General features: G+C 49.1%; 1 protein-coding gene across 2 annotated transcripts; it reads right to left on the reverse strand.

Annotated features, from left to right (window-relative positions):
- Positions 1-1,448: 1,448 nt before the first annotated feature.
- On the reverse strand, positions 1,449-115,364 carry CHRDL2 (chordin like 2). 2 transcript variants are annotated; one of them, XM_077299882.1, is made up of 11 exons: positions 115,226-115,364; positions 58,425-58,537; positions 45,746-45,839; positions 45,210-45,352; positions 43,596-43,689; positions 34,549-34,604; positions 24,004-24,175; positions 23,335-23,529; positions 18,254-18,436; positions 16,586-16,678; positions 1,449-2,549 (listed from the first exon to the last, which is right to left on the reverse strand). In XM_077299882.1, exons 1-11 carry the CDS (start codon positions 115,314-115,316, stop codon positions 2,470-2,472), a joined length of 1,314 nt encoding a protein of 437 aa, XP_077155997.1. In that variant the 5' UTR covers positions 115,317-115,364; the 3' UTR covers positions 1,449-2,469. The 2 variants fall into 2 exon arrangements, with proteins under 2 accessions (XP_077155997.1, XP_077155996.1); XM_077299881.1 differs by having other exon boundaries at positions 45,746-45,842.
- Positions 115,365-144,179: the final 28,815 nt, after the last annotated feature.

The raw sequence follows: 144,179 nt of genomic DNA on the forward strand, positions 1-144,179 counted from the left end.
TGCTCTGACCTGGAGAGTGCAGTGAGTAAGCTCTGTCACCTGGAGAGTGGAGTGAGAATGCTCTGTCACCTGGAGAATCTCTAGTGATTATGCTCTGTGACCTGGAGATTCTAGTAAGTATGCTGTGACCTGGAAGGTCTAGTGAGTATGGTTTGTGACCTGGAGAGTACAGTGAGTATGCTTTGTGACCAGGAGAGTATAGTGAGTGTGCTCTGTGACCTGGAGAGTGCAGTGAGGATGCTCTGTGACCTGGAGAGTGCAGTTAGTATGCTCTGTGACCTGGAGAGTGCAGTGAGAATGCTCTGTGACCTGGAGAGTCTCTAGTGAGTATGCTCTGTGACCTGGAGATTCTAGTAAGTATGCTGTGACCTGGAGAGTCTAGTGAGTATGCTCTGTGACCTGGAGAATCTCTAGTGAGTATGCTCTGTGACCTGGAGATTCTAGTATGTATGCTCTGTGACCTGGAGAGTCTAGTGAGTATGCTTTGTGACCTGGAGAGTGCAGTGAGTATGCTGTGACCTGGAGAGTGCAGTGAGTATGGTCTGTGACCTGGAGAGTCTAGTGAGTATGCTCTGACACCTGGAGAGTGGAGTCAGTATGCTCTGTCACCTGGAGAGTATAGTGAGTATGCTCTGTCACCTGGAGAGTCTAGTGAGTATGCTCTGTGACCTGGAGAATCTCTAGTGAGTATGCTCTGTGACCTGGAGATTCTAGTAAGTATGCTCTGTGACATGGAGAGTCTAGTGAGTATGCTTTGTGACCTGGAGAGTCTAGTGATTATGCTCTGTGACCTGGAGAGTATAGTGAGTATGCTTTGTGACTTGGAGAGTCTAGTGAGTATGCTCTGTGACCTGGAGAGTGCAGTTAGTAAGCTCTGTGACCTGGAGAGTGCAGTGAGTATGCTCTGTGATCTGGAGAGTGCAGTGAGTATGCTCTGTGATCTCGAGAGTCTAGTAAGTATGCTCTGTGACCTGGAGAATTGAGTATGCTCTGTGACCTGGAGAGTGCAGTGAGTATGCTCTGTGACCTGGAAAGTGCAGTGAGTATGCTCTGTGACCTGGAGAGTCTAGTGAGTATGCTGTGACTTGGAGAGTGCAGTGAGAATGCTCTGTGACCTGTGCAGGACGAGGGAGGGTGTCCTTGAGTTGCCACCTTTAAAGAGAACATGTCCAACATTTTAGGAATGCAACATTCATTGCACAGATGTCCGTATGTTTATCCTTTTGTAAATTAGGCTTCTAGTGCTCTGAGCATTTTTACTGCACTTGCAGACCATGACTCCTCTTCAGTTCTCTCCACTCAATGGTTCATCGAGTTAGTTTTTATTTGTAATTTTTTATTTATTTTTTCTCTTTAAGGGATCAGGTGAGACCCCATCGTTGACTCCTCTACCTCTTCCTTCTTGGTCGATTTGTGAATAATTAAAATAAATGTGTGGAGAGAGCGTACAATAGAATAATACTTTATTATAAATTTTATAAACACAAAATAAACAAGAAAAAAAAATAATTCAGAAAATATTTTAATTAGATTTTTTTTTCTCTGAGACAGAAATATATATCAAAATAAATAGATGTGCTCCGTCACGGTCAGCTTCACGGCGACATCTGCTAAGAGATTGATAATCCAGCACACTGACCAGCTCCACGCTAGACCTCTCCTATACTTGCCTGCAAGAACCTCCAGCCTCCCTCAGGACACTCGCCTCCATCCACAAGTATAATACAGTAGATAATGTATAGGATACGTATACATCTGAGCTCCATAAACACTCTCAAGGTGTCGGGTATCCTCCAGGAAGGACCGACAAAAGAAAATATGAACCTGACACTGAACCAGCAGAGACTGCAAGAAGATGCGAGCTGAGAGCCAAGTGAAAGCCAGCAGAATCCTCAGAGCAGACCCGCTGAAGGATCAGAGATGTACGTCTTATTTTTGTAAGTGATTGGAGTCAGAAAAGGTGATGAGGACTCTTGAAGTTGCTGAACAAGCAGCAACAAAAATTGTAACTATTTGCATTTTCTTGTGTTTCATCGAGTTTGAATATTCTGGAATTTCAGGATTGAGCAATCCTGTAACGTTCTAGGCAGCAAACAAGTCAAGAAGAAGAACATGAATGTGGCAAAGCATCAAAATCTCCCAGTTCTAGTCAGCAGGAATTATGAAAGACGCAAAGTTCCTTCCACCCCACAGAAGGGGGCAGACCTGAAGATGGGGCAATGGCGGTATGAGGCAACACTTGCCATAAGTCCATCCTCTTCCTCACAGAGAAGCAGACATGACCACAGGCTCTGATCAGGCTGATCCGGTGCCAGGACAGATACAAGACTCCCTTGGAGCTGAGGTCTTCTTCTCTAAGGTCCCACCACCTTGAAGATCAGGTTGGGAAATGTTTTTGGCATGAATGTTTTTGTTTTTATTCGTCTCTATATATTCAGACTGCTCGGCATCGGTGGAGATCAATTGTCACTACGAGGCCCCCGTCTGCAGCTCAACGACCTCGGTCATGTTCAGGTCCGGAGGCTGAGGTCTAAAGATGTTCCACTGACCTGAAGAAGAAGAAGAAGACACAAGTTAGGGGCTTCTGAAGACAAACCCACCTGGTGGTGATGACATCACTGATTGTTGCCAGCTCTGACCCCTTGTGATGACATTACTGATTGTTGCCAGCTCTGCCCCTTGTGATGACATCACTGATTGTTGCCAGCTCTGCCCCATGATGATGACATCACTGATTTATTGTAATGATATGTGATCAGAGGTGAGACCATACACCTTGTAGGATCATAGAATGTTAGTACTGGAAGGTCATTGTGTCCAACCCCCTGCTCAATAAACCATCTAAGACAGATGTCTGTCCAGCCGCTGTTTGAAGACTTCCATTGAAGCAGAACTCACCACCTCTCTCGTGGAAGCCTGTTCAACTGATTGATCACCCTCACTGTCAAAAAGTTTTTTCTAATATCTAATCTGTACCTTCTCCCTTCCAGTTTCATCCCATTGCTTCTCATGTTTCCATGTGGAAATGACAATATTGATGATCCCTGTACACTGTGACAGCCCTTCAGATATTTGTAGACAGCTATTAAGTCTCCTCTTAGACGTCTTTCTTACAAGCTAAACATTCCCAGATCCTTTGACCTTTCCTCGTAGGACACACTCTGCAGTCCGATCACCATCCTGGCTGTACTACAAGATAATCTCATCATTGATTACTGCTGACAACCAGCCGGAATAACATGAGCAAAAGGTTGTCAGCTCAGCCCCATAATTGCACCCACAGATAGAATGACAAATGAGCGCCACTGCAGTGTTTAACTATCTACCCACTGGAGCGGCACGTTTCCTCCCAAGCACATGCTCACAGTTGTCTCGCTTTCCTCTGCCAGCGCTGGCACAGAACCGCCTGATTTTTGTAATTTTTGGCTGCTAATTTTTTTTTTACAAGTCGTGTCGTGAAATTCTCACTCTGTGTAGCGACGACGCCAGTAAAAAAAACACAGAGTCTGATTTATGGGATCCAGCAGAGACTACTCCACACTTAGTCCAGACTTCCTTACACTCCAAGAGGGACCAATAAAGACCTGAGAAGAGGACTGCGGTTACCCCATCATAAATCAGCGGTCTGCAGCCAGAATGATGTCAGTCACAATCACAAACATCCCCCTGAGCCAGCGAGAGCAGGGGAACCACACGTACCCCACTGTCCTCCCAACAAGGTGCACGGCCACACTATCCCACACCTGGGAACTTTAACCCCTTAATGACTTAGCTTGATGATGACCGACACAGCAATTCTTTTCTTTGTTTTATCTACGAATGTAATTTTATTTCCATTGACAGAAAACAGTTGAAATAATTGGTTTTATGACTCAGTATAATAGTAGTTATATTCTTTTACAGTATTATAGTAGTTGTATTCTAGTACATAGGAGCAGTATTATAGTAGTTATATTCTTGTACATAGGGGGCAGTATTATAGTAGTTATATTCTTGTACATAGGGGGCAGTATTATAGTAGTTATATTCTTGTACATAGGGGCAGTATTATAGTAGTTATATTCTTGTACATAGGGGCAGTATTATAGTAGTTATATTCTTGTACATAGGGGCAGTATTATAGAAGTTATATTCTTGTACATAGGGGCAGTATTATAGTAGTTATATTCTTGTACATTGGAGCAGTATTATAGTAGTTATATTCTTGTACATTGGAGCAGTATTATAGTAGTTATATTCTTGTACATAGGGGCAGTATTATAGTAGTTATATTCTTGTACATAGGGAGCAGTATTATAGTAGTTATATTCTTGTACATAGGAGCAGTATTATAGTAGTTATATTCTTGTACATAGGAGCAGTATTATAGTAGTTATATTCTTGTACATAGGGAGCAGTATTATAGTAGTTATATTCTTGTACATAGGAGCAGTATTATAGTAGTTATATTCTTGTACATAGGAGGCAGTATTATAGTAGCTATATTCTTGTATATAGGAGCAGTATTATAATAGTTATATTCCTGTACATAGGGGCAGTATTATAGTAGTTATATTCTTGTATATAGGAGCAGTAATATAGTAGTTATATTCTTGTACATAGGGGCAGTATTATAGTAGTTATATTCTTGTAGATAGGAGCAGTATTATAGCAGTTATATTCTTGTAGATAGGAGCAGTATTATAGTAGTTATATCCTTGTATGTAGGGGGCAGTATTATAGTAGTTATATTCTTGTACATAGAGGCAGTATTATAGTACTTATATTCTTGTAGATAGGAGCAGTATTATAGCAGTTATATTCTTGTAGATAGGAGCAGTATTATAGTAGTTATATCCTTGTATGTAGGGGGCAGTATTATAGTAGTTATATTCTTGTACATAGAGGCAGTATTATAGTAGTTATATTCTTGTACATAGGGGCAGTATTATAGTAGTTATATTCTTGTACATAGGAGCAGTATTATAGTAGTTATATTCTTGTACATAGGAGCAGTATTATAGTAGTTATATTCTTGTACATAGGAGCAGTATTATAGTAGTTATATTCTGGTACATAAGAGCAGTATTATAGTAGTTATATTCTTGTACATAGGGGCAGTATTATAGTAGTTATATTCTTGTACATAGGGGCAGTATTATAGTAGCTATATTCTTGTACATAGGAGCAGTATTATAGTAGTTATATTCTTGTACATAGGGGCAGTATTATAGCAGTTATATTCTTGTACACAGGGGGTAGTATTATAGTAGTTATATTCTTGTACATAGGGAGCAGTACTATAGTAGTTATATTCTTGTACATAGGGGCAGTATTATAGTAGTTATATTCTTGTACATAGGGGCAGTATTATAGTAGTTATATTCTTGTATATAGGAGCAGTATTATAATAGTTATATTCCTGTACATAGGGGCAGTATTATAGCAGTTATATTCTTGTACATAGGGGGCAGTATTTTATGATCATGTTATAATGATTAATGTCTGGAGCTCCCTTATATTATGGGGTAACTCAGGGTCTCTACGCTCCCCCACAGTAGAGAACAGGTTAAATTATTTTTTTTATCCTTTAATAAAATCATTTGATAAATTCCAGGAAACATTTTTTCTCGTTTCACAAGTGTTACTTACGTAAGGGAGTGAATATATATTTATTTCTAAAAGGGCAAATAACAAGATGACGGAACACGAGTAGGAATCTCCATTCCTGGGAGGTCTGGTTTCACCGCACCACCATAAACTTTACAAGAGGAGGACTTATCCACCACCGTGAAGGTCAGGACACAAGATGTGGCTGAGTCAGATGTGCTGTACACTGGCCCTTTAATGGACCATTTCATAGAGCTGGATGACCACTGGTTACATCACTTTCCCCGGCCCGGTGGCAGTGGGCATTCTGCTCTCTACTCTCCAGTCACTGATTTCCAGCTGTGGAGTTTCCAGTGCCCACCGGCCTTTCCTACCACATGTTTGTGGCCCGGGGTCTCAAGCATTTCATACCCTGGTGCCCTTTAATGCCTTAATATTCCTTCAGCTCTGTATACGACTGACGCCTCATCAGAAGACAGAAGTGAAATGTTATTATCTAAACAGACATAAAATCTCCATTTTACAGGCATTCTTAAAGGGCCAGTGCACGCTTATGCATTACCTTTAAAGGGGTTGTTCACATTTGGGGTCTCTATATATATATATTTTACTTTATTATATGTATTTTGGCCTAAAAATCATTTTTGCTATTCGGTTTCAGAAAGTCTTGCACTGTTTGCCTTTTATGTGTTCTTGTTTTGTCAAAGGGCACAAGAACGCTGACGGAGCAGAGAGACAAAGAGTCTGTGAAAGCCAAACGGCGCAAAATGTTTAATGAAACCCAACTATAAAAATTGTTTTTAGGCCAAATTATATTGAATTGTGCTTCTAAATCATATTGCGCTTTGTGTTATTGCGCTTTGTGTTATTGCGCTTTGTCTTATTGCGCTTTATGTTTTCACTCCCCGACATTTTCACTTTAGTGTATGAGTGCAGCAGTCTCCCGAGCTAGATCTTTCCTACATTGCACTGGGTTATGGGGCCAAAGGAGAAGCCGGATTATGGGGATCGCTTTGTATTGCCTTGCTTGGATGATAGGCGGAGACCGAAAAACAGCAATTTTTACTTTTTTATTGTATTTTTCATTACGGTGTTTACCTTATGAGTTAAATAATTTTATACTTTGAAGCTTAATATGTTTATTTTATTTATTTATTTTATTATTTTGGTTTAGAAAAAGGGTGGAATGTGGTACAAATTGTTATGTTTTTTCTTTTTATTAAATTTTCAATAAATTTTATCTGTAGCATGTCAATTCTTTTTGCGTTTCTGTAGCGTTTCCGCACTCATTGACTTCAATTGAGTCAGTCAAATCCGCAGCAAAAACGCAGGTATAAAAATGTTTGCGGATTTGCTGAGTTTTTGTATTGCGTTTTGCCGTCTTTCTATGGTGTTTCCCAAGCTGTCATCTGTGTGACAGCGTGGGAAACACCGGCGCGCTGGTTCTTATAGGCAGTAACGCTACCGCCGGGAAGACCATCGATGGCTCAGAGCGCTGCGGGATCATGGTGGCAGATGTCAGAGTGACCCCGCAGCTGCGACTGTCACCCGTGGTAATGTTACCCGAGACTGTTGGTCAGAGCGCTGCGGGATCATGCTGGCAGATGTCAGAGTGATCCTGCAGCTGTGACTGTCACCCGCGGTAATGTTACCCGAGACTGTCGGTCAGAGCGCTGCGGGATCATGCTGGCAGATGTCAGAGTGATCCCGCAGCTCACTGTGACCCGCAGCGGTGACCTCCAGTAAAAAGCTGGTGTGGGCCGATGAGACTACTGCTCCCATCGGGCTGTGTCTGCTGTCACTGATAACAGTGACAGCAGGTGCCACTGATCGGAGAAGTAGTCTCATCGGCCGACACCTGTGCTCACAGTTAAAAAAGTAAAATTACATACATATTCACATAAAACTAAAAAAAAATTAATCACCCAACACCAAATCCCCGATGCCCTCGTCTCCTAGAAATAACTAGAAATAATGTAAAATAATAAACCAACATATATTCACCTGTCCGCCGTAGTCCATGTAATCCAGATTGTCCCACGGCGATCTCACGTGTAGAACAGTCACATTGGGAGATACACTGACTGCTCTACTCAGCTGCCAGCGATACACTGACAGGAGGTAATCGCTCCCGCAGTGTATGGCTGAGCTGCAGTGAGAGTTCATCGGAGTTCATCAGCTGATCAGCTCCGGGGCTCTCACTTACAGCACCGCTGCGTGAGAACTTTCACGCAGCAGTAGTGCCATAAGGGAGATCACCGGAGCTGATCACCTGATGAACTCTGATGAACTTTCACTGCAGCTCAGCCATACACTGCGTGAGCAATTACCTCCTGTCAGTGTATCGCTGGCTGTCTTTGAGAGCAGTCACATCACTGATGTGACTGCTCTCAAAGTGATCAGGATCGTAGTGGGACATTATGGATTATCTTCTCTGCGGACAGGCAGAGGTGTATCTAGGGTTTCTGGCACCCGGGGCAAGAATTAATTTTGGCGCCCCCCCCAAGGACATATGCTCCCCGTCAGTCCCCATCATTGCCTTCTCCCCCACCATCCCCATCATTGCCCTCTCCCCGTCAGCCCCATCATTGCCCTCTCCTCCTCCTCCACCATCCCCATCATTGCTCTCTCCCCATCAGCCCCATCATTGCCCTCTCCTCCTCCACCATCCCCATCATTGCTCTCTCCCTGTCAGCCCCATCATTGCCCTCTCCTCCACCCCCACACACACACACACACACACAGCATTCACTTCTCTGCACATTCCCCTGCAGTGCGATACACACACACACACACACACACACACACACACCCAATACTGAGCCGCACATACACCTCAACTTTATGGGGATTTTTATTGTTTATACAAATGGCATGTTCATATTTGTCACCTTGTATGTACTGATATGAGAGGACACAGACACTGGACTGATAGGACCCTGACCCTGGCTACAGGACGACATTGCAAGAGATAGACAGAGATGCTGAGAGAGGCAGAGAGAAAGACACAGAGAGCTCGAGACAGACAGACTGAGAGAGACTGAGAGTGAGACAGAGAGAGCGACAGAGAGACACAGAGACAGACTGAGACAGAGATAGAGAGACAGAGTGAGACACTGAGAGACACAGACTGAGAGACACAGAGAGAGACAGACAGAGAGACACAGATAGATAGAGACAGACAGACTGAGACAGAGAAAGACGGAGAGAGAGAGACAGAGACTGACAGAGAGAGCAAGACAGAGCGAGACAGAGAGACAGAGCGCGACTGAGAGACAGAGACTGAGAGACAGACACAGAGAGACAGAGAGCAAGACAGACTGAGACAGAGAGTGCGAGATAGAGAAAGCACGACTGACAGAGAGACTGACAGAGACAGGGAGAGACTGACAGACAGAGAGACACAGAGACAGAGCGGGCGTGACTGAAAGAGACAGACAGAGAGACAGACAGAGCGAGACAGAGAGCAAGACTGAGCGAGACTGAGAGACAGAGAGAGAGACTGACAGAGAGTCTGAGAGAGACAGAGGGTGCAACTGAGACAGAGAGAGACTGACAGAGACAGAGGGAGCGAGACAGAGAGAAAGAGACTGACAGAGAGTCTGAGAGAGACAGAGACTGACAGAGAGACAGACAGAGACACAGAGAGAGAGACTGACAGAGAAAGACTGAGAGAGACAGACTGAGAGACACTGACATACTGGGAGAGACAGAGACTGAGAGACAGTGAGACTGACAGATTGAGAGAGACAGAGACTGTAAGAGATAGAGACTGAGAGACAGAAACACTGACAGAGAGACTGAGAGAGACAGACTGTAAGAGACAGAAAGACTGACAGAGAGATTGAGAGAGACAGAGAGCAAAACGGATGCAAGAATCTTAGGACTTGTCAGCAGGGGCACAGTGTCCTGCCTCCTTCTCACTGCACAGTGCGGATACAGCCACCTGCAGCCTGAGCTCCTACTCCGTCCTGTCTCCTGTCCTGCTCCTCTGTGCAGGGCTCAGGGAAGAAGCAGCGTCCTGAAGTCTCTTCAGCAGACACCGCACAGCCGGCAATGTGTGCGTGTCTGCAGTATGCTGAAGGCAGCAGGTACACTGCCAGCACCCAGCGTCCCACACATGCTCCTCTACAGAACAGACCGTGGTAGTGCAGGGAGATTGTCTCCATGCACTACCGCAGAGGTTAACTATATTTGCGTGCACAGCAGGCAAATAAAGTTAAGAGCAGCTTAGCTCTAGGGGGCCCCTCTGAGCACAGGGCCCGGGGTGACCGCACCCTCTGCCCCCCTGGTAGCTACGCTAACACACACACACACCTCTCACCTCTCCTCACGCTCTGCCACACACACACACATTCACATACACACACATTCACATACACACACATTCACACACACCTCTCACCTCTCCTCGCGCTCTGCCACACACACATTCACATACACACACATTCACACACACCTCTCACCTCTCCTCGCGCTCTGCCACACACACATTCACATACACACACACTCACACACACACCTCTCACCTCTCCTCGCGCTCTGCCACACACATTCACATACACACACACATACACACACACCTCTCACCTCTCCTCACGCTCTGCCACACACACACACATTCACATACACACACATTCACATACACACACATTCACACACACCTCTCACCTCTCCTCGCGCTCTGCCACACACACATTCACATACACACACACTCACACACACCTCTCACCTCTCCTCGCGCTCTGCCACACACACATTCACATACACACACACTCACACACACCTCTCACCTCTCCTCGCGCTCTGCCGCAGCATCTCATGCCTTCCTCTGACACAGCCGGCCGCTGAATGATGGCGTCATCCAGCGGCGCGTCTGTGTGAGAGGATGCAGGAAGAAGACAGATCGCTGGGCAGCGGAGCTGCAGGGATTTCTCCCTGCCCGCCGCAGCCACCCAGCAGGGCCCCCCCTCCACCTCTGCACACTTTGGGAGCCAGCACGCTGCAGCTTCTCTCTGCCGGCTGTCAGCTTGACAGTCGGCACAGAGAACAGCTGACTCCCAGATCGGGGGCGGCAGAATGCAGCCGCCGGGGGAGACACTGCGGACCGCCGAATTAGGTGGCCCGACTGCGCCCCCCTGCCGGCTGCGCCCGGGGCACAAGCCCCGGCTGCCCCCCCCCTAGATACGCCACTGCAGACAGGTGAGGAATATTGTAGTTTATTATTTTATTTTTGTTGCAGGAGACGTTGGCTTCGGTGGATTAGGCATTCGGTAAGTAAGATTCATTAACCCCTTCACCCCCGGAGCTTTTTCCGTTTTTCCGTTTTCGTTTTTCGCTCCCCTCCTTCCCAGAGCCATAACTTTTTTATTTTTCCGTCAATTTGGCCATGTGAGGGCTTATTTTTTGCGGGACGAGTTGTACTTTTGAACGACATCATTGGTTTTACCATGGCGTGTACTAGAAAACGGGAAAAAAATTCCAAGTGCAGTGAAATTGCAAAAAAAGTGCAATCCCACACTTGTTTTTTGTTTGGCTTTTTTGCTAGGTTCACTAAATGCTAAACCTAACCTGCCATTATGATTCTCCAGGTCACTACGAGTTCATAGACACCTAACATGACTAGGTTATTTTTCACCTAAGTGGTGAAAAAAAATTCCAAACTTTGCAAAAAACGAAACAAAACAAAATTGCGCCATTTTCCGATACTCGTAGCGTCTCCATTTTTCGTGATCTGGGGTCAGGTGAGGGCTTATTTTTTGCGTGCCGAGCTGGCATTTTTAATGATAGCATTTTGGTGCAGATACGTTCTTTTGATCGCCCGTTATTGCATTTTAATGCAATGTCGTGGCGACCAAAAAAACGTAAATCTGGCGTTTCGATTTTTTTTCTCATTACGCCGTTTAGCGATCAGGTTAATGCTTTTTTTTTATTGATAGATCGGGCGATTCTGAACGCGGCGATACCAAATACACTATGTTCCAAATTATTATGCAAATTACATTTTTATCAGATTTTCCTAAATGGTCAGTGCAAATGACAGTCAGTCTAATAAAAGTCATCACCCGTTAGATTATACATCGAATTTTATTGAAGAAACCTCCCAATGATAACAGTATAATCTCCAAAATGAATAAAAACTCAAAATGCACTGTTCCAAATTATTATGCACAGTAGAATTTCTAAACATTTGATATGTTTTAAAGAACTGAAAATGCTCATTTGTGGAATTTGCAGCATTAGGAGGTCACATTCACTGAACAAAAAAGCTATTTAACGCCAAAACATCCCAACAGGCCAAGTTACATGTTAACATAGGACCCTTCTTTGATGTCACCTTCACAATTCTTGCATCCATTGAACTTGTGAGTTTTTGGAGAGTTTCTGCTTGTATTTCTTTGCATGAAGTTGGAATAGCTTCCCAGAGCTGCTGTTTGGATGTGAACTGCCTCCCACCCTCATAGATCTTTTTGCTTGATGATCCTCTAAAGGTTCTCTATAGGGTTGAGGTCAGGGGAAGATGGTGGCCACACCATGAGTTTATCTCCTTTTCTGTCCATAGCAGCCATTGACTCAGAGGTATTCTTTGCAGCATGAGATGGGGCATTGTCAGCATGAAGATGATTTTGCTCCTGAAGGCACGTTTCTGCTTTTTAGACCATAGAAGAAAGTTGTCAGTCAGAAACTCTATATACAGTATACTTTGTAGAGGTCATTTTCACACCTTCAGGAGCCTTAAAGGGCCTTACCAGCTGTTTCCCATGATTCCGGCCCAAAACATGACTCCTCCACCTCCTCGCTGACGTTGCAGCCTTGTTGGGACATGGTGGCCATCCACTACTCCATCCATCTGGACCATCCAGGGTTGCTCAACACTTATCAGTAAACAAGACTGTTTGGAAATTAGTCTTCATGTATGTGTGGGCCCAATACAACCATTTCTGCTTGTGAACACTGTTTAAGGGTGGCCGAATAGTAGGTTTACGCACCACAGCAAGCCTTTGAAGGATCCTACACCTTGAGGTTTGAGGGACTCCAGAGGCACCAGCAGCTTCAAATATCTGTTTGCTGCTTTGTAATGGCTTTTTAGCAGCTGCTCTCTTAATCCGATGAACTTGCCTGGCAGAAATCTTCCTCATTATGCCTTTATCAGCACAAACACATTTGTGCTCAGATACAGCCACAAATCTCTTAACAGTATGATGATCACGCTTATGTTTTTGGAAAATTTCTAATGTTTTCATCCCTTCACCAAGGCATTGCACTATTTGATGCTTTTCAGCAGCAGAGAGATCCTGTTTCTTTCCCATGTTACTTGAAAACTGTGACCTGCTTAATAATGTGGAACATCATTTTTAAGTAGTTTTCCTTTAATTAGAATCACCTGGAAAACCAATTATCACACGTGTTTAAGATTGATTTCAGTGATCCATTGAGCCCTGAGACACAATACCATCCACGAGTTTATTTGAAAAACAAAACAATTAAATCTTTATGACACTTAAATCCAATTTGCATAATAATTTGGAACACAGTGTATGTGTAGGTTGGGGTTTTTTTTTATTGATTTATTTTGATTGGGGCGAAAGGGGGGTGATTTAAACTTTTATATTTTTTTTATTTTTTTCACATTTTTTTTACTTTTGCCATGCTTCTATAGCCTCCATGGGAGGCTAGAAGCAGGCACAACTCGATCGCCTCTGCTATGCAGCAGCGATCATAAGATCGCTGCTACACAGCAGATTTGCAGGTGTGCTGTGAGCGCCGACCACAGGGGGGCGCTCACAGCCACCGGCGATCAGTAACCATAGAGGTCTCCAGGACCTCTATGGTTACAATGCACAAGCATCGCCGACCCCCGATCATGTGACGGGGGTCGGCGATGCGCTCATATCCGGCGCACGGCCGGATGCGGTAGTTAAATGCCGCTGTCTGTGTTTGACAGCGGCATTTAACTAGTTAATAGCGGCGGGTGATCGCGATTTCACCCGCCGCTATTGCGCGCACATGTCAGCTGTAAAAAACAGCTGACATGTCGCGACTTTGATGTGCGCTCACCGCCGGAGCGCACATCAAAGCGGGGGTCCCGACATGTGACGTACTATTCCGTCACATGTCGGGAAGGGGTTAAAGGGGTCAAATAAAGGACTTTTTTCTGGGTGTCTGCGTTTTAATACAATTTCACTATAAGGTTACTAATGGATAGCTGTCTTATAGACGCCTGTGAGCTTGATGTCACCTGACAATACAAAGGCGACATCAACCCCACAAATATGAACCCCACTTGCCACCGTTACAGGGCAAGTGGGAAGAGTGAGGTTAAGCGCCAGATTTGGCGCATCTTATAGATGCGCCTTTTCTGGGGTGGCTGAGAGCTGATGTTTTTAGTCTGGGAAGGGTCAATATCCATGGCCCCTTCCTATGCTATTAATATCAGGCCGTAGCTGTCTGCATAGCCTTTGCTGGTTATTAATTATAGGGGAACCCCACGTCATTTTTTTGGGAGGTCCCCCATTTTAATAGTCAGTAAAGGCTAAGTATACAGCTGTGAGCTGATATTAATAGCCTGGGAAGCTCCATGGGTATTACCCCCTTCCCAGGCTATAAACATCTGCCCCCAGCCGTAGGCTTTTCCACTGCTGGTTATTAAAATTACGCGGGAGCCCACGCAATTTTTTTTTTCTTTAAAATTAACAGTTGCTGTCTGGTTACAGCCTATGTACGTTCCTACTCTTAATGCTCCTACATAGGCTGGTGACAATGTGTGTGTAGGTATATGTGTGTTTGCGTTTACTTATCGGCTTAGTAATGAGGGTGTCGGGTTGACACCTTTTCATTACTAAGCCTAGGGCTAGGTGTCAATGACAGCTGCCAACACCAAGCCCTAATTCCATTACCCTCATGACACACTGCTTCAGCATGAAAAAGGTGATGTTGAGCCAAGAAATTACATCACAAAACTTTTTTTTCAAATATCTATTTAGCTCAAAAAAGCCTTCATTGCTGTACAAAAATGCATGCAAAAACGCATATAAAAACGTGGCAAAAACGCGCATTTTTGCCGCAGCGTTTTTCCTGCCAAGGGATGCAGAAACCTTGCAGAAATTTTTGCAAGCAAATACTCAACGTGCGCACTTATCCTAAATGGGTGCAGAGAATCTGCAACATCAAAAACTCATCGAAAACTCATGGTGGGAACGTAGCCTATAACAGCTGCACACAATACTCTCCCCACTACACTCCCTGACATAAGTTATGTCGCTTATCCATGTTATGTAAATAAAAGCTTATAACCTGACGTTAAATTCATCCATTGGTTGTATAAATTATTCTTTTGAAAGCTGAAACCCTCCGAAATGTGGTTTAGGTTAAGAAAATAAATTGGAATCAGTGCAGAAATATTGATCAGTTAATGGACACAGAATGGTCAGATTTTGGCAAGACAAAAGTTTTGTCGCCCACAGAAAGTAATGTGATATTCAAACAAATAATTTAATTAAAATACAAATATATGTTGCATAACATTGGTGAATGAAGTTGTGGTGCTATTAGAGTCATATTTAATATTTTGTGTGACTTCCATGAGCTTGAAGGACTGCATCCATGCAGTTCAACAATGATTCATACAATTTATTAATGAAGTCATCAGGAATAGCAAAGAATGTAGTCCTACATGCCTCACAGAGTTCATCTAGATTCTTTGGTTTTGTCTTCCAAGCTTCCTCTTTCATCCCACCCCAACAAGCTCAATGACGTTCGTGTCTGGTGACTGGGCTGGCCAGTCCTTGAGCACCTTGATCTTTTTTGCCTCGAGGAACTTTGTTGTAGAGATGGATGTATGAGATGGAGCACCATCCTGCTGCAGAATGTGACCCCTTTTATGAGTTGGAATATAAGAGGTGGCTAATACTTCTTGATATTTTAGGCTATTGATATTGCCTAACACCTTGCAAATGTTTCGCACACCGCCATACTGAATGTAACCTCAGACCATGATCTTTCCACCACCAAATGTAACTGTTTTCTGGGTGTATTTTGGATCCATAAGGGCTCCAGTAGGTCTCCTGCAGTATTTGCGGCGGCTGTGGTGTAATTCTACTGAATATTCATCAGAGAAATCCACCTTCTGCCACTTTTCCAGCGTCCATCTGTTTAGCAGGCTGTGGGACTTTGCAAATGCCACACGGTTTTTATTTGCCTTTTGTTTAGTGCTGGCTTCTGGGCACTGATTCGACCATGGAGGCCATTTTGAGATAGAATCCTACAAACTGTTCTAGTTGACACAGGGACTTGAGGTGACCAGGCCTGTTGGAGCTCTGCTGCAGTGGAATAGGTGCTTGCTTTGGATTTTCTAACCAACAAACGTTCCTCCTGAGCAGTTGTCTTGCGGGGTCTGCCGGACCTGGGCTTGTCAAACACATCTCCAGTCTCTTCAAATCTTTTTTTAATTCTTTATACTTGACGCTGAGACACATTAAAGGTGCCAGCCACCTCTGCAGTGGATCTGGTCTTCAGCCTCTTGATAATCCAGGCTTTGGTCGCAGGGTGGATTTTTGGCATGTTGTCAGAGCTCAAGTTGCAGTTCAAGTGAAGGTCTGGGGTGCTGGGATTCTTTTTATACACATGCACTAATTAACCGATCATTTACTGAGCTCTGGTGGAGATGTAAACTAGGATTGGGTGCATTATATGACCAGGTGACAAAACTTTTGTCTTGCCAAAATCTGACCATTCTGTGTCCATTAACTGATCAATATTTCTGCACTGATGCCAATTTATTTTCTTAACCTAAACCACATTTTGGAGGGTTTCAGCTTTCAAAACAATAATGTATACAACCAATGGATGAATTTAATGTCAAGTTATAAGCTTTTATTTACATAACATGGATAAGCGACAACTTCTGTCAGGGAGTGTACACAGACACCCATTTCAGGAGAGCTAGGGTGGTTTTCCAGGAACCCCCACATCCTAATGCTGTGATCATTGGTTTTACCTTCGCTCGTCCGGGTCACCAGCCGGAAATGTTCTGCATCTTGCTTAAAGTCCTGTTTTGCCACTTTTTTAATCTGGATTAAGTGGAAAATTCCTGCAGGAAAAAAAAAAAATTAACAGGAAAATTAAATCTAATTGTTGCACATAAGTCACAAATCACGTTCCATCCCAAAGGAAAATACGGTTTCGGCAAACTCCTCAAACACTTTCACCATCTTCAATATCTCTGGTTGCTGTCAGTGAAAGAGGACATTTGTTACATAGGCTAAAAATAATCATATAAACTTTATACAGTCATGGCCGAAAGTGAAATTGCTCCAGAAAGTTCAGTATTTCTCCCAGAACATTATCACAATTCCCCATGTTTTGTTATACACAGGTTTGTTCCCTTTGTGTTTATTGGAACAATAATGCAAAAAAAAAACAGAAAAAAGGCAAACTGGACATAATTTACACAAAACCCCAAAAGTGGGCCAGACAAAATTGTTGGCACCCTCCTTAATATTTGGTTGCACCCTTTGGAATAAATAACTGCAATTGATCGCTTCCTATAACCATCCACAAGCTTCTTCCTCCTCTCAGCCGGGATCTTGGATGACTCTTCTTACAATCTGCTCCCGGTCTCAGATTTCGCCTTCTCCCAACAACAATTGTAAGATCTCTCCACCGGTGATCAATGGGATTTAGATCCGAACCCATTGCTGCCACTTCAGAGTTCTCCAGCACTTTGTTTCTTTCCATTTCTGGGTGATTCTTGAAGTATGTCTGGGGTCATTGTCCTGCTGGAAGACCCATGACCTAGGACACAAGCCCAGCTTTCTGACACTGGGAACTACATTGCCACCCAAAATCCTTAGGTAATCTTCAGACTTCATGATGTCTCGCACACAAAGCACCTAGTGCCAGAGGCAGCAAAACAACTGCAAAACATCTGTGACCTCCACCATATCTGACTGTAGGTACTGTGATTTTTTCTTTGTAGACCTCATTCCATTTTCGGTAAACAGTTGATTGATGTGCTTTACCAGAAAGCTCTATCTTGGTCTCATCTGTCCACAAGACTCTTTCCCAGAAGGATTTTGGCTTACTCACGAACATTTTAGCAAACTACAGTCTAGCTTTTTATGTCTCTGTGTCAGCAGTGGGGTCCTCCGGGGTCTCCTGCCATAGTTTTTAATTTCATTCGCATGTGGATGGATAGTTCGCGCTGACACTGATGCGCCCTGAGCCTGCAGGACAACTTGAATTTCTTTGGAACTTGATTGGGGCTGCATATTTAAGAGAAATTCTGGAAAAAATATTTCATTTTCTGGAACAATTTCAAGGGTGCCAACACTTCCGGTCATGACTGTATATCTCACAGCTGAGGGTCTGCTACAATTGTATCCAGTCTGGACAATTCTCTGTGAGCTAAACACAGCAGCAGTACAAATCTCTCCTCCTTACAGATTGTTACAATTTATCAGGCCCCTGACACAGCTGGAAACATCTGTAACAGAAGCTCAGCTGTGGGAAGCATGTAATGGAGTCAGGTTTTCAGCTTCTATACACGAATAACTTTGGCTTTCATTCACTGACAGCAAGCAGGGATCTTGGAATTGAGACATACAATATTTTGGAAAGCTGCAGAACTTTTCGTACTGCTTTAATTTCCCATTGGGGGATTCACCTTTCACCATCTTCCAGACGTAAATCTCCACATCCTCCGACGCTTCCTTCTCGATGGCGATTTTCCGGAGGTTTTCCTTCTGGGTGGCAGAGTTGGGGGACATGTACATGTAGACCAGGATCTTATTGGGGTTCTTCATGCATCTGGTGGAGACGACCTCGGCCGTGGGCTGCACTTTATCATCTGGAGGGGGGAGGAGAGGGCACATATGAGACGCCAGGTTACTGTAATGTTACCGCATGAATCATATAGAACCCACATATTTAACCCCTAAAGAACCAATTGTCATTATTGCGCTTTCATTACGGCGTTTATTGTGCTGATATGATGAAGGTCGGTATGACTGTGGCAAGGTCCAGTACAACCCCTCTTAGTGGCGGTGGTCCAGTACAACCCCTCTTAGTGGTGGTGTTCCAGTACAACACCTTTTAGTGGCGGTGGACCAGTACAACACCTCTTAGTTGCGGTGGTCCAGTACAACCCCTCTTAGTGGCGGTGTTCCAGTACAACACCTTTTAGTGGCGGTGGACCAGTACAACACCTCTTAGTTGCGGTGGTCCAGTACAACCCCTCCTAGTAGTTGTGGACCAGTACAACCCCTCTTAGTGGCGGTGATCCAGTACAATCCCTCTTAGTGGCGGTGGTCCAGTACAATCCCTCTTAGTGGCGGTGGTCCAGTACAACCCCTCTTAGTGGCGGTGGACCAGTACAACCCCTCTTAGTGGTGGTGGACCAGTACAACCCCTCTTAGTGGCGGTGGTCCAGTACAGCCCCCCTTAGTGGCGGTGGTCCACTACAACCCCTCTTAGTGGCGGTGGAGCAGTACAACCCCTCCTAGTAGTTGTGGACCAGTACAACCCCTCTTAGTAGCGGTGGTCCAGTACAACCACTCTTAGTGGCGATGGTCCAGTACAACCCCTCTTAGTGGTGCTGTTCCAGTACAACCCCTCTTAATGGCGGTGGTCCAATACAACCCCTCTTAGTGGCGGTGGACCAGTACAACCCCTCTTAGTGGCGGTGGACCAGTACAACCCCTCTTAGTGGTGGTGGTCCAGTACAATCCCTCTTAGTAGTGGTGGACCAGTACAAACCCTCTTAGTGGCAGTGGTCCAGTACAACCGCTCTTAGTGGCGGTGTTTCAGTACAACCCCTCTTAGTAGCGGTGGTCCAGTACAACCCCTCTTAGTGGCGGTGGACCAGTACAGCCCCTCTAAGTAGCGGTGGACCAGTACAACTCCTCTTAGTGGCGGTAGACCAGTACAACCCCTCTTAGTGGCGGTGGTCCAGTACAGCCCCTCTTAGTGGTGGTGGTCCAGTACAACCCCTCTTAGTGGCGGTGGTCCAGTACAACCCCTCTTACTGGCGGTGGTCCAGTACAACCCCTCTTAGTAGCGGTGGTCCAGTACAACCCCTCTTAGTAGCGGTGGTCCAGTACAACCCCTCTTAGTAGCGGTGGTCCAGTACAACCCCTCTTAGTGGCGGTGGAGCAGTACAACCCCTCTTAGTAGCGGTGGTCCAGTACAACCCCTCTTAGTGGCGATGGTCCAGTACAACCCCTCTTAGTGGTGCTGTTCCAGTACAACCCCTCTTAATGGCGGTGGTCCAATACAACCCCTCTTAGTGGCGGTGGACCAGTACAACCCCTCTTAGTGGCGGTGGACCAGTACAACCCCTCTTAGTGGTGGTGGTCCAGTACAATCCCTCTTAGTAGTGGTGGACCAGTACAAACCCTCTTAGTGGCAGTGGTCCAGTACAACCGCTCTTAGTGGCGGTGTTTCAGTACAACCCCTCTTAGTAGCGGTGGTCCAGTACAACCCCTCTTAGTGGCGGTGGACCAGTACAGCCCCTCTAAGTAGCGGTGGACCAGTACAACTCCTCTTAGTGGCGGTAGACCAGTACAACCCCTCTTAGTGGCGGTGGTCCAGTACAGCCCCTCTTAGTGGTGGTGGTCCAGTACAACCCCTCTTAGTGGCGGTGGTCCAGTACAACCCCTCTTACTGGCGGTGGTCCAGTACAACCCCTCTTAGTAGCGGTGGTCCAGTACAACCCCTCTTAGTAGCGGTGGTCCAGTACAACCCCTCTTAGTAGCGGTGGTCCAGTACAACCCCTCTTAGTGGCGGTGGAGCAGTACAACCCCTCTTAGTAGCGGTGGTCCAGTACAACCCCTCTTAGTGGCGATGGTCCAGTACAACCCCTCTTAGTGGTGCTGTTCCAGTACAACCCCTCTTAATGGCGGTGGTCCAATACAACCCCTCTTAGTGGCGGTGGACCAGTACAACCCCTCTTAGTGGCGGTGGACCAGTACAGCCCCTCTTAGTAGCGGTGGACCAGTACAACCCCTCTTAGTGGCGGTGGTCCAGTACAGCCCCTCTTAGTAGCGGTGGTCCAGTACAACCCCTCTTAGTAGCGGTGGTCCAGTACAACCCCTCTTAGTGGCGGTGGTCCAGTACAACCCCTCTTACTGGCGGTGGTCCAGTACAACCCCTCTTAGTAGCGGTGGTCCAGTACAACCCCTCTTAGTAGCGGTGGACCAGTACAGCCCCTCTTAGTGGCGGTGGACCAGCACAACCCCTCTTAGTGGCGGTGGTCCAGTACAACCCCTCTTAGTGGCAGTGGTCCAATACAATCCCTCTTAGTGGCGGTGGTCCAGTACAACCCCTCTTAGTGGCGGTGGACCAGTACAACCCCTCTTAGTGGCGGTGGACCAGTACAACCCCTCTTAGTGGCGGTGGACCAGTACAACTCCTCTTAGTGGCGGTGGACCAGTACAACCCCTCTTAGTGGCGGTGGACCAGTACAACCCCTCTTAGTGGCAGTGGTCCAGTACAACCCCTCTTAGTGGCGGTGTTCCAGTACAACCCCTCTTAGTGGCGGTGGTCCAGTACAACCCCTCTTAGTGGCGGTGTTCCAGTACAACCCCTCTTAGTGGCGGTGGTCCAGTACAACACCTCTTAGTGGCAGTGGTCCAATACAACCCCTCTTAGTGGCGGTGGTCCAGTACAACCCCTCTTAGTGGCAGTGGTCCAATACAATCCCTCTTAGTGGCGGTGGTCCAGTACAACCCCTCTTAGTGGCGGTGGACCAGTACAACCCCTATTAGTGGCGGTGGACCAGTACAACCCCTATTAGTGGCGGTGGACCAGTACAACCCCTCTTAGTGGCGGTGGACCAGTACAACCCCTCTTAGTGGCGGTGGTCCAGTACAGCCCCCCCTTAGTGGCGGTGGTCCACTACAACCCCTCTTAGTGGAGGTGGACCAGTACAACCCCTCTTAGTAGCGGTGGTCCAGTACAACCCCTCTTAGTGGCGGTGGTCCAGTACAACCCCTCTTAGTGGTGCTGTTCCAGTACAACCCCTATTAGTGGCAGCGGTCCAGTACAACCCTCTTAGTGGCGGTGGTCCAGTACAACCCCTCTTAGTGGCGGTGGTCCAGTACAACCCCTCTTAGTGGCAGTGGTCCAGTACAACCCCTCCTAGTGGCGGTGGTCCAGTACAACCCCTCTTAGTAGCGGTGGTCCAGTACAACCCCTCTTAGTAGCGGTGGTCCAGTACAACCCCTCTTAGTGGCGGTGGTCCAGTACAACCCCCCTTAGTAGCGGTGGTCCAGTACCACCCCTCTTAATGGCGGTGGTCCAATACAACCCCTCTTAGTGGCGGTGGACCAGTACAACCCCTCTTAGTGGCGGTGGACCAGTACAACCCCTCTTAGTGGCGGTGTTCCAGTACAACACCTTTTAGTGGCGGTGGACCAGTACAACACCTCTTAGTTGCGGTGGTCCAGTACAACCCCTCTTAGTGGCGGTGTTCCAGTACAACACCTTTTAGTGGCGGTGGACCAGTACAACACCTCTTAGTTGCGGTGGTCCAGTACAACCCCTCCTAGTAGTTGTGGACCAGTACAACCCCTCTTAGTGGCGGTGATCCAGTACAATCCCTCTTAGTGGCGGTGGTCCAGTACAATCCCTCTTAGTGGCGGTGGTCCAGTACAACCCCTCTTAGTAGCGGTGGTCCAGTACAACCCCTCTTAGTGGCGGTGGACCAGTACAACCCCTCTTAGTGGTGGTGGACCAGTACAACCCCTCTTAGTGGTGGTGGACCAGTACAACCCCTCTTAGTGGCGGTGGTCCAGTACAGCCCCCCTTAGTGGCGGTGGACCACTACAACCCCTCTTAGTGGCGGTGGAGCAGTACAACCCCTCTTAGTAGCGGTGGTCCAGTACAACCCCTCTTAGTGGCGATGGTCCAGTACAACCCCTCTTAGTGGTGCTGTTCCAGTACAACCCCTCTTAATGGCGGTGGTCCAATACAACCCCTCTTAGTGGCGGTGGACCAGTACAACCCCTCTTAGTGGCGGTGGACCAGTACAACCCCTCTTAGTGGTGGTGGTCCAGTGGTCCAGTACAATCCCTCTTAGTAGTGGTGGACCAGTACAAACCCTCTTAGTGGCAGTGGTCCAGTACAACCGCTCTTAGTGGCGGTGTTCCAGTACAACCCCTCTTAGTAGCGGTGGTCCAGTACAACCCCTCTTAGTGGCGGTGGACCAGTACAGCCCCTCTTAGTGGCGGTGGACCAGTACAACTCCTCTTAGTGGCGGTGGACCAGTACAGCCCCTCTTAGTGGCGGTGGACCAGCACAACCCCTCTTAGTGGCGGTGGACCAGTACAACCCCTCTTAGTGGCGGTGGTCCAGTACAACCCCTCTTAGTGGCGGTGGTCCAGTACAACCCCTCTTAGTGGCGGTGGTCCAGTACAACCCCTCTTAGTGGCGGTGGTCCAGTACAACCCCTCTTAGTGGCGGTGGTCCAGTACAACCCCTCTTAGTGGCGGTGGACCAGTACAACCCCTCTTAGTGGCGGTGGTCCAGTACAACCCCTCTTAGTGGCGGTGGACCAGTACAACCCCTCTTAGTGGTGGTGGACCAGTACAACCCCTCTTAGTGGCGGTGGACCAGTACAACCCCTCTTAGTGGCGGTGGTCCAGTACAACCCTTCTTAGTGGTGGTGGTCCAGTACAACCCCTCTTAGTGGCGGTGGTCCAGTGTGCCCTCACACCCGCAGTCCTCGCGGCCTCTGGCAGCCCTTACCCGGGCAGACCTTGCAGCACTTCCCCTCCACCTTCTCCGGATAGTCGCAGGGATATTCCTCCGGGCAGGTGACCCGCTGACAGTCCTGGGCCCCATCTTTACACGTGCACACGATACAGGGGATCGCTCCGAAGTTCCGGAAGACGGGATGCCAGACCTCACCGTGGGAATACGTCTTCCCATTATACACGCAGGCTGGGGGGAGACAATCAGGAAGGATTACACAGGGGGCGCAGAGGTCACATGTGGGCCCTGGAGAGTGAAGGGTCCCGATGGCTCCTGCCACATGAGAGGCCCCCAGTGTTATACACATGGCAGCCGGGAGGACGGTTATAGATTTTGCCTCCAGTTACGGCAGTTTCTGGCTGAGCTCTAGGAAGCAACCACTACAAATAAGCAGAGATGCAGTGTAAAGCAAGGGGGAATTTTCGGTTGGTTCACAGTCCAACAGTTGATGCAGCCAAGATGGCATCGCTGACAGAGCAGTGTGGCAGTGTAAAGTATGGGGAGGTGAGGCGTGAAGCAGCCGGAAACCCATTAAGGTGTCATTTTAAGACATCAGGAGACGATGCCGCTAATTTTCTTTGGGTGATCGTAGCGGAATATGAATGGATCAGAGCTGCAGTATAAAGTATGCGGAATGGTAAAACAGCACGCTAAGCCTCTCACCTTTCTTGTGCTTCTCCTTCATCAGAATCTTCACCGTCGTCCCCCCGCCCCCTCCTTTCTGCTTGAAGCTGCGGGGGTTAAACCCCAGGGAGGAGCTGACCATGGTGGATTCTGTGGCCCCCAGGTTCTTCTTACTGAGCAGCTCGCTCAGACACTGGTCCTGGGAATGTCTCTGCATTGGGACACAACACGCAGCACTTCACAAACTACACAACCAGGAGCCCTGTATAAGCCCTTATCCATCAGTGTGAGGGATCCTACATGTCATCCACTTTGCTAGAACATTAAGACGCTGCTTTTTTTTTGTGCAGCAAAAACTTTTCATGTGAACTTAGCCCAAGCCTTCTGCTGGTCGGCCACCAGTTACCAATGGAGCAGATCACAGGAGACTAACCCCATGTCCGCCACAGGATTCCTATAGGGCCGACTGTTTTAGGGTCATGCAGAAAATGCAGCAAACAACTATACTCCTTCATCATGTCTAAGTTTAGTTTTCCTTCAAGGAGTTTTTATGTACAGATCTTTGGACAGGTGTCATAGACATCGGGCACATATTGTGGCTGATATCACCTTAAAAAAGTAATAACACAGTTAATGCAAGAAGCAGCATGTGTTGTATGTGCGTGTGTGTGTATGTGCGTGCCTATATGTGTGTGTGTGTACGTGCCTATATGTGTGTGTGTGTACGTGCCTATATGTGTATGTGCGTGTGTGTGTATGTGCGTGCCTATATGTGTGTACAGTTGTGCTCAAAAGTTTACATACCCTGGCAGAATTTTTGTTTTCTTGGCCTTTTTTCAGAGAATATGAATGATAACACCAAAACTTTTCCTCCACTCATGGTCAGTGTTTGGGTGAAGCCATTTATTGTCAGACTACTGTGTTTTAGCTTTATAAATCATAATGACAACACAAAACATCCACATGACCCTGATCTAAAGTTCACATACCTCATTTCTTAATATCGTGTGTTGCCCCCTCTAACATCAATGACAGCTTGAAGTCTTTTGTGGTAGCTGTGGATGAGGTTCTTTATTTTCTCAGATGGTAAAGCTGCCCACTCTTCTTGGCATAAAGCCTCCAGTTCCTGTAAATTCCTGGGCTGTCTAGCATGAACTGCGCGCTTGAGATTTCCCCAGAGTGGGTCAATGATATTGAGGTCAGGAGACTGAGATGGCCACTCCAGAACCTTCACTTTGTTCTGCTGTAGCCAATGACAGGTCCACTTGGCCTTGTGTTTTGGATCGTTGTCATGTTGGAATGTCCAAGTACGTCCCATGTGCAGCTTCCGGGCTGATGAGTGCACATTTTCCTCCAGTGTTTGCTGATAACTTGCTGCATTCATCTTTCCTTCAACTTTGACCAAGTTTCCTGAGCCTTTGTAGCTCACACATCCCAAAACATCAGCGATCCACCTCCGTGCTTTACAGTAGGAATGGTGTTCCTTTCATCATAGGCCTTGTTGACCTCTCTCCAAATGTAATGTTTATGGTTGTGGCCAAAAAGTTCAATTTTGGTCTCATCACTCCAGATTACCTTGTTCCAGAAGTTTTGAGGCTTGTCTCTGTGCTGTTTTGCATATTGTAGGTGAGATACTTTGTGGCATTTGAGCAGTAATGGCTTTCTTCTGGCGACTCGACCATGCAGCCCATTTTTCTTCAAGTGCCTCCTTATTGTGCATCTTGAAACAACCACACAGCTAGTTTTCAGATAGTCCAGTATTTCAGCTGATGTTATTTGTGGGTTTTTCTTTGCATCCCGTACAATTTTCCTGGCAGTTGTGGATGACATTTTTGTCGGTCTACTGTTGTGATTTTGCTTTTTGCTCCCTCTAGTGGTCATTAGTGATTTGACTCTGGAGCGTCTGTCTTTTCCTATATCCTCACCTGGGCCGTTAGTTCAGGGGCGTTGCTATATAAGCTCCCTGGACCTTCAGTTCAATGCCTGGCATCGTTGAAATCAGAGCTAATCTGTTGTGCTCTTGTCCTCTGATCCTGGTTCCTGTTTTTCAAGCTAAGTCTGCTTCTTTGCTTTTTGCTTTTGTTTTGTTTGGTATTTTTGTCCAGCTTGTTCCTATCTGTATCCTGACCTTTGCTGGAAGCTCTAGGGGGCTGGTGTTCTCCCCCCGGACCGTTAGACGGTTCGGGGGTTCTTGAATCTCCAGCGTGGATTTTTATAGGGTTTTTGTTGACCAGATAAGTTATCTTGCTTTATTCTGCTATTAGTAAGCTGGCCTCTCTTTGCTGAACCTGGTTCATTTCTGTGTTTGTCATTTCCTCTTACCTCACCGTTATTATTTGTGGGGGGCTTGTATCTTGCTTTGGGGTCCCTTTCTCTGGAGGCAAGAGAGGTCTTTGTTTTCTTCTCCTAGGGGTAGTTAGATTCTCCGGCTGGCGCGAGTCATCTAGCGATCACCGTAGGCATGATCCCCGGCTACTTCTAGTGTTGGCGTTAGGAGTAGCTATTTGGTCAACCCAGTTACCACAGCCCTATGAGCTGGATTTTTGTATCTTGCAGACTTACACGTTCCTCTGAGACCCTGTCCACTGGGGTCATAACAGTCTACCTGATCGTGGTTTTGTTTTTACAGAGCCCGATTTTCCATTTCTTAATCACAGTGTGAACGCTGCTGACTGGCGTTATCAATTCCTTGGATATCTTTTTGTATCCCTTTCCTGTTTTATACAGTTCCACTACCTTTTCCCGTAGATCCGTTGACAATTCTTTTGCTTTCCCTGTGACTCACAATCCAGAAACGTTAGTGGCTGGATGAAAGATGCAAGAGTCTGTCTGGATCCCAGAAACTCACTCAGATTTTATGCACACACTGATTACAAGCAAACAGGTCACACGTGAGGATGTTCCCTTTAGTAGCCATTCACACCCATTTGTGTCAACTTCTGTGCGTGTTATCAGGCCAAAATCACCAGGGGATGTGAACTTACCATCAGGGTCATTTGGATGTTTTGGGTTGTCATTATGATTTAAAAAGAGAAAACACAGTAGTGACAATAAATGCTTCACCCAACCACTAACCATGAGTGGAGAAAAAGTTTTGGTGTTGTCATTCATATTCTCTGAAAGAAAGGCCAAAAAAGCAAAAATTCTGCCAGGGTATGTAAACTTTTGAGCACAACTGTATATGTGTGTGTCTGTATGTGTGTGCCTGTATGTGTGTATATGTGTGTGCCTGTATGTGTGTATATGTACGTGCCTGTATGTGTGTATATGTGCATGCCTGTATGTGTGTGTATGTGCGTGCCTGTATGTGCGTGCCTGTATGTGTGTATATGTGTGTGCCTGTATGTGTGTATATGTACGTGCCTGTATGTGTGTATATGTACGTGCCTGTATGTGTGTATATGTGCATGCCTGTATGTGTGTGTATGTGTGTGCCTGTATGTGTGTATATGTACGTGCCTGTATGTGTGTATATGTGCATGCCTGTATGTGTGTATATGTACGTGCCTGTATGTGTGTATATGTGCATGCCTGTATGTGTGTATATGTGTGTGCCTGTATGTGTGTATATGTACGTGCCTGTATGTGTGTATATGTGCATGCCTGTATGTGTGTATATGTGCGTGCCTGTATGTGTGTATATGTTTGTGCCTGTATGTGTGTATATGTACGTGCCTGTATGTGTGTATATGTGCATGCCTGTATGTGTGTGTATGTGCGTGCCTGTATGTGCGTGCCTGTATGTGTGTATATGTGTGTGCCTGTATGTGTGTATATGTACGTGCCTGTATGTGTGTATATGTACGTGCCTGTATGTGTGTATATGTGCATGCCTGTATGTGTGTGTATGTGCGTGCCTGTATGTGCGTGCCTGTATGTGTGTATATGTGTGTGCCTGTATGTGTGTATATGTACGTGCCTGTATGTGTGTATATGTACGTGCCTGTATGTGTGTATATGTGCATGCCTGTATGTGTGTGTATGTGTGTGCCTGTATGTGTGTATATGTACGTGCCTGTATGTGTGTATATGTGCATGCCTGTATGTGTGTATATGTGCGTGCCTGTATGTGTGTATATGTACGTGCCTGTATGTGTGTATATGTACGTGCCTGTATGTGTGTATATGTGCATGCCTGTATGTGTGCATATGTGCGTGCCTGTATGTGTGTATATGTGCGTGCCTGTATGTGTGTATATGTGCGTGCCTGTATGTGTGTATATGTGCATGCCTGTATGTGTGTATATGTGCGTGCCTGTATGTGTGTATATGTGCGTGCCTGTATGTGTGTATATGTGCGTGCCTGTATGTGTGTATATGTGCGTGCCTGTATGTGTGTATATGTGCGTGCCTGTATGTGCGTATATGTACGTGCCTGTATGTGCATGCCTGTATGTGTGTATATGTGCATGCCTGTATGTGCGTATATGTACGTGCCTGTATGTGCATGCCTGTATGTGTGTATATGTGCATGCCTGTATGTGTGTATATGTACGTGCCTGTATGTGTGTATATGTGCATGCCTGTATGTGTGTATATGTACGTGCCTGTATGTGTGTATATGTGCATGCCTGTATGTGTGCATATGTGCGTGCCTGTATGTGTGTATATGTACGTGCCTGTATGTGTGTATATGTACGTGCCTGTATGTGTGTATATGTACGTGCCTGTATGTGTATATATGTACGTGCCTGTATGTGTGTATATGTACATGCCTGTATGTGTGTATCTGTGTGTGTGCCTACATGTGTGGGTATGTGCGTGCCTGTACGTGTGTGATACATTGGCATGTAAAAATTTGTGAACAGTTAAGCAAGTTGAAGATGAAATTATCTCTAAAAGGTCTAATGTTACAGATGACACATTTAATTTGTATTTTAGGCAAAAATATATACGGTATATATTTTCATCTTTTCCATTTTAAAAATTTTAAAAAAAGAAAATGAGCAGATGCAAAAGTTTGGGCACCCTGCATGGTTAGTACCTAGTAGCGCCCCCTCCTACAAGTATCAGTATCTTGTTTGAGGGATTCTCCCCCATTGTTCCTTGGAGAATTCCTCCAGTTCTGTGAGATTCCTGTGTCTTCTTGCTTCCTCTGCTATTTTGAGCTGTAGACACAGATTTTCAATGATGTTCAGATCAGTGGACTGTGAGGGCCATTGTAAAACCTTCAGCTTGCACCTTTTGAGGTTGTCTGTTGTGGAATGTGACATGTTTAGGATCATTCTCCATTTGTAGCAGCCATCCTCTTCCTCTTCTTCTCTTCACCTTCAGCTTTTTTACAGATGCTGTTATGTTTGCATTAAGAATTTGTTGAAACTTCATTGAATCCATTCTTCCTTTTACCCGTGAAGTGTTCCTCGTGCCATTGGCTGCAACACAACCCCAAAGCATGATTGCGCCACCCCCATGCTTAATGGCTGGCGAGATGTTTTTTTTTCCTGAAATTCTGTGCCCTCTTTTAGCCACACATACTGTACCTTTGATCATTGTGGCCACAGATTTCTATTTAACCTCATCGGTCCACAGGACTTGTTTCCAAAAGGCATCAGGTTTGTTTAGATGTTCTTTTGCATATTTCTGATGCTGAGTTTTATGGTGAGGATGCAGGAGAAGGTTTCTTCTGATGACTCTTCCATGCAAGTGTCTCTGAACAGTAGAACAATGTACCACAACTCCAGAGTCTGCTAAATCTTTCTGAACGTCTTTTGCAGTCAAGAGAGGAATCTGATTTTCCTCATTAGCAATCCTACAAGCAGCTCTCACTGAAATTTTTCTTGGTCTTTCAAACCTTATCTTGATCTCCACTGTTCCTGGTAATGGCCATTTCTTAATTAACTGAGGTAAGGACAACGTTGCTCTCTTCTTATAGCCTTCTCCTGCTTTGTGGCCTCCACCATTCTCATTTTCAGAGTGCTCGGCAGCTGCTTAGAAGATCCCATGGCTGCTGTTTTTGGTACAAGGTTAGAGGCGGATGTTTTTTTATAAAGCTGAAAATTTGCATCTTCTGACCTTTCCTAACGATGATAGTGAACAAGTCATAACCCTAACAGGCTAATTAACCCCTTTCTGACATCTGACGTACTATCCCGTCGAGGTGGGGTGGGCCCGTATGACCACCGACGGGATAGTACGTCATACGCGATCGGCCGTGCTCACGGGGGGAGCGCGGCCGATCGCGGCCGGGTGTCAGCTGCATATCGCAGCTGACATCCGGCACTATGTGCCAGGAGCGGTCACGGACCGCCCCCGGCACATTAACCCCCGGCACACCGCGATCAAACATGATCGCTTGATCGCGGTGTACCGGCGGTATAGGGAAGCATCGCGCAGGGAGGGGGCTCCCTGCGGGCTTCTCTGAGACCCCCGCCTGCAGTCCTGTACAGCAGATCGCAGATCTGACAGAGTGCTGTGCACACTGTCAGATCAACGATCTGTGATGTCCCCCCCTGGGACAAAGTAAAAATGTAAAAAAAAAATTTTTCCACATGTGTAAAAAAATAAATAAAAAATAAATTCCTAAATAAAGAAAAAAAAAAAAATATTATTCCCATAAATACATTTCTTTATCTAAATAAAAAAAAAAACAACAATAAAAGTACACATATTTAGTATCGCCCCGTCCGTAACGACCCAACCTATAAAACGGTCCCACTAGTTAACCCCTTCAGTAAACACCGTGAGAAAAAAAAAAACGAGGCAAAAAACAACGCTTTATTACCATACCGCCGAACAAAAAGTGGAATAACACGCGATCAAAAAGACAGATATAAATAACCATGGTACCGCTGAAAACGTCATCTTGTCCCGCAAAAAACGAGCCGCCATACAGCATCATCAGCAAAAAAATAAAAAAGTTATAGTCCTGAGAATAAAGCGATACCAAAATAATTATTTTTTGTATAAAAGCGCCAAAACATAAAAAAATGATATAAATGAGGTATCGCTGTAATCGTACTGACCCGAAGAATAAAACTGCTTTATCAATTTTACCAAACGCGGAACGGTATAAACGCCTCCCCCAAAAGAAATTCATGAATAGCTGGTTTTTGGTCATTCTGCCTCACAAAAATCGGAATAAAAAGCGATCAAAAAATGTGACGTGCCCAAAAATGTTACCAATAAAAACGTCAACTCGTCCCGCAAAAAACAAGACCTCACATGACTCTGTGGACTCAAATATGGAAAAATTATAGCTTTCAAAATGTGGTAACGCAAAAAATATTTTTTGCAATAAAAAGCGTCTTTCAGTGTGTGACGGCTGCCAATCATAAAAATCCGCTAAATAACCCGCTATAAAAGTAAATCAAAGCCCCCTTCATCACCCCCTTAGTTAGGGAAAAATAAAAAAATAAAAAAAATGTATTTATTTCCATTTTCCCATTAGGGTTAGGGTTAGGGTTAGGGCTAGGGTTATTGCTAGGGTTAGGGTCATTGCTAGGGTTAGGGCTAGGGTTATTGCTAGGGTTAGGGCTAGGGTTAGGGCTAGGGTTATTGCTAGGGTTAGGGCTAGGGTTATTGCTAGGGTTAGGGCTAGGGTTAAGGCTACAGTTAGGGTTGGGGCTAAAGTTAGGGTTAGGGTTTGGATTACATTTACGGTTGGGAATAGGGTTAGGGGTGTGTCAGGGTTAGAGGAGTGGTTAGGGTTACTGTTGGGATTAGGGTAAGGGGTGTGTTTGGATTAGGGTTTCAGTTATAATTGGGGGGTTTCCACTGTTCAGGCACATCAGGGGCTCTCCAAACGGGACATGGCATCCGATCTCAATTCCAGACAATTCTGCGTTGAAAAAGTAAAACAGTGCTCCTTCCCTTCAGAGCTCTCCCGTGTACCCAAACAGGGGTTTACCCCAACATATGGGGTATCGGCGTACTCAGGACAAATTGGACAACATCATTTGGGGTCCAATTTCTCCTGTTACCCTTGGGAAAATACAAAACTGGGGGCTAAAAAATAAGTTTTGTGGGAAAAAAAAGATTTTTTATTTTCACGGCTCTGCGTTGTAAACTGTAGTGAAACACTTGGGGGTTCAAAGTTTTCACAACACATCTAGATAAGTTCCTTGGGGGGTCTAATTTCCAATATGGGGTCACTTGTGGGGGGTTTCTACTGTTCAGGTACATCAGGGGCTCTGCAAATGCAACGTGACGCCTGCAGACCAATCCATTTAAGTCTGCATTCCAAATGGCGCTCCTTCCCTTCCGAGCTCTGTCATGCGCCCAAACAGTGCTTCCCCCCCACATATGGAGTATCAGCGTACTCAGGACAAATTGGACAACAACTTTTGGGGTCCAATTTATTATGTTACCTTTGTAAAAATACAAAGCTGGGGGCTAAAAAATCATTTCTGTGAAAAAAAAGAGGAATTTTTATTTTCACGGCTCTGCGTTATAAACTGTAGTGAAACACTTGGGGGTTCAAAGCTCTCAAAACACATCTAGATAAGTTCCTTAGGGGGTCTACTTTCCAAAATGGTGTCACTTGTGGGGGTTTTTAATGTTTAGGCACATCAGGGGCTCTCCAAACGCAACATGGCATCCCATCTTAATTCCAGTCAATTTTGCATTGAAAAGTAAAATAGCGCTCCTTCCCTTCCGAGCTCTGCTTTGCGCCCAAACAGTGGTTTACCCCCACATATGGGGTATCGTCGTACTCAGGACAAATTGCACAACAACTTTTGTGGTCTAATTTCTTTTCTTACCATTGGGAAAATAAAAAAATGGGGGCGAAAAGATCATTTTTGTGAACAAATATGATTTTTTATTTTTACGGCTCTGACCCAACAAGTGCTTCACAGAAGTTTATAATACAAAGTGCTCAACACACATCTAGATAAGTTCCTTAAGGGGTCTGCTTTCCAAAATGGTGTCACTTGTGGGGGGTTTCAATGTTTCGGCACATCAGGGGCTCTCCAAACGCAACATGGCGTCCCATCTCAATTCCAGTCAATTTTGCATTGAAAAGTCAAATGGCGCTCCTTCCATTCCGAGCTCTGCCCTGCGCCCAAACAATGGTTTACACCCACATATGGGGTATCGTTGTACTCAGGACAAATTGCACAACAGCTTTTGTGGTCTAATTTCTTCTCTTACCCTTGGAAAAATAAAAAAATGGGGGCGAAAAGATCATTTTTGTGAAAAAATATGATTTTTTATTTTTACGGCTCTGCATTATAAACTTCTGTGAAGCACTTGTTGGGTCAAAGTGCTCACCACACATCTAGATAAGTTCCTTAGGGGGTCTACTTTCCAAAATGGTGTCAGTTGTGGGGGATTTCAATGTTTAGGCACATCAGGGGCTCTCCAAAGGCAACATGGCGTTCCATATAAATTCCTGTCAATTTTGCATTGAAAAGTCAAATGGCGCTCCTTTCCTTCCGAGCTCTGCCATGCGCCCAAACAGTGGTTTACCCCCACATATGGGGTATCAGCATACTCAGGACAAATTGTGCAACAACGTTTGGGGTCCATTTTCTTCTGTTACCCTTGGTAAAATAAAACAAATTGGAGCTGAAATAAATTTTGTGTAAATAAAAATGAACATTTAACTTTTTTTCAAACATTCCAAAAATTCAAGTGAAACACCTGAAGGGTTAATAAATTTCTTGAATGTGGTTTTGAGCACCTTGAGGGGTGCAGTTTTTAGAATGGTGTCACACTTGGGTATTTTCTATCATATAGACCCCTCAAAATGACTTCAAATGAGATGTGGTCCCTGAAAAAAAATGGTGTAAAAATGAGAAATTGCTGGTCAATTTTTAACCCTTATAACTCAATAACAAAAAAAAAATTTGGTTCCAAAATTGTGCTGATGTAAAGTAGACATGTGGGAAATGTTACTTATTAAGAATTTTGCGTGACATATGTCTGTGATTTAAGGGCATAAAAATTCAAAGTTGGAAAATTGCGAAATTTTCAAAATTTTCGCCAAATATCCGTTTCTTTAACAAATAAACGCAAGTTATATCGAAGAAATTTTACCACTAACATGAAGTACAATATGTCACGAGAAAACAATGTCTGAATCGCCAAGATCCGTTGAAGCGTTCCAGAGTTATAACCTCATAAAGGGACAGTGGTCAGAATTGTAAAAATTGGCCCGGTCATTAACATGCAAACCACCCTTGGGGGTGAAGGGGTTAAGGGCTGAAACCGCGGTCAAAGTTATCTGAGCACACAAATCTCCAAGGGTGCCCAAACTTTTGCACTGGCCCATTTTCATTTTTGTAATTATTAAAATATATATATATATTTTTTTTTTATTCTGTATATATATATATATATATATATATATATATATATATATATATATATATATATATATATATATATATATATATATATATATATATATAAATGAAATGTGTCATCTGTAACTTTAGGCCTTTTATAGATCATGTCACATTCACCTTGCTTAACTGTTCACAATAACAGTAATTTTGACCAGGGGTGCACAAACTTTTACATGTCACTGTATGTGCCTGCCTGTATGTGTGTACATATGTGTGTCTGCGTCTTGCGGAGCACTTCAGGACTTGGCAGTAAATGTATGGAGATATACAGAGAAAAGAGCAGAATGTCACGTACAACACCTCTGTTTAGCTGCAGCGGCTCTTCCTCCACCGAACGATCGAATGACCCGTCTGAAAAACACAAGTCACAGTGAGAGCTGCACCGTCGTATGTAGCCAAACCATAGTGGTAAAATGTGGAAGTCAGCAAGTTTAGAATGTATGCTGCGTATTATGAGGTTCTGCAGCAGCAGAGGTGTACTATGAGGTTCTGCAGCAGCAGAGGTGTACTATGAGGTTCTGCAGCATCTTAGGTTTACTATGAGGTTCTGCAGCAGCTGAGGTGTATTATGAGGTTCTGCAGCAGCTGAGGTGTATTATGAGGTTCTGCAGCAGCTGAGGTATATTATAATGTTCAGCAGCAGCTGAAGTGTACTATGAGGTTCTGCAGCAGCTGAGATGTATTATGAGGTTCTGCAGCAGCTGAGGTGTATTATGAGATTCTGCAGGAGCTGAGGTGTATTATGAGATTCTGCAGCAGCTGAGGTGTATTATGAGGTTCCGCAGCAGCTGAGGTGTATTATGAGATTCTGCAGGAGCTGAGGTGTATTATGAGATTCTGCAGCAGCTGAGGTGTATTATGAGGTTCTGCAACAGCTGAGGTGTATTATGAGATTCTGCAGCAGCTGAGGTGTATTATGAGGTTCTGCAACAGCTGAGGTGTATTACGAGGTTCTGCGGCAGCTGAGGTGTATTATGAGGTTCTGCAACAGCTGAGGTGTATTATGAGGTTTTGCAGCAGCTGAGGTGTATTATGAGGTTCTGCAGCAGCTGAGGTGTATTATGAGGTTCTGCAGCAGCTGAGGTATATTATAATGTTCAGCAGCAGCTGAAGTGTACTATGAGGTTCTGCAGCAGCTGAAGTGTATTATGAGGTTCTGCAGCAGCTGAGGTGTATTATGAGATTCTGCAGCAGCTGAGGTGTATTATGAGGTTCTGCAGCAGCTGAGGTATATTATAATGTTCAGCAGCAGCTGAAGTGTACTATGAGGTTCTGCAGCAGCTGAAGTGTATTATGAGGTTCTGCAGCAGCTGAGGTGTATTATCAGATTCTGCAGGAGCTGAGGTGTATTATGAGATTCTGCAGCAGCTGAGGTGTATTATGAGGTTCTGCAGCAGCTGAGGTATATTATAATGTTCAGCAGCAGCTGAAGTGTACTATGAGGTTCTGCAGCAGCTGAAGTGTATTATGAGGTTCTGCAGCAGCTGAGGTGTATTATGAGATTCTGCAACAGCTGAGGTGTATTATGAGGTTCTGCAACAGCTGAGGTGTATTATGAGATTCTGCACCAGCTGAGGTGTATTATGAAGTTCTGCAACAGCTGAGATGTATTACGAGGTTCTGCAGCAGCTGAGGTGTATTATGAGGTTCTGCGGCAGCTGAGGTGTATTATGAGGTTCTGCAGCAGCTGAGGTGTATTATGAGGTTCTGCAGCAGCTGAGGCATGGCCAAAGTTTTCAGACTTACACATATTTTGTTTTTCACAGTTCATTGTTCAGTTCTTATACTGGTTATTTGCATTAACTCCAGATTGTCTTGAAGAACGATTAGATAAACTGCAGTCGTTTCTTGCCATGAAAATGAACTTAATCACAAATCCCCATCATCACTGAATTTCAGCCCTGATATACCATCACCTGCTCACACCATTTCAGTGATCTTGTTAGCTCAGAGAAAGTGTTATCAAGGACAAGGACAACTTTATAATGATGCTGGTGCTTGAAACCATTGTCTTCTGTAAACCTTGCCCTGCATGAAAAGGGCTTTACAGGCCAGGTCATTGCTACTTGTAAGATTGCCCCTAAACCAACCATGTATTGGATCATCAAGAACCTTAAAGAGAGAAGATAAAATGCTGTTAAGAAGCTTCAGGATGCCCAAGAAATTCCAGCAAGTGCCAGGACCATCTCTTAAAGTAGATTCAGCTAAGAGATCACTGCAACACCAGTGCAGAGCTTGCTCAGGAATGGCAGCAGGCAGGTGTCAGTGCATATGAATGCGCAGCAAGGCAAAAGCTGATGGAGACTGCCTGGTGTCAAGAAGAGCAGCAAAGAAGTCACTTCTCTTCAAGAAAACATCATAGGCTACGTTCACATTTGCGTTGTGCGGCGCAGCGTCGGCGACGCAACGCACAACGCATGCAAAACGCAGCTTTTTGTGACGCGTGCGTCCAATTTTGGCATGATTTTCGGCGCAAAAAAAATGCAACATGCAGCGTCCTGTGCGCCCTGATGCTTGCGCCAAAAATGACGCATACGTCACAAAACGCAAGACAACGCATGTCCATGCGCCCCCATGTTAAATATAGGCGCAACGCAAATGTGAACGTAGCCATAGAAACACGGACATTCTGCAGTAAGTGCAAGGATTGGACTGCAGAGGCCTAGAAGCAGATATCCAAATGCTGAGGAGAAGAACAGAAGTCTGGAGAATAAGGGGCAGGAGTCTGGAGAATAAGGGGCAGGAGTGTGGAGAATAAGGGGCAGGAGTGTGGAGAATAAGGGGCAGGAGTGTGGAGAATAAGGGGCAGGAGTGTGGAGAATAAGGGGCAGGATTGTGGAGAATAAGGGGCAGGAGTCTGGAGAATAAGGGGCAGGAGTCTGGAGAATAAGGGGCAGGAGTGTGGAGAATAAGGGGCAGGAGTGTGGAGAATAAGGGGCAGAAGTCTGGGGAATAAGGGGCCGGAGTGTGGAGAATAAGGGGCAGGAGTGTGGGGAATAAGGGGCAGGAGCGTGGAGAATAAGGGGCAGGAGTCTGGAGAATAAGGGACAGGAGTGTGGAGAATAAGGGGCAGGAGTGTGGGGAATAAGGGGCAGGAGCGTGAAGAATAAGGGGCAGAAGTCTGGAGAATAAGGGACAGGAGTGTGGAGAATAAGGGGCAGGAGTCTGGAGAATAAGGGGCAGGAGTGTGGAGAATAAGGGGCAGGAGTCTGGAGAATAAGGGGCAGGAGTGTGGAGAATAAGGGGCGGGAGTGTGGAGAATAAGGGGCGGGAGTGTGGAGAATAAGGGGCGGGAGTGTGGAGAATAAGGGGCGGGAGTGTGGAGAATAAGGGGCAGAAGTCTGGAGAATAAGGGGCAGGAGTGTGGAGAATAAGGGGCAGGAGTGTGGAGAATAAGGGGCGGGAGTGTGGAGAATAAGGGGCGGGAGTGTGGAGAATAAAGGGCAGGAGTGTGGAGAATAAGGGGCAGGAGTGTGGAGAATAAGGGGCAGAAGTCTAGAGAATAAGGGGCGGGAGTGTGGAGAATAAGGGGTGGGAGTGTGGAGAATAAGGGGCGGGAGTGTGGAGAATAAGGGGCGGGAGTGTGGAGAATAAGGGGCGGGAGTGTGGAGAATAAGGGGCGGGAGTGTGGAGAATAAAGGGCAGGAGTGTGGAGAATAAGGGGCAGGAGTCTAGAGAATAAGGGGCAGAAGTCTAGAGAATAAGGGGCAGGAGTGTGGAGAATAAGGGGCGGGAGTGTGGAGAATAAGGGGCGGGAGTGTGGAGAATAAGGGGCGGGAGTGTGGAGAATAAGGGGCGGGAGTGTGGAGAATAAGGGGCGGGAGTGTGGAGAATAAGGGGCGGGAGTGTGGAGAATAAGGGGCAGAAGTCTGGAGAATAAGGGGCAGAAGTCTAGAGAATAAGGGGCGGGAGTGTGGAGAATAAGGGGCGGGAGTGTGGAGAATAAGGGGCGGGAGTGTGGAGAATAAAGGGCAGGAGTCTGGAGAATAAGGGGCAGGAGTGTGGAGAATAAGGGGCAGGAGTCTGGAGAATAAGGGACAGAAGTGTGGAGACTAAGGGGCAGGAGTGTGGAGAATAAGGGGCGGGAGTGTGGAGAATAAGGGGCAGGAGTGTGGAGAATAAGGGGCGGGAGTGTGGGGAATAAGGGGCAGAAGTCTGGAGAATAAGGGGCGGGAGTGTGGAGAATAAGGGGCGGGAGTGTGGAGAATAAGGGGCGGGAGTGTGGAGAATAAGGGGCGGGAGTGTGGAGAATAAGGGGCGGGAGTGTGGAGAATAAAGGGCAGGAGTGTGGAGAATAAGGGGCAGGAGTGTGGAGAATAAGGGGCAGAAGTCTAGAGAATAAGGGGCGGGAGTGTGGAGAATAAGGGGCGGGAGTGTGGAGAATAAGGGGCGGGAGTGTGGAGAATAAGGGGCGGGAGTGTGGAGAATAAGGGGCGGGAGTGTGGAGAATAAAGGGCAGGAGTGTGGAGAATAAGGGGCAGGAGTCTGGAGAATAAGGGGCAGAAGTCTAGAGAATAAGGGGCAGGAGTGTGGAGAATAAGGGGCAGGAGTGTGGAGAATAAGGGGCGGGAGTGTGGAGAATAAGGGGCGGGAGTGTGGAGAATAAGGGGCGGGAGTGTGGAGAATAAGGGGCGGGAGTGTGGAGAATAAGGGGCGGGAGTGTGGAGAATAAAGGGCAGGAGTGTGGAGAATAAGGGGCAGAAGTCTAGAGAATAAGGGGCAGAAGTCTAGAGAATAAGGGGCGGGAGTGTGGAGAATAAGGGGCGGGAGTGTGGAGAATAAGGGGCGGGAGTGTGGAGAATTAGGGGCAGAAGTCTGGAGAATAAGGGGCAGAAGTCTGGAGAATAAGGGGCAGAAGTCTGGAGAATAAGGGACAGGAGTCTGGAGAATAAGGGGCAAGAGTGAGGAGAGTAATGGGAAGGAGTGTGGAGAATAAGGGGCAGGAGTGTGGAGAATAAGGGGCAGGAGTGTGGAGAATAAGGGGCAGGAGTGTGGAGAATAAGGGACAGGAGTCTGGAGAATAAGGAACAGGAGTGTGGAGAATAAGGGGCAGGAGTCTGGAGAAAAGGGGCAGAAGTCTGGAGAATAAGGGGCAGGAGTGTAGAGAATAAGGGGCAGGAGTGTGGAGAATAAGGGGCAGAAGTGTGGAGAATAAGGGGCAGGAGTCTGGAGAATAAGGGACAGAAGTCTGGAGAATAGGGGGCAGGAGTCTGGAGAATAGGGGGCAGGAGTCTGGAGAATAGGGGGCAGGAGTCTGGAGAATAGGGGGCAGGAGTCTGGAGAATAAGGGGCAGGAGTGTGTAGAATAAGGGGCAGGAGTGTGTAGAATAAGGGGCAGGAGTGTGGAGAATAAGGGGCAGGAGTGTGGAGAATAAGGGGCAGGAGTGTGGAGAATAAGGGGCAGGAGTGTGGAGAATAAGGGGCAGGAGTGTGGAGAATAAGGGGCAGGAGTCTGGAGAATAAGGGACAGAAGTGTGGAGACTAAGGGGCAGGAGTGTGGAGAATAAGGGGCGGGAGTGTGGAGAATAAGGGGCGGGAGTGTGGAGAATAAGGGGCGGGAGTGTGGGGAATAAGGGGCAGAAGTCTGGAGAATAAGGGGCAGGAGTGTGGAGAATAAGGGGCGGGAGTGTGGAGAATAAGGGGCGGGAGTGTGGAGAATAAGGGGCGGGAGTGTGGAGAATAAGGGGCGGGAGTGTGGAGAATAAAGGGCAGGAGTGTGGAGAATAAGGGGCAGGAGTGTGGAGAATAAGGGGCAGAAGTCTAGAGAATAAGGGGCGGGAGTGTGGAGAATAAGGGGCGGGAGTGTGGAGAATAAGGGGCGGGAGTGTGGAGAATAAGGGGCGGGAGTGTGGAGAATAAGGGGCGGGAGTGTGGAGAATAAAGGGCAGGAGTGTGGAGAATAAGGGGCAGGAGTCTGGAGAATAAGGGGCAGAAGTCTAGAGAATAAGGGGCAGGAGTGTGGAGAATAAGGGGCAGGAGTGTGGAGAATAAGGGGCGGGAGTGTGGAGAATAAGGGGCGGGAGTGTGGAGAATAAGGGGCGGGAGTGTGGAGAATAAGGGGCGGGAGTGTGGAGAATAAGGGGCGGGAGTGTGGAGAATAAAGGGCAGGAGTGTGGAGAATAAGGGGCAGAAGTCTAGAGAATAAGGGGCAGAAGTCTAGAGAATAAGGGGCGGGAGTGTGGAGAATAAGGGGCGGGAGTGTGGAGAATAAGGGGCGGGAGTGTGGAGAATTAGGGGCAGAAGTCTGGAGAATAAGGGGCAGAAGTCTGGAGAATAAGGGGCAGAAGTCTGGAGAATAAGGGACAGGAGTCTGGAGAATAAGGGGCAAGAGTGAGGAGAGTAATGGGAAGGAGTGTGGAGAATAAGGGGCAGGAGTGTGGAGAATAAGGGGCAGGAGTGTGGAGAATAAGGGACAGGAGTCTGGAGAATAAGGAACAGGAGTGTGGAGAATAAGGGGCAGGAGTCTGGAGAAAAGGGGCAGAAGTCTGGAGAATAAGGGGCAGGAGTGTAGAGAATAAGGGGCAGGAGTGTGGAGAATAAGGGGCAGAAGTGTGGAGAATAAGGGGCAGGAGTCTGGAGAATAAGGGACAGAAGTCTGGAGAATAGGGGGCAGGAGTCTGGAGAATAGGGGGCAGGAGTCTGGAGAATAGGGGGCAGGAGTCTGGAGAATAGGGGGCAGGAGTCTGGAGAATAGGGGGCAGGAGTCTGGAGAATAGGGGGCAGGAGTCTGGAGAATAGGGGGCAGGAGTCTGGAGAATAAGGGGCAGGAGTGTGTAGAATAAGGGGCAGGAGTGTGTAGAATAAGGGGCAGGAGTGTGGAGAATAAGGGGCAGGAGTGTGGAGAATAAGGGGCAGAAGTGTGGAGAATAAGGGGCAGAAGTGTGTAGAATAAGGGGCAGGAGTGTGGAGAATAAGGGGCAGGAGTGTGTAGAATAAGGGGCAGGAGTCTGGAGAATAAGGGGCAGGAGTCTGGAGAATAAGGGGCAGGAGTCTGGAGAATAAGGGGCAGGAGTCTGGAGAATAAGGGGCAGGAGTCTGGAGAATAAGGGGCAGGAGTCTGGAGAATAAGGGGCAGGAGTCTGGAGAATAAGGGGCAGGAGTGTGGAGAATAAGGGGCAGGAGTGTGGAGAATAAGGGGCGGGAGTGTGGAGAATTAGGGGCAGAAGTCTGGAGAATAAGGGGCAGAAGTCTGGAGAATAAGGGGCAGAAGTCTGGAGAATAAGGGACAGGAGTCTGGAGAATAAGGGGCAGAAGTCTGGAGAATAAGGGGCAGAAGTCTGGAGAATAAGGGACAGGACTGTGGAGAATAAGGGGCAGGAGTGTGGAGAATAAGGGGCAGGAGTGTGGAGAATAAGGGGCAGGAGTGTGGAGAATAAGGGGCAGGAGTGTGGAGAATAAGGGGCAGGAGTGTGGGGAATAAGGGGCAGGAGTGTGGGGAATAAGGGGCAGGAGTGTGGAGAATAAGGGGCAGGAGTGTGGAGAATAAGGGGCAGGAGTCTGGAGAATAAGGGACAGGAGTCTGGAGAATAAGGAGCAGGAGCCTAGAGAATAAGGGGCAGGAATCTGGAGAATAAGGGGCAAGAGTGAGGAGAGTAATGGGAAGGAGTGTGGAGAATAAGGGGCAGGAGTGTGGAGAATAAGGGGCAGGAGTGTGGAGAATAAGGGGCAGGAGTGTGGAGAATAAGGGGCAGGAGTCTGGAGAATAAGGGACAGGAGTCTGGACAATAAGGGACAGAAGTCTGGAGAATAGGGGGCAGGAGTCTGGAGAATAGGGGGCAGGAGTGTGTAGAATAAGGGGCAGGAGTGTGTACAATAAGGGGCAGGAGTGTAGAGAATAAGGGGCAGGAGTGTGGAGAATAAGGGGCAGAAGTGTGGAGAATAAGGGGCAGGAGTGTGTAGAATAAGGGGCAGGAGTGTAGAGAATAAGGGGCAGGAGTGTGGAGAATAAGGGGCAGAAGTGTGGAGAATAAGGGGCAGGAGTGTGGAGAATAAGGGGCAGGAGTGTGGAGAATAAGGGGCAGGAGTGTGGAGAATAAGGGGCAGGAGTGTGGAGAATAAGGGGCAGGAGTGTGGAGAATAAGGGGCAGGAGTCTGGAGAATAAGGGGCAGGAGTGTGGAGAATAAGGGGCAGGAGTGTGGAGAATAAGGGGCAGGAGTGTGGAGAATAAGGGGCAGGAGTGTGGAGAATAAGGGGCAGGAGTGTGGAGAATAAGGGGCAGGAGTGTGGAGAATAAGGGGCAGGAGTCTGGAGAAAAAGGGGCAGGAGTCTGGAGAAAAAGGGGCAGGAGTCTGGAGAATAAGGGGCAGGAGTCTGGAGAATAAGGGGCAGGAGTCTGGAGAATAAGGGGCAGGAGTCTGGAGAATAAGGGGCAGGAGTCTGGAGAATAAGGGGCAGGAGTCTGGAGAATAAGGGGGAGGAGTCTGGAGAATAAGGGGCAGGAGTCTGGAGAATAAGGGGCAGGAGTGTGGAGAATAAGGGGCAGGAGTCTGGAGAATAAGGGGGAGGAGTCTGGAGAATAAGGGGGAGGAGTCTGGAGAATAAGGGGCAGGAGTGTGGAGAATAAGGGGCAGGAGTGTAGAGAATAAGGGGCAGGAGTCTGGAGAACAAGGGGCAGGAGTCTGGAGAATAACAAAATTTGTGTCAGTTTCAAAACATTTGCCACAACTGTATTATGAGGTTCTGCAGCAGCTGAGCTGTGTAGTATGAGGTTCTACAGCAGCTGAGGTGTAGTAGAAGGTTCTGCAGCAGCTGAGGTGTCTTATGAGGTTCTGCAGCAGGTGAGGTGTGCAGTATGAGGTTCTGCAGAAGCTGAGGTGTGTAATATTTGGTTGTATAGCAGCTGAGGTGTATTATGGGGTTCTGTAGCAGCTGAGGCGTGCGGTATGAGGTTCTGCAGCGGCTGAGGTGTGCAGTATGAGGTTCTGTAGCAGCTGAGGTGTGCAGGGGGTTCTACAGCAACTGAGGTGTCTTGTGAGGTTCTGCAGCAGCTGAGGTGTCTTATGAGGTTCTGCAGCAGCTGAGGTGTCTCATGAGGTTCTGCAGCAGCTGAGATGTCTTATGAGGTTCTGCAGCAGCTGAGGTGTATTATGAGGTTCTGCAGCAGCTGAGGTGTATTATGAGGTTCTGCAGCAGCTGAGGTGTATTATGAGGTTCTGCAGCAGCTGAGGTGTCTCATGAGGTTCTGCAGCAGCTGAGATGTCTCATGAGGTTCTGCAGTAGCTGAGGTGTATTATGAGGTTCTGCAGCAGCTGAGGTGTGCAGTATGAGGTTCTGCTGCACCTGCGGTGTCTCATGAGGTTCTGCAGCAGCTGAGGTGTGCACTGCGAGCGGCAGCCTCTTACCTCTGCACACTGGGCAGCAGGAGTCCGGTACGGTCAGTGGGGAGGCGCAGACCAGCTCAGGACAGGTCACCAGGCCGCAGTAGATCTGCCCGTCCTGAAATAACAGCCAATCACAGGAGATCTCATTATAATTTTACAACGATGGTTTCCAGACCTCTGCTGCTGCCAGTGAATGGGAGCATTGCCGACAGGTCAGACTTCTCACAGAGGAGGACTTGGTACATTTGTATCATGACCCCGGACTCCAGACTGATACATTGTAACAGACTATCAGGACGTGGGGGGGATTTGTTCTCAGCGAGGAAACATTGCAACAAACCCTCAGCTATGAAAAGTACAAGATCTAAGCCTGTAAATGTCAATATTGAATGTTCACAGTAACGACAGCAAGCAGAGATCCTAGAACAGCGAGTAATGAAAGCACTGAATACACTGGCAGCTGAATACGGGTGTCAGCAGCGCAGAGACCCCACAGACACATTGGAGGGGTGACGTGAGCCATCCCTCGGGTCCCCACTCCGCACCTCTGGGGCCCCTCATATTATTCTTCCCCTCCCATATGCAGTAAAGATCACATCAAATCTCCCACAAAATCCACCGAGAGCTGAAAAAAGTGAAGCAGAACATAAAAGCTGAGGCTTTCCTGGAACAGACTGACATCGGCTGCTGCCAGGATGCCCCCACCACCTCAGACAGGGGGTCGAGTCAGGATCATGGCCGCTGGGGAACTACAACTCCCAGCAAATTCCTTTAAGGCCATTTCTGGAGGATGATAGTGGTTGTAGTATGAATGTAAGAAGACCTCAGCTTTCTGTTCACATTCAGGGGCTGTATGGCCCTGATACTTGTCACAGCTGAGGGTTTGTTACAGTTGTATCCGATGTAGACAGTAAACTAAACACTGAAGCACATATTGTGTCCTGATGGTTTGTTACAATGTTTGTCTAGTCTGGATACAATGCAACAAACCCTCAGCTGTGAGTAGGATTAGAAAACCATGGTGGCTTTCTTTCAGAAACAGCGCCACCCCTGACTATGGGTTGCACGTGGTATAGCAGCTCAGTGCCAAATGCAACCCATGGTCAGGGGGGACGCTATTTGTTTTGGGAAAAAAAACGCAGCTATGTTTCTCTAAAAGTTTATAACCCCTTTAATAGGAAGGTTTCTGTTCACTGACAGCAAGATTTCTATAAATGTATTACAGCAATCAAAGGGGACAACAATGCAATGGTAGTAGGCCCCTCTCAGAGGGGACAGGAGGGCTCCTCTCTGGGACGGCTGATTTTGGGATCTGCTCCCTATGGGGGGTCCGCAGCTGACCCCGCACTATGGGGGTCTGCACTATGGGGGTCTGCACTATGGGGGTCTGCACTATGGGTGGTCTGCACTATGGGGGGTCCGCACTAAAGGGGTCTGCACTATGGGGGTCCGCACTATGGGGGTCTGCACTATGGGGGTCTGCACTATGGGGTCCGCACTATGGGTGGTCTGCACTATGGGGGGTCTGCACTATGGGGGGTCCGCACTATGGGGGTCCGCACTATGGGGGGTCCGCACTATGGGGGGTCCGCACTATGGGGGTCCGCACTATGGGGGTCCGCGGCTGGCACTCACCGAGCAGCTGCACTGCACGCACTGGTTGGACTGTCTGGACGGGAACAGCTCCTGGGTGGTGAACATCTCGCCCTGCTGGTACGTCGTCCCATTGTGCTGGCAGACCTTCGGAGCGGCCCGCAGACCGGAGGGGGAGTGCGGCTCTGCAGGAAAGAGCACACGGCCTGAGCAGCAGCGTATCACAACCTCTCACAGCTGAAGGTTTGCTACAATTGTATCTCGTCTAGACAGAAGATCCAGACAGATCAGACTGATACATTGCAACAATCTGAGGATAGGAAGATGTCTACACTGGATACAATTGTCACAAAACCTCAGTCTGAGGAGCATTAGGCCAAGAAGAGCTCCGCAGCTCCGTCACTATTCACTGACAGCAAGCCACGCTCTCTCCTGTGCCTCAATGCGTCGTGGTCCTTCATTTTGGAACCAAAAATAAGTTGTTAGGGGGCAATTTAATAAAAACTTGAGCTCCCTGAATGCAGCAGTCTGACAATATGCATGGGTGGGGTTGCATCCTCCTTCCGGGGGCCACTTACCTACACATCTGGGGCAGCACTGCTGAGGGTCCGTGACAGTGTGGACGCAGTGCAGGACAGGACACTTTATTCTGTAGCAGCTGACGCTGCCGCCCTGCTGGACACACAGAAGAAACACAGAGGATTATTTGCTGCCTTCTCACAGAGGATTGTCTAGACCGGATACAATTGTAGCAAACCCTCATCATCAGGTTTCACCCTCTAAATGTTTCCATTCACTGACAGCAAGGTCAAGCGAATACTGGATTTCCCCTGATGACGGGACGGGATTGTCATCCGCTCACAGTAAATTCTCCTTCAAACGTTCTGCAGCTTTGTATCCTTATGTCCAGGTCCCTGCTTGCTGTCATTGAATGGAAACATTCTTGGTTACTTTAGAGACTTGTCAGGCTTTTCCCTCTCGGTGCGCTGCAGACAATAGCGCCATGTCTGCCGAGAATACAGAGAATTATTATGAGGCGGCTGTAATAAATCTGTGATGTCAGTGCCATGTCTGGGGGGTGCAGAGGTGGTCAGTGCCATGTCTGGGGGCTGCAGGGGTGGTCAGTGCCATGTCTGGGGGCTGCAGGGGTGGTCAGTGCCATGTCTGGGGGTGCAGAGGTGGTCAGTGCCATGTCTGGGGGTGCAGGAGTGGTCAGTGCCATGTCTGGGGGTGCAGGAGTGGTCAGTGCCATGTCTGGGGGATGCAGGGGTGGTCAGTGCCATGTCTGGGGGGTGCAGAGGTGGTCAGTGCCATGTCTGGGGGCTGCAGGGGTGGTCAGTGCCATGTCTGGGGGGTGCAAGGGTGGTCAGTGCCATGTCTGGGGGGTGCAGGGGTGGTCAGTGCCATGTCTGGGGGGTGCAAGGGTGGTCAGTGCCATGTCTGGGGGGTGCAGGAGTGGTCAGTGCCATGTCTGGGGGATGCAGGGGTGGTCAGTGCCATGTCTGGGGGGTGCAAGGGTGGTCAGTGCCATGTCTGGGGGTGCAGGAGTGGTCAGTGCCATGTCTGGGGGGTGCAAGGGTGGTCAGTGCCATGTCTGGGGGTGCAGGGGTGGTCAGTGCCATGTCTGGGGGGTGCAGGAGTGGTCAATGCCATGTCTGGGGGTGCAGGAGTGGTCAGTGCCATGTCTGGGGGATGCAGGGGTGGTCAGTGCCATGTCTGGGGGGTGCAAGGGTGGTCAGTGCCATGTCTGGGGGTGCAGGAGTGGTCAGTACCATGTCTGGGGGGTGCAGGGGTGGTCAGTGCCACGTCTGGGGGATGCAGGGGTGGTCAGTGCCATGTCTGGGGGGTGCAGGGGTGGTCAGTGCCATGTCTGGGGGGTGCAGGAGTGGTCAGTGCCATGTCTGGGGGGTGCAGGGGTGGTCAGTGCCATGTCTGGGGGGTGCAGGAGTGGTCAGTGCCATGTCTGGGGGGTGCAGAGGTGGTCAGTGCCATGTCTGGGGGGTGCAAGGGTGGTCAGTGCCATGTCTGGGGGGTGCAGGAGTGGTCAGTGCCATGTCTGGGGGTGCAGGGGTGGTCAATGCCATGTCTGGGGGTGCAGGGGTGGTCAATGCCATGTCTGGGGGTGCAGGGGTGGTCAGTGCCATGTCTGGGGGGTGCAGGAGTGGTCAGTGCCATGTCTGGGGGTGCAGAGGTGGTCAGTGCCATGTCTGGGGGGTGCAGGGGTGGTCAGTGCCATGTCTGGGGGTGCAGGGGTGGTCAGTGCCATGTCTGGCGGTGCAGGAGTGGTCAGTGCCATGTCTGGGGGTGCAGGGGTGGTCAGTGCCATGTCTGGGGGGTGCAGGGGTGGTCAGTGCCATGTCTGGGGGTGCAGGGGTGGTCAGTGCCATGTCTGGGGGGTGCAGGGGTGGTCAGTGCCATGTCTGGGGGTGCAGGAGTGGTCAGTGCCATGTCTGGGGGTGCAGGAGTGGTCAGTGCCATGTCTGGGGGGTGCAGGGGTGGTCAGTGCCATGTCTGGGGGTGCAGGAGTGGTCAGTGCCATGTCTGGGGGGTGCAGAAGTGGTCAGTGCCATGTCTGGGGGGTGCAGGGGTGGTCAGTGCCATGGTTGGGGGTGCAGGAGTGGTCAGTGCCACGTCTGGGGGGTGCAGGGGTGGTCAGTGCCATGTCTGGGGGGTGCAGGGGTGGTCAGTGCCATGTCTGGGGGTGCAGGGGTGGTCAGTGCCATGTCTGGGGGGTGCAGGGGAGGTCAGTGCCATGTCTGGGGGGTGCAGGGGTGGTCAGTGCCATGTCTGGGGGTGCAGGGGTGGTCAGTGCCATGTCTGGGGGGTGCAGGGGTGGTCAGTGCCATGTCTGGGGGTGCAGGAGTGGTCAGTGCCATGTCTGGGGGATGCAGGAGTGGTCAGTGCCATGTCTGGGGGGTGCAGGAGTGGTCAGTGCCACGTCTGGCGGGGTGCAGGAGTGGTCAGTGCCATGTCTGGGGGGTGCAGGGGTGGTCACTGCAATGTCTGGGGGTGCAGGAGTGGTCAGTGCCATGTCTGGGGGGTGCAGGGGTGGTCAGTGCCATGTCTGGGGGTGCAGGGGTGGTCAATGCCATGTCTGGGGGGTGCAGGGGTGGTCAGTGCCATGTCTGGAGGGTGCAGGGGTGGTCAGTGCCATGTCTGGGGGTGCAGGAGTGGTCAGTGCCATGTCTGGGGGTGCAGGGGTGGTCAATGCCATGTCTGGGGGGTGCAGGGGTGGTCAGTGCCATGTCTGGGGGCTGCAGGGGTGGTCAGTGCCATGTCTGGGGGGTGCAGGAGTGGTCAGTGCCATGTCTGGGGGTGCAGGAGTGGTCAGTGCCATGTCTGGGGGGTGCAGGGGTGGTCAGTGCCATGTCTGGGGGTGCAGGGGTGGTCAGTGCCATGTCTGGGGGGTGCAGGGGTGGTCAGTGCCATGTCTGGGGGTGCAGGAGTGGTCAGTGCCATGTCTGGGGGGTGCAGGAGTGGTCAGTGCCATGTCTGGGGGGTGCAGGGGTGGTCAGTGCCATGTCTGGGGGTGCAGGGGTGGTCAATGCCATGTCTGGGGGGTGCAGGGGTGGTCAGTGCCATGTCTGGGGGGTGCAGGAGTGGTCAGTGCCACGTCTGGCGGGGTGCAGGAGTGGTCAGTGCCATGTCTGGGGGGTGCAGGGGTGGTCAGTGCCATGTCTGGGGGTGCAGGGGTGGTCAATGCCATGTCTGGGGGGTGCAGGGGTGGTCAGTGCCATGTCTGGGGGGTGCAGGAGTGGTCAGTGCCACGTCTGGCGGGGTGCAGGAGTGGTCAGTGCCACGTCTGGGGGGTGCAGGGGTGGTCACTGCAATGTCTGGGGGTGCAGGAGTGGTCAGTGCCACGTCTGGGGGGTGCAGGGGTGGTCAGTGCCATGTCTGGGGGGTGCAGGGGTGGTCAGTGCCATGTCTGGGGGATGCAGGGGTCGTCAGTGCCATGTCTGGGGGTGCAGGGGTGGTCAGTGCCATGTCTGGGGGGTGCAGGGGAGGTCAGTGCCATGTCTGGGGGGTGCAGGGGTGGTCAGTGCCATGTCTGGGGGTGCAGGGGTGGTCAGTGCCATGTCTGGGGGGTGCAGGGGTGGTCAGTGCCATGTCTGGGGGTGCAGGAGTGGTCAGTGCCATGTCTGGGGGATGCAGGAGTGGTCAGTGCCATGTCTGGGGGGTGCAGGAGTGGTCAGTGCCACGTCTGGCGGGGTGCAGGAGTGGTCAGTGCCATGTCTGGGGGGTGCAGGGGTGGTCACTGCAATGTCTGGGGGTGCAGGAGTGGTCAGTGCCATGTCTGGGGGTGCAGGGGTGGTCAGTGCCATGTCTGGGGGTGCAGGGGTGGTCAGTGCCACGTCTGGCGGGGTGCAGGAGTGGTCAGTGCCATGTCTGGGGGGTGCAGGGGTGGTCACTGCAATGTCTGGGGGTGCAGGAGTGGTCAGTGCCATGTCTGGGGGGTGCAGGAGTGGTGAGTGCCATGTCTGGGGGGTGCAGGAGTGGTCAGTGCCATGTCTGGGGGTGCAGGAGTGGTCAGTGCCATGTCTGGGGGTGCAGGGGTGGTCAGTGACATGTCTGGGGGTGCAGGGGTGGTCAGTGCCATGTCTGGCGGGGTGCAGGGGTGGTCAGTGCCATGTGTGGGGGGTGCAGGGGTGGTCAGTGCCATGTCTGGGGGTGCAGTGGTGGTCAGTGCCATGTCTGGGGGTGCAGGGGTGGTCAGTGCCATGTCTGGGGGTGCAGGAGTGGTCAGTGCCATGTCTGGGGGTGCAGGGGTGGTCAGTGACATGTCTGGGGGGTGCAGGGGTGGTCAGTGCCATGTCTGGGGGTGCAGGGGTGGTCAGTGCCATGTCTGGGGGTGCAGGAGTGGTCAGTGCCATGTCTGGGGGGTGCAGGGGTGGTCAGTGCCATGTCTGGGGGGTGCAGGGGTGGTCAGTGCCACGTCTGGCGGGGTGCATGGGTGGTCAGTGCCATGTCTGGGGGGTGCAGGAGTGGTCAGTGCCATGTCTGGCGGGGTGCAGGAGTGGTCAGTGCCACGTCTGGCGGGGTGCAGGGGTGGTCAGTGCCATGTCTGGGGGTGCAGGGGTTGTCAGTGCCATGTCTGGGGGTGCAGGAGTGGTCAGTGACATGTCTGGGGGGTGCAGGAGTGGTCAGTGCCACGTCTGGCGGGGTGCAGGGGTGGTCAGTGCCATGTCTGGGGGGTGCAGGAGTGGTCAGTACCATGTCTGGGGGGTGCAGGGGTGGTCAGTGCCATGTCTGGGGGGTGCAGGGGTGGTCAGTGCCATGTCTGAGGGGTGCAGGAGTGGTCAGTGCCATGTCTGGGGGGTGCAGGGGTGGTCAGTGCCATGTCTGGGGGGTGCAGGAGTGGTCAGTGCCATGTCTGGGGGGTGCAGGGGTGGTCAGTGCCATGTCTGGGGGTGCAGGAGTGGTCAGTGCCATGTCTGGGGGGTGCAGGGGTGGTCAGTGCCATGTCTGGGGGGTGCAGGGGTGGTCAGTGCCATGTCTGGGGGGTGCAGGAGTGGTCAGTGCCATGTCTGGGGGGTGCAGGGGTGGTCAGTGCCATGTCTGGGGGGTGCAGGAGTGGTCAGTGCCATGTCTGGGGGGTGCAGGGGTGGTCAGTGCCATGTCTGGGGGGTGCAGGAGTGTCCCCGTTGATCCCAGGGGACAGGTGGCCGCTCCGGTGTCATCGGCATGTGTGACGTTGTGTCTTTCTCTATCATGGAGCCAGTGAGACACCGCTCTGCAGCTTATGAATGAGGCCTTGTTCGGTCACTGCTCCGGAGCAGCGCTCAATGGGATTAGGAACAAAAATCTTGTGGCTTGTAAAGGGACCGCGCCGCAAAACCCTCCACTGCAGACAAAGAATAGGGCAGTGTTAGTGTGCGCAGCCCCCCGGGGGGTTAACGCCATCACTGCCGGAAATAATTCCCAGCATAACAAGGATTCAATTACATATATGTTCATTTTAGTCATTTATTAAGGACTGCAGACAGTAAAAGCCGGGTCTGCCCCTCTGAGGTGACCACACTGCGTTCCCAGGGGCGCCCAGGATTAAAAAACAGGGTCTGTACACAGGTGCAGAGAACTACAACCCTCATCATTCTGGTCCTGTGGCTTCTATCTATGGGGCCAGTGGCTGTTGGTTTCCGGGCGCAGCGTTGGGGCGGGCGCAGGAGCAGTGTCCTGGGTGCAAAATTCAAAGGGGAACAATATGGGAAAAGAAAAGAAAATAGCAGAAGCATCGCTGGTGGTGAGGATCCGGAGCAGAGCACATGCCCAGGACTTCTAGCCGTGTGTCCCCGATCTTCGAGCGTGCGCCACTTTAAAGTGTTTCACTGTCAGCATTACACCAATGTAGTTGGACACAATGGCAGAGCAGGAGCCATGGACCATTCTCCATCCAAGGACCTCACTGCACTACGACATCTGTGCAGAGCCATGGACCATTCTCCATCCAAGGACCTCACTGCACTACGACATCTGTGCAGAGCCATGGACCATTCTCCATCCAAGGACCTCACTGCACTGTGACATCTGTGCAGGAGCCATGGACCATTCTCCATCCAAGGACCTCACTGCACCATGACATCTGTGCTGAAATCATGGACCATTGTCCATCCAAGGACCTCACTGCACTACGACATCTGTGCAGAGCCATGGACCATTCTCCATCCAAGGACCTCACTGCACTACGACATCTGTGCAGAGCCATGGACCATTCTCCATCCAAGGACCTCACTGCACTACGACATCTGTGCAGAGCCATGGACCATTCTCAATCCAAGGAAGTCACTGCACCACGACATCTGTGCAGAGCCACGGATCATTCTCCATCCAAGGACCTCACTGCACTACAACATCTGTGCAGAGCCACGGATCATTCTCCATCCAAGGACCTCACTGCACCACGACATCTGTGCAGGAGCCATGGACCATTCTCCATCCAAAGCTGTCACTGCACTACGACATCTTTGCAGGAGCCATGGACCATTCTCCATCCATGGACGTCAATGCACCACGACATCTGTGCAGGAGCCAAACACCATTCTCCATCCAAGGACCTCACTGCACTGTGACATCTGTGCAGGAGCCATGGACCATTCTCCATCCAAGGACCTCACTGCACCATGACATCTGTGCTGAAATCATGGACCATTCTCCATCCAAGGACCTCACTGCACCATGACATCTGTGCTGAAATCATGGACCATTGTCCATCCAAGGACCTCACTGCACTGTGACATCTGTGCAGGAGCCATGGACCATTCTTCATCCAAGGACGTCACTGCACTACGACATCTTTGCAGGAGCCATGGACCATTCTCCATCCAAGGACCTCACTGCACTACGACATCTGTGCAGGAGCCATGGACCATTCTCCATCCAATGACCTCACTGCACCGCGACATCTGTGCTGGAGTCATGGACCATTCTCCATCCAAGGACCTTACTGCACCGTGACATCTGTGCTGGAGTCATGGACCATTCTCAATCCAAGGACTTCACTTCACCGTGACATCTGTGCAGGAGCCATGGACCATTCTCCATCCAAGGACCTTACTGCACCACGACATCTGTGCAGGAGCCATGGTCCATTCTCCATCCAAGGACCTTACTGCACCACGACATCTGTGCAGGAGCCTTGGATCATTCTCCATCCAAGGACGGCACTGCACCACGACATCTGTGCAGGAGCCATGGACCATTCTCCATCCAAAGCTGTCACTGCACCACGACATCTTTGCAGGAGCCATGGACCATTCTCCATCCATGGACGTCAATGCACCACGACATCTGTTCAGGAGCCAAACACCATTCTCCATCCAAGGACCTCACTGCACTGTGACATCTGTGCAGGAGCCATGGACCATTCTCCATCCAAGGACCTCACTGCACCATGACATCTGTGCTGAAATCATGGACCATTCTCCATCCAAGGACCTCACTGCACCATGACATCTGTGCTGAAATCATGGACCATTGTCCATCCAAGGACCTCACTGCACTGTGACATCTGTGCAGGAGCCATGGACCATTCTCCATCCAAGGACCTCACTGCCCCATGACATCTGTGCTGAAATCATGGACCATTGTCCATCCAAGGACCTCACTGCACTGTGAGATCTGTGCAGGAGCCATGGACCATTCTCCATCCAAGGACCTCACTGCACTACGACATCTGTGTAGGAGCCATGGACCATTCTCCATCCAAGGACCTCACTGCACCGCGACATCTGTGCAGGAGCCATGGACCATTCTCCATCCAAGGACCTTACTGCACCGTGACATCTGTGCAGGAGCCATGGACCATTCTTCATCCAAGAACCTCACTGCACCGCGACATCTGTGCAGGAGCCATGGACCATTCTCCATCCAAGGACCTTACTGCACCACGACATCTGTGCAGGAGCCATGGTCCATTCTCCATCCAAGGACCTTACTGCACCACGACATCTGTGCAGGAGCCTTGGATCATTCTCCATCCAAGGACGGCACTGCACCACGACATCTGTGCAGGAGCCATGGACCATTCTCCATCCAAAGCTGTCACTGCACCACGACATCTTTGCAGGAGCCATGGACCATTCTCCATCCATGGAGGTCAATGCACCACGACATCTGTTCAGGAGCCAAACACCATTCTCCATCCAAGGACCTCACTGCACTGTGACATCAGTGCAGGAGCCATGGACCATTCTCCATCCAAGGACCTCACTGCACCATGACATCTGTGCTGAAATCATGGACCATTCTCCATCCAAGGACCTCACTGCACCATGACATCTGTGCTGAAATCATGGACCATTGTCCATCCAAGGACCTCACTGCACTGTGACATCTGTGCAGGAGCCATGGACCATTCTCCATCCAAGGACCTCACTGCACCATGACATCTGTGCTGAAATCATGGACCATTGTCCATCCAAGGACCTCACTGCACTGTGACATCTGTGCAGGAGCCATGGACCATTCTCCATCCTAGGACCTCACTGCACTACGACATCTGTGTAGGAGCCATGGACCATTCTCCATCCAAGGACCTCACTGCACCGCGACATCTGTGCAGGAGCCATGGACCATTCTCCATCCAAGGACCTTACTGCACCGTGACATCTGTGCAGGAGCCATGGACCATTCTTCATCCAAGAACCTCACTGCACCGCGACATCTGTGCAGGAGCCATGGACCATTCTCCATCCAAGGACCTCACTTAACCATGACATCTGTGCAGGAGCCATGGACCATTCTCCATCCAAGGACCTCACTGCACCGTGACATCTGTGCTGGAGTCATGGACCATTCTCCATCCATGGACGTCAATGCACTGCAACATCTGTACAGAGCCATGGACCATTCTCCATCCAAGGACCTCACTGCTCCGTGACATCTGTGCACGAGACAGAAGGACTATTAGGAGAGTGTAAACTTCATTACTATTTGCGGGTGGGTGGCACAAAGGGGGAACCATCACTTTTGGTGAAGATGCAATTAGGTCGCATTCTTACTTTTAAAGAAGGTGTAAATACTTTCTAAAGGGGCACTCCGGGGGCATTATTTGTTTCAAGAGTGTATTCAACTTGGCATCATACCCTTTACCTCTGGCTGGTGAACTTTGGTCTTTGCTCACAAGTTATAGGGTGCTGCTTACCAGCTGAAGAATTGTGGGTTTCTAGTTTACCAGTCTCAGCTCAGAGGGTTCCAGCTGGTGGTTAGTGGTTGTTGTGTTGGTCACCAGCTGCTTGTCATTAACTATAGGATATACGTCGGTTGTTGTCATCTTATTCTTGGATGGCATCAGCTGTTAGATGGAGATTGCTGGTAACCAGCTCTAGACTGGCACTTTCTATCCATTGGATGGTTATTACTAGTTACTCATTTTTTGGCATCCGCTATTATTCGGTTGTTGCTAGTTATCAGTTATTAATTGGTTGTTTCTAGCTACTTCTTGGCTGGGATCAGCTAAAGATTTGCGGCTGCTAATTACCAACTATTGCTTGGTGATTTCTATCTATTGGTTAATTTTTTACCGGCTACATTTTGATGAGACTCGGCTATTGGTTTTTGACTATTGGGTGCCAGTTAAACACTGGTGGCTTGTATCCATGGGTTGGTATTACCATCTACCCAATAGTGTTTATCAGCTATTGGTTGGTGATTGTTGGGTACCAGTTGATGACTGCTGGTTTCTATCTATGGATTGGTAGTTACCAGCTACTTAATGGTTGGTATATTGGTTGGTGAATGTTGGGTACCAGTTGATGACTGCTGGCTTCTATCTATGGGTTGGTAGTTACCAGCTAGTTAGTGTTGGGTATCAGCTATTGGTTGGTGACTGTTGGGTTCCAGTTGATGACTGCTGGTTTGTTTCTATCTATGGGTTGGTAGTTACCAGCTAGTCAGTGGTGGGTATCAGCTATTGGTTGGTGACTGTTGGGTACCAGTTGATGACTGCTGGCTTCTATCTATGGGTTGGTAGTTACCAGCTAGTCAGTGGTGGGTATCAGCTATTGGTTGGTGACTGTTGGGTACCAGTTGATGACTGCTGGTTTCTATCTATGGGTTGGTAGTTACCAGCTAGTCAGTGTTGGGTATCAGCTATTGGTTGGTGACTGTTGGGTTCCAGTTGATGACTGCTGGTTTGTTTCTATCTATGGGTTGGTAGCTACCAGCTAGTCAGTGGTGGGTATCAGCTATTGGTTGGTGACTGTTGGGTACCAGTTGATGACTGCTGGCTTCTATCTATGGGTTGGTAGTTACCAGCTAGTCAGTGGTGGGTATCAGCTATTGGTTGGTGACTGTTGGGTACCAGTTGATGACTGCTGGTTTCTATCTATGAGTTGGTAGTTACCAGCTAGTCAGTGGTGGGTATCAGCTATTGGTTGGTGACTGTTGGGTACCAGTTGATGACTGCTGGCTTCTATCTATGGGTTGGTAGTTACCAGCTAGTCAGTGGTGGGTATCAGCTATTGGTTGGTGACTGTTGGGTACCAGTTGATGACTGCTGGCTTCTATCTCTGGGTTGGTAGTTACCAGCTAGTCAGTGTTGGGTATCAGCTATTGGTTGGTGACTGTTGGGTACCAGTTGATGACTGCTGGTTTCTATCTATGGGTTGGTAGTTACCAGCTAGTCAGTGTTGGGTATCAGCTATTGGTTGGTGACTGTTGGGTACCAGTTGATGACTGCTGGTTTCTATCTATGGGTTGGTAGTTACCAGCTAGTCAGTGTTGGGTATCAGCTATTGGTTGGTGACTGTTGGGTTCCAGTTGATGACTGCTGGTTTGTTTCTATCTATGGGTTGGTAGCTACCAGCTAGTCAGTGGTGGGTATCAGCTATTGGTTGGTGACTGTTGGGTACCAGTTGATGACTGCTGGCTTCTATCTATGGGTTGGTAGTTACCAGCTAGTCAGTGGTGGGTATCAGCTATTGGTTGGTGACTGTTGGGTACCAGTTGATGACTGCTGGTTTCTATCTATGAGTTGGTAGTTACCAGCTAGTCAGTGGTGGGTATCAGCTATTGGTTGGTGACTGTTGGGTACCAGTTGATGACTGCTGGCTTCTATCTATGGGTTGGTAGTTACCAGCTAGTCAGTGTTGGGTATCAGCTATTGGTTGGTGACTGTTGGGTACCAGTTGATGACTGCTGGCTTCTATCTATGGGTTGGTAGTTACCAGCTAGTCAGTGGTGGGTATCAGCTATTGGTTGGTGACTGTTGGGTACCAGTTGATGACTGCTGGCTTCTATCTATGGGTTGGTAGTTACCAGCTAGTCAGTGGTGGGTATCGGCTATTGGTTGGTGACTGTTGGGTTCCAGTTGATGACTGCTGGTTTGTTTCTATCTATGGGTTGGTAGTTACCAGCTAGTCAGTGGTGGGTATCAGCTATTGGTTGGTGACTGTTGGGTACCAGTTGATGACTGCTGGCTTCTATCTATGGGTTGGTAGTTACCAGCTAGTCAGTGTTGGGTATCAGCTATTGGTTGGTGACTGTTGGGTACCAGTTGATGACTGCTGGTTTCTATCTATGAGTTGGTAGTTACCAGCTAGTCAGTGGTGGGTATCAGCTATTGGTTGGTGACTGTTGGGTACCAGTTGATGACTGCTGGCTTCTATCTATGGGTTGGTAGTTACCAGCTAGTCAGTGGTGGGTATCAGCTATTGGTTGGTGACTGTTGGGTACCAGTTGATGACTGCTGGTTTCTATCTATGGGTTGGTAGTTACCAGCAGGTCAGTGTTGGGTATCAGCTATTGGTTGGTGACTGTTGGGTACCACTTGATGACTGCTGGTTTCTATCTATGGGTTGGTAGTTACCAGCTAGTCAGTGGTGGGTATCAGCTATTGGTTGGTGACTGTTGGGTACCAGTTGATGACTGCTGGCTTCTATCTATGGGTTGGTAGTTACCAGCTAGTCAGTGGTGGGTATCAGCTATTGGTTGGTGACTGTTGGGTACCAGTTGATGACTGCTGGCTTCTATCTATGGGTTGGTAGTTACCAGCTAGTCAGTGGTGGGTATCAGCTATTGGTTGGTGACTGTTGGGTACCAGTTGATGACTGCTGGCTTCTATCTATGGGTTGGTAGTTACCAGCTAGTCAGTGTTGGGTATCAGCTATTGGTTGGTGACTGTTGGGTTCCAGTTGATGACTGCTGGTTTGTTTCTATCTATGGGTTGGTAGTTACCAGCTAGTCAGTGTTGGGTATCAGCTATTGGTTGGTGACAGTTGGGTACCAGTTGATGACTGCTGGTTTCTATCTATGGGTTGGTTGTACCCAAATATAGTTTGGTGGTTACCAGCTGTTGGTCGGTGGCTGTTGGATATCGGATTTTAAAGGGACCTTGGTTTGTACCAGGTTTTGGATGCTTTTGAGGAGATATCGGCTGTTGGATGAGGACATTGGATTAATGTTATCAGATATTGGTTGGTGGTTTCTGTCCATGAAATGATTTCTTGTTATTAGTTGGTGACGTCTATCTATGAGTTGGTTGTTCTCTCATGGGTAGGAGCTATTGGTCGGTATAGCTAGTTTCTGACTGATGATTTCCGGCTTGGAAAACTACCGGTAATTACATGATTTATTGACCAGAAAAAGAAGAGCAGCGTTTTTTCAGGACTTTCTAGCGAGGAGCCTAAAATGTAGCTGATCCCCACGTGATGCAGATGGTGGAGACCCGTGTAAGAGCGAGGAGCATGAAGTAGGAGTGGAAAATGGCTTCTCATATTAATCTGTTTCTATCACAGACACCATATACCCGGACAGACCTACCTCAGAGCACGTGCAACGTATGCAATATACAACTCCTTGGGGCTCCAGGTACGGGTGCCAGCTCTCCCCCGGGCTGTACTTCTTGCCATGAAATAAACAGAACAGATCTGGACCTAAAATTAATAAAACAAAACCATTTATGAACACTACAATCCCCAACATGAGCCAGTGACCAGATATAATCAGAATACATTCCATTCATAGACCACCACAACTCCCAGCATGCCATGACCAGAGGGAGATATTCCGTGGAGCGTTCAGCCAATACTCAGAGGTACTGATACCCAGCATTCACCACCAGTGGCGCCCCACACATAGGGTGGGTTACAATCTCCACACGTCAGGACCCCCAGCTCTGGTCACATCACAGACATCGCTCGTGTAGAATCCTGTCTGATCAATTAACACAATTATCGGCAACAGAAAAAATCTCGTCAACAAATAAAGATGGCGGCACATACAGGCGCCTCCCAGGCTGATGGTCTTGGCTCACGGTTCTTGGCTGAGGGTTTTGTCCTGTGTAATTTCCACCATTTGAAATCTTCTTAGTTCTCCCGGATCGTCCTCCAAATCTGAACACCATCATATAATCCCTCCAGGAAACCGAAAGAGCGAAGACATTCCGAAAAATCATCAGCAGTGCGGGCAGACTCTGGTAATCCACCATAATCCACGGACACATTGTCGATTTAATCCAGAAATTGATCATTATTCCAAAGGAAAGAGCAGAATTATAATCCACAGAGCTGTAATCCACAGGGAAAGGTGAGAAAGGAGAATCCACAGCGATGATAAGGGTTTGTAATCCAAATGGGCGGAACATGGTGGATGCCATAAAATAGCGCCACATTTATAATCCATAGGAGGACGAGGGTCCGTCAGCTGCAGAGGACGAGCAACAACCACGGGACGGACATCTATGCTGCGTGTGAAAGACGGAACGGGGAGAACATTCACTGATACATGCTCCAACACAAGGAAAGGAAACCGAGCAAAAGGGCTACAACACGGAGGAAACATGTCAGTTCAGAATCTCAAAGAATCGCACCACAAAGAAAACATCCGCTGTCATGGTGGAAGTGAACAGAAATCTTACATTCACTCACAACTCACACAAGATATTCACATAGCAGGCAGGGCCGGATTTAGACAAGGTGCGGCCCTGGGCGAAAGTGTAAAATGGGGCCCCAACTGCTGACATATTGCTCCATTACTCAGAAGCATTTTGGTTACATTTACATGCGCAGTGAAACGAGTGTGAAAAATGACGGATGCAGAACAATCACTATTAGATCAATCTGTCCCCATACAGTATCATGTTTGTATCATCGCAGTTTACACCGGCGATGTGCTGCTGGGAACAATTATTTCTGGGAACAATCCAATCACTGGATGAATATGCAGCACTTTGCTCATATAGTATAAAGACCCCCATAGTCCTCCACATAGTCTAATGCACACCCCATAGTCCTCCATATAGTATAATACACTCCCATAGTACTGCGTACAGAATAATGCTCTCTACATAGCCCTCCATATTTTGTAATGTACTCCACATAGTCCTACATATACTAAAATACACTCCTCATAGTCCTCCATATAGTATAAAATACTCCCCATAGCACTCCATACAGTATAATGCACTCCACATAGCCCTCCATATAATATACTATACTCCATATCGTCCTCCATATAGTATAATGCACACTACGTAGAGTATAATGCATCCCCATATAGTACGCATAGTATAATGCAGTCCCCATATAGTATAATGCCGCCTCACATAGCACACATACTATAATACAGCCCTCACATAGTATAATACAGTCCCTATAGAGTAGAATGCAGCCCCCCATATAGAATGCAGCCCCATAGAGTATAATGCAGCCACATAGAATATAATATAGCCTACCATAATACTATATGCATTATACTATATGTATTATATAGGGGTTGCATTACGCTATATGGGAGCCGCATAGAGTATAATTCAGCCCCCCACTGAGAATAATGCAGAACCCAATATAGTATAATGCAGCCCCATGGAGTATAATGCAGCCTCTCATAGAGGATAATGCAGCTGTGTATACTGTATGGGGGGCTTCATTATTCTATAACTACTATAATACTGCCCCTATTTACAAGAATATAACTACTACAATACTGCCCCTATATACAAGAGTATAACTACTATAATACTGCTCCTATGTACTAGAATATAACTACTATAATACTGCTCCCTATGTACAAGAATATAACTACCATAATACTGCCCCCTATGTACTAGAATATAACTACTATAATACTGCTCCCTATGTACAAGAATATAACTACTATAATACTGCTCCTATATACAGAATATAACTACTATAATACTGCCCCTATGTACAAGAATATAACTACTATAATACTGCCCCTATGTACAAGAATATAACTACTATAATACTGTCCCTATGTACAAGAATATAACTACTATAATACTGCCCCTATGTACAAGAATATAACTACTATAATACTGCCCCTATGTACAAGAATATAACTACTATAATACTGCTCCCTATGTACTAGAATATAACTACTATAATACTGCTCCCTATGTACAAGAATATAACTACTATAATACTGCTCCTATGTACAAGAATATAACTACTATAATACTGCTCCTATATACAGAATATAACTACTATAATACTGCCCCTATGTACAAGAATATAACTACTATAATACTGCCCCTATGTACAAGAATATAACTACGATAATACTGCCCCTATGTACAAGAATATAACTACTATAATACTGCCCCCTATGTATAAGAATATAACTACTATAATACTGCTCCTATGTACAAGAATATAACTACTATAATACTGCCCCTATGTACAGGAATATAACTACTATAATACTGCCCCTATGTACAAGAATATAACTACCATAATACTGCCCCCTATGTACAAGAATATAACTACTATAATACTGCCCCTATGTACAAGAATATAACTACCATAATACTGCCCCCTATGTACAAGAATATAACTACTATAACACTGCCCCTATGTATAAGAATATAACTACTATAATACTGCCCCCTATGTACAAGAATATAACTACTATAATAATGCTCCTATGTGCAAGAATATCACTACTATAATACTGCCCCTATGTACAAGAATATAACTACTATAATACTGCTCCTATGTACAAGAATATAACTACTATAATACTGCCCCTATATACAAGAATATAACTACTATAATACTGCTCCTATGTACAAGAATATAACTACTATAATACTGCCCCTATATACAAGAATATAACTACTATAATACTGCTCCTATGTACAAGAATATAACTACTATAATACTGCTCCTATGTACAAGAATATAACTACTATAATACTGCTACTATGTACAATATAACTACTATAATACTGCCCCTATGTGCAAGAATATAACTACTATAATACTGCTCCTATGTACAAGAATATAACTACTATAATACTGCTACTATGTACAATATAACTACTATAATACTGCCCCTATGTACAAGAATATAACTACTATAATACTGCTCCTATGTACAAGAATATAACTACTATAATACTGCTACTATGTACAATATAACTACTATAATACTGCCTCCTATGTACAAGAATATAACTACTATAATACTGCTCCTATGTACAAGAATATAACTACTATAATACTGCCCCTATGTACAAGAATATAACTACTATAATACTGCTCCTATGTACAAGAATATAACTACTATAATACTGCTCCTATGTACAAGAATATAACTACTATAATACTGCTCCTATGTACAAGAATATAACTACTATAATACTGCTCCTATGTACAAGAATATAACTACTATAATAATGCTACTATGTACAATATAACTACTATAATACTGCCCCTATGTGCAAGAATATAACTACTATAATACTGCCCCTATGTACAAGAATATAACTACTATAATACTGCCCCTATATACAAGAATATAACTACTATAATACTGCCCCTATGTACAAGAATATAACTACTATAATACTGCTCTTATGTACAAGAATAGAACTACTATAATACTGCTCCTATGTACAAGAATATAACTACTATAATACTGCTACTATGTACAATATAACTACTATAATACTGCCCCTATGTGCAAGAGTATAACTACTATAATACTGCCCCTATGTGCAAGAATATAACTACTATAATACTGCCCCTATTTACAAGAATATAACTACTATAATACTGCTCCTATGTACAAGAATATAACTACTATAATACTGCTCCTATGTACAAGAATATAACTACTATAATACTGCTACTATGTACAATATAACTACTATAATACTGCCCCTATGTGCAAGAATATAACTACTATAATACTGCTCCTATGTACAAGAATATAACTACTATAATACTGCTACTATGTACAATATAACTACTATAATACTGCTCCTATGTACAAGAATATAACTACTATAATACTGCTCCTATGTACAAGAATATAACTACTATAATACTGCCCTCTATGTACAAGAATATAACTACTATAATACTGCTCCTATGTACAATATAACTAGTATAATACTGCCCCTATGTGCAAGAATATAACTACTATAATACTGCTCCTATGTACAAGAATATAACTACTATAATACTGCTACTATGTACAATATAACTACTATAATACTGCCCCTATGTACAAGAATATAACTACTATAATACTGCTACTATGTACAATATAACTACTATAATACTGCCCCTATGTACAAGAATATAACTACTATAATACTGCCCCTATGTACAAGAATATAACTACTATAATACTGCTCCTATGTACAAGAATATAACTACTATAATACTGCTCCTATGTACAAGAATATAACTACTATAATACTGCCCCTATGTACAAGAATATAACTACTATAATACTGCTACTATGTACAATATAACTACTATAATACTGCCCCTATGTACAAGAATCTACTATAATACTGCTCCTATGTACAAGAATATAACTACTATAATACTGCTACTATGTACAATATAACTACTATAATACTGCTCCTATGTACAAGAATATAAATACTATAATACTGCTCCTATGTACAATATAACTACTATAATACTGCCCCCTATGTAGGAGAATATGACTGCTATATCGTATGTCCTTGGCTCATCGCTATATACTGTATTACGGGTTATTTGCAGTGTATGTCCCCATACACACGGCACAGTTTCGCAGACACCATTGAATACTCTCATCATGGTCCTGGATTCTGTGTCGTGACGTGGAACCTTTTACATCGGACCCTCCGCCCCAGATCCGGTGTCACCACTCTATGTGTGAGTTTTTGGATGGGTTGTGCTCTCACAGTTCTCCATTGATCACGTCCACCAGTAATGTGACCCTCGCTCTAGTTCTGCAGTAATGAGCTCGGCTCCATTAGGCAGGAAGGTGCAGACACACACAGCCCACTCCTCACCTTAAATACTCTGTGCTGCTTTGGATACACATTCCTTCCTCTACATGAGTCTCAGTCTGGGACCTTCCACAAATTAAAGGGAACCTGTCACCCCCAAAATCGCTGGTGAGGTAAGCCCACCGGCATCAGGGGCTTATTCTGTAATGCATTCTGTAATGCTGTAGATAAGCCGCCGATGTTACCTGAAAGAGGAGACAAAGACGTTAGATTATACTCACCCAGGGGCGGTCCCGCTGCGGTCCGGTCGGATGGGTGTCTCCGGTCCGCTCCTGCGCCTCCCATCTTCGTTCCATGACGTCCTCTTCGGGTCTTTACGCCGCGGCTCCGGCTCCGGCGTACTTTATCTCCCTGTTGAGGGCAGCGCAAAGTACTGCAGTGCGCAGGCACCGGACCTCTCTGACCTTTCCGGCGGCTGCGCACTGCAGTACTTTGCTCTGCCCTCAACAGGGAGATAAAGTACGCCTGCGCCGGAGCCGCGGCGTAAAGACCCGAAGAGGACGTCATGGAACGAAGATGGGAGGCGCCGGAGTGGATCGGAGACACCCATCCGACCGGACCGCAGCGGGACCGCCCCTGGGTGAGTGTAATCTAACGTCTTTTTCTCCTCTTTCAGGTAACATCGGGGGCTTATCTACAGCATTACAGAATGCATTACAGAATGCTGTAGATAAGCCCCTGATGCCGGTGGGCTTACCTCACCAGCCATTTTGGGGGTGACAGGTTCCCTTTAAGCACCCCTCCACTGAAATACTCTGTGCTGCTGCAGGACATGGCCCCTACCAGCGAGATCAGCCAACGCATCTCTCCAGAAATACTCTGCGCTGCTGCTGAACCAGTTACTTCTATTAGGTCTATCTTTTCCCACATTCAGCCCATGCTTCTTTTGCTCGCGCACCCCTCAATTATGTACCATTCCCTCAGACCACATGAAGTCCCTACAATATTCCTGCAGATTAGAGTTGAGCGACTTTTACTTTTTTAGGATCGAGTCGGGTTTCGCGAAACCCGACTTTGTCAAAAGTCGGGTCGGGTGAAATCGGCCAATTATTGCGAAAAGTCGGGGGCCGACTGAAACACGAAACCCAATGCAAGTCAATGGGGAATCAGAGTCGGCAGAGAGTGGAGGACAGGAAAACACCTACAGTGCCCATTTTAATGCCAAAAACATCAATTCTTATTACTGATGCTTGTGAATCTTAATTTACTTTATAATAATAGTTAGGCATTGAGAACATTAGTCATTTGGCTAAAGTTGTGGGGGGGGTAGGGCTGGCTCAAGATTTTCGAGGGCCCAGGAAACGCGGACTACGTCACGGCGGTGGAGCGGGGAGAGGTAAGTATTTTGCAAGTGCTGTGATCCTGAGCAAGCGGGGGGGGGGGGGCACTCGTTGGCATTGGCACTGGCACAGGGCCCCTCAAAGTGCGGCGTTGTGATTGACGGTGGGGGCGCCTCCCACTGGCAGTGACACTTTTGCGTACTATGAGGGGCCCTGTGCCAGTGACGTCGCCAACGGGTATGCCTTCCCCCCACCTGATGAAGGAACCTGCACTTTCATCTGCACCTTCCTCTTTGTCCCCATGTAAGGTGGTGTAGTGTTATGGACTGGTAATTTAGGAGCGACATGCGACTAGCTCTGGGCAGGTGGTAACTATACAGACCGCAGTCCCTGATCTTAACACAACACTAGCAGTAGCCGTGGAATGTTCCTGTCACTCCCTGGATATCTCGTCACAGCCGGAGAACTAGCTACCCCTAAAGGAAGAAATAGGAAAGCTATCTTGCCTCAGAGAAAATCCCCAAAGGATAGGACAGCCCCCCACAAATACTGTCTGTGAGAGGAGAAGGAAATGACATACGTAGTATGAAACAAGATTTAGCAAAGGAGGCCACTACTAGCTAGATAGACAGTAAGGAAAGAACACTGTGCGGTCAGTAATAAAAACTAGAAAAAGTCCACCGCAGAGATATGCAAAAATCTCCACACCTGACTAAAGGTGTGGAGGGCAAAATCTGCAGCCCAGAGCTTCCAGCTTAGCTAAATAGATCCATACTGATAAGCTGGACAAATGAGCAAAACATAAATGTGCTGAACAATAAGTCCACAAGTGGACTGCAAAAGGACAAGCAAGGACTTAACTTTGCTGAACGGGTCAGAGAGTCAGGGAAATCCAAGAGCCGTGCCTCCAGGCAAGAACAATTGGCAACTGGCATTGATTGAGGGATAAAGCCAGACTAAAATAGCCGAGCAAAAAGAAGATCAGTGGAAGCAGCTGCTGATACTAAATCCAAGAAGCAGCTATACCACTCAAAACCACAGGAGGGAGCCCAAGAGCAGAATTCACAGAAATGCTACTTACAACCACCGGAGGGAGCCCAAGAGCGGAATTCACAACAGTGTAGTATGCGGGAAGGGGAACCTGACTTTCAGCAGGGTCAGATTCTGCAAGGGTAATGTAGTGGTCTGGGTCAATGTACCAGCAGACTCATTTAGCAGTGGCTGGGCAATGGGCAGGATGAGGAGGAAACACAGATATAGGCCCAAATAATAAAGTGGGCTAAATGCAGTTCAAAATTGGTAACAGGACTAAACAGTCGTCATTGCTTTGTTCAGTGGAGGAAAACTGTAATGAGCGGCAGACAGTTAGTAGGCCCAAATAAGTAAGTAGGCTAAATGTCTGCCAAAAAATTGTTCATAAATAAACAGGTGGCATAGCTAGGTACCGGGGTGGGCTCCTCTGCTGAGTAGCAGACAGTGGTAGTAGGCGCAAAATATTAATTGGTCTAAATGGAGGGCAGGGCCCCTGTATATTTTAACTATCATCTGTCATTTCAACAAATTGGTATTGGCAGTGCCATTGTAGGATTTATCAGCACAGACTGCACAGTGGTGGAGCAGGGAGAGGTAAGTATTGCAAGTGGTAGAGCACTGTTCGACCTGGGGGAACACTCTCTCGTGGGCTGCGGTACTGGCACAGGGCCCCTCATATTACAATGCTGTGTCTGACGTTGGTTGTGCACCACCACCGCCAGAGACATTTCATTGTACTATGAGGGACCCTGTGCCAGTGCCGTTGCCCAAGAGTGGGCACACCCACCTGTCCAGGCAAACGGCACTCGCACGGGTGCTTGTGCTAGGTGGTGACCACGGCCCTGTGGGGGGAGTCAGCCCTTTTAGGGAGGTATAAAAATGGCCTATGGTGGACATACAGCAGCTGCAAATGGAGGAATTGGAGCAGTCAGTAAGAGGAGGCCAAAAGCAAGACATTTTCCAGGCAAGCTACGTGTCAGCAGGGGAAGGTGGGGCAAAATAATTAGAAATCCATGATTGGTTCATTTTAATGAAGGTTAGATCATCAACATTTCGGGGAGCCAGACTTTGCATAAAACAACGCAATGTAAGTGGCAGCATGTGGCCCTTGTAGATTGTGAGCCCTCGTGGGCAGGGTCCTCTCTCCTCCTGTACCAGTTATGACTTGTATTGTTCAACATTATTGTACTTGTTTTTATTATGTATACCTCTCCTCACATGTAAAGCGCCATGGAATAAATGGCGCTATAACAATAAATAATAATAATAATAATAATGTATGAAAAAATACTAGGACTGTAGTACATTTTCAATCGCCCTACAATGATCTCAGGACAAGTATGGCAGCAATAAAAAGGAGTGCTGCACACAAAAGTGTGGACAAATAAACAAGATAACTGCAGAAAGAAGCAGCAGGATTTGTGCTTTTAAAAAAGCAGTTGGTTTGCACAGCGGCGTACACACAGCAATGCAGCTATCAGGGAGCCTTATAACCTACAGAGCTGATGGACAGAAATCTAGCCTCCACTGTCCCTGCAAAAAAAAGGTGGTGTTGGACAGTGGAAATCGCTACAGCACAAGCAGTTTGGGGGTTAATCTTCCCTCCCTAACTATGTCCCTTCTTCTCATGAAGCGGCAGCAACCTCTCCCTATGCTATGATCGGCAGCAGTAAGATGGCGGTCGGCGTGTACGCCCCTTTATAGCCCCTGTGACGCCGCAGAGAGCAAGCCAATCACTGCCATGCCCTTCTCTAAGATGGTGGGGACCGAGACCTATGTCATCACGCTGCCCACACTCTGCGTGCACCTTCATTGGCTGAGAAATGGTGCTGAACGCGTTATATGAAACACGACTTTGGCGCGAAGATCGCCGACAGCATGGCCGATCCCACACTAAGATCGGGTCGGTATTCATGAAACCCGACTTTGCCGAAAGTCGGCGATTTTTTAATTTGTCTGATCCGTTTCGCTCAACCCTACTGCAGACCCTGCAGCAGCAGCAGCATGTGTTTCCTAACAGTGTTTATATAGAACCATGGACAGCGCAGTCTGCAGACACCGAGCGTCCATAAAGAGCCGCAGTCTGCAGACACCGAGCGTCCATAAAGAGCCACAGTCTACAGACCCCGAGCGTCCATAAAGAGCCGCAGTCTGCAGACACCGAGCGTCCATAAAGAGCCACAGTCTACAGACCCCGAGCGTCCATAAAGAGCCGCAGTCTACAGACCCCGAGCGTCCATAAAGAGCCGCAGTCTACAGACCCCGAGCGTCCATAAAGAGCCGCAGTCTACAGACCCCGAGCGTCCATAAAGAGCCGCAGTCTACAGACCCCAAGCGTCCATAAAAGCCGCAGTCTACAGACACCGAGCGTCCATAAAGAGCCACAGTCTACAGACCCCGAGCGTCCATAAAGAGCCGCAGTCTACAGACCCCGAGCGTCCATAAAGAGCCGCAGTCTACAGACCCCAAGCGTCCATAAAACCCGCAGTCTACAGACCCCAAGCGTCCATAAAGACGCAGTCTGCAGACACCGAGCGTCCATAAATAGCCGCAGTCTGTAGACACCGAGCGTCCATAGAGAGCCGCAGTCTACAGACCTCGAGAGTCCATAGAGAGCCGCAGTCTGCAGACACAGAGAGTCCATAAAGAGCCGCAGTCTACAGACCCAGAGAGTCCATAGAGAGCCACAGTCTGCAGACACCGAGTGTCCATAAAGAGCCACAGTCTGAACGTCCATAAACAGCCGCAGTCTGCAGACCCCGAGAGTCCATAAAGAGCCGCAGTCTGTAGACACCGAGTGTCCATAAAGAGCCACAGTCTGAGCGTCCATAAACAGCCGCAGTCTGCAGACACCGAGTTTCCATAAAGAGCCGCAGTCTGCAGACACTGAACGTCCATAAAGAGCCGCAATCTGTATACACCGAGCGTCCATAAAGAGCCGCAGTCTGTATACACCGAGCGTCCATAAAGAGCCGCAGTCTACAGACCCCAAGCGTCCATAAAAGCCGCAGTCTACAGACCCCAAGCGTCCATAAAGAGCCGCAGTCTACAGACCCCGAGCATCCATAAAGACGGTCTGCAGACACCGAGCATCCATAAATAGCCGCAGTCTGTAGACACCGAGCGTCCATAGAGAGCCGCAGTCTACAGACCCCGAGAGTCCATAGAGAGCCGCAGTCTACAGACCCCGAGAGTCCATAGAGAGCCGCAGTCTGCAGACACAGAGAGTCCATAAAGAGCCGCAGTCTACAGACCCAGAGAGTCCATAAAGAGCCGCAGTCTGTAAACACCGAGAGTCCATAAAGAGCCACAGTCTGAGCGTCCATAAACAGCCGCAGTCTGCAGACACCGAGAGTCCATAAAGAGCCGCAGTCTGTAGACACCGAGAGTCCATAAAGAGCCACAGTCTGAGCGTCCATAAACAGCCGCAGTCTGCAGACACCGAGTGTCCATAAAGAGCCGCAGTCTGCAGACCCAGAGAGTCCATAAAGAGCCGCAGTCTGTAAACACCGAGAGTCCATAAAGAGCCACAGTCTGAGCGTCCATAAACAGCCGCAGTCTGCAGACACCGAGAGTCCATAAAGAGCCGCAGTCTGTAGACACCGAGAGTCCATAAAGAGCCACAGTCTGAGCGTCCATAAACAGCCGCAGTCTGCAGACACCGAGTGTCCATAAAGAGCCGCAGTCTGCAGACACTGAACGTCCATAAAGAGCCGCAATCTGTATACACCGAGCGTCCATAAAGAGCCGCAATCTGCAGACACCGAGCGTCCAGAAAGAGCCGCAATCTGTATACACCGAGCGTCCACAAAGAGCCGCAATCTGCAGACACTGAGCGTCCATAAAGAGCCGCAATCTGCAGACACTGAGCGTCCATAAAGAGCCGCAGTCTGTAGACACCGGAGAAGGACCCCCTGACAACTGGTGGCAGCAGCGGGATCAACAGAGCGTAACCTAATGGAGAACCACCCACAGAGTGAGTACAGAAATTGGACTGTATCCAGTTTACAGGAGAGAGCCAGAGACCTGGGCCTGAACTACCAGGGACTCACTAAAGAGGCCTTAATTGACCTACTGGTGGGTGCCAGCCCGGCCTCCTCCTCCCATATGTCTGAAGGACGAGCACTGGAGACGAGGACCCCCACCCCAAAAAGTCAGTGGGTGGTGTGATACAAAGAAGAGATGGCGGTTCTGGGCCCAGGCGTCTCCCAGGAGTACAAGGAGGAGGCTGCCCGCCAGGCACAGCGGAGACAAGAAGCAATGGAGCTTGAAAGAGGGAGTAACGCAATGTGGAATGTAAACCCAATGATCCGGGAGCCTGTACGGATCACCCGGACAGAGTTTAAGCCATTTGATGAGGCTTCCGGAGATGTGGAGGGGTTCTTCAAGGACTTTGAGCAGCAGTGTGCTGGGATGGAGGTGCCTCACTCTGGCTGGATGCGTTTGTTAGTGGGACTCCTGAACGGTAGCCTGGCGGAGGCTTACCGAACCATTGACTCCCAGCGGAATCGGGATTATAACATTGTAAAGCAGACTATCCTGGATTACCATGCTATCACCCCAGACTCATATAGGGCCAAGTTCCGAGACCTCCCATGCACTTCGGGGGGATCGTTTAGGATGTATGCACATAAGATGTCCCAGGCATGTCGGAGATGGCTGGAAGCAGAAAATGCCTTTACTGTGGAAGATGTTATACAGGCGTTCCTTATAGAACAATTTCTTGCCAAGTGCCCCGCAGAAGTACGGAAATGGGTCCAGGAGCGCACGCCGTCCACCGTGGATAGAGCTGCAGCCCTGGCCGATGAAGCCCTTACTATCCGACCACAATGGAGGAGGCTTCTGGACAATGAACCACAGCCTTCTCCTGCGCCCCGTCCCCCTCCGATTATATCTGCCCCTCCACCCAGCCGCAGGCCGATGACAATCACAGCTCACAATCCTGGGCCCCAACAGTTCCGACCACAACCTGGGGGTATCACAGAGAGGAGATGTTACGGGTGTGGGCGACCTGGACATATGCAGTCTGGCTGTCCCTCAAGGATTCGGAGGGAGCCCCACGCAGCCCCACCTTGTCCAGTGCATCTTGTGCACTCCAACCCGCCTGGGGAAGAGGAACCACCACCCCCACCAGAGTGGACCACCGACCACGGCACCAAAGATACCCCTCCTGGAGTGTACGGACTCCGGCCTTTGTCCATCAGAAATACACAGCAACGGCATTGCCACCTGCAGGATGTCTTAATTGATGGATACAAAGTGTCGGGATTTAGAGACACGGGGGCATTCCTGACTTTCGCTGACCCCCGTGTGGTTCGACCCGAGGCAATTCACCAGGGCCCGGGAATTCCCATTGTCCTGGCGGGGGGTGTCCGCAAATATATACAGAGAGCTTTGGTACGTTTGGATTTCGGTTTTGGAGAAAAACTGTGTTGGATTGGAGTTATGGGAGGACTTCCTGCAGATATCCTCCTTGGAAATGACATTGGGGAGTTGCAAAGTCATTTTGTGGGAGCAGAAGGTCCATGGGCCTCTCACACTTCTGAAAGAACAATTGGAGGGAGATATCGCAGATACCGGAACGCCCATCATTCCCTACATTCTAGAGTTCAGAGACTGTCTCGCCCAGCTAGCCACCTTGGCTAATAAACATCAGCGAACGGCCCAGTCCAGTCAAAAAGCCTGGTATGACCAAAAAGCCAGGACCCGGGAATTTATGGACAAGTGCTCATGATTATTGCAACCCCTGCCACTGTACAAGGAACTATAAACTATAGAGAAATGTGGACTAAAGAGAGCAGCCAAGAGGTCTGTGTAGACCTAATGGCGTGCTCACTTATTATGAGGGGGGAGAGGTTGTGATGGTGTGATATGCTATGTGGGTATAATTTTTGTGTATATTTATATTTTACTTATTTTCATGGTGTTCTCTTGTAGGAGTTGTATTGTTTGCTAATATGCTAATGACATGTTGATCTAGGCTGTTGAAACAATGAGCCCCTGAGACCTTCCCCCTCCTGACCTGTGAATGAGGAGGGAGACTTAAAATAACAGGGAGGTGAGACAGAGATCAGATCCTGTGTGGAATGATGATGCGTTCACAGTACCTCAGAGAGAAAGAAGAGTATATGGACTATGCTATCCTCTGTCTGCTGGATTGTTGGACTTTTATCCTGTTACTGAACTGCATTCGTGTTCTGGACTATTTTATCCTTTGTGTGCTGGATCGTATATGGACCTTTCGTACTTTTGCCTAAATAAAGATCTTGGGATTGATCACTCTTCGCTGGCTCTGTTGATTGTGTGGTACCGGAGAAGGACCCCATGACAAGGAGAAATAAAAAAAAAAGTTTTAGGTCGTCTTCAACACAATTCATCTGAAGTTATGCAGTGCTAGCAGGAACATGTGTGGAAGGATTACCAGGTTGACTTTTTTATTTTTTCTGGTCAGCTTATCAAAAAACTCACAGACGGACAATATTTTTTACAGACACATTGGAAAATCATAATAATTCAATATGATTATAAGTGATCTTTGTCCACAGCCCATGATTCTGATCTGAGACATCAGCTGCATTCACTGTATACTGTAAACGGTGATAATTACAGTGAAAATAATTTGCATAAGTTTCTTCAGCTTCAAATAAATCAGGGACACCATACATTATTTTTAAGCACAGGGCAAAAAAATGACTAATCTTTATGAACTGTCCTGGAATTTCTGGACAGTTGACAACTTTGGAAGGCACTACTGTGTGAGCACTCCATTGGTGGTCTACTGTATAAAGACTGATGGAGGAAATGACAGTGGGGAACTATTGTGAGCACTCTATTGGGAACTATTGAGAGCACTTGATTGGATGACTATTGTGAGCACTTTATTGAGGTAACATTGGGAGCACTTTACTTGGGGACAATTGTGAGTACTCTACTAAGGGACTATTGTGAGCACTCTACTAAGGGACTATTGTGAGCACTCTACTAAGGGACTATTGTGAGCACTCTACTAAGGGACTAATGTGAGCACTCTACTAACGGACTATTGTGAGCACTCTACTAAAGGGACTATTGTGAGCACTCTACTAAGTGACTAATGTGAGCACTCTACTAAGGGACTATTGTGAGCACTCTACTAAGGGACTATTGTGAGCACTCTACTAAGTGACTAATGTGAGCACTCTACTAAGGGACTATTGTGAGCACTGTACTAAGTGACTAATGTGAGCACTCTACTAAGGGACTATTGTGAGCACTCTACTAAAGGGACTATTGTGAGCACTCTACTAAGGGACTATTGTAAGCACTCTACTAAGGGACTATTGTGAGCACTCTACTAAGGGACTATTGTGAGCACTCTACTAAGGGACTATTGTGAGCACTCTACTAAGGGACTATTGTGAGCACTCTACTAAGTGACTAATGTGAGCACTCTACTAAGGGACTATTGTGAGCACTCTACTAAAGGGTCTATTGTGAGCACTCTACTAAGTGACTATTGTGAGCACTCTACTAAAGGGACTATTGTGAGCACTCTACTAAGTGACTAATGTGAGCACTCTACTAAGGGACTATTGTGAGCACTCTACTAAGGGACTATTGTGAGCACTCTACTAAGGGACTATTGTGAGCACTCTACTAAGGGACTATTGTGAGCACTCTACTAAGGGACTATTGTGAGCACTCTACTAAGGGACTATTGTGAGCACTCTACTAAGGGACTATTGTGAGCACTCTACTAAGGGACTATTGTGAGCACTCTTTCAGAGAACTATTGTGAGCACTGTATTGAGGGACTTATCAGCACTCAAATGAGAGGCTATTTTCAACATTTTATTGAGAGACTATTATCAGCGCTCTATCAGGGGATTAATGTGAACACTCTACCAGGGGACTATCGTGTGTGGCTACTCAGGCTACTATATAACAATCGCACCAATTGTACCATATTCACATAGAAACTTCATTAAACCTAATTTTAACGACACATTTCCATGCAATCAGAGCTGGTAAAGTTTGTGACCCCCTTCTGCTTTTTACTTTCTGAGGTCAATCAGTTATAGCACAAACTGAAGGGAAATAATGTATCAAGCACAAGGGAGAAAGAGTCCTTGAGGAGATGACACATGCATGGTCTCTGGAGACGACCACACAAGAATCCCCCTAAAGAACAAAGACCCCAAATGTGGCAGGAAATCGCCTCCTTCAGCATCGGCCCCAGGAGGGAACCTTCTCCTTCCCTTCTTCCTGGCAGAATATTACTAATTACAGGCAGCAGGCTGCAGACGTCCTCCAGTCTGAAGGCAGCGCACGGAGACCATCAGGAAGAGGTCAAGGAAACCCCCAAGAGAAGAAGCAGAGAAGCCCCCACCGGAAAACGACCCCATGACTATGACACGGTCCATCTGTTACCACCAATCATCAAAGCAGAAATAACCTTCCTGTAATATCACAGGGACATTATCAGTTTAAAGGGGTTTTTCCATTTGAGGGAAATGTATTGTAAAAGTCCCAGAGCATGCCCGCAACACTGTCCTATAGAAACGAATGATGGAATTTATTAGGGCTCTTGAGTAAAAAAAGAAAAAAAAAATTGGTAAAAGCCACATTCGTGCTCAACGTTGCAACTTTTTGTACTTCTCGTGGTGCAAAGCGGTGAGTGATAAAGAAAACAATCAGGATTAGGTAAAAGCTGGAGGCATGGGATCAAAATCAGCCCTACAGCAAAAAATACACGGAGACGCTGACTGGCTGCAGACGCTGACTGGCTGCAGACGCTGACTGGCTGCAGACGCTGACTGGCTGCAGACGCTGACTGTCTGCAGCCAGCACGGTACAAAATATGGTCGAATCACTGCCAGGAACCGCTGGGCAATGTCAAGTAGTGGACAACCCACTTAAGGGGTTAAACATCTAAGAAATAATCTGGGTGACACATTCCCATTAATACGCGGGTGACATGCAATCATGTTTCAAAAAATGCAGCACTTCTCCCAGGAAATTATTGCAATTACACGTTTTGTTGTACACAGGTTTATTTCCTTTGTGTGTATTGGAGCAACACAAAAAAAGGAAGAAAAAAAGGCAAATTGGACAGAATTTCATACAAAACCCCCAAAATGTCTCCAAAGCATGTGATGCTACTTCAAACTCACCTGTGGCAAGTAACAGGTGTGGGCAATATAAAAATCACACCTGAAACCAGATAAAAAGGGGACTCAATCTTTGCATTGTGTGTCTGTGGTTGCCACATTAAGCATTGAGAACAGAGAGAGGAGAAGAGAACGGTCTGAGGACTTGAGAACCGAAAGTGTTGGAAACTATCAACAATCTCAAGGTTACTAGTCCATCTCCAGAGATCTTCATGTTCCTTTATCTATGGTGCGCAACATAATTAAGAACCCTTGGCACTGCAGCTAATCTCTCTGGACGTGGACAGCAGAGAAAAACTGATGAAAGGGTACAACACAGTATAGTCAGGATGGAGGATTAACAGCCCCAATCAAGGTCCAAAGAAATTCAAGCTGTCCTGCAGGCTCAGGGGGGCATCAGTGTGAAATATGCATCCACATGTGAATGAAATGAAACGCTATGGCAGGAGACCCAGGAGGACCCCACTGCTGACACAGAGACATAAAAAGGTAGTCCGCAGTTTGCCAAAATGTACATGAGAAAGCCAAAATTCTTCTGGGTGGGCGTCTTTTGGACAGATGACACCAAGATAGAGTTTTCTGGTAAAGCACATCATTCTACTGTTCGCTGAAAATGGAATGAGGCATACAAAGAAAATAACACAATACCTACAGTCAGATATGGTGGAGGGTCAAAGATGTTTTGGGGTTGTTTTGCTGCCTTTGGCATTGGGTGCCTTGACTGAGTGCAAGGCATTGTGAAATCTAAGGATTACCGAAGGATTTTGGGTGACAATGTAGTGCCCAGTGTCAGAAAGATGGGTGTGTGTCCTAGGTCATGGGACAATAACCCCAACCATACTTCAAGAAGCCCCAGAAATGGATGGAAACAAAGCACTGGAGAGTTCTGAAGTGTCAGCAAAGAGTCCGGATCTAAATCCCATTGATCACCTGTGGAGAGATCTTACAATTGCTGTTGGGAGAAGGCGAAATATGAGAGACCGGGGGCAGATTGTAACAAGAGTCGTCCAAAATCCCGGCTGAGAGGAGTAAGAAGCTTGTAGATGGTTATAGGAAGCGACTGTAGTTATTTATTCCAAAGGGTGAAGCTAAATATTAAGTTGAGGGTGCCAACAATTTTATCCTGCCCACTTTTGGGGTTTTGTGTAAAATTATGTCCAATTTGCCTTTTATTCTCATTTTTTTGTGTTGTTACAATACACACAAAGGGAATAAACATGTGTATAACAAAACATGGATAAATGCAATAATTTTCTGGGCGAAATTCAAGGGTGCCAACACTTTCGGCCACGACTCCATTACTGGGACGTGCCATTGATCAGGGAGGATCCGCTGATGGGAGATGTGCTCAGCTCTGTGTCTGTTTGTTACAATGTATCAGTCTGGAGCTCCACATGCTTGGATCACAGAGGATTCTCTGCGCTTGATACAAATGTATCCACTGAGGACAGGTCTGGTTACAGGATCACTGCCGGTGAATGGACACTACCAGCGTGTTCTCATTGCCTGACAGCCAGAGGGAAAGATCATGGTTAGGAAAGGAAACTATTATAAAGATGTGAAACTTTGTATTAATAAGACCTCTTCAATATAGAGATATAGAACGAGCCAAAGTCTCTACGAGCCACAAGAACTGTCTCCTGTAGTATGTAAGGGAAGACAACCAAAATGTGACCTACATAATATACTGTATATAATAACCCAGAGATGATCTGTGTGGTCGGATCAGAACATCATACACATCTCATCATATAATAAGTGACAGCGCTGTAATAACACAAATATAGAAATGGTGTGTAAGAGCGCCCCCTGCTGGCCGACACACAGCTCGTCACCATTCAGGGAGAACAGGGGTTTACAGACCTTGTACACTGTATACTGAGCTGTGTGCAAGGGATCATTCCCTGAGAGGTAGAAGAAAATCTCATCAACAGGATCCATCAATAGCAACAGGAGCCATTTATATATTTTATATCAGCCTGAAGGGAATATTTACTAACACTACAAGATCTGCGGTGACATCACTGAGAATGTCTCCTATCCATCACTAGAGATCAGCGGTGACATCACTGAGAATGTCTCCTATCCATCACCAGAGATCAGCGGTGACATCACTGAGAATGTCTCCTATCCATCACCAGAGATCAGAGGTGACATCACTGAGAATGTCTCCTATCCATCACCAGAGATCAGAGGTGACATCACTGAGAATGTCTCCTATCCATCACCAGAGATCAGAGGTGACATCACTGAGAATGTCTCCTATCCATCACTAGAGATCAGCGGTGACATCACTGAGAATGTCTCCTATCCATCACCAGAGATCAGCGGTGACATCACTGAGAATGCCTCCTATCCATCACCAGAGATCAGCGGTGACATCACTGAGAATGCCTCCTATCCATCACTAGAGATCAGAGGTGACATCACTGAGAATGTCTCCTATCCATCACCGGAGATCAGCGGTGACATCACTGAGAATGCCTCCTATCCATCACCGGAGATCAGCGGTGACATCACTGAGAATGCCTCCTATCCATCACCAGAGATCAGAGGTGACATCACTGAGAATGTCTCCTATCCATCACTAGAGATCAGCGGTGACATCACTGAGAATGTCTCCTATCCATCACCAGAGATCAGCGGTGACATCACTGAGAATGCCTCCTATCCATCACCAGAGATCAGCGGTGACATCACTGAGAATGCCTCCTATCCATCACCAGAGATCAGCGGTGACATCACTGAGAATGTCTCCTATCCATCACCGGAGATCAGCGGTGACATCACTGAGAATGCCTCCTATCCATCACCAGAGATCAGCAGTGACATCACTGAGAATGCGTCCTATCCATCACCGGAGATCAGCGGTGACATCACTGAGAGTGCCTCCTATCCATCACTAGAGATCAGCGGTGACATCACTGAGAATGTCTCCTATCCATCACCAGAGATCAGAGGTGACATCACTGAGAATGCCTCCTATCCATCACCAGAGATCAGAGGTGACATCACTGAGAATGTCTCCTATCCATCACTAGAGATCAGCGGTGACATCACTGAGAATGTCTCCTATCCATCACCAGAGATCAGCGGTGACATCACTGAGAATGCCTCCTATCCATCACCAGAGATCAGCGGTGACATCACTGAGAATGCCTCCTATCCATCACTAGAGATCAGAGGTGACATCACTGAGAATGCCTGCTATCCATCACCAGAGATCAGCGGTGACATCACTGAGAATGCCTCCTATCCATCACTAGAGATCAGAGGTGACATCACTGAGAATGCCTCCTATCCATCACCAGAGATCAGAGGTGACATCACTGAGAATGCCTCCTATCCATCACTAGAGATCAGAGGTGACATCACTGAGAATGCCTCCTATCCATCACCAGAGATCAGCGGTGACATCACTGAGAATGTCTCCTATCCATCACCAGAGATCAGCGGTGACATCACTGAGAATGCCTCCTATCCATCACCAGAGATCAGCGGTGACATCACTGAGAATGTCTCCTATCCATCACCAGAGATCAGCGGTGACATCACTGAGAATGTCTCCTATCCATCACCAGAGATCAGAGGTGACATCACTGAGAATGCCTCCTATCCATCACTAGAGATCAGCGGTGACATCACTGAGAATGTCTCCTATCCATCACCAGAGATCAGCGGTGACATCACTGAGAATGCCTCCTATCCATCACCAGAGATCAGCGGTGACATCACTGAGAATGCCTCCTATCCATCACCAGAGATCAGCGGTGACATCACTGAGAATGTCTCCTATCCATCACCAGAGATCAGCGGTGACATCACTGAGAATGCCTCCTATCCATCACTAGAGATCAGCGGTGACATCACTGAGAATGTCTCCTATCCATCACCAGAGATCAGAGATGACATCATTGAGAATGCCTCCTATCCATCACCAGAGATCAGCGGTGACATCACTGAGAATGCCTCCTATCCATCACCGGAGATCAGCGGTGACATCACTGAGAATGCCTCCTATCCATCACCAGAGATCAGCGGTGACATCACTGAGAATGTCTCCTATCCATCACCGGAGATCAGCGGTGACATCACTGAGAATGCCTCCTATCCATCACCAGAGATCAGCGGTGACATCACTGAGAATGTCTCCTATCTATCACCAGAGATCAGCGGTGACATCACTGAGAATGCCTCCTATCCATCACTAGAGATCAGCGGTGACATCACTGAGAATGCCTCCTATCCATCACCAGAGATCAGCGGTGACATCACTGAGAATGCCTCCTATCCATCACCAGAGATCAGCGGTGACATCACTGAGAGTGCCTCCTATCCATCACTAGAGATCAGCGGTGACATCACTGAGAATGTCTCCTATCCATCACCAGAGATCAGAGATGACATCATTGAGAATGCCTCCTATCCATCACCAGAGATCAGCGGTGACATCACTGAGAATGCCTCCTATCCATCACCAGAGATCAGCGGTGACATCACTGAGAATGCCTCCTATCCATCACCAGAGATCAGCGGTGACATCACTGAGAATGTCTCCTATCCATCACCGGAGATCAGCGGTGACATCACTGAGAATGCCTCCTATCCATCACCAGAGATCAGCGGTGACATCACTGAGAATGCCTTCTATCCATCACTAGAGATCAGCGGTGACATCACTGAGAATGCCTCCTATCCATCACTAGAGATCAGAGGTGACATCACTGAGAATGCCTCCTATCCATCACCAGAGATCAGCGGTGACATCACTGAGAGTGCCTCCTATCCATCACTAGAGATCAGCGGTGACATCACTGAGAATGTCTCCTATCCATCACCAGAGATCAGAGGTGACATCACTGAGAATGCCTCCTATCCATCACCAGAGATCAGCGGTGACATCACTGAGAATGCCTCCTATCCATCACCAGAGATCAGCGGTGACATCACTGAGAATGCCTCCTATCCATCACCAGAGATCAGCGGTGACATCACTGAGAATGTCTCCTATCCATCACCGGAGATCAGCGGTGACATCACTGAGAATGCCTCCTATCCATCACCAGAGATCAGAGGTGACATCACTGAGAATGCCTCCTATCCATCACCAGAGATCAGCGGTGACATCACTGAGAATGCCTCCTATCCATCACTAGAGATCAGAGGGGACATCACTGAGAATGCCTCCTATCCATCACCAGAGATCAGCGGTGACATCACTGAGAGAGCCTCCTATCCATCACTAGAGATCAGCGGTGACATCACTGAGAATGTCTCCTATCCATCACCAGAGATCAGAGGTGACATCACTGAGAATGTCTCCTATCCATCACCAGAGATCAGAGGTGACATCACTGAGAATGCCTCCTATCCATCACCAGAGATCAGCGGTGACATCACTGAGAATGCCTCCTATCCATCACCAGAGATCAGAGGTGACATCACTGAGAATGCCTCCTATCCATCACCAGAGATCAGAGGTGACATCACTGAGAATGCCTCCTATCCATCACCAGAGATCAGCGATGACATCACTGACAATGCCTCCTATCCATCACCAGAGATCAGAGATGACATTACTGAGAATGTCTCCTATCCATCACCAGAGATCAGAGGTGACATCACTGAGAATGCCTCCTATCCATCACCAGAGATCAGAGGTCACATCACTGAGAATGTCTCCTATCCTGTTATGGACCTGGTGGTTAGGTGCACCAGGAATGACCTGATAGTTAAACACGGAATCAGGACGAGCTCTGGGGAAATGGGAACTCTACTGACCGCAAACCCTACTCCTATCAACACAACTAGAAACAGCCGTGGAGCGTGCCCGACTCTGCCTAGACGCCTCTTCACAGCCTAAGAGCTAACTACCCCTAAAGAAAGGAAACAAAGCCTTACTTGCCTCAGAGAAATTTCCCCAAAGGTAAAAGCAGCCCCCCCACAAGTATTGACTGTGAGATAAGAGGAAATCACAAACACAGGATGAAATAGGTTTTAGCAAAGAGAGGCCAGTCTAACTAAACAGATTGAGGATAGAAAAGGGATCTTTGCGGTCAACACAAAAAAGCTACAAAAACCACGCAGAGTGTGCAAAAAATACCCCCGCACCGACTCACGATGCGGTGGTGCCACTCTGCACCCCCAGAGCTTCCAGCTAGCCAGGTAGTTTCATAATAGCAAGCTGGACTAGAACTTAGCAAGAAAAACCATATGTAACAAATGAACAAGCAGGAACTTAGCTTGTGCTGGAGTAGACAGGTCCTCAGAAAGATCCAGGAGAGATCTGAACCAGTACTAGAACATTGACAGCTGGCATGGAGTAACGATCTGAGTGGAGTTAAATAGAGAATCAGCCTAGCCCCAAACGAGGGCAGCTGGAGAAGGAATCTCAGAACCAGCAGCTCCACTCACAGCCACCAGAGGGAGTCCACGGACAGAACTCACCAAAGTACCATTCATGACCACAGGAGGGAGTTCGACAATGGAATTCACAACAGTACCCCCCCTTGAGGAGGGGTCACCGAACCCTCACCAGAGCCCCCAGGCCGATCAGGACGAGCCAAATGAAAGGCACAAACTAAATCGGCAGCATGGACATCAGAGGCAACAACCCAGGAATTATCCTCCTGACCATAGCCCTTCCATTTGACCAAGTACTGAAGTTTTCGTCTCGAAATACGAGAATCCAAAATCTTCTCCACCACATTCTCCAACTCCCCCTCGACCAACACCGGAGCAGGAGGATCAACGGAGGGAACCATAGGCGCCACATATCTCTGCAGCAACGACCTATGGAACACATTATGAATGGCAAAAGAAGCAGGAAGGGCCAAACGAAATGATACAGGATTAAGAATTTCAGAAATCTTATAAGGACCAATGAAACGAGGCTTAAACTTAGGAGAAGAAACCTTCATAGGAACATAACGAGATGATAACCAAACCAAATCCCCATCACGAAGTCGGGGACCAACACGGCGACGGCGGTTAGCGAAACGTTGAGCCTTCTCTTGGGACAAGGTCAAATTGTCTACCACATGAGTCCAAATTTGTTGCAACCTGTCCACCATAGAATCCACACCAGGACAGTCCGAAGGCTCAACCTGCCCTGAAGAAAAATGAGGATGAAAACCAAAATTACAAAAAAAAGGCGAAACCAAAGTAGCCGAACTGGCCCGATTATTAAGGGCGAACTCAGCTAATGGCAAGAAGGTCACCCAATCATCCTTATCCTCAGAAACAAAGCATCTCAGATAAGTTTCCAAAGTCTGATTGGTTCGTTCGGTTTGGCCATTTGTCTGAGGATGGAAAGCCGAAGAAAAAGACAAATCAATGCCCATCTTAGCACAAAAGGACCGCCAAAACCTTGAAACAAACTGGGAACCTCTGTCAGACACGATGTTCTCCGGAATGCCATGCAAACGAACCACATGTTGGAAAAATAATGGAACCAAATCAGAGGAAGAAGGCAATTTAGGCAAGGGTACCAAATGGACCATTTTAGAGAAGCGATCGCAAACCACCCAGATGACCGACATCCTTTGAGAAACAGGAAGATCTGAAATAAAATCCATGGAAACATGCGTCCAAGGCCTTTTCGGGACCGGCAAGGGCAAAAGTAACCCACTGGCACGAGAACAGCAGGGCTTAGCCCGAGCACAAGTCCCACAAGACTGCACAAAAGAACGCACATCCCGCAACAAGGAAGGCCACCAAAAGGACCTAGCCACCAAATCTCTGGTACCAAAAATCCCAGGATGACCAGCCAACACCGAACAATGAACCTCAGAGATAACTCTATTAGTCCATCTATCAGGGACAAACAGTTTCTCCGCTGGACAACGGTCAGGTCTATCAGCCTGGAACTCCTGCAGCACCCGCCGCAAATCAGGGGAGATGGCAGACAGAACTACCCCCTCTCTGAGAATACCAGCCGGCTCAGGAACCCCAGGAGAATCAGGCACAAAACTCCTTGAAAGGGCATCAGCCTTCACATTCTTAGAACCCGGAAGGTACGAAACCACAAAATTGAAACGGGAGAAAAACAGCGACCAACGAGCCTGTCTAGGATTCAACCGCTTGGCAGACTCGATAAGTCAGATTCTTGTGATCTGTCAAGACCACCACGCGATGCTTGGCTCCTTCAAGCCAATGTCGCCACTCCTCGAATGCCCACTTCATAGCCAACAACTCCCGATTGCCAAAATCATAATTACGCTCAGCAGGCGAAAACTTTCTCGAAAAGAAAGCGCATGGCTTCATTACAGAGCAATCAGAACTTCTCTGAGACAAAACAGCCCCTGCTCCAATTTCAGAAGCATCAACCTCGACCTGAAAAGGGAGCGAAACATCTGGCTGACACAACACAGGAGCCGAAGAGAAACAACGTTTCAACTCCTGAAAAGCCTCAACGGCCGCAGAGGACCAATTCACCACATCAGCCCCTTTCTTCGTCAAATCAGTCAATGGTTTAACAACACTAGAAAAATTAGCGATGAAGCGACGGTAAAAATTGGCAAAGCCCAGAAATTTCTGAAGGCTCTTCACAGATGTAGGCCGAGTCCAATCATAAATAGCTTGGACTTTAACAGGATCCATCTCGATAGTAGAAGGGGAAAAAATGAAGCCCAAAAAGGAAACCTTCTGAACTCCAAAGAGACACTTAGATCCCTTCACAAACAAGGAATTAGCACGAAGGACCTGGAATACCATTCTGACCTGCTTCACATGAGACTCCCAATCATCCGAAAAGACCAAAATATCATCCAAATATACGATCATGAATCCATCCAGATACCTTCAGAAGATGTCATGCATAAAGGACTGAAACACAGAGGGAGCATTAGAAAGGCCGAATGGCATCACCAGGTACTCAAAATGGCCCTCGGGCGTATTAAATGCTGTTTTCCATTCATCGCCCTGTTTAATACGCACGAGATTATACGCCCCTCGAAGGTCTATCTTGGTGAACCAACTAGCCCCCTTAATCCGAGCAAATAAATCAGACAGTAGAGGCAAAGGGTACTGAAATTTGACCGTGATTTTATTAAGAAGGCGGTAGTCTATACAAGGTCTCAGAGAACCATCCTTCTTGGCCACAAAAAAGAACCCTGCTCCCAATGGTGACGACGACGGGCGAATATGCCCTTTCTCCAAGGACTCCTTTATATAACTCCGCATAGCGGCGTGTTCTGGCACAGACAAATTGAAAAGTCGTCCCTTAGGGAACTTGCTACCAGGAATCAAATTAATAGCACAATCACAATCCCTATGAGGAGGTAGGGCACTGGACTTGGGCTCATCAAATACATCCCGGTAATCCGACAAAAACTCAGGGACTTCAGAAGGAGTGGAGGAAGAAATCGACAATAATGAAACATCCCCATGTACCCCTTGACACCCCCAACTGGACACCGACATTGATTTCCAATCCAATACTGGATTATGGACCTGCAGCCATGGCAAACCCAACACGACCACATCATGCAAATTATGCAACACCAAAAAGCGAATATCCTCCTGATGCGCAGGAGCCATGCACATGGTCAACTGGGTCCAGTACTGAGGCTTATTCTTGGCCAAAGGCGTAGCATCAATTCCCCTCAAAGGAATGGGATGCTGCAAGGGCTCCAAGAAAAAACCACAGCGCCTGGCAAACTCCAAGTCCATCAAATTCAGGGCAGCGCCTGAATCCACAAATGCCATAACAGAATAGGATGACAAAGAGCAAATCAGAGTAACGGACAGAAGAAATTTAGGCTGTACCGTACCAATGGTGACGGATCTAGCGAACCGCTTAGTGCGCTTAGGACAATCAGAGATAGCATGAGTGGAGTCACCACAGTAAAACACAGCCCATTCTGACGTCTATGTTCTTGCCGTTCAGCTCTGGTCAAAGTCCTATCACATTGCATAGGCTCAGGCCTCTGCTCAGAGGATACCGCCAAATGGTGCACAGTTTTGCGCTCACGTAAGCGCCGATCGATCTGTATGGCCAAGGACATTGATTCATTCAGACCAGCAGGCGTGGGGAACCCCACCATAACATCCTTAAGGGCTTCAGAAAGACCCTTTCTGAATATTGCTGCCAGGGCACACTCATTCCACTGAGTAAGCACAGACCACTTTCTGAACTTCTGGCAATATACCTCCGCTTCATCCTGACCCTGACACAAAGCCAGCAAAATTTTCTCTGCCTGATCCACAGAATTCGGTTCATCATAAAGCAAACCCAGCGCCAGAAAAAACGCATCTACATTACGCAATGCAGGATCTCCTGGCGCCAGGGCGAATGCCCAGTCTTGAGGGTCGCCACGCAACAAAGAAATAATGATCCTTACTTGCTGAATAGGGTCACCAGAAGAGCGGGGTTTCAGAGCAAGAAACAGTTTACAATTGTTTTTGAAATTCAGAAATTTAGATCTATCCCCAGAAAACAAATCAGGAATTGGAATTCTAGGCTCCAACATAGGATTCTGAACTACATAATCTTGAATGTTTTGTACCCTTGCAGCGAGTTGATCTACACTAGAGGACAGACCTTGAATGTCCATATCCACACCTGAGTTCTGAACCACCCAGAGTTTAAGGGGAAAAGAAAGGCAAAACACACTGCAGAGAAAAAAAAAATGGTCCCAGAACTTCTCTTTTCCCTCTATTGAGATGCATTAACACTTTGTGGGCCAGCTGTACTGTTATGGACCTGGTGGTTAGGTGCACCAGGAATGACCTGATAGTTAAACACGGAATCAGGACGAGCTCTGGGGAAATGGGAACTCTGCTGACCGCAAACCCTACTCCTATCAACACAACTAGAAATAGCCGTGGAGCGTGCCTGACTCTGCCTAGACGCCTCTTCACAGCCTAAGAGCTAACTACTCCTAAAGAAAGGAAACAAAGCCTCACTTGCCTCAGAGAAATTTCCCCAAAGGTAAAAGCAGCCCCCCCACAAGTATTGACTGTGAGATAAGAGGAAATCACAAACACAGGATGAAATAGGTTTTAGCAAAGAGAGGCCAGTCTAACTAAACAGATTGAGGATAGAAAAGGGATCTTTGCGGTCAACACAAAAAAGCTACAAAAACCACGCAGAGTGTGCAAAAAATACTCCCGCACCGACTCACGATGCGGTGGTGCCACTCTGCACCCCCAGAGCTTCCAGCTAGCCAGGTAGTTTCATAATAGCAAGCTGGACTAGAACTTAGCAAGAAAAACCATATGTAACAAATGAACAAGCAGGAACTTAGCTTGTGCTGGAGTAGACAGGTCCTCAGAAAGATCCAGGAGAGATCTGAACCAGTACTAGAACATTGACAGCTGGCATGGAGTAACGATCTGAGTGGAGTTAAATAGAGAATCAGCCTAGCCCCAAACAAGGGCAGCTGGAGAAGGAATCTCAGAACCAGCAGCTCCACTCACAGCCACCAGAGGGAGTCCACGGACAGAACTCACCGAAGTACCATTCATGACCACAGGAGGGAGTTCGAGAACGGAATTCACAACACTATCCATCACCAGAGATCAGAGGTGACATCACTGAGAATGCCTCCTATCCATCACCAGAGATCAGCGGTTACATCACTGAGAATGCCTCCTATCCATCACCAGAGATCAGAGGTGACATCACTGAGAATGCCTCCTATCCATCACTAGAGATCATCGGTGACATCACTGAGAATGCCTCCTATCCATCACCAGAGATCAGAGGTGACATCACTGAGAATATCTATCCATCACCAGAGATCAGCGGTGACATCACTGAGAATGCCTCCTATCCATCACCAGAGATCAGCAGTGACATCACTGAGAATGCCTCCTATCCATCACCAGAGATCAGCGGTGACATCACTGAGAATGCCTCCTATCCATCACCAGAGATCAGCAGTGACATCACTGAGAATGCCTCCTATCCATCACCAGAGATCAGCGGTGACATCACTGAGAATGTCTCCTATCCATCACCAGAGATCAGAGGTGACATCACTGAGAATGCCTCCAATCCATCACCAGAGATCAGCGGTGACATCACTGAGAATGTCTCCTATCCATCACCAGAGATCAGAGGTGACATCACTGAGAATGTCTCCTATCCATCACCAGAGATCAGAGGTGACATCACTGAGAATGCCTCCTATCCATCACCAGAGATCAGAGGTGACATCACTGAGAATGCCTCCTATCCATCACCAGAGATCAGCGGTGACATCACTGAGAGTGCCTCCTATCCATCACCAGAGATCAGCGGTGACATCACTGAGAATGTCTCCTATCCATCACCAGAGATCAGAGGTGACATCACTGAGAATGCCTCCTATCCATCACCAGAGATCAGAGGTGACATCACTGAGAATGCCTCCTATCCATCACCAGAGATCAGCGGTGACATCACTGAGAATGCCTCCTATCCATCACCAGAGATCAGCGGTGACATCACTGAGAATGCCTCCTATCCATCACCAGAGATCAGCGGTGACATCACTGAGAATGCCTCCTATCCATCACCAGAGATCAGCGGTGACATCACTGAGAGTGCCTCCTATCCATCACCAGAGATCAGCGGTGACATCACTGAGAATGCCTCCTATCCATCACCAGAGATCAGAGGTGACATCACTGAGAATGTCTCCTGTCCATCACCAGAGATCAGCGGTGACATCACTGAGAATGCCTCCTATCCATCACCAGAGATCAGCGGTGACATCACTGAGAATGCCTCCTATCCATCACCAGAGATCAGAGGTGACATCACTGAGAATGTCTCCTATCCATCACCGGAGATCAGCGGTGACATCACTGAGAATGCCTCCTATCCATCACCGGAGATCAGCGGTGACATCACTGAGAATGCCTCCTATCCATCACCAGAGATCAGCGGTGACATCACTGAGAATGCCTCCTATCCATCACTAGAGATCAGAGGTGACATCACTGAGAATGCCTCCTATCCATCACCGGAGATCAGCGGTGACATCACTGAGAATGTCTCCTATCCATCACCGGAGATCAGAGGTGACATCAGTGAGAATGCCTCCTATCCATCACCAGAGATCAGCGGTGACATCACTGAGAATGCCTCCTATTCATCACCAGAGATCAGCGGTGACATCACTGAGAATGTCTCCTATCCATCACCAGAGATCAGCGGTGACATCACTGAGAATGCCTCCTATCCATCACCAGAGATCAGAGGTGACATCACTGAGAATGCCTCCTATCCATCACTAGAGATCAGTGGTGACATCACTGAGAATGCCTCCTATCCATCACTAGAGATCAGCGGTGACATCACTGAGAATGTCTCCTATCCATCACCAGAGATCAGAGGTGACATCACTGAGAATGTCTCCTATCCATCACCAGAGATCAGAGGTGACATCACTGAGAATGTCTCCTATCCATCACCAGAGATCAGAGGTGACATCACTGAGAATGCCTCCTATCCATCACCAGAGATCAGCGGTGACATCACTGAGAATGCCTCCTATCCATCACCAGAGATCAGCGGTGACATCACTGAGAATGTCTCCTATCCATCACCAGAGATCAGAGGTGACATCACTGAGAATGCCTCCTATCCATCACCAGAGATCAGAGGTGACATCACTGAGAATGTCTCCTATCCATCACCAGAGATCAGCGGTGACATCACTGAGAATGTCTCCTATCCATCACCAGAGATCAGCGGTGACATCACTGAGAATGCCTCCTATCCATCACCAGAGATCAGCGGTGACATCACTGAGAATGCCTCCTATCCATCACTAGAGATCAGAGGTGACATCACTGAGAATGCCTCCTATCCATCACCAGAGATCAGCGGTGACATCACTGAGAATACCTCCTATCCATCACTAGAGATCAGCGGTGACATCACTGAGAATACCTCCTATCCATCACTAGAGATCAGCGGTGACATCACTGAGAATGTCTCCTATCCATCACCAGAGATCAGAGGTGACATCACTGAGAATGCCTCCTATCCATCACCAGAGATCAGCGGTGACATCACTGAGAATGCGTCCTATCCATCACCAGAGATCAGAGGTGACATCACTGAGAATGCCTCCTATCCATCACCAGAGATCAGAGGTGACATCACTGAGAATGCCTCCTATCCATCACCAGAGATCAGCGGTGACATCACTGAGAATGCGTCCTATCCATCACCAGAGATCAGCGGTGACATCACTGAGAATGCCTCCTATCCATCACCAGAGATCAGAGGTGACATCACTGAGAATGCCTCCAATCCATCACCAGAGATCAGAGGTGACATCACTGAGAATACCTCCTATCCATCACCAGAGATCAGAGGTGACATCACTGAGAATGCCTCCTATCCATCACCAGAGATCAGAGGTGACATCACTGAGAATGCCTCCTATCCATCACTAGAGATCAGCGGTGACATCACTGAGAATGCCTCCTATCCATCACCAGAGATCAGAGGTGACATCACTGAGAATGCCTCCTATCCATCACCAGAGATCAGAGGTGACATCACTGAGAATGCCTCCTATCCATCACTAGAGATCAGAGGTGACATCACTGAGAATGCCTCCTATCCATCACCAGAGATCAGCGGTGACATCACTGAGAATGCCTCCTATCCATCACCAGAGATCAGCGGTGACATCACTGAGAATGCCTCCTATCCATCACCAGAGATCAGAGGTGACATCACTGAGAATGCCTCCTATCCATCACCAGAGATCAGCGGTGACATCACTGAGAATGCCTCCTATCCATCACCAGAGATCAGAGGTGACATCACTGAGAATGTCTCCTATCCATCACCAGAGATCAGAGGTGACATCACTGAGAATGTCTCCTATCCATCACCAGAGATCAGCGGTGACATCACTGAGAATGCCTCCTATCCATCACCAGAGATCAGAGGTGACATCACTGAGAATGTCTCCTATCCATCACCAGAGATCAGAGGTGACATCACTGAGAATGCCTCCTATCCATCACCAGAGATCAGCGGTGACATCACTGAGAATGCGTCCTATCCATCACCAGAGATCAGAGGTGACATCACTGAGAATGTCTCCTATCCATCACCAGAGATCAGAGGTGACATCACTGAGAATGTCTCCTATCCATCACCAGAGATCAGCGGTGACATCACTGAGAATGCCTCCTATCCATCACCAGAGATCAGCGGTGACATCACTGAGAATGCCTCCTATCCATCACCAGAGATCAGAGGTGACATCACTGAGAGTGCCTCCTATCCATCACCAGAGATCAGCGGTGACATCACTGAGAATGTCTCCTATCCATCACCAGAGATCAGAGGTGACATCACTGAGAATGCCTCCTATCCATCACCAGAGATCAGAGGTGACATCACTGAGAGTGCCTCCTATCCATCACCAGAGATCAGCGGTGACATCACTGAGAATGTCTCCTATCCATCACCAGAGATCAGAGGTGACATCACTGAGAATGCCTCCTATCCATCACCAGAGATCAGAGGTGACATCACTGAGAATGCCTCCTATCCATCACCAGAGATCAGCGGTGACATCACTGAGAATGCCTCCTATCCATCACCAGAGATCAGCGGTGACATCACTGAGAATGCCTCCTATCCATCACCAGAGATCAGAGGTGACATCACTGAGAATGTCTCCTATCCATCACCAGAGATCAGAGGTGACATCACTGAGAATGCCTCCTATCCATCACCAGAGGTGACATCACTGAGAATGCCTCCTATCCATCACCAGAGATCAGCGGTGACATCACTGAGAATGCCTCCTATCCATCACCAGAGATCAGAGGTGACATCACTGAGAATGTCTCCTATCCATCACCAGAGATCAGCGGTGACATCACTGAGAATGTCTCCTATCCATCACCAGAGATCAGCGGTGACATCACTGAGAATGCCTCCTATCCATCACCAGAGATCAGAGGTGACATCACTGAGAATGTCTCCTATCCATCACCAGAGATCAGTGGTGACATCACGGAGCTGAAGTTCCAGTCCCAGCCTCCAGTGTGGTGTGGCGCTCTTTTGCTTCCATATTTCTGTAATCCTTTAGAATCCTGTGAATATTTCCCCATTTTCCATTGTCTCCTCCGTGTTTCCAAGTGTGGGGTCTTCACGGAAGGACACGTGGTCCTGTCCCGCGGTGGGACATCACCAGACACTCTAGTCAGTTTGTAAACACAATGTCCTGCACTTCATTGTTGGACAATCACTCCTATGCGGCGCGGCCTGGGATTACCACCATGTCAGGATCCCTATGAGTAAGTGGAAAGTAACAGGTAGATGTTTGATAGACGCGGATTAGATACACGCAGCCCCCTCATGGCCGGCACACGGGGGTCTGGATCATCCCTCATATGGGCACAGGTTCTGGAGAAGAAGTATATCTGCCCTTCCTGAAAACATCATGACTTAACCCATTGTGCACGAAAAAATCTATTACTGAGGGTTTGTTACAAATGTATCCAGTGCAGACACATCAGCAGCACAATCTCTTGTCCGGATTGTTACACTGTATCAGTGCAGGTGAAATGTATCCCCTCTGTATGTGATAAAGGGGCAGACGCGCCATTACAGTTGTCATCCATCCACAGGGCGAGTCTCTACTAGCTGGGGAAACTTACTGCCAAGACCCCCACAAATCTTCGGAATGGGATTCTTTTAGTTTTCAAGATCTCTGCTTCCTGTCAGCTAAGAATCATATTTGGTGGATTGGAGCTCTAACCTCAGTGAGCCGCCCTTATGTCTCAGTATCTAAATGTTTCTATTCACTGACAGCAAGTATCCTGGAAACACAGCTCAGTTGTAGCACTTATGCTAATGAAGACTGACAGCAGTTCCTTTATGAGATACTGATTGTTGACCAAGGCCTGGATCAGCGGCCCAGGAGGAGATAAGCGTCACCTCCTGCAGACTCTCGGATCCTTCCATGAATTGGGATGTCAGGTCTGAGAGCAGCAGCTGAGATGTCTCCAGCTTTCGGAAGCAGCTGGATCGGACACATGGGTTAAAGAAGCAGGTGCAACCATTAGTATGAGATGTACATGGGAATGACAGCCGAGCTGGAAGCGGCAGTGCCGTGATCAATGTATAGGAGAACAGTATTGCAGAGGGCCGGGGAGGAGAAGGAACAACCCAAAGCACTGACCCCCAAAACCACAGACCCCAGCAAGCAGAGCAGCAACCACTGACACATGAGCGGACTCATTACAGGGAGTAATCAGTCCTATGTAAAAAAAAAATAAGGTTTTGTGGGGGTCCTCAGGAGCGCACTGCTCATCTGCTTCCTTTTTCCAGGGGTCTTTGAGCTCCTGATGATTGACAGTTCGGACCAGTAGCAGTGTAGCTGTGCCACTGGACGCTACTGGGGTACCGCAGGGGTCGGTGTTGGGACCTCTTCTCTTCAACATATTCATTAATGATCTGGTAGAAGGTTTACACAGTAAAATATCAATATTTGCAGATGATACATAACTATGTAAAGCAGTGAATACAAGAGAAGATAGTATTCTGCTACAGATGGATCTGGATAAGTTGGAAACTTGGGCTGAAAGGTGGCAGATGAGGTTTAACAATGATAAATGTAAGGTTATACACATGGGAAGAAGGAATCAATATCACCATTACACACTGAACGGGAAACCACTGGGTAAATCTGACAGGGAGAAGGACTTGGGGATCCTAGTTAATGATAAACTTACCTGGAGCAGCCAGTGCCAGGCAGCAGCCACCAAGGCAAACAGGATCATGGGGTGCATTAAAAGAGGTCTGGATACACATGATGAGAGCATTATACTGCCTCTGTACAAATCCCTAGTTAGACCGCACTTGGAGTACTGTGTACAGTTTTGGGCACGGGGGTTAAGGAAGGATATAATGTGAGTACAAAGGAGGGCAACAAAATGAATAAACGGGATGGGGGAACTACAATACCCAGAGAGATTAGCAAAATTAAGATTGTTTAGTCTAGAAAAAAGACAACTGAGGGGCGATCTAATAACCATGTATAAGTATATAAGGGGACAATACAAATATCTCTCCGAGGATCTGTTTATACCAAGGAAGGTGACGGTCACAAGGGGACATTCTCTGCGTCTGGAGGATCGAAAGTTTCTCCACCAAAATAGAAGAGGATTCTTTACTGTTAGGGCAGTGAGAATCTGGAATTGCTTGCCTGAGGAGGTGGTGATGGCGAACTCAGTCGAGGGGTTCAGGAGAGGCCTGGATGTCTTCCTGGAGCAGAACAATATTGTATCTTACAGTTATTAGGTTCTGTAGCAGGACGGAGATCTGCGGATTTATTCTGACGGAATATAGGCTGAACTGGATGGACACATGGCTTTTTTTGGCCTTCCGAACTATGTTACTATGTGCTCTGCCAGGCTGCAGCAGGTTCATAGGAGCAAAGGAACAGTAAAGCTCGAAGAACAGAGCCTGAAATCACTGAGCATGCCACTAACTTAGAAAACGGGCTGTAAACAACAAAACAAAAAAAGGAAGCCTGCCTGTTTCTACAAACACTTTGGAGTTGTAACCATCATTGATGTTGAAACGACCCACTGTAACAGACAAAGTGTCTGCTGCAGACAATCCACCATGAGAAGACGCTACTGATACAGTGTAACAAAATGCAGGGACAAGAAAGAATGTTCTTCTGACGCAGATAGATCATAGAATTCTATCTCATATGTATCTATTATCTATCTATTTATTTATACGTTATCTATCTATCATCCATTTTCTATCTATTATATATCTTCACTGCTCAAAAAAATAAAGGGAACACTTAAACAACAGAATCTAACTCCAAGTAAATTGAACTTCTGTGAACTCAAACTGTCCACTTAGGAAGCAACACTGATTGACAATCAATTTCACCTGCTGTTGTGCAAATGGAATAGACAACAGTTGGAAATAATTGGGAATTATCAAGACACCCTCAATAAAGGAGTGGTTCTGCAGGTGGGGACCACAGACCACATCTCAGTACCAATGCTTTCTGGCTGATGTTTTGGTCACTTTTGAATGTTGGTTGTGCTTTCACACTCGTGGTAGCATGAGACGGACTCTACAGCCCACACAAGTGGCTCAGGTAGTGCAGCTCATCCAGGATGGCACATCAATGCAAGCTGTGGCAAGGTTTGCTGTGTCTGTCAGCGTAGTCTCCAGTGGTTGGAGGCGCTACCAGGAGACAGGCCAGTACACCAGGAGACATGGAGGGGGCCGTAGGAGGGCAACAACCCAGCAGCAGGACCGCTACCTCAGCCTTTGTTCAAGGAGGAACAGGAGGAGCACTGCCAGAGCCCTGCAAAATGACCTCCAGCAGGCCACAAATGTGCATGTGTCTGCACAAACGGTTAGAAACCGACTCCATGAGGATGGTCTGAGTGCCCGACGTCCACAGATGGGGGTTGTGCTCACAGCCCAACACCGTGCAGGACGCTTGGCATTTGCCACAGAACTCCAGGATTGGCAAATTTGCCACTGGCGCCCTGTGCTCTTCACAGATGAAAGCAGGTTCACACTGAGCACATGTGACAGACGTGACAGAGTCTGGAGACGCCGTGGAGAGCGATCTGCTGCCTGCAACATCCTTCAGCGTGACCGGTTAGGCAGTGGGTCAGTAATGGTGTGGGTGGCATTTCTTTGGGGGCCGCACAGCCCTCCATGTGCTCGACAGAGGTAGCCTGACTGCTATTAGGTACCGAGATGAGATCCTCAGACCCCTTGTGAGACCATATGCTGGTGCAGAACCCAGCATAACGCAGGGGCTCGAAACACTGCGGGCAGTGCTCACAATGTGAACTGTGACCAGTGTGCGTGTGTATGATGTACATCTGAAGGTATCTGTAGTGTTACATAGGACTGCAGGTGACATCTACTACATTATCTGTACTCGGAGAGTTATCACTGTATTATCTGTGGTGTTACATAGGACTGCAGGTGACATCTACTACATTATCTGTACTCAGAGAGTTATCACTGTGTTATCTGTGGTGTTACATAGGACTGCAGGTGACATCTACTACATTATCTGTACTCAGAGAGTTATCACTGTGTTATCTGTGGTGTTACATAGGACTGCAGGTGACATCTACTACATTATCTGTACTCAGGGAGTTATCACTGTGTTATCTGTGGTGTTACACAGGACTGAGTGTGGAGGACAGGTGCGCACAATCAGTCACACCCTGCTGGGAGCAGCACCTGTATTGTGAGCTCCAGGACTTCCAGCAGGAGGCCCAGAGTCTGCCTCTCTTCTCCCCAGGGAGAGGCAGGCTTCCCGGGAGGCCGACATGGCTTCCCAGGCTTCTGTTCCCCGGTCTGTGCCGGCGGGGGACAGAGAGCAGCAGCAACAGCAACTGGCCCAAGAGGGACTGAGGAGGTCAGGACGGGTGAAGAAAACCTTACCCACCTACTCCAACCCTGAGACGGCTCATCGTCCGCCCAGAGAGGGAGACAGGGGCACCCCAGGCCCCAGGAAGGAGAGCCCAGGAACATCCTGGGGGGAGAGGAGCTCCGGCGAGTCCACGAGTACCTTCTCCTCCCGAGTGGTCGCCATGCTACGTGAGTATGAGGACGCCGGCAAAGTACTGACCGGGCTGAAGGAGGAGCTGCGGGAGGCTCGGATACTGAATACCCGAGCCTCTAACAAGGAGAAACCCGTGACCTCCCAGAGGTTCAGAGCCCTCAGAGATGAGGTGGCCCGGTTAGTGCTCCTCCGGGAGGGGATTGAGAAAAGCGCAGGTCCCTTCCTGGAGAGGTTTAAGAACCAGCGGCGGTTCTCAGAAATGAAGGGGTTAAATACCTCAGGAGAGCCGCCAGCCGGCGTCCTAAGCGACGAGGAGGAGGAGGACGATGTGGTTGTGACTGGAGTCCTACAAGCTGGAACCAGCCGGGAGAGTGAGCCGCAGAGCCGACAACAGGGAAGCGGCCTCCCGGCACGGCAGAGGACTCCGACAGCACAGGCTGGAGTGTCAGCGGAGGAAGAGGAGGAGGGCGGTCTGCTACAGGAGATCAGACAGCTGGAGTCTCCAGTGAACCTGGACCGCTTCTCCTTCGGTGAGGACGAGCCAGCAGAGGAAACCAAGAAGAGGAAGAAGACAACGAAGGAGACCGCACGGGAGGTGGTGAGTTACAGATATGTACTGATGGATGATGTTACACCTACCACCTCCTGTGTAAACCCCACCAAACCTAAACGCACGGGCTCTGCAGTGGGTCTGGGGCATAGGCAAGGTGGGGAGAGGAGGAGGACGTCCGGCGGTGCTGCCGTCTGTGCGGGGAACAGTGCAGGGGGCGAGGCTGTGGAGGTACTCACGGCGCCGGACATAGGGGACCCCGAGGAGTTTCCCTCCCTGCCCTCTGCGGCTAAGCCGGTTATCACCGGGGCTGAGGGGGGTGAGGTGGGTGTCCACGCCGTTGCGAAAGGGGGACGGTGTGGGCAGACTCCATTCCTGCTCACTACGGCTGAGCCGGCCGACGCCGGGGCTGTGGGGGGCAGGTCCGAGGAACATGGTGCGGCGAAAGGAGGGCGCACTGTTGTGACAGGGGCGCAGTGCGCCTTAAAGGAGAACAGGCACGCAGCTGTGACAGGAGAGCAGCGTGTCCAAAAAGGACAGAAAAAGGATAAATCATCTGCAGGGAACAAGAGGCGCCCTGCTGTGACAGGGGGACAGAGTGCTCCAGCACCCCAGCATGACACCAGGACCGCGAAGTCTGTGGGTGCGGGGCAGGCGGCGCCCCCCAACGAGCAGCGGGCCCAAAATAATAAAGTGCAAACTGCTGCAGTGGGGGGGCAAGGCGCTCCAAGGACACAACAGAGAGTCAGCACCAGTCAAGAGAAATCGAGTGTGGTGCTGCACCCCTCCCCCGGTCCGGCAGGTGTGAGTGCAGAGAAGCTAGCAGACACAAGTGAGGAAGGAATGGATGTGACTGTGGCAGGTGCAGAGAACACTGGGACAAATGGTGGTGACAATACAGGTAATAAAATGACGGGAAGTGGTGGCAGTGGTAAGGGGAATGAAAGCAGCTGTGCAGGAAATGATGGGAGTAGTAGTGGAGTGAATGATGGGAGTAGTGGTGGAGTGAATGGTGGGAATAGTGGTGGAATGAATGATGGGAGCAGTGGTGGAGTAAATGATGGGAGTAGTGATGTTGCAAATGATGGGAGTAGTAGTGGAGTGAATGGTGGGAGTAGTGATGTTGCAAATGATGGGAGTAGTGGAGGAGTGAATGAGGAGAGCATTACTGGTGTTGGTGGAGGGGAAGCAGGTAGTGGTCCCGCTGCCCCCCCAGCGGTGGCGGGGGCTTCAGCCCCAAGCTATTCAGCAGCTGTCACTGCTGGGGGTAGTAGTGCGCCCTTGTCTGGTGACCCTGAGGATGGTGACTTGCAACAGCGCTTCCTGGACGCCCTGAGGAGAGGGGAGAGTTCCATCAATGTAGAGGGGAGGGAGGTTGATCTGTCTTTCTGGATAGAGAGACACGGTCTTTCCGCCTTCCGAGATAGAGGGGCAGAGACTGTCTGGTCTCTGCCAACACCAGGGCAGAGGAGCAACCGTAGGAACGTGGCCCGTCTCCAGTGGGTAAGCAAGGATGCCTGTCCTGATCGGTCAAAGGTTGCTGAGCTCCTGCTGGGGATGGGCTTCGTGGCATATGACATCTTCGCCTTGATCCATCCCTATGGGACCTCCTACTTCGATGTCAGCTTCGTGAGACCGGAGGGCCTTGAGCTTTTCTGGTCTCGCCATGGGCTGGCTCGGGGTCGCCCCGAATGGCAGGGTTTCCTCGCTGTGGCAATATCTCGCCAGAACTCAGTCAGGAAGGTGACCGTTTTGACCAGTAACGAGTCACTTTCCTGTGTCGACATCTCCACCTGGGTTGGACGATACGGCGACATCGTCGGTATTCCCGAGAAGACCCTCGATGAGCATGGTATCTGGTCAGGAGCCTGGACCTTCATGGTGAAATTGAAGGTTTCAGGAAACACCGTTACCCATATCCCTTCCTCAACATTTTTGGGGAGGGACAGGATCTTGATTTTCTACCGGGGGCAGCCTAAGGTCTGTCACAGGTGCGGCAGCCCCACACACTTCAGTGCGCAGTGTACCACCCAGAAATGCGCACTGTGTGGGGACCTCGGCCATCTTGCTGCTACCTGTGGCAGGATTAGGTGTAACCTGTGTGGTGACCTCGGTCACCCGTTCAGTCGCTGTCCGCGTTCCTTTGCCAATGCGGTCCTGAAAGCGGCGAGTGCGGGACAGGCGAAAGCCGGGACTAATCTCGCCGGTGAAGGGACCAGCAGAGGCGGAGGAGGCAGGGAACCGGTGAGGAGCAGGCTGCCGCCATCCAATATCAGGCGGCAGGAGCAGCGCCATGGGAAAAGGGGGCAGGGAGTAATGACCCTAAACTCTGACCCGGGTGCTCCACTTGCAGCTGAGGATCCTAAAGACAGCGAATTGAGCGAGGAAGTCAAGAGACTTGAAAGAGAGGAGCAAAAGGACGCCATGTCTGCCCAGGAACCTTCATCCGGTGACAGTCTGGATGAGGGAGAGGGGGAGTGGTCACAGCAAAAGAAAAAGGGTAACAGGAAAACAACTAAGGATAAGAGGGGGTCCGGGCCTCGAGCCTCCTCCTCGGAGTGCGACCCCTCTGACTCCGTAGCCCTGATCCAGGTGCCATTGGAAGGTCCAGCCGCCCCCCCTCTGGTGGATCTCTCTAACCGGTTCCGGGCCCTCCAGGACTCCCCTCCAGAGGGGGGCGATGGGGACCCGGGGCCGGAGGTTGCGGACGGGGTTGTTGGGGCTCAGGAGGTCGCTGGGTCTTCTTCTCAGGGGGCAAATACAAAGCCTTCTGGGGGGGGGGACTACCTCGGGACCACCAGACAAGGGCCAGAGTGTATGTAAGGAGAGAATGGATGAGTCAGTTTGTCTTAAGCGCACTAAAAACTCATCATTGTCAGAGGAAGAGGGTGAAACTGTTGGGGGTGGGAAGAAAAAGGCTATCTAATTCAATCAATCATGATGGCGGCACCCACCCCGTTGACGCTGGCAACCATTAATGTTGCCAGCATAAAGTCAGAAGCGGCAAGGTACACGGCCTTTCATTTTCTCGGCCAACTTGACGCCGACATTTTGTTTTTGCAGGAGACCAGGTTGACCGACCTATCAACCATGCATAAAGCAAGGCGGGAGTGGAGGCACGGGCCCTCCTACTGGTCTCTCGCGGCCGAGCCGTATAGCGGGGTGGCGGTCCTTTTTAAGACCGCAGCGGTTGAATGCAGACGATTGATCGAGTTAGAAATGGGGAGATGCTTGATCCTAGATGTCTCCATGGGGGGACAGGAGCTTCGGCTCATTAACATCTACAGTCCCCAGTCCAAGTGGGACCGCAAGTGTCTCTTCATGAAGATCAAACCTTACTTATTTTCGAGTCGGCAGGTGGTCTTTGGAGGGGATTTCAACAATGTCACGAGACCCTGTGATAGAGGAGGTTCCGTAGACCGGCTGGCTTACGATTGCGTCGCGCTAAATAGGATAGTAAGTGAGGCACGCCTGGTGGATGTCCACATCCGGCACAACACAGGCCACGCGGGGTTCACCTATTTTAGAGGTAGTCAGTGCAGGTCTAGGATAGACAGGTTTTATTTGAAGGAGGAGGCCGTTTCCTCGCCGTTGTCGGTTGTGGAGGTGGAATTCTCCGATCACTGTTTGATTATGTTTTCTCTGAGCGTTACAGAGACTCCTCGGATGGGAAGAGGTTATTGGAAGCTGAATTCGTCACTCCTTGAGGAAGAAGCTGTAAGACGGTCCTTTGAGGAATTTCTTCAGAGCCAGGTACCGCTGCTGGGCCTAAGTAACACTAAGTCGGAGTGGTGGGAGATGTTCAAACATCGGGTGGCGAGATTCTTCCGGCAACTCTCGAACCTCAGAAGCCTGAACAGGGATCGCCTGTATCAGAGCCTGAGGAGGAAACTCGAGCAACTTGTCTCGACTGGGGGTAGCCGCGAGGCGATCTCCAGTGTGAAATCCTTGCTAAAGAGGTGTCAGTACGATAGGCACGCATCTTTGGTTTTTGAGAGGGACTACGGGAAGTACTACTCGCCCGACCCCTACAGAAGCTGCAAGATGTCAGTGAATAGTAAGATAGTGACGGGGCTGATGGACAGTACGGGATCCCTGAGAAGGTCCAGATCAGGGATCTTGGAGGTCGTCAGTTCATACTACTCGCACCTCTTGGGAAGGAAGGAACTGGATCGTGACAGGATGTCGGCTTTCCTGGCTGAAGCTGTTCCTGAGCCAGGGGCTGACCTCTCGCTGGGCGGTTTGGCAGAAGCGATCAAAGAAGAGGAAGTGAGACTGGCGATCGATGGGCTCCGGCCCAAAAAATCGCCAGGTCCGGATGGCTTAACATCCGAGTTCTTTAAGACCTTTAGGGACTCCTTGGTCCCCCTCTTGACTCAGGTGTTTAATGAGTGTCTCTCCTCGGGCACTCTGCCGAGATCATTAAGGAGGTCGGCTCTGATCATTTTGTCAAAGGGTAAGGATCCATCACGCATTGAGAATTGGCGTCCCATATCACTTCTCAATGTGGACAGGAAGGTTTTGGCTAAGATACTCTTCAACAGGCTGGTGAAATTTGCGCCGCGGCTCCTTTCGGAGGCCCAGCACTGTTGCGTTCCTGGCCGTAGCACTTTCAGTGCTGTTCTGGGTGTCCGAGAGGCCGTGGAGCAAGGCAGGGCGGGCCTTTGGAAGGGGTTCTTGCTGACCCTGGATCAGGCAAAAGCCTTTGATCGGGTTGACCACGAGTACCTCTGGTCCACTCTTTTGAGGTATGGTCTGCCTGGAGGGTTTGTGGACTGGCTTAAGACCTTGTACGCAGGGGCTGAGACTTTCCCTCTGGTAAACGGGTGGATTGGACAACCTTTCGGGGTAGAGTCCGGTGTCCGCCAGGGCTGCCCTCTTAGCCCTTTGCTTTACGCGTTTGCGATCGATCCCTTCCTCAGAAGGGTCGATTGTGGGCCGTTGGCGGGGGTGGGGATGGGCGGGGTGGCGCCGGAGGCTATCCTGAGGGTAGTGGCCTACGCGGATGACGTCACGGTCTTTGTTTCTTCGCAAGAGGAGGCGATGGTGGTGATGTCAGAAGTGGAGAGCTACTCGGAGGCATCCGGGTCCAAGGTCAACCAGGACAAGTGTGAGAGTCTCTGGCTGGGAGGCGGGGATCCCGCGTTTGATCTTCCGGACACCCTCCCCGAACCCCAAGAACATGCCAAAGTCCTAGGCATCGAATTTGGCCAGGGTGATTACCCCACGAAAAACTGGGAAGGCAGAATCAAAGGTGTCGCCCAAAGAGTGGACCAATGGAAGGGTTGGTCTTTGACCCTGAGGGAAAGGGTTGACCTGTGCAAAGCTTTCCTGCTCCCCTTGCTAATCTACCTGGGCAGCGTCTGTGTCTTACCAGAGCCTCTCTGGACACGGGTCTACAGTCTGTTCTTCCAGATGTTATGGGGGAATAGACTGAATCTAGTCAAACGGGAGGTCACTTACCGCACGAGGAGACTAGGGGGGTTGAATATGGTAAACCCCGTGGTGTTCCTAGTGAACACCTTTTTGAAAGTTAACGTGGCAAACCTCTGGAAAGAGAGGGCTCCTCCGTGGGTATTCTCCTGCAAGGGATGGTTTCAGCCTTTCTTCCAGGAATGGGAGACAGGGGGAAGATTGAAGGATCTCCGCACACCGCACGGGCATCTCCCGGCTTATGTTACCCCGGTTCTGAAAATGATGCGCCGGTGGGGTCTGGGAATGTGGGAAGTGAGGTCCCTCCCGAGGAAACTCCTCGACATGCGGGTCTTGCTTTCGCATTTTCAGAAACCATTGGTCCTCAAGGACTGCCCAAGTCGGGATCTAGAGGTTGGGTTAAGTTTGCTAAATTCTAGCAGGATCCCCAAGAAGTATTGGGACTTGACTTGGCGCTGCTTCCAAGGTAAGTTGTATGTGAAGGACAATTTGAAGCACAGGAGCTCCGTGGACAGGAATTGTCCCCGTGAGGCTTGCGCTACCATGCTGGAAAGCATGGAGCACTTCCTGCTTCATTGTCCTTTTAATACAGAGGTGTACAACAGGCTGGGCGCTTCCATTGGTTGGCCGCGGCTGGCCACTCTGTCCTATGCCGAGTGGGCCTATGGAGCGTTCAGAGACCTCGGGAGAAGGGACCGAGCCACTTTATTCTTAGTCAGCGCAGTGGTCAGGTACTTCACGTGGAACGCACGAGTTTTAGTTTCGACGCAGCATAAAATCCTCCGTGTAGATGAAGTTTGTAGCAGCATCCTAGGTGCCCTGGTGAAGGTGCGTTCTCTGGAGTGCGAAAGACTGGGTGCCCGGAGGGCGGCCCATCTCTGGAGGGGTTTCTCCTTCGGGGTGCCTTAGTCCGTTAGCGCTCCTATATCCTGGTGGTGGGCTGATATCTTTACACCCTAGATTTTTGTTTTGTATCTCTGTTCCCTGAATAGAAGGTTTGCAGGCATCGAACTTGAGCCTTGGGTGGTGAGTATGTAGGTTGTGAAGTTGGTTTATGTATATATTGTATATAGTGTATTGTATATATTGTATATAGTGTGTATAATAGAGGGTCTTAGTTAGGTTGGGTGGGGGATTGGGGGGTTTCAACAGCGGTGATATGAGACTGATCTGGCCTGGCCCAGGCCCCGCCTGGGGAAAAACTTTGGGGCCTGATCCTAGCTCGGATAATTCCTGAACTTTGTGGCCAGAGCTGGATCAGGGGTGGCGGGATAGTTAGTGTAGGTGTGTGTATATATATATATAAAAAAAAAAATAATAAAAAAAAAAAAAATAAAAAAAAATAAAATAAAAAAAAAAAAAAAAAAAAAAAATTTTTAATAATAATTTTGTATAGTGTATTGTATTTAGGTTTGTTGTAGGGTGTATGTGGCGGTGCAAGCGGGTGGCTGTAAGGTAAGGCAGTGGGACCAGTAGGGTTTTGCTGTGTTTGCGGCGTTGTATAAATCTGTATATAATGTGTTTATAGTGTATATATTGTTTATAATATTATATATAGGACGGTGTGAATGTAGTTGGGGTTGTATATAGTAGTATGAATGAAGCTGGGCCGGGGGTCTTGTATGATTTTATTACTATTTATAATTTTTACAGGGGTATTAATGTAAGTTATGAGTATTTTGTTTGTTGTCTTTTCTTTTTGCTTTCTTTTATTTAATTGGAATTTTCTTTCTTGTCCCTGATTAGTAGGTTTCTTTTTTGTCTTTTGTGGCCGTCTGATTGGAGCTTTGTTCTTATGTTTTGTTTTGTTGTGTTCTATTTGTAGTGTATCATAGTTAGTGTCATGTGAAAGTATTTTATTTAATAAAAGACTCACTGTGTTATCTGTGGTGTTACATAGGACTGCAGGCGAAATCTACTACATTATCTGTACTCAGAGAGTTATCACTGTGTGATCTGTGATGTTACATAGGACTGCAGATGACATCTACTACATTATCTGTACTCAGAGTTATCACTGTGTTATCTGTGGTGTTACATAGGACTGCAGGTGACATCTACTACATTATCTGTACTCAAGAGAGTTATCACTGTGTGATCTGTGGTGTTACATAGGACTGCAGGTGAAATCTACTACATTATCTGTACTCAGAGAGTTATCACTGTGTGATCTGTGATGTTACATAGGACTGCAGGTGACATCTACTACATTATCTGTACTCAGAGTTATCACTGTGTTATCTGTGGTGTTACATAGGACTGCAGGTGACATCTACTACATTATCTGTACTCAGAGAGTTATCACTGTGTGATCTGTGGTGTTACATAGGACTGCAGGTGACATCTACTACATTATCTGTACTCAGAGAGTTATCACTGTGTTATCGGTGGTGTTACATAGGACTGCAGGTGACATCTACTACATTATCTGTACTCAGACAGTTATCACTGTGTTATCTGTGGTGTTACATAGGACTGCAGGTGACATCTACTGCATGATCTGTACTCAGAGTTATCACTGTGTTATCTGTGGTCAGTGGTATATTGCCAATGGCGCAGACCACGCGGCTGCCATGGGTCCTATGAGACAGGGAGGCCTGGTGCCTGCTCTGTCCCCCTCTGGTATGGCACTTTGAACTGTATGAGCATAGTCAGAATGATCAGACACACTCAGAGGGATGTGGTAGAGGCTGTAGGACACATATGTCAAACTCTGGCCCGCAGGGTGATTATATGTGGCCCGTGAAGCTAGGCGGGTCCTGCTCCCGACATTACACTTTCAACTATATGACGCTGGTACAGTTGAAAGCAGTGATGGAAGAGGAAACCGGACCCGAGCCCTGATGTGTCAGCGCATCAATCACATTGACGTCAATATATTGCGCCTGCTGTGCCAGGCAGTGATAATCTTCAAAAGGCACACTATGGAGACCAGAGCAGCAGGGGAATGAGGAGAGTGCCCATTATACTATATGGAGGACAATCTGGAGCCTATTATACTGTATGGAGCACTATGTGGGGTCATTAAACTGTATGGAGGACTATGTGGGGCTATTATACTGTATGGAACACAATGTGGGACCATTATACTGTTTGGAGGACTATATGGGGCCCATTATAATACATGGAGGACAATGTGGGGCCACTATACTGTATGGAACACTATGTGGGGCCATTACACTGTAATACTGTATGGAGCACAATGTGGGGCCATTATACTGTATGGAGGACTATGTGGGGTCAATATACTGTATGAAGGACTAAGTGGGGCCCATTATATTGTATGGAGGACTATATGGGTCCCAGTTTACTGGGTGGAGAACTATGTGGGGCCCATTATACTGTATGGAGGGTAATGTGGGGCCCATTATACTGTAGGATGACTATGTAGTGCCATTATACAGTATGAAGGACTGTGTAGGGCCATTATCCTGTATGTAGGACTATTTGGGGTCGTTATAAAGTATGGAGGACTATGGGAGCCCCATTATATTTGTATGAAGCACTATGTGTGGCAATTACACTGTATGGAGGACTATGTGGGACCGATTATACTGTATGCAGGACTATGTGGTCCCATTATACTATATCGTGGATTATGTGGGGCCATTATACTGTATGGAAGGCAATGTGGGACCATTATACTGTGTGGAGGACTATGTGGGGCCCACTGTACAGTATGGTGGACCAAATGGGGCCCATTATACTACATGTGTGGTGCCTATTACACTGTATGGATGGCAGTGTGAGGCCCATTATACTGTATGCAGTACTATAGTGGGCCATTACACTGTATGGAGGACTATGTTGGGCCATTATACTGTATGGATCACTATGTGTGGCCATTATATTGTATGGAGGACTATGTGGGGCCATTATACTGTATGGATAGCAATGTGGGGCCATTATACTGGGTAGAGGACTATGTGGGGCAATTACACTGTATGGAGGAATATGTGGGGCTATTATACTGTATGGAAGAATGTATGGAAGAATATCTGGGGCCATTACACTGTATGGGGGACTATGTGGGGCCCATTATACTGTATGCAGGACTATGTGGGCCCATTATACTATGTGGTGGATTATGTGGGGCCATTATAATGTATGGTGGACTATGCGTAGCAATTACACTGTATGGAGGACTATGTGGGACTGATTATACTGGTTGCAGAACTGTGTAGGCCCATTATACTGTACGGAGGAATATCTGGGACCATTACACTTTACGGAGGATTATGTGGGGCAATTATACTGTATGGAAGGCAATGTGGGACCATTATACTGTGTGGAGGACTATGTGGGGCCATTATACTGTATGGGAGAATATTATGGGTCAATCATACTGTATGTACGACTTTGTGGGGTCCATTATACTGTATGGAGGACTATGTGGGGCCCACTGTACAGTATGGTGGACTAAATGAGGCCCATTATACTACATGTAGTTCTATGTGGGGGACAATTATACTGTATGAAGGAGTATGTGGAGCCATTATATTTTATGGAGGACTATGTGGGACCATTATACTGTATGGTGGAATATCTGGAGCCATTACACTCTATGGAGGACTATGTGGGGCCCACTATACTGTATGCAGCACTATGCGGCCTCGACCAATCAGAGATGCGGGATTTCTACGTCGAAACTGTGCCCGTCGCTGATTGGTCGAGGCCCAGACGGCCTCGACCAATCAGAGACGCGGGATTTCCAGGACAGACAGACAGACATAAAAACCCTTAGACAATTCTGATGCATCGGGTATTCTAGAATATGCATGTCCCCGTAGTATATGGACAATGATGATTCCAGAATTCGCGGCAGACTGTGCCCGTCGCTGATTGGTCGAGGCAACCTTTATGACATCATCGTCGCCATGGCAACCATTATGACATCTACGTCGATACTGTGCCCTTCGCTGATTGGCCGAGGCCTGGCGGCCTCGACCAATCAGAGACGCGGGATTTCCATTATGACATCATCGTCACCATGCTGTGCCCGTCGCTGATTGGTCGAGGCCTGGCGGCCTCGACCAATCAGAGACGCGGGATTTCCAGGACAGACAGACAGACAGACAGACAGACAGACAGACAGACGGAAAAACCCTTAGACAATTATATATATAGATGGTGGATTATGTGGGGCCATTATACTGTATGGAGGACTGTGTGGGCTCATTATATTGTATGGCATACTATGCATAGCCATTATACTGTATGAAGAACTATGTGACGTGAGGTCATTATACTGTATGGAAGACTATGTGGGGCCCATTATACTACATGGAGGACAATTTTGGGCCCATTTTACTCTATGGAGGACTATAGAGGGCCATTATACTGCATGGAGCACTATGTGGGGCCCATTATACTGTATAGATAACTATGTGGGGCCCATTATACTGTATGGAGGACTATGTGGGGCATATTATACTGTATGCAAGGCAATATGGGGCCCATTTTACTGTAGGAGGAATATATAGGGCCATTATACTGTATGAAGGACTATGTAGGGCTATTATACTGTTTGAAGGACTATGTTGGACTATGTGGGGCCCATTATGCTACACGTAGGACTATGTGGGGCCCATTATACAGTATGACAGTATGAAGGAGTATGTGGGGCCATTATACTGTATAGAGAACTATGTGGGACCCATTATATTTTCTGGAGGACTATAAGTCCATTATACTGTATGGATGACAATGTAGGGCCACTACACTGTATGGAGGACTATGTGGGGCCTCTATACTGCAAAGAGGATTATTTGGGGCCATTAAACTGTATGTAGGAATATCTGGGGCCATTACACAGTATGGAGGACTATGTGAGGCCATTATACTGTATGGAAGGCAATGTGGGGTCCATTATACTGTATGGAGGACTATGTGGGGCCCACTATATAGTATGGTGGACTAAATGGGGCCCATTATATTACAAGTAGGACTATGTGGGGGGCAATTATACTGTATGAAGGAGTATGTGGGGCCATTATATTTTATGGAGGAGTATGTGGAGCAATTATATTATATGGATGACAGTGTGAGGCCCATTATACTGTATGCAGTACTATATGGGCCATTACACTGTATGGAGGGCTATGTTGGGGCATTATACTGTATAGAGGATTGTGTGGCCATTATACTATATGGAGGACTATATGGGGCCATTATTCTGTATGGATGGCAATGTGGGGCCATTATACTGTGTAGAGGACTACGTGGGGCCATTATACTGTATAGAGGATTATGTGGGGCCATTAAACTGTATGGATGAATATCTGGGGCCATTATACTGTATGGAGAACTATGTGGAGCCATTATAGTATGGATGGCAATGTGGGGCTATTATACTGTGTAGAGGACTATGTGGGGCCATTATACTGTGTGGAGGACTATGTGTGGCCGATCATACTGTATGGAGGACTATGTGGGGTCATTATACTGTATGGAGGACTATGTGGGGCCATTATACTGTATGGGGACTATGTGGGATCATTCATACTGTATGAAGGACTATATAGGGTACATTATACTGTATGGAGGACTATGTGGGGTCCATTATACTGCACGGAGGACTATGTGGGTCCCATTATACAGTATAGTGGACTATATCTGGCCCATTATACTGTATGAAGAAGTATGTGGGGCCATTATACTGTATAGTATGTGGGGCCCATTATATTTTATGGAGGACTATGTGAGGCCATTATACTGTATGAATGGCAGTGAGGCCCATTATACTGTATGCAGTACTATATAGGGCCTTTACACTGTATAGAGGACTATGTGGGGCCATTATACTGTATGGAGGACTATGTTTGGCCATTGTATTGTATGGAGGACTATGTGGGGCTATTATGTTGTATGAATGGCAATGTGGGGCCATTATACTGTGTGGAGGACTATGTGGGGTCATTACACTGTATGGAGGACTATTGGGGCACATTATACTGTAAACTATGTGGCATCATATATATTATGGCTGCACACAATTATATGGAAGGCTATATGTGGGCCATTATACTGTATACAGAACTATGTGGGGCTCAATATATTTTGCGTAGGACTATACTGTATGGATGGCAATGTGGGTCCATTATACTGTATGGAGGAATATGTGGGGTCATTATACTGTATGGAGGAACATGTGGGGCCATTATACTGTATGGAGGACTATGTAGCCTCATATATAATGGCTGGACATAGACTTCCATATAATTGTATGGGGGCCATTATACTGTTTGGAAGGCTATGTGGGGCCGTTTACTGTATATTGTGTAGAAGGCTAGTGGGGGCCGTTATACAGTGTGGCGGGATGTAAGTGCCATTATACTGTATGGATGGGTGTGGGGGTCACATCTACTGTATTACCTGCACTCAGTTATTCCACTGCTCTGCACTTTGCAATGAATACATTATGCTACATATTGAATATGAGTTTTCCCTTTTTCCTGTAATTTCTGTCAGTTACAACATCCTTGCATCCCCAGCAGGGGGCACCATGAAGGTTTCCTGCACAGCTGATCAGCAGATCCACTACCCCGGTTATTGGGCAGGTGGGTGGCAATATTGTGGGGGCTGCAATCGCTGCACATGGTTGTCACTTATCATTGGATATAATAATATCTACTGACACTGAGAAGACACAGATCCGGACACCTGCACTGAATACAGACAGTGTGCGTTATATGGAAGCCATAAGCAGGTAGGCCGACCAATACCTGGGCGACACGGACCATGGGAACACACTGGGGGCGCACTGCCCTGCACAGACACCTCGCACTCACTGCCCTGCACAGACACCTCGCACTCACTGCCCTGCACTGACACCTCGCACTCACTGCCCTGCACTGACACCTCGCACTCACTGCCCTGCACTGACACCTCGCACTCACTGCAGATTTACTGACACTTTTCACAGGTAAATCTCTTTCATTTTACTGACACATCCCCCAATAATCAGTGCGGACCCTCACACCGAGCCGGACATCACTGCCCCCCGACACCTCGCCGTCCTGCTGACACCCATTGGTCACTGCTCAGACATTATCTGAAGCTGCTGGAAGTGACAACGCTTCATTTCAATGCACAGATATTTATCTGGAACGAAGCAGCCCCCCATACACGGTGGAGAGCACCCCATATGCCTCGTAGAGCCCCCCATACATGGCGGAGAGCCCCCATACACGGCGGAGAGCCCCATACACGGCAGAGAGACCCCCCATACACAGCGGAGAGCCCCCGAATACACATCCAAGAGCCCCCATACACGGCGGAGACCCCCATACACAGCGGAGAGACCCCCATACACGGAAGACAGCCCCCCATACATGGCAGAGAGCTCCCCATACACAGCAGAGAGCCCCCATACATGGCAGACAGCCCCCCATACATGGTGGAGAGCCCCCCATACACAGCAGAGCGCCCATATGCGGCGGAGAGCCCCCATACACAGCAGAGTGCCCCCATATGCGGCGGAGAGCCCCCCATACACAGCAGAGTGCCCCCATATGCGGCGGAGAGCCCCCATACACAGCAGAGTGCCCCATATGCGTCGGAGAGCCCCTATACACAGCAGAGTGCCCCAATATGCGGCGGAGAGCCCCCATACACAGCAGAGTGCCCCATGTGGCAGAGAGCCCCTATACACAGCAGAGTACCCCCATATGCGTCAGAGAGCCCCCATACACAGCAGAGTACCCCCATATGCGGCAGAGAGCCCCCATACACAGCAGAGTGCCCCCATATGCGGCAGAGAGCCCCCATACACAGCAGAGTGCCCCATATGCGGCAGAGAGCCCCCATACACAGCAGAGTACCCCCATATGCGGCAGAGAGCCCCTATACACAGCAGAGTACCCCCATATGCGGCAGAGAGCCCCCATACACAGCAGAGTACCCCCATATGCGGCAGAGAACCTCCATACACAGCAGAGTGGCCCATATGCGGCAGAGAGCCCCCATACACAGCAGAGTACTCCCATATGTGGCAGAGAGCCCCCATACACAGCAGAGTACCCCCATATGCGGCAGAGAGCCCCCATACACAGCAGAGTGCCCCCATATGTGGCGGAGAGCCCCCATACACAGCAGAGTGCCCCATATGCAGCAGAGAGCCCCCATACACAGCAGAGTGCCCCATATGCGGCAGAGAGCCCCCATACACAGCAGAGTACCCCCATATGCGGCAGAGAGCCCCCATACACAGCAGAGTGCCCCATATGTGACAGAGAGCCCCCATACACAGCAGAGTGCCCCCATATGTGGTGGAGAGTCCCCATACACAGCAGAGTGCCCCCATATGTGACAGAGAGCCCCCATACACAGCAGAGTGCCCCATATGTGACAGAGAGCCCCCATACACAGCAGAGTGCCCCCATATGTGGCGGAGAGCCCCATACACAGCAGAGTGCCCCCATATGCGGCAGAGAGCCCCCATACACAGCAGAGTGCCCCATATGCGGCAGAAAGCCCCCATACACAGCAGAGTACCCCCATATGCGGCAGAGAGCCCCCATACACAGCAGAGTGCCCCATATGCGGCAGAGAGCCCCCATACACAGCAGAGTACCCCCATATGCGGCAGAGAGCCCCCATACACAGCAGATTGCCCCATATGCGGCAGAGAGCCCCCATACACAGCAGAGAGCCCCCAAAGCCACAGTATCCTCTGTGACGCATATCGCTTATCTCACCCAAAACAAAAGAATCAGCAGGTCCTCATCCCCCAACAATCTGCTGTCAGGACAGTTGGGGGACCCCCGCAAACGCTGGAGAGAGACCCCCATACATACTGGAGGGAGACCCCCGTACACACTGAAGGGAGACCCCCCGTATGCACTGGAGGGAGACCCCCCGTATACACTGGAGGGAGACCCCCGTACGCACTGGGGTGAGACCCTGGTACACACTGGAGGGAGACCCCCATACGCACTGGAGGGAAACCCCTGTACACAATAGAGGGAGACCCCTGTACACACAGGAGGGAGTCCCCCGTACGCACCGGAGACCCCCGTATGCACTGGAGGAGACCCCGGTACACAGTGGAGGGAGACACCCATAAGCACTTGAGGGAGACCCCCGTACGCACTGGAGGGAGACCCCCCTACGCACTGGAGGGAGACCCCTGTACACAATAGAGACCCCTGTACACACTGGAGGGAGACCTTCGTACGCACTGGAGGGAGACCCCAGTACACAATAGAGGGAGACCCCGTACATACTGCACTGACAGCCCAGCCCCCATATCAGTATATAACGGTGGTCTGCAGATGAGTGCTGACACCTCGCACTGACAGTCTCCTCCACACTCTGCAGTTTCTGCCGCACTCACAGCCACTGATGTCTCTGTGCACTCATCTCCTGCTCACTGACTGTCTCCTCTCATCTCCTGCTCACTGACTGTCTCCTCTCATCTCCTGCTCACTGACTGTCTCTTCTCATCTCCTGCTCACTGACTGTCTCCTCTCATCTCCTGCTCACTGACTGTCTCCTCTCATCTCCTGCTCACTGACTGTCTCCTCTCATCTCCTGCTCACTGACTGTCTCCTCTCATCTCCTGCTCACTGACTGTCTCCTCTCATCTCCTGCTCACTGACTGTCTCCTCTCATCTCCTGCTCACTGACTGTCTCCTCTCATCTCCTGCTCACTGACTGTCTCCTCTCATCTCCTGCTCACTGACTGTCTCCTCTCATCTCCTGCTCACTGACTGTCTCCTCTCATCTCCTGCTCACTGACTGTCTCCTCTCATCTCCTGCTCACTGACTGTCTCCTCTCATCTCCTGCTCACTGTCTCCTCACTCTGTCACTCACTGACTGTCTCTTCTCATCTCCTGCTCACTGACTGTCTCCTCTCATCTCCTGCTCACTGACTGTCTCCTCACTCTGTCACTCACTGACTGTCTCCTCTCATCTCCTGCTCACTGACTGTCTCCTCTCATCTCCTGCTCACTGACTGTCTCCTCTCATCTCCTGCTCACTGACTGTCTCCTCTCATCTCCTGCTCACTGACTGTCTCCTCTCATCTCCTGCTCACTGACTGTCTCCTCTCATCTCCTGCTCACTGACTGTCTCCTCTCATCTCCTGCTCACTGACTGTCTCTTCTCATCTCCTGCTCACTGTCTCCTCACTGTCACTCACTGACTGTCTCCTCTCGTCTCCTGCTCACTGACTGTCTCTTCTCATCTCCTGCTCACTGACTGTCTCCTCTCATCTCCTGCTCACTGACTGTCTCCTCTCATCTCCTGCTCAGACTGTCTCCTCTCATCTCCTGCTCACTGACTGTCTCCTCTCATCTCCTGCTCACTGTCTCCTCACTCTGTCACTCACTGACTGTGTCCTCTCATCTCTCACTCACTGACTGTCTCCTCACTCTGTCACTCACTCACTGTCTCCTCACTCTGTCGCTCACTGACTGTCTCCTCACTCTGTCACTCACTGACTGTCTCCTCACTGTCGCTCAGACTTTCTCCTCACTGTCACTCGCTCTCTGTCTCCTCACTCTGTCACTGACTGTCTCCTCACTCTGTAGCTCACTGACTGTCTCCTCACTTTCACTCGCTCTGTCTCCTCACTCTGTCACTGAATGTCTCCTCACTGTCGCTCACTGACTGTCTCCTCACTGTCACTCGCTCACTGTCTCCTCACTCTGTCACTGACTGTCTCCTCACTCTGTCACTGACTGTCTCCTTACTCTGTCGCTCACTGACTGTCTCCTCACTCTGTCGCTCACTGACTGTCTCCTCACTGTCGCTCACTGACTGTCTCCTCACTGTCACTTGCTCACTGTCTCCTCACTCTGTCACTCACTGACCGTCTCCTCACTCTGTCATTCACTGACTGTCTCCTCACTCTGTCACTCACTGACTGTCTCCTCACTCACTGTCTCCTCACTCTGTCACTCACTGACTGTCTCCTCACTCTCTCACTCACTGTCTCCTCACTGTCACTTAGTGACTGTCTCCTCACTCTGTCACTCACTGACTGTCTCCTCACTCTGTCACTCACTGTCTCCTCACTCTGTCACTCATTGACTGTCTCCTCACTCTGTCACTCACGGTCTCCTCACTCTGTCACTCACTGACTGTCCCCTCACTCTGTCACTCACTGTCTCCTCACTCTGTCACTCACTGACTGTCTCCTCACTCTGTCGCTCGCTCACTGTCTCCTCACTCTGTCACTCACTGACTGTCCCCTCACTCTCTCACTCACTGACTGACTCCTCACTCACTCACTGACTGTCCCCTCACTCTGTCACTCGCTCACTGTCTCCTCACTCACTCACTGACTATCCCCTCACTCTGTCACTCGCTCACGGTCTCCTCACTCTGTCACTTGCTCACTGTCTCCTCACTCTGTCACTCGCTCACTGTCCCCTCACTCTCTCACTCACTGACGGTCTCCTCACTCTGTCACTCGCTCACTGTCTCCTCACTCACTCGCTCACTGTCTCCTCACTCTGTCACTCGCTCACTGTCCCCTCACTCTCTCACTCACTGACGGTCTCCTCACTGTCACTCGCTCACTGTCTCCTCTCTCACTCTCTGACTGTCTCCTCACTCACTCACTGACGGTCTCCTCACTCTGTCACTCGCTCACTGTCCCCTCACTCTCTCACTCACTGACGGTCTCCTCACTCTGTCACTCACTGACTGTCCCCTCACTCTCTCACTCACTGACGGTCTCCTCACTCTGTCACTCACTGACTGTCCCCTCACTCTCTCACTCACTGACGGTCTCCTCACTCTGTCACTCGCTCACTGTCCCCTCACTCTCTCACTCACTGACTGTCCCCTCACTCTCTCACTCACTGACGGTCTCCTCACTCTGTCACTCACTGACTGTCCCCTCACTCTCTCACTCACTGACGGTCTCCTCACTCTGTCACTCGCTCACTGTCTCCTCACTCACTCTCTGACTGTCTCCTCACTCTGTCACTCGCTCACTGTCTCCTCACTCACTCTCTGACTGTCTCCTCACTCTGTCACTCGCTCACTGTCTCCTCACTCACTCTCTGACTGTCTCCTCACTCTGTCACTCGCTCACTGTCTCCTCACTCTGTCACTCGCTCACTGTCTCCTCACTCTGTCACTCGCTCACTGTCTCCTCACTCTGTCACTCGCTCACTGTCCCCTCACTCTCACTCACTGACGGTCTCCTCACTCACTCACTGACGGTCTCCTCACTCTGTCACTCGCTCACTGTCTCCTCACTGTCACTCGCTCACTGTCTCCTCACTCTGTCACTCGCTCACTGTCCCCTCACTCTCTCACTCACTGACGGTCTCCTCACTCGCTCACTGGCGGTGGCGGCGGGTACTCACGGGGTCGGGCTCTCGCCTGCGCGCTCCGGTGGATGCAGAGGAGGGACAGCGCCCCCAGCAGCAGGGCGAGCTCGGTACGTGCGGGGGCCATGTGTGCGCTGCTGCTCTGCTGCCTCCGGGCGCGGACCCGGCTATAAGAGCAGCGCAGCCAGCGGGACACGGCGACGTCAGGCAGCGGCAGAGAGCAGCGCAAAGGGCGACCCCTGCCGGACACAGCGGGGACTGCACCCAGCCAGCCGTCAAGTGCCGCAACTACAGCTCACAGCGCACATGGGGGACTACAAGCTCCAGCAGACACTGCACAGCACGGAGGTGAGTGCAGCTACAAGACCCAGCAATCCCTGGCAACAGGACCCCATCATTATATTTGCACTACAAGACCCAGCAATCCCTGACAGCAGGACCCCCATCATTATATCTGCACTACAAGACCCAGCAATCCCTGACAGCAGGACCCCATCATTATATCTGCACTACAAGGCCCAGCAATCCCTGACAGCAGGACCCCCATCATTATCTCTGCACTACAAGACCCAGCAATTCCTGGCAGCAGAACCCCCATCATTATCTCTGCACTACTACAAGACCCAGCAATCCCTGACAGCAGGACCCCATCATTATATCTGCACTACAAAACCCAGCAATCCCTGACAGCAGGACCCCATCATTATCTCTGCACTACAAGACCCAGCAATCCCTGACAGCAGGACCCCATCATTATCTCTGCACTACAAGACCCAGCAATCCCTGGCAGCAGGACCCCATCATTATATCTGCACCACAAGTCCCAGCAATCCCTGACAGCAGGACCCCATCATTATATCTGCACTACAAGACCCAGCAATCCCTGACAGCAGGACCCCCATCATTATATCTGCACTACAAGTCCCAGCAATCCCTGGCAGCAGGACCCCCATCATTATATCTGCACTACAAGGCCCAGCAATCCCTGGCAACAGGACCCCATCATTATATCTGCACTACAAGACCCAGCAATCCCTGACAGCAGGACCCCATCATTATATCTGCACTACAAGACCCAGCAATCCCTGGCAGCAGGACCCCATCATTATATCTGCACTACAAGACCTAGCAATCCCTGGCAGCAGGACCCCATCATTATATCTGCACCACAAGTCCCAGCAATCCCTGGCAGCAGGACCCCATCATTATATCTGCACTACAAGACCCAGCAATCCCTGACAGCAGGACCCCCATCATTATATCTGCACTACAAGTCCCAGCAATCCCTGGCAGCAGGACCCCCATCATTATATCTGCACTACAAGGCCCAGCAATCCCTGGCAACAGGACCCCATCATTATATCTGCACTACAAGACCCAGCAATCCCTGACAGCAGGACCCCATCATTATATCTGCACTACAAGACCTAGCAATCCCTGGCAGCAGGACCTCATCATTATATCTGCACTACAAGACCCAGCAATCCCTGGCAGCAGGACCCCCATCATTATATCTGCACTACAAGACCCAGCAATCCCTGGCAGCAGGACCCCATCATTATATCTGCACTACAAGACCTAGCAATCCCTGGCAGCAGGACCTCATCATTATATCTGCACTACAAGACCCAGCAATCCCTGGCAGCAGGACCCCATCATTATATCTGCACTACAAGACCCAGCAATCCCTGGCAGCAGGACCCCATCATTATATCTGCACTACAAGACCCAGCAATCCCTGAGAGCAGGACCCCATCATTATATCTGCACTACAAGACCCAGCAATCCCTGTCAGCAGGACCCCATCATTATATCTGCACTACAAGACCCAGCAATCCCTGGCAGCAGGACCCCCATCATTATATTTGCACTACAAGACCCAGCAATCCCTGGCAGCAGGACCCCCATCATTATATCTGCACTACAAGATCCAGCAATCCCTGACAGCAGGACCCCCATCATTATATCTGCACTACAAGACCCAGCAATCCCTGACAGCAGGACTTCCATCATTATATCTGCACTACAAGACCCAGCAATCCCTGACAGCAGGACCCCCATCATTATATCTGCACTACAAGACCCAGCAATCCCTGACAGCAGGACCCCCATCATTATCTCTGCACTACAAGACTCAGCAATCCCTGACAGCAGGACCCCATCATTATCTCTGCACTACAAGACCCAGCAATCCCTGGCAGCAGGACCCCCATCATTATATCTGCACCACAAGTCCCAGCAATCCCTGACAGCAGGACCCCCATCATTATCTCTGCACTACAAGACTCAGCAATCCCTGACAGCAGGACCCCCATCATTATATCTGCACTACAAGACCCAGCAATCCCTGACAGCAGGACCCCATCATTATATCTGCACTACAAGACCCAGCAATCCCTGACAGCAGGACCCCCATCATTATATCTGCACTACAAGACCCAGCAATCCCTGACAGCAGGACCCCCATCATTATATCTGCACTACAAGACCCAGCAATCCCTGACAGCAGGACCCCATCATTATATCTGCACTACAAGACCCAGCAATCCTTGTCAGCAGGACCCCCATCATTATATCTGCACTAGAAGACCCAGCAATCCCTGGCAGCAGGACCCCCATCATTATATCTGCACTACAAGTCCCAGCAATCCCTGGCAGCAGGACCCCCATCATTATATCTGCACTACAAGACCCAGCAATCCCTGGCAGCAGGACCCCATCATTATATCTGCACTACAAGACCCAGCAATCCCTGGCAGCAGGACCCCATCATTATATCTGCACTACAAGACCCATCAATCCCTGGCAGCAGGACCCCCATCATTATATCTGCACTACAAGGCCCAGCAATCCCTGGCAACAGGACCCCATCATTATATCTGCACTACAAGACCCAGCAATCCCTGGCAGCAGGACCCCCATCATTATTTCTGCACTACAAGGCCCAGCAATCCCTGGCAGCAGGACCCCCATCATTATATCTGCACTACAAGGCCCAGCAATCCCTGGCAACAGGACCCCATCATTATATCTGCACTACAAGGCCCAGCAATCCCTGGCAGCAGGACCCCCATCATTATATCTGCACTACAAGGCCCAGCAATCCCTGGCAACAGGACCCCATCATTATATCTGCACTACAAGACCCAGCAATCCCTGTCATCAGGACCCCCATCATTATCTCTGCACTACAAGACCCAGCAATCCCTGGCAGCAGGACCCCCATCATTATATCTGCACTACAAGTCCCAGCAATCCCTGGCAGCAGGACCCCCATCATTATATCTGCACTACAAGTCCCAGCAATCCCTGGCAGCAGGACCCCCATCATTATATCTGCACTACAAGACCCAGCAATCCCTGACAGCAGAACCCCCATCATTATATCTGCACTACAAGATCCAGCAATCCCTGGCAGCAGGACATCATCATTATATCTGCACTACAAGGCCCAGCAATCCCTAGCAGCAGGACCCCATCATTGGATCTGCACTACAAGACCCAGCGATCCCTGGCAGCAGGACATCATCATTATATCTGCACTACAAGACCCAGCAATCCCTGACAGCAGGACCCCCATCATTATATCTGCACTACAAGACCCAGCAATCCCTGGCAGCAGGACCCCATCATTATATCTGCACTACAAGACCCAGCAATCCCTGGCAGCAGGACCCCATCATTATATCTGCACTACAAGATCCAGCAATCCCTGGCAGCAGGACCCCCATCATTATATCTGCACTACAAAACCCAGCGATCCCTGGCAGCAGGACCCCATCATTATATCTGCACTACAGGACCCAGCAATCCCTGGCAGCAGGACCCCCATCATTATATCTGCACTACAAAACCCAGCAATCCCTGGCAGCAGGACCCCCATCATTATATCTGCACTACAAGACCCAGCAATCCCTGACAGCAGGACCTCATCATTATATGTGCACTAAAAGACCCAGCAATCCCTGGCAGCAGGACCCCCATCATTATATGTGCACTACAAGACCCAGCAATCCCTGACAGCAGGACCACTATCATTATATCTGCACTACAAGGCCCAGCAATCCCTGACAGCAGGACCCCCATCATTATATCTGCACTACAAGACTCAGCAATCCCTGGCAGCAGGACCCCATCATTATATCTGCACTACAAGACCCAGCAATCCCTGACAGCAGGGCCCCATCATTATATCTGCACTACAAGACCCAGCAATCCCTGGCAGCAGGACCCCATCATTATATCTGCACTACAAGACCCAGCGATCCCTGGCAGCAGGGCCCCATCATTATATCTGCACTACAAGTCCCAGCGATCCCTGGCAGCAGGGCCCCATCATTATATCTGCACTACAAGACCCAGCAATCCCTGACAGCAGGACCCCCATCATTAAATCTGCACTACAAGACCCAGCAATCCCTGACAGCAGGACCCCCATCATTATATCTGCACTACAAGACCCAGCAATCCCTGAAAGCAGGACCCCCATCATTATATCTGCACTACAAGACCCAGCAATCCCTGGCAGCAGGACCCCCATCATTATATCTGCACTACAAGACCCAGCAATCCCTGGCAGCAGGACACCATCATTATCTCTGCACTACAAGGCCCAGCAATCCCTGACAGCAGGACCCCCATCATTATATCTGCACTACAAGACTCAGCAATCCCTGGCAGCAGGACCCCATCATTATATCTGCACTACAAGATCCAGCAATCCCTGGCAGCAGGACCCCCATCATTATATGTGCACTACAAGACCCAGCAATCCCTGACAGCAGGACCCGATCATTATATCTGCACTACAAGACCCAACAATCCCTGGCAGCAGGACCCCCATCATTATATCTGCACTACAAGACCCAGCAATCCCTGGCAGCAGGACCCCCATCATTATATCTGCACTACAAGACCCAGCAATCCCTGGCAGCAGGACCCCATCATTATCTCTGCACTACAAGGCCCAGCAATCCCTGGCAGCAGGACCCCCATCATTATATGTGCACTACAAGACCCAGCAATCCCTGGCAGCAGGACCCCCATCATTATATGTGCACTACAAGACCCAGCAATCCCTGACAGCAGGACCACTATCATTATATCTGCACTACAAGACCCAGCAATCCCTGACAGCAGGACCGCATCATTATATCTGCACTACAAGACCCAGCAATCCCTGGCAGCAGGACCTCCATCATTATATCTGCACTACAAGGCCCAGCAATCCCTGGCAGCAGGACCCCCATCATTATCTCTGCACTACAAGGCCCAGCAATCCCTGACAGCAGGACCCCCATCATTATATCTGCACTACAAGACTCAGCAATCCCTGGCAGCAGGACCCCATCATTATATCTGCACTACAAGACCCAGCAATCCCTGACAGCAGGGCCCCATCATTATATCTGCACTACAAGACCCAGCAATCCCTGGCAGCAGGACCCCCATCATTATATCTGCACTACAAGGCCCAGCGATCCCTAGCAGCAGGGCCCCATCATTATATCTGCACTACAAGACCCAGCAATCCCTGAGACCAGGACCCCATCATTATATCTGCACTACAAGACCCAGCAATCCCTGACAGCAGGACCCCCATCATTATATCTGCACTACAAGACCCAGCAATCCCTGAAAGCAGGACCCCCATCATTATATCTGCACTACAAGACCCAGCAATCCCTGGCAGCAGGACCCCCATCATTATATCTGCACTACAAGACCCAGCAATCCCTGGCAGCAGGACACCATCATTATCTCTGCACTACAAGGCCCAGCAATCCATGACAGCAGGACCCCCATCATTATATCTGCACTACAAGACCCAGCATTCCCTGGCAGCAGGACCCCCATCATTATATCTGCACTACAAGACCCAGTAATCCCTGGCAGCAGGACCCCCATCATTATATCTGCACTACAAGACCCAGCAATCCCTGGCAGCAGGACCCCCATCATTATATCTGCACTACAAGACCCAGCAATCCCTGGTAGCAGGACCCCCATCATTATATCTGCACTACAAGACCCAGCAATCCCTGACAGCAGGACCCCATCATTATATCTGCACTACAAGACCCAGCAATTCCTGACAGCAGGACCCCATCATTATATCTGCACTACAAGACCCAGCAATCCCTGGCAGCAGGACCCCATCATTATATCTGCACTACAAGACCCAGCAATCCCTGATAGCAGGACCCCCATCATTATATCTGCACTACAAGACCCAGCAATCCCTGACAGCAGGACCCCCATCATTATATCTGCACTACAAGACCCAGCAATCCCTGGCAGCAGGACCCCCATCATTATATCTGCACTACAAGACCCAGCAATCCCTGGTAGCAGGACCCCCATCATTATATCTGCACTACAAGACCCAGCAATCCCTGACAGCAGGAGCCCCATCCTTATATCTGCACTACAAGACCCAGCAATCCCTGGCAGCAGGACCCCATCATTATATCTGCACTACAAGGCCCAGCAATCCCTGGCAGCAGGACCCCATCATTATATCTGCACTACAAGACCCAGCAATCCCTGGCAGCAGGACCCCATCATTATATCTGCACTACAAGGCCCAGCAATCCCTGGCAGCAGGACCCCATCATTATATCTGCACTACAAGACCCAGCAATCCCTGATAGCAGGACCCCCATCATTATATCTGCACTACAAGACCCAGCAATCCCTGACAGCAGGACCCCCATCATTATATCTGCACTACAAGACCCAGCAATCCCTGGCAGCAGGACCCCCATCATTATATCTGCACTACAAGACCCAGCAATCCCTGGCAGCAGGACCCCCATCATTATATCTGCACTACAAGACCCAGCAATCCCTGACAGCAGGACCCCATCATTATATCTGCACTACAAGACCCAGCAATCCCTGTCATCAGGACCCACATCATTATATCTGCACTACAAGACCCAGCAATCCCTGACAGCAGGACCCCCATCATTATATCTGCACTACAAGGCCCAGCAATCCCTGGCAACAGGACCCCATCATTATCTCTGCACTACAATACCCAGTAATCCCTGGCAGCAGGACCCCCATCATTATTTCTGCACTACAAGGCCCAGCAATCCCTGGCAGCAGGACCCCCATCATTATATCGGCACTACAAGTCCCAGCAATCCCTGGCAGCAGGACCCCCATCATTATATCTGCACTACAAGACCCAGCAATCCCTGACAGCAGGACCCCATCATTATATCTGCACTACAAGACCCAGCAATCCCTGACAGCAGGACCCCCATCATTATATCTGCACTACAAGACCCAGCAATCCCTGACAGCAGGACCCCCATCATTATATCTGCACTACAAGGCCCAGCAATCCCTGGCAACAGGACCCCATCATTATATCTGCACTACAAGACCCAGCAATCCCTGTCATCAGGACCCCCATCATTATCTCTGCACTACAAGACCCAGTAATCCCTGGCAGCAGGACCCCCATCATTATTTCTGCACTACAAGGCCCAGCAATCCCTGGCAGCAGGACCCCCATCATTATATCTGCACTACAAGTCCCAGCAATCCCTGGCAGCAGGACCCCCATCATTATATCTGCACTACAAGATCCAGCAATCCCTGGCAGCAGGACCCCCATCATTATATGTGCACTACAAGTCCCAGCAATCCCTGGCTGCAGGACCCCATCATTATATCTGCACTACAAGTCCCAGCATTCCCTGGCAGCAGGACCCCCATCATTATATCTGGACTACAAGACCCAGCAATCCCTGGCAGCAGGACCGCCATCATTATATCTGCACTACAAGACCCAGCAATCCCTGGCAGCAGGACCCCATCATTATATCTGCACTACAAGACCCAGCAATCCCTGGCAGCAGGAGCCCCATCATTATATCTGCACTACAAGACCCAGCAATCCCTGGCAGCAGGACCCCCATCATTATATCTGCACTACAAGACCCAGCAATCCCTGGCAGCAGGACCCCATCATTATATCTGCACTACAAGACCCAGCAATCCCTGGCAGCAGGATCCCATCATTATGTCTGCACTACAAGACCCAGCAATCCCTGGCAGCAAGACCCCCATCATTATATCTGCACTACAAGACCCAGCAATCCCTGACAACAGGACCCCCATCATTATATCTGCACTACAAGACCCAGCAATCCCTGGCAGCAGGACCCCATCATTATATCTGCACTACAAGACCCAGCAATCCCTGGCAGCAAGACCCCCATCATTATATCTGCACTACAAGACCCAGCAATCCCTGACAACAGGACCCCCATCATTATATCTGCACTACAAGACCCAGCAATCACTGGCAACAGGACCCCATCATTAAATCTGCACTACAAGACCCAGCAATCCCTGGCAGCAGGACCCCATCATTATATCTGCACTACAAGACCCAGCAATCCCTGACAGCAGGACCCCATCATTATATCTGCACTACAAGACCCAGCAATCCCTGGCAGCAGGACCCCATCATTATATCTGCACTACAAGACCCAGCAATCCCTGACAGCAGGACCCCATCATTATATCTGCACTACAAGACCCAGCAATCCCTGGCAGCAGGACCCCCATCAGTATATCTGCACTACAAGACCCAGCAATCCCTGACAGCAGGACCCCATCATTATATCTGCACTACAAGATCCAGCAATCCCTGGCAGCAGGACCCCCATCATTATATGTGCACTACAAGACCCAGCAATCCCTGGCAGCAGGACCCCCATCATTATATGTGCACTACAAGACCCAGCAATCCCTGACAGCAGGACCTCCATGATTATGTCTGCACTACAAGACCCAGCAATCCCTGACAGCAGGACCGCATCATTATATCTGCACTACAAGACCCAGCAATCCCTGGCAGCAGGACCCCATCATTATATCTGCAGTACAAGGCCCAGCAATCCCTGACAGCAGGACCCCATCATTATATCTGCACTACAAGACTCAGCAATCCCTGGCAGCAGGACCCCATCATTATGTCTGCACTACAAGACCCAGCAATCCCTGACAGCAGGGCCCCATCATTATATCTGCACTACAAGACCCAGCAATCCCTGGCAGCAGGACCCCATCATTATATCTGCACTACAAGACCCAGCAATCCCTGGCAGCAGGACCCCATCATTATATCTGCACTACAAGACCCAGCAATCCCTGACAGCAGGGCCCCATCATTATATCTACACTACAAGACCCAGCAATCCCTGACAGCAGGGCCCCATCATTATATCTGCACTACAAGACCCAGCAATCCCTGGCAGCAGGACCCCCATCATTATATCTGCACTACAAGGCCCAGCGATCCCTGACACCAGGACCCCATCATTATATCTGCACTACAAGACCCAGCAATCCCTGACAGCAGGACCCCCATCATTATATCTGCACTACAAGACCCAGCAATCCCTGACAGCAGGACCCCCATCATTATATCTGCACTACAAGACCCAGCAATCCCTGACAGCAGGACCCCCATCATTATATCTGCACTACAAGACCCAGCAATCCCTGGCAGCAGGACACCATCATTATCTCTGCACTACAAGGCCCAGCAATCCATGACAGCAGGACCCCCATCATTATATCTGCACTACAAGACCCAGCAATCCCTGGCAGCAGGACCCCCATCATTATATCTGCACTACAAGACCCAGCAATCCCTGGCAGCAGGACCCCCATCATTATATCTGCACTACAAGACCCAGCAATCCCTGACAGCAGGACCCCATCATTATATCTGCACTACAAGACCCAGCAATCCCTGGCAGCAGGATCCCATCATTATATCTGCACTACAAGACCCAGCAATCCCTGACAGCAGGACCCCATCATAATATCTGCACTACAAGACCCAGCAATCCCTGGCAGCAGGATCCCCATCATTATATCTGCACTACAAGACCCAGCAATCCCTGGCAGCAGGACCCCCATCATTATATCTGCACTACAAGACCCAGCAATCCCTGACAGCAGGATCCCATCATTATATCTGCACTACAAGACCCAGCAATCCCTGGCAGCAGGACCCCCATCATTATATGTGCACTACAAGACCCAGCAATCCCTGACAGCAGGACCCCCATCATTATATCTGCACTACAAGACCCAGCAATCCCTGGCAGCAGGACCCCCATCATTATATCTGCACTACAAGACCCAGCAATCCCTGACAGCAGGATCCCATCATTATATCTGCACTACAAGACCCAGCAATCCCTGGCAGCAGGACCCCCATCATTATATGTGCACTACAAGACCCAGCAATCCCTGACAGCAGGACCCCCATCATTATATCTGCACTACAAGACCCAGCAATCCCTGGCAGCAGGATCCCATCATTATATCTGCACTACAGAACCCAGCAATCCCTGGCAGCAGGACCCCCATCATTATATGTGCACTACAAGTCCCAGCAATCCCTGACAGCAGGACCCCATCATTATATCTGCACTACAAGACCCAGCAATCCCTGAGAGCAGGACCCCATCATTATATCTGCACTACAAGACCCAGCAATCCCTGGCAGCAGGACCCCCATCATTATATCTGCACTACAAGACCCAGCAATCCCTGACAGCAGGACCCCATCATTATATCTGTACTACAAGACCCAGCAATCCCTGGCAGCAGGACCCCCATCATTATATCTGCACTACAAGACCCAGCAATCCCTGACAGCAGGACCCCATCATTATATCTGCACTACAAGACCCAGCAATCCCTGCCGGCAGGACCCCATCATTATATCTGCACTACAAGTCCCAGCAATACCTGGCAGCAGGACCCCCATCATTATATGTGCACTACAAGACCCAGCAATCCCTGGCAGCAGGACCCCATGATTATATCTGCACTACAAGACCCAGCAATCCCTGACAGCAGGACCCCATCATTATATCTGCACTACAAGTCCCAGCAATCCCTGGCAGCAGGACCCCCATCATTATATCTGCACTACAAGACCCAGCAATCCCTGGCAGCAGGTCCCCATCATTATATCTGCACTACAAGACCCAGCAATCCCTGGCAGCAGGACCCCATCATTATATCTGCACTACAAGACCCAGCAATCCCTGACAGCAGGACCCCATCATTATATCTGCACTACAAGTCCCAGCAATCCCTGGCAGCAGGACCCCCATCATTATATCTGCACTACAAGACCCAGCAATCCCTGGCAGCAGGACCCCATCATTATATCTGCACTACAAGACCCAGCAATCCCTGGCAGCAGGATCCCATCATTATATCTGCACTACAAGACCCAGCAATCCCTGGCAGCAGGACCCCCATCATTATATGTGCACTACAAGTCCCAGCAATCCCTGGCTGCAGGACCCCATCATTATATCTGCACTACAAGATCCAGCAATCCCTGGCAGCAGGACCCCATCATTATATCTGCACTACAAGACCCAGCAATCCCTGGCAGCAGGACCCCATCATTATATCTGCACTACAAGTCCCAGCTATCCCTGGCAGCAGGACCCCATCATTATATCTGCACTACAAGACCCAGCAATCCCTGGCAGCAGGACCCCATCATTATATCTGCACTACAAGACCCAGCAATCCCTGGCAGCAGGACCCCATCATTATATCTGCACTACAAGACCCAGCAATCCCTGGCAGCAGGACCCCATCATTATATCTGCACTACAAGACCCAGCAATCCCTGGCAGCAGGACCCCATCTTTATATCTGCACTACAAGACCCAGCAATCCTTGGCAGCAGGACGTTATCATTATATCTGCACTACAAGACCCAGCAATCCCTGGCAGCAGGACCCCCATCATTATATCTGCACTACAAGACCCAGCAATCCCTGGCAGCAAGACCCCCATCATTATATCTGCACTACAAGACCCAGCAATCCCTGACAACAGGACCCCCATCATTATATCTGCACTACAAGACCCAGCAATCCCTGACAGCAGGACCCCCATCATTATATCTGCACTACAAGACCCAGCAATCCCTGTCAGCAGGACCCCCATCATTATATCTGCACTACAAGACCCAGCAATCTCTGGCAGCAGGACCCCATCATTATATCTGCACTACAAGACCCAGCAATCCTTGTCAGCAGGACCCCCATCATTATATCTGCACTACAAGACCCAGCAATCCCTGACAGCAGGATCCCATCATTATATCTGCACTACAAGACCCAGCAATCCTTGTCAGCAGGATCCCATCATTATATCTGCACTACAAGACCCAGCAATCCTTGTCAGCAGGACCCCATCATTATATCTGCACTACAAGACCCAGCAATCCCTGGCAGCAGTACCCCCATCATTATATCTGCACTACAAGACCCAGCAATCCCTGGCAGCAGGATCCCATCATTATATCTGCACTACAAGACCCAGCAATCCCTGGCAGCAGGACCCCCATCATTATATGTGCACTACAAGTCCCAGCAATCCCTGGCAGCAGGACCCCATCATTATATCTGCACTACAAGACCCAGCAATCCTTGTCAGCAGGACCCCCATCATTATATCTGCACTACAAGACCCAGCAATCCCTGACAGCAGGACCCCATCATTATATCTGCACTACAAGACCCAGCAATCCCTGGCAGCAGGATCCCATCATTATATCTGCACTACAAGGCCCAGCAATCCCTGGCTGCAGGATCCCATCATTGTATCTGCACTACAAGACCCAGCAATTCCTGACAGCAGGATCCCATCATTATATCTGCACTACAAGACCCAGCAATCCTTGTCAGCAGGACCCCATCATTATATCTGCACTACAAGACCCAGCAATCCCTGGCTGCAGGACCCCATCATTATATCTGCACTACAAGACCCAGCAATTCCTGACAGCAGGATCCCATCATTATATCTGCACTACAAGACCCAGCAATCCTTGTCAGCAGGACCCCATCATTATATCTGCACTACAAGACCCAGCAATTCCTGACAGCCGGACCCCATCATTATATCTGCACTACAAGACCCAGTAATCCTTGTCAGCAGGACCCCATCATTATATCTGCACTACAAGACCCAGCAATCCCTGACAGCAGGACCCCATCATTATATCTGCACTACAAGATCCAGCAATCCCTGGCCGCAGGACCCCCATCATTATATGTGCACTACAAGACCCAGCAATCCCTGACAGCAGGACCTCATCATTATATGTGCACTACAAGACCCAGCAATCCCTGGCAGCAGGACCCCCATCATTATATGTGCACTACAAGACCCAGCAATCCCTGACAGCACGACCTCCATGATTATGTCTGCACTACAAGACCCAGCAATCCCTGACAGCAGGACCCCCATCATTATATCTGCACTACAAGACCCAGCAATTCCTGACAGCAGGACCCCCATCATTATATCTGCACTACAAGGCCCAGCAATCCCTGGCAGCAGGGCCCCATCATTATATCTGCACTACAAGACCCAGTAATCCCTGGCAGCAGGACCCCATCATTATATCTGCACTACAAGACCCAGCAATCCCTGGCAGCAAGACCCCCATCATTATATCTGCACTACAAGACCCAGCAATCCCTGACAACAGGACCCCCATCATTATATCTGCACTACAACACCCAGCAATCACTGGCAACAGGACCCCATCATTAAATCTGCACTACAAGACCCAGCAATCCCTGGCAGCAGGACCCCATCATTATATCTGCACTACAAGACCCAGCAATCCCTGACAGCAGGACCCCATCATTATATCTGCACTACAAGACCCAGCAATCCCTGGCAGCAGGACCCCCATCAGTATATCTGCACTACAAGACCCAGCAATCCCTGACAGCAGGACCCCATCATTATATCTGCACTACAAGACCCAGCAATCCCTGGCAGCAGGACCCCCATCATTATATCTGCACTACAAGACCCAGCAATCCCTGACAGCAGGACCCCATCATTATATCTGCACTACAAGATCCAGCAATCCCTGGCCGCAGGACCCCCATCATTATATGTGCACTACAAGACCCAGCAATCCCTGACAGCACGACCTCCATGATTATGTCTGCACTACAAGACCCAGCAATCCCTGGCAGCAGGACCCCATCATTATATCTGCACTACAAGACCCAGCAATCCCTGGCAGCAGGACCCCATCATTATATCTGCAGTACAAGGCCCAGCAATCCCTGACAGCAGGGCCCCATCATTATATCTGCACTACAAGACTCAGCAATCCCTGGCAGCAGGACGGCATCATTATGTCTGCACTACAAGACCCAGCAATCTCTGACAGCAGGGCCCCATCATTATATCTGCACTACAAGACCCAGCAATCCCTGATAGCAGGACCCCATCACTATATCTGCACTACAAGACTCAGCAATCCCTGGCAGCAGGACCCCATCATTATATCTGCACTACAAGACCCAGCAATCCCTGGCAGCAGGACCCCATCATTATATCTGCACTACAAGACCCAGCAATCCCTGACAGCAGGGCCCCATCATTATATCTGCACTACAAGACCCAGCAATCCCTGGCAGCAGGACCCCATCATTATATCTGCACTACAAGACCCAGTAATCCTTGTCAGCAGGACCCCATCATTATATCTGCACTACAAGACCCAGCAATCCCTGGCTGCAGGACCCCATCATTATATCTGCACTACAAGACCCAGCAATTCCTGACAGCAGGATCCCATCATTATATCTGCACTACAAGACCCAGCAATCCTTGTCAGCAGGACCCCATCATTATATCTGCACTACAAGACCCAGCAATTCCTGACAGCCGGACCCCATCATTATATCTGCACTACAAGACCCAGTAATCCTTGTCAGCAGGACCCCATCATTATATCTGCACTACAAGACCCAGCAATTCCTGACAGCCGGACCCCATCATTATATCTGCACTACAAGACCCAGCAATCCCTGGCAGCAGGACCCCATCATTATATCTGCACTACAAGACCCAGCAATCCCTGGCAGCAAGACCCCCATCATTATATCTGCACTACAAGACCCAGCAATCCCTGACAACAGGACCCCCATCATTATATCTGCACTACAAGACCCAGCAATCACTGGCAACAGGACCCCATCATTAAATCTGCACTACAAGACCCAACAATCCCTGGCAGTAGGACCCCATCATTATATCTGCACTACAAGACCCAGCAATCCCTGGCAGCAGGACCCCATCATTATATCTGCACTACAAGACCCAGCAATCCCTGACAGCAGGACCCCATCATTATATCTGCACTACAAGACCCAGCAATCCCTGGCAGCAGGACCCCCATCAGTATATCTGCACTACAAGACCCAGCAATCCCTGACAGCAGGACCCCATAATTATATCTGCACTACAAGACCCAGCAATCCCTGGCAGCAGGACCCCCATCATTATATCTGCACTACAAGACCCAGCAATCCCTGACAGCAGGACCCCATCATTATATCTGCACTACAAGATCCAGCAATCCCTGGCAGCAGGACCCCCATCATTATATGTGCACTACAAGACCCAGCAATCCCTGACAGCAGGACCTCATCATTATATGTGCACTACAAGACCCAGCAATCCCTGGCAGCAGGACCCCCATCATTATATGTGCACTACAAGACCCAGCAATCCCTGACAGCAGGACCTCCATGATTATGTCTGCACTACAAGACCCAGCAATCCCTGACAGCAGGACCGCATCATTATATCTGCACTACAAGACCCAGCAATCCCTGGCAGCAGGACCCCCATCATTATATCTGCAGTACAAGGCCCAGCAATCCCTGACAGCAGGGCCCCATCATTATATCTGCACTACAAGACCCAGCAATCCCTGGCAGCAGGACCCCATCATTATATCTGCACTACAAGACCCAGCAATCCCTGGCAGCAGGACCCCCATCATTATATCTGCAGTACAAGGCCCAGCAATCCCTGACAGCAGGGCCCCATCATTATATCTGCACTACAAGACTCAGCAATCCCTGGCAGCAGGACCCCATCATTATGTCTGCACTACAAGACCCAGCAATCCCTGACAGCAGGACCCCCATCATTATATCTGCACTAGAAGACTCAGCAATCCCTGGCAGCAGGACCCCATCATTATATCTGCACTACAAGACCCAGCAATCCCTGACAGCAGGGCCCCATCATTATATCTGCACTACAAGACCCAGCAATCCCTGACAGCAGGACCCCATCATTATATCTGCACTACAAGACCCAGCAATCCCTGACAGCAGGGCCCCATCATTATATCTGCACTACAAGACCCAGCAATCCCTGGCAGCAGGACCCCATCATTATATCTGCACTACAAGACCCAGCAATCCCTGACAGCAGGACCCCCATCATTATATCTGCACTACAAGACCCAGCAATCCCTGACAGCAGGACCCCCATCATTATTTCTGCACTACAAGACCCAGCAATCCCTGACAGCAGGACCCCCATCATTATATCTGCACTACAAGACCCAGCAATCCCTGGCAGCAGGACACCATCATTATCTCTGCACTACAAGGCCCAGCAATCCATGACAGCAGGACCCCCATCATTATATCTGCACTACAAGACCCAGCAATCCCTGACAGCAGGACCCCATCATTATATCTGCACTACAAGACCCAGCAATCCCTGACAGCAGGACCCCATCATTATATCTGCACTACAAGACCCAGCAATCCCTGGCAGCAGGACCCCATCATTATCTCTGCACTATAAGGCCCAGCAATCCCTGATAGCAGGACCCCATCATTATATCTGCACTACAAGACCCAGCAATCCCTGGCAGCAGGACCCCCATCATTATATCTGCACTACAAGACCCAGCAATCTCTGGCAGCAGGACCCCCATCATTATATCTGCACTACAAGACCTAGCAATCCCTGGCAGCAGGACCTCATCATTATATCTGCACTACAAGACCCAGCAATCCCTGGCAGCAGGACCCCATCATTATATCTGCACTACAAGACCCAGCAATCCCTGGCAGCAGGACCCCATCATTATATCTGCACTACAAGACCCAGCAATCCCTGAGAGCAGGACCCCATCATTATATCTGCACTACAAGACCCAGCAATCCCTGTCAGCAGGACCCCATCATTATATCTGCACTACAAGACCCAGCAATCCCTGGCAGCAGGACCCCCATCATTATATTTGCACTACAAGACCCAGCAATCCCTGGCAGCAGGACCCCCATCATTATATCTGCACTACAAGATCCAGCAATCCCTGACAGCAGGACCCCCATCATTATATCTGCACTACAAGACCCAGCAATCCCTGACAGCAGGACTTCCATCATTATATCTGCACTACAAGACCCAGCAATCCCTGACAGCAGGACCCCCATCATTATATCTGCACTACAAGACCCAGCAATCCCTGACAGCAGGACCCCCATCATTATCTCTGCACTACAAGACTCAGCAATCCCTGACAGCAGGACCCCATCATTATCTCTGCACTACAAGACCCAGCAATCCCTGGCAGCAGGACCCCCATCATTATATCTGCACCACAAGTCCCAGCAATCCCTGACAGCAGGACCCCCATCATTATCTCTGCACTACAAGACTCAGCAATCCCTGACAGCAGGACCCCCATCATTATATCTGCACTACAAGACCCAGCAATCCCTGACAGCAGGACCCCATCATTATATCTGCACTACAAGACCCAGCAATCCCTGACAGCAGGACCCCCATCATTATATCTGCACTACAAGACCCAGCAATCCCTGACAGCAGGACCCCCATCATTATATCTGCACTACAAGACCCAGCAATCCCTGACAGCAGGACCCCATCATTATATCTGCACTACAAGACCCAGCAATCCTTGTCAGCAGGACCCCCATCATTATATCTGCACTAGAAGACCCAGCAATCCCTGGCAGCAGGACCCCCATCATTATATCTGCACTACAAGTCCCAGCAATCCCTGGCAGCAGGACCCCCATCATTATATCTGCACTACAAGACCCAGCAATCCCTGGCAGCAGGACCCCATCATTATATCTGCACTACAAGACCCAGCAATCCCTGGCAGCAGGACCCCCATCATTATATCTGCACTACAAGGCCCAGCAATCCCTGGCAACAGGACCCCATCATTATATCTGCACTACAAGACCCAGCAATCCCTGGCAGCAGGACCCCCATCATTATATCTGCACTACAAGGCCCAGCAATCCCTGGCAACAGGACCCCATCATTATATCTGCACTACAAGGCCCAGCAATCCCTGGCAGCAGGACCCCCATCATTATATCTGCACTACAAGGCCCAGCAATCCCTGGCAACAGGACCCCATCATTATATCTGCACTACAAGACCCAGCAATCCCTGTCATCAGGACCCCCATCATTATCTCTGCACTACAAGACCCAGCAATCCCTGGCAGCAGGACCCCCATCATTATATCTGCACTACAAGTCCCAGCAATCCCTGGCAGCAGGACCCCCATCATTATATCTGCACTACAAGTCCCAGCAATCCCTGGCAGCAGGACCCCCATCATTATATCTGCACTACAAGACCCAGCAATCCCTGACAGCAGAACCCCCATCATTATATCTGCACTACAAGATCCAGCAATCCCTGGCAGCAGGACATCATCATTATATCTGCACTACAAGGCCCAGCAATCCCTAGCAGCAGGACCCCATCATTGGATCTGCACTACAAGACCCAGCGATCCCTGGCAGCAGGACATCATCATTATATCTGCACTACAAGACCCAGCAATCCCTGACAGCAGGACCCCCATCATTATATCTGCACTACAAGACCCAGCAATCCCTGGCAGCAGGACCCCATCATTATATCTGCACTACAAGACCCAGCAATCCCTGGCAGCAGGACCCCATCATTATATCTGCACTACAAGATCCAGCAATCCCTGGCAGCAGGACCCCCATCATTATATCTGCACTACAAAACCCAGCGATCCCTGGCAGCAGGACCCCATCATTATATCTGCACTACAGGACCCAGCAATCCCTGGCAGCAGGACCCCCATCATTATATCTGCACTACAAAACCCAGCAATCCCTGGCAGCAGGACCCCCATCATTATATCTGCACTACAAGACCCAGCAATCCCTGACAGCAGGACCTCATCATTATATGTGCACTAAAAGACCCAGCAATCCCTGGCAGCAGGACCCCCATCATTATATGTGCACTACAAGACCCAGCAATCCCTGACAGCAGGACCACTATCATTATATCTGCACTACAAGGCCCAGCAATCCCTGACAGCAGGACCCCCATCATTATATCTGCACTACAAGACTCAGCAATCCCTGGCAGCAGGACCCCATCATTATATCTGCACTACAAGACCCAGCAATCCCTGACAGCAGGGCCCCATCATTATATCTGCACTACAAGACCCAGCAATCCCTGGCAGCAGGACCCCATCATTATATCTGCACTACAAGACCCAGCGATCCCTGGCAGCAGGGCCCCATCATTATATCTGCACTACAAGTCCCAGCGATCCCTGGCAGCAGGGCCCCATCATTATATCTGCACTACAAGACCCAGCAATCCCTGACAGCAGGACCCCCATCATTAAATCTGCACTACAAGACCCAGCAATCCCTGACAGCAGGACCCCCATCATTATATCTGCACTACAAGACCCAGCAATCCCTGAAAGCAGGACCCCCATCATTATATCTGCACTACAAGACCCAGCAATCCCTGGCAGCAGGACCCCCATCATTATATCTGCACTACAAGACCCAGCAATCCCTGGCAGCAGGACACCATCATTATCTCTGCACTACAAGGCCCAGCAATCCCTGACAGCAGGACCCCCATCATTATATCTGCACTACAAGACTCAGCAATCCCTGGCAGCAGGACCCCATCATTATATCTGCACTACAAGATCCAGCAATCCCTGGCAGCAGGACCCCCATCATTATATGTGCACTACAAGACCCAGCAATCCCTGACAGCAGGACCCGATCATTATATCTGCACTACAAGACCCAACAATCCCTGGCAGCAGGACCCCCATCATTATATCTGCACTACAAGACCCAGCAATCCCTGGCAGCAGGACCCCCATCATTATATCTGCACTACAAGACCCAGCAATCCCTGGCAGCAGGACCCCATCATTATCTCTGCACTACAAGGCCCAGCAATCCCTGGCAGCAGGACCCCCATCATTATATGTGCACTACAAGACCCAGCAATCCCTGGCAGCAGGACCCCCATCATTATATGTGCACTACAAGACCCAGCAATCCCTGACAGCAGGACCACTATCATTATATCTGCACTACAAGACCCAGCAATCCCTGACAGCAGGACCGCATCATTATATCTGCACTACAAGACCCAGCAATCCCTGGCAGCAGGACCTCCATCATTATATCTGCACTACAAGGCCCAGCAATCCCTGGCAGCAGGACCCCCATCATTATCTCTGCACTACAAGGCCCAGCAATCCCTGACAGCAGGACCCCCATCATTATATCTGCACTACAAGACTCAGCAATCCCTGGCAGCAGGACCCCATCATTATATCTGCACTACAAGACCCAGCAATCCCTGACAGCAGGGCCCCATCATTATATCTGCACTACAAGACCCAGCAATCCCTGGCAGCAGGACCCCCATCATTATATCTGCACTACAAGGCCCAGCGATCCCTAGCAGCAGGGCCCCATCATTATATCTGCACTACAAGACCCAGCAATCCCTGAGACCAGGACCCCATCATTATATCTGCACTACAAGACCCAGCAATCCCTGACAGCAGGACCCCCATCATTATATCTGCACTACAAGACCCAGCAATCCCTGAAAGCAGGACCCCCATCATTATATCTGCACTACAAGACCCAGCAATCCCTGGCAGCAGGACCCCCATCATTATATCTGCACTACAAGACCCAGCAATCCCTGGCAGCAGGACACCATCATTATCTCTGCACTACAAGGCCCAGCAATCCATGACAGCAGGACCCCCATCATTATATCTGCACTACAAGACCCAGCATTCCCTGGCAGCAGGACCCCCATCATTATATCTGCACTACAAGACCCAGTAATCCCTGGCAGCAGGACCCCCATCATTATATCTGCACTACAAGACCCAGCAATCCCTGGCAGCAGGACCCCCATCATTATATCTGCACTACAAGACCCAGCAATCCCTGGTAGCAGGACCCCCATCATTATATCTGCACTACAAGACCCAGCAATCCCTGACAGCAGGACCCCATCATTATATCTGCACTACAAGACCCAGCAATTCCTGACAGCAGGACCCCATCATTATATCTGCACTACAAGACCCAGCAATCCCTGGCAGCAGGACCCCATCATTATATCTGCACTACAAGACCCAGCAATCCCTGATAGCAGGACCCCCATCATTATATCTGCACTACAAGACCCAGCAATCCCTGACAGCAGGACCCCCATCATTATATCTGCACTACAAGACCCAGCAATCCCTGGCAGCAGGACCCCCATCATTATATCTGCACTACAAGACCCAGCAATCCCTGGTAGCAGGACCCCCATCATTATATCTGCACTACAAGACCCAGCAATCCCTGACAGCAGGAGCCCCATCCTTATATCTGCACTACAAGACCCAGCAATCCCTGGCAGCAGGACCCCATCATTATATCTGCACTACAAGGCCCAGCAATCCCTGGCAGCAGGACCCCATCATTATATCTGCACTACAAGACCCAGCAATCCCTGGCAGCAGGACCCCATCATTATATCTGCACTACAAGGCCCAGCAATCCCTGGCAGCAGGACCCCATCATTATATCTGCACTACAAGACCCAGCAATCCCTGATAGCAGGACCCCCATCATTATATCTGCACTACAAGACCCAGCAATCCCTGACAGCAGGACCCCCATCATTATATCTGCACTACAAGACCCAGCAATCCCTGGCAGCAGGACCCCCATCATTATATCTGCACTACAAGACCCAGCAATCCCTGGCAGCAGGACCCCCATCATTATATCTGCACTACAAGACCCAGCAATCCCTGACAGCAGGACCCCATCATTATATCTGCACTACAAGACCCAGCAATCCCTGTCATCAGGACCCACATCATTATATCTGCACTACAAGACCCAGCAATCCCTGACAGCAGGACCCCCATCATTATATCTGCACTACAAGGCCCAGCAATCCCTGGCAACAGGACCCCATCATTATCTCTGCACTACAATACCCAGTAATCCCTGGCAGCAGGACCCCCATCATTATTTCTGCACTACAAGGCCCAGCAATCCCTGGCAGCAGGACCCCCATCATTATATCGGCACTACAAGTCCCAGCAATCCCTGGCAGCAGGACCCCCATCATTATATCTGCACTACAAGACCCAGCAATCCCTGACAGCAGGACCCCATCATTATATCTGCACTACAAGACCCAGCAATCCCTGACAGCAGGACCCCCATCATTATATCTGCACTACAAGACCCAGCAATCCCTGACAGCAGGACCCCCATCATTATATCTGCACTACAAGGCCCAGCAATCCCTGGCAACAGGACCCCATCATTATATCTGCACTACAAGACCCAGCAATCCCTGTCATCAGGACCCCCATCATTATCTCTGCACTACAAGACCCAGTAATCCCTGGCAGCAGGACCCCCATCATTATTTCTGCACTACAAGGCCCAGCAATCCCTGGCAGCAGGACCCCCATCATTATATCTGCACTACAAGTCCCAGCAATCCCTGGCAGCAGGACCCCCATCATTATATCTGCACTACAAGATCCAGCAATCCCTGGCAGCAGGACCCCCATCATTATATGTGCACTACAAGTCCCAGCAATCCCTGGCTGCAGGACCCCATCATTATATCTGCACTACAAGTCCCAGCATTCCCTGGCAGCAGGACCCCCATCATTATATCTGGACTACAAGACCCAGCAATCCCTGGCAGCAGGACCGCCATCATTATATCTGCACTACAAGACCCAGCAATCCCTGGCAGCAGGACCCCATCATTATATCTGCACTACAAGACCCAGCAATCCCTGGCAGCAGGAGCCCCATCATTATATCTGCACTACAAGACCCAGCAATCCCTGGCAGCAGGACCCCCATCATTATATCTGCACTACAAGACCCAGCAATCCCTGGCAGCAGGACCCCATCATTATATCTGCACTACAAGACCCAGCAATCCCTGGCAGCAGGATCCCATCATTATGTCTGCACTACAAGACCCAGCAATCCCTGGCAGCAAGACCCCCATCATTATATCTGCACTACAAGACCCAGCAATCCCTGACAACAGGACCCCCATCATTATATCTGCACTACAAGACCCAGCAATCCCTGGCAGCAGGACCCCATCATTATATCTGCACTACAAGACCCAGCAATCCCTGGCAGCAAGACCCCCATCATTATATCTGCACTACAAGACCCAGCAATCCCTGACAACAGGACCCCCATCATTATATCTGCACTACAAGACCCAGCAATCACTGGCAACAGGACCCCATCATTAAATCTGCACTACAAGACCCAGCAATCCCTGGCAGCAGGACCCCATCATTATATCTGCACTACAAGACCCAGCAATCCCTGACAGCAGGACCCCATCATTATATCTGCACTACAAGACCCAGCAATCCCTGGCAGCAGGACCCCATCATTATATCTGCACTACAAGACCCAGCAATCCCTGACAGCAGGACCCCATCATTATATCTGCACTACAAGACCCAGCAATCCCTGGCAGCAGGACCCCCATCAGTATATCTGCACTACAAGACCCAGCAATCCCTGACAGCAGGACCCCATCATTATATCTGCACTACAAGATCCAGCAATCCCTGGCAGCAGGACCCCCATCATTATATGTGCACTACAAGACCCAGCAATCCCTGGCAGCAGGACCCCCATCATTATATGTGCACTACAAGACCCAGCAATCCCTGACAGCAGGACCTCCATGATTATGTCTGCACTACAAGACCCAGCAATCCCTGACAGCAGGACCGCATCATTATATCTGCACTACAAGACCCAGCAATCCCTGGCAGCAGGACCCCATCATTATATCTGCAGTACAAGGCCCAGCAATCCCTGACAGCAGGACCCCATCATTATATCTGCACTACAAGACTCAGCAATCCCTGGCAGCAGGACCCCATCATTATGTCTGCACTACAAGACCCAGCAATCCCTGACAGCAGGGCCCCATCATTATATCTGCACTACAAGACCCAGCAATCCCTGGCAGCAGGACCCCATCATTATATCTGCACTACAAGACCCAGCAATCCCTGGCAGCAGGACCCCATCATTATATCTGCACTACAAGACCCAGCAATCCCTGACAGCAGGGCCCCATCATTATATCTACACTACAAGACCCAGCAATCCCTGACAGCAGGGCCCCATCATTATATCTGCACTACAAGACCCAGCAATCCCTGGCAGCAGGACCCCCATCATTATATCTGCACTACAAGGCCCAGCGATCCCTGACACCAGGACCCCATCATTATATCTGCACTACAAGACCCAGCAATCCCTGACAGCAGGACCCCCATCATTATATCTGCACTACAAGACCCAGCAATCCCTGACAGCAGGACCCCCATCATTATATCTGCACTACAAGACCCAGCAATCCCTGACAGCAGGACCCCCATCATTATATCTGCACTACAAGACCCAGCAATCCCTGGCAGCAGGACACCATCATTATCTCTGCACTACAAGGCCCAGCAATCCATGACAGCAGGACCCCCATCATTATATCTGCACTACAAGACCCAGCAATCCCTGGCAGCAGGACCCCCATCATTATATCTGCACTACAAGACCCAGCAATCCCTGGCAGCAGGACCCCCATCATTATATCTGCACTACAAGACCCAGCAATCCCTGACAGCAGGACCCCATCATTATATCTGCACTACAAGACCCAGCAATCCCTGGCAGCAGGATCCCATCATTATATCTGCACTACAAGACCCAGCAATCCCTGACAGCAGGACCCCATCATAATATCTGCACTACAAGACCCAGCAATCCCTGGCAGCAGGATCCCCATCATTATATCTGCACTACAAGACCCAGCAATCCCTGGCAGCAGGACCCCCATCATTATATCTGCACTACAAGACCCAGCAATCCCTGACAGCAGGATCCCATCATTATATCTGCACTACAAGACCCAGCAATCCCTGGCAGCAGGACCCCCATCATTATATGTGCACTACAAGACCCAGCAATCCCTGACAGCAGGACCCCCATCATTATATCTGCACTACAAGACCCAGCAATCCCTGGCAGCAGGACCCCCATCATTATATCTGCACTACAAGACCCAGCAATCCCTGACAGCAGGATCCCATCATTATATCTGCACTACAAGACCCAGCAATCCCTGGCAGCAGGACCCCCATCATTATATGTGCACTACAAGACCCAGCAATCCCTGACAGCAGGACCCCCATCATTATATCTGCACTACAAGACCCAGCAATCCCTGGCAGCAGGATCCCATCATTATATCTGCACTACAGAACCCAGCAATCCCTGGCAGCAGGACCCCCATCATTATATGTGCACTACAAGTCCCAGCAATCCCTGGCTGCAGGACCCCATCATTATATCTGCACTGCAAGACCCAGCAATCCCTGGCAGCAGGACCCCCATCATTATATGTGCACTACAAGTCCCAGCAATCCCTGACAGCAGGACCCCATCATTATATCTGCACTACAAGACCCAGCAATCCCTGAGAGCAGGACCCCATCATTATATCTGCACTACAAGACCCAGCAATCCCTGGCAGCAGGACCCCCATCATTATATCTGCACTACAAGACCCAGCAATCCCTGACAGCAGGACCCCATCATTATATCTGTACTACAAGACCCAGCAATCCCTGGCAGCAGGACCCCCATCATTATATCTGCACTACAAGACCCAGCAATCCCTGACAGCAGGACCCCATCATTATATCTGCACTACAAGACCCAGCAATCCCTGCCGGCAGGACCCCATCATTATATCTGCACTACAAGTCCCAGCAATACCTGGCAGCAGGACCCCCATCATTATATGTGCACTACAAGACCCAGCAATCCCTGGCAGCAGGACCCCATGATTATATCTGCACTACAAGACCCAGCAATCCCTGACAGCAGGACCCCATCATTATATCTGCACTACAAGTCCCAGCAATCCCTGGCAGCAGGACCCCCATCATTATATCTGCACTACAAGACCCAGCAATCCCTGGCAGCAGGTCCCCATCATTATATCTGCACTACAAGACCCAGCAATCCCTGGCAGCAGGACCCCATCATTATATCTGCACTACAAGACCCAGCAATCCCTGACAGCAGGACCCCATCATTATATCTGCACTACAAGTCCCAGCAATCCCTGGCAGCAGGACCCCCATCATTATATCTGCACTACAAGACCCAGCAATCCCTGGCAGCAGGACCCCATCATTATATCTGCACTACAAGACCCAGCAATCCCTGGCAGCAGGATCCCATCATTATATCTGCACTACAAGACCCAGCAATCCCTGGCAGCAGGACCCCCATCATTATATGTGCACTACAAGTCCCAGCAATCCCTGGCTGCAGGACCCCATCATTATATCTGCACTACAAGATCCAGCAATCCCTGGCAGCAGGACCCCATCATTATATCTGCACTACAAGACCCAGCAATCCCTGGCAGCAGGACCCCATCATTATATCTGCACTACAAGTCCCAGCTATCCCTGGCAGCAGGACCCCATCATTATATCTGCACTACAAGACCCAGCAATCCCTGGCAGCAGGACCCCATCATTATATCTGCACTACAAGACCCAGCAATCCCTGGCAGCAGGACCCCATCATTATATCTGCACTACAAGACCCAGCAATCCCTGGCAGCAGGACCCCATCATTATATCTGCACTACAAGACCCAGCAATCCCTGGCAGCAGGACCCCATCTTTATATCTGCACTACAAGACCCAGCAATCCTTGGCAGCAGGACGTTATCATTATATCTGCACTACAAGACCCAGCAATCCCTGGCAGCAGGACCCCCATCATTATATCTGCACTACAAGACCCAGCAATCCCTGGCAGCAAGACCCCCATCATTATATCTGCACTACAAGACCCAGCAATCCCTGACAACAGGACCCCCATCATTATATCTGCACTACAAGACCCAGCAATCCCTGACAGCAGGACCCCCATCATTATATCTGCACTACAAGACCCAGCAATCCCTGTCAGCAGGACCCCCATCATTATATCTGCACTACAAGACCCAGCAATCTCTGGCAGCAGGACCCCATCATTATATCTGCACTACAAGACCCAGCAATCCTTGTCAGCAGGACCCCCATCATTATATCTGCACTACAAGACCCAGCAATCCCTGACAGCAGGATCCCATCATTATATCTGCACTACAAGACCCAGCAATCCTTGTCAGCAGGATCCCATCATTATATCTGCACTACAAGACCCAGCAATCCTTGTCAGCAGGACCCCATCATTATATCTGCACTACAAGACCCAGCAATCCCTGGCAGCAGTACCCCCATCATTATATCTGCACTACAAGACCCAGCAATCCCTGGCAGCAGGATCCCATCATTATATCTGCACTACAAGACCCAGCAATCCCTGGCAGCAGGACCCCCATCATTATATGTGCACTACAAGTCCCAGCAATCCCTGGCAGCAGGACCCCATCATTATATCTGCACTACAAGACCCAGCAATCCTTGTCAGCAGGACCCCCATCATTATATCTGCACTACAAGACCCAGCAATCCCTGACAGCAGGACCCCATCATTATATCTGCACTACAAGACCCAGCAATCCCTGGCAGCAGGATCCCATCATTATATCTGCACTACAAGGCCCAGCAATCCCTGGCTGCAGGATCCCATCATTGTATCTGCACTACAAGACCCAGCAATTCCTGACAGCAGGATCCCATCATTATATCTGCACTACAAGACCCAGCAATCCTTGTCAGCAGGACCCCATCATTATATCTGCACTACAAGACCCAGCAATCCCTGGCTGCAGGACCCCATCATTATATCTGCACTACAAGACCCAGCAATTCCTGACAGCAGGATCCCATCATTATATCTGCACTACAAGACCCAGCAATCCTTGTCAGCAGGACCCCATCATTATATCTGCACTACAAGACCCAGCAATTCCTGACAGCCGGACCCCATCATTATATCTGCACTACAAGACCCAGTAATCCTTGTCAGCAGGACCCCATCATTATATCTGCACTACAAGACCCAGCAATCCCTGACAGCAGGACCCCATCATTATATCTGCACTACAAGATCCAGCAATCCCTGGCCGCAGGACCCCCATCATTATATGTGCACTACAAGACCCAGCAATCCCTGACAGCAGGACCTCATCATTATATGTGCACTACAAGACCCAGCAATCCCTGGCAGCAGGACCCCCATCATTATATGTGCACTACAAGACCCAGCAATCCCTGACAGCACGACCTCCATGATTATGTCTGCACTACAAGACCCAGCAATCCCTGACAGCAGGACCCCCATCATTATATCTGCACTACAAGACCCAGCAATTCCTGACAGCAGGACCCCCATCATTATATCTGCACTACAAGGCCCAGCAATCCCTGGCAGCAGGGCCCCATCATTATATCTGCACTACAAGACCCAGTAATCCCTGGCAGCAGGACCCCATCATTATATCTGCACTACAAGACCCAGCAATCCCTGGCAGCAAGACCCCCATCATTATATCTGCACTACAAGACCCAGCAATCCCTGACAACAGGACCCCCATCATTATATCTGCACTACAACACCCAGCAATCACTGGCAACAGGACCCCATCATTAAATCTGCACTACAAGACCCAGCAATCCCTGGCAGCAGGACCCCATCATTATATCTGCACTACA

The sequence above is a fragment of the Ranitomeya variabilis genome, chromosome 3, assembly GCF_051348905.1.
Source record: "Ranitomeya variabilis isolate aRanVar5 chromosome 3, aRanVar5.hap1, whole genome shotgun sequence".
Classification (NCBI taxonomy): Eukaryota; Metazoa; Chordata; class Amphibia; order Anura; family Dendrobatidae; genus Ranitomeya; species Ranitomeya variabilis.

Excerpts from the sequence above, each read along its gene's own strand:
- CHRDL2 (XM_077299881.1), bottom strand. The coding sequence starts at position 115,316 with ATGGCCCCCGCACGTACCGAGCTCGCCCTGCTGCTGGGGGCGCTGTCC. Across the intron at positions 24,176-34,548 it reads TGCAGCTAAACAGAGGTGTT|AGACATTCCCAGGACCAGTG; the intron begins GTACGTGACATT and ends GTCCCAATGCAG. Across the intron at positions 23,530-24,003 it reads GAAGGAGAAGCACAAGAAAG|CCTGCGTGTATAATGGGAAG; the intron begins GTGAGAGGCTTA and ends GTCTCCCCCCAG.